This window comes from Astyanax mexicanus, chromosome 19 (assembly GCF_023375975.1).
Source record: "Astyanax mexicanus isolate ESR-SI-001 chromosome 19, AstMex3_surface, whole genome shotgun sequence".
Taxonomy (NCBI): domain Eukaryota; kingdom Metazoa; phylum Chordata; class Actinopteri; order Characiformes; family Acestrorhamphidae; genus Astyanax; species Astyanax mexicanus.
This window is the reverse complement of record NC_064426.1, coordinates 33,605,956-33,750,134: the sequence shown is the minus strand read 5'-3', so window position 1 is coordinate 33,750,134 and position 144,179 is coordinate 33,605,956. Positions and strand designations below refer to the sequence as shown.

At 36.7% G+C, this 144,179-nt stretch overlaps 4 protein-coding genes across 8 annotated transcripts; 1 reads left to right on the top strand and 3 right to left on the bottom strand.

The window, feature by feature from the left end:
• Window positions 1–3,423: 3,423 nt before the first annotated feature.
• Window positions 3,424–9,054, bottom strand: LOC103038210 (uncharacterized). Its single transcript, XM_007239946.4, has 7 exons — window positions 8,854–9,054; window positions 8,628–8,726; window positions 8,318–8,377; window positions 7,080–7,185; window positions 6,523–6,767; window positions 5,295–5,481; window positions 3,424–4,364 (listed from the first exon to the last, which is right to left on the bottom strand). The coding sequence occupies exons 1-7, from the start codon at window positions 8,935–8,937 to the stop codon at window positions 4,231–4,233; spliced, it is 915 nt and encodes a 304-aa protein (XP_007240008.1). The 5' UTR covers window positions 8,938–9,054; the 3' UTR covers window positions 3,424–4,230.
• A 21,947-nt stretch (window positions 9,055–31,001) lies between these two features.
• Window positions 31,002–51,042, bottom strand: copz2 (COPI coat complex subunit zeta 2). 4 transcript variants are annotated; one of them, XM_022668462.2, is made up of 10 exons: window positions 50,940–51,042; window positions 47,350–47,418; window positions 47,145–47,229; window positions 45,257–45,348; window positions 41,974–42,029; window positions 40,445–40,522; window positions 40,283–40,334; window positions 36,956–36,994; window positions 35,452–35,484; window positions 31,002–32,655 (listed from the first exon to the last, which is right to left on the bottom strand). In XM_022668462.2, exons 1-10 carry the CDS (start codon window positions 50,955–50,957, stop codon window positions 32,608–32,610), a joined length of 570 nt encoding a protein of 189 aa, XP_022524183.1. In that variant the 5' UTR covers window positions 50,958–51,042; the 3' UTR covers window positions 31,002–32,607. The 4 variants fall into 4 exon arrangements, 2 of the variants coding, with proteins under 2 accessions (XP_022524183.1, XP_022524184.1); XR_007427228.1 differs by lacking the exon at window positions 35,452–35,484 and adding an exon at window positions 39,705–39,908 and having other exon boundaries at window positions 32,542–32,655; XR_007427229.1 differs by lacking the exon at window positions 31,002–32,655 and adding an exon at window positions 39,705–39,908.
• Window positions 51,043–55,820: 4,778 nt separating this feature from the next.
• nfe2l1a (nfe2 like bZIP transcription factor 1a) lies at window positions 55,821–75,236 on the top strand. Its single transcript, XM_022668474.2, has 6 exons — window positions 55,821–55,981; window positions 58,238–58,882; window positions 69,298–69,489; window positions 71,359–71,448; window positions 71,568–71,711; window positions 72,475–75,236. Exons 2-6 carry the CDS (start codon window positions 58,361–58,363, stop codon window positions 73,777–73,779), a joined length of 2,253 nt encoding a protein of 750 aa, XP_022524195.2. The 5' UTR covers window positions 55,821–55,981; window positions 58,238–58,360; the 3' UTR covers window positions 73,780–75,236.
• A 2,031-nt stretch (window positions 75,237–77,267) lies between these two features.
• Window positions 77,268–89,483, bottom strand: cbx1a (chromobox homolog 1a (HP1 beta homolog Drosophila)). Of its 2 annotated transcripts, none has more exons than XM_007239944.4 (6): window positions 89,279–89,483; window positions 85,412–85,514; window positions 82,149–82,326; window positions 80,629–80,800; window positions 80,275–80,366; window positions 77,268–79,484 (listed from the first exon to the last, which is right to left on the bottom strand). In XM_007239944.4, the coding sequence occupies exons 2-6, from the start codon at window positions 85,458–85,460 to the stop codon at window positions 79,340–79,342; spliced, it is 636 nt and encodes a 211-aa protein (XP_007240006.1). In that variant the 5' UTR covers window positions 85,461–85,514; window positions 89,279–89,483; the 3' UTR covers window positions 77,268–79,339. The 2 variants fall into 2 exon arrangements, with proteins under 2 accessions (XP_007240006.1, XP_007240005.1); XM_007239943.4 differs by having other exon boundaries at window positions 80,275–80,369; window positions 89,279–89,481.
• Between the last annotated feature and the right edge of the window lie 54,696 nt (window positions 89,484–144,179).

Here is a 144,179-nt window from a genome sequence, read left to right as displayed (position 1 = left end):
AATGTTGATAACAGGGAAAATGCATTGAAAGTAGTACTTAGAACACTCAGAAAAATGCCATTTTTAAAATGCTAAGAGGCTAACTGCTAGCTCTTCTGTTTTTGTCACTGTTAGCAACATTAGCATTACCAGGTAATGCACATTTTGTCATTTTTATCAGCAAACGAATGCTCTAATTTCCCCCAATTTTCATTAAATTACAGTATTTTATAGCTACTGTGATGAAAATGGACAGTATAATGGACTATAAATTGTATAACAGCAGCTTATTAGCTAACTGCTGCCAGAAAGTTACTGTACATTTTACAGTGTGCACAAAATATCTAGCAACTATATAAACCAACGCTGACACAAAATTACAAGAGTTTACAAAATTTTGAAATTCTGATTTCTCAATTTAGTAAAAACTTATTTTACTGCTAAGTTACCAACAGCATTGTTTTTGTATTTTAATTTATCAATCACTTTTAACTAATAGTTCATCTAATCAAGAAATTCTGTTAATCTGTTAAAATTCAATAATGGAAATAATAATCTAGTAGTTTGTTGATATATTATACACAGTAAATTTGTCTGTGTTATATTAATATAGTATTTCATTTATTTTTGTTAATAGTTTAGCATTTAGCATGACCAACTCCAGCATATTTTCTGCTTCCTGCTTTCAATGTTTATTCAGGGTTTAATTTTTTAAAGATTATTGAACATTGATATTGTGTCATTGTTTCAAAGTCTCGCTTTTTAACATTAAATAAACTGTAGATTACATTAATGTATAGAATGCTTAATAATTCATTTGAACTGAATAGCTTAACCAACTTTACTTTCTACTTTGTTTGTGCTTTCTATTTTTTAACACATATATTAAGGTATTTAAAGTGGTCTTGTGATAATAATATATTAACCATAACCATATTTATGAGATTTACAATGACTAAAATATCAACATGGACAAAAAAAGGAGTTTAAACTACACTTAAACTACAAGTAACATTATTTCAACCACATCTTAATGTTTAAGGTCGGTCATGTGCCACCTGAGTTTAATTTTTATCTGCTAACTAATGCGAATTTAAACTCAGAAATCATCCAAACTAGATAAAAAAGGTAAACAGTACAATATATCCAAACCGGTTCACGCTAACCACAATGCAGATAAGAAAACAACACAATAAGGATGTCCAAAAGTGTAGCTACAAAAGAAGGCCATTGATTTCCTGTTAGCGCATCTCCTTTCGGAAATTGAAGGGGGGTGTGCAAGATGGCTGAATCAGAGAAGATATGGTTCCAGTAGCGAAACCGCAGTTTTTCTGAGCTCCGATCTGTTGTATCATTGACACTTAAATGGATTAGGTTCATGTATCACTGATAATGGCCTGGCCCGTTGCTCGTATGTCAGAGAGCTGGTGTGTGTGTGTGATAAGGCCTATTGATTATGTACCATATGCGGTTCCCACGCCGTCCTTTGTCCCCCGGTCTTCCACCATTTTTTTCTTCGGATTTTAGTAGAGGGGGAGGGGAGGAGACGACACAGCTGGCTGCTAGAAGGATGAGTTACTCACCACAATCTCAGCAGCCTCAGCAGCTCTGGACCCAAAGGCTTCCTGAATATCTGAAGCCTGGTACTGAGGGAACTGAGATCTGAGAGTCAACAGCAGCTACATTTAGTTATTCATTTTTTTCTCTTTAGATACATTTTAAGACTCTAAATTTAAACCGTAACCTTAATCCTGGCCTAACAGCTACACCTAACCTCACCTGTAAGGTTTCACTCTTAAAACCTAATTGTAATGCTTTTAAGAACCATCATTATCATCAGAGGAAAAGCATATGTAGCTGATATACATAAATTGTACACAAATATCTAATATCAATCACCCAATCCATTACGAAAAATACATTATAAAAAAAAATGTAATAAAGCCCAACATTGCTGTAGTTTTACAATTGAGCATTTTCAATGAATAACTATATATTAACAATTTCTCTGATTTTTGAGAAATAGGTTGAAAATTTCTAGCTTTTTTTTTTATTTACTCTCTTTTCATAAAAAATATATATATATATATTCATTTATATCTTTCTCTATGTGAAGTTTACATTTATTTTACACTTTTGCATTAAACAGTTAAAAAAACCCTAAATGATAAAAACCTGTCGTAGGTGCTTTTTCTAAATTTTGCATATCATTACTAGATGTAACACTGTATTTCTGAATGGGAAGGGAATACCCCTACTAATAAATGCATTCAAGTTCATTGCTGACACAGATGTGCAAATATTTACAGTCCCTGTAGAGAAGTATTGTGAACAGGATAGGACTCTCTGGTGAAGATAAACATACACACCTAGCTGCAAAATGCTTAATGCCAGGTGTGGGCTAGATGGGTATAAAGACTCCAAGCACTGAGCTGTGGACCAGGAGAACTGTTCTCCATCCAGTATTTCTGAGATGATTTGAGGAGTAGGAAACGAGATAAAGTGGAGTACAGGCAATAGCCTGACCTCACTAATACTCCAGCCATTGAATGCAATCAAACTCACAGCAATGCAAATGGATCCAACATTTAGTAAAAAAAAAAAAAAAAACTTCCCTGGACAGAAGAGACAGTTACTTTAACAAAAACATGATAACTTTTTGGTACTCAGAATTAGTGTTGAATCCCATGACTTTTCCCATATCCAATGTACGCTAAAGAATGCAGCACTGTCCTGCAGGATGTTCATGTCGATAACTCCTCATAACTTAATATAATATAAGTGTGTGGATTTTTCAAGCTATAGCCTGAGGTAACAAGTAATAATTAAGTCACACAATCATAATCTCATGGCATTTGGTATGAACGTGTAAACTGTAAAGTACTGTATACAGTAGAAATATCTGCAATTAAATAGTGTATATACAGCTCGGAAGAAAATTAAGAATTTTGCTATTTATTGATATATGTTTGAGTAAAATGAACATTGTAGTTTTACTCTATAAACTCCCAAATTCCAAATAAGAATATTGTCATTTAGAGCATTTTTCTTGCAGAAAATAAGAAACAGCTGAAATAAAAAAGATGCAGAACTTTCAGACCTCAGACCTAATGCAAAGAAAACAAATTCATATTTATAACGTTTTAAGATTTCAGAAATCAATATTTGGTGGAATAACCCTGTTTTTTTTAATCACAGTTTTCATGCATCTTGGCATGTTCTTCTCCACCAGTCTTACACACTGCTTTTGGATAACTTTATGCCTTCACTCCTGGTGCAAAAATTCAAGCAGTTCAGTTTGGTTTGATGGCTTGTGATCATCCATCTTCCTCTTAATTATATTTCAGAGTTGTATCATTTAAGACAGCCATGAACATAATTCATTGCATGCCTTTAGCAATTCTGGGTACAAACTAACAGAACAAATCCAGGCAAACATTTTATTTTTTATTGAAAAAAAAATGCTATTTATTGCACAATCACAGTCTTAAAGTATAGCTTGGTTCATATGTTACAAATAGATGAGACATTTCTGATCCACAGATATTTCAACAGCAATTTAAACTCACACCGTGTTAGAATTCAATGAAATAGGTAACATGATCATACCAGCCAGAAATCAATGTGTTTACATGTTACAATGTTCACATTCCACAGACTACTTGGATCAGTTTCCCCAGACAGGGATCAAGCCGTCATATACTTTATTTCACTGTCAATTGAAAAATCCCTATTCAAAATTCTAAGTAGTCTAAGACCGGGCTTCAATCACTGTCTGGGCAACTGCCCTCTTATGTCATTATATGTGGTAACGTGACAAACACATAATATATTGTGTCCTTTCTTATACAGGACTGCACAGCTTTCTCATTGACAAAATAGACTTATTAATGTATAGCTATTAATGTTTATTTTCTACGAAAAATCAATGCACAGCTTCCAATAATGCTACAACAACCTGGACTAACTGGGCTAAAAGTCTAGCCCCCTATCAAAACTAAGCTCAACACTTCTCAGTACATCAATTCAGTACTAGTTCACAGTTTTGTTTGGTCGATTATATATTATATATATAATATAAAATAATACAAATGTCTATTCACACCACAAGAAACTGGACCAACAGCTCTCACAGTATTACCAGAAAATACAGCAAGGAAAAGGCAATTTTCATTAATTTATTCATTCATTCATTAGTGAAAGGCGAGCTCTGGTGTCAGTGATCTTACTGTCATCTGTACCAACTCAGTCTTAAGGCCCAAGAAATGACTCCTCAGAGGGATTTGGCTTCTTCTTTAGCCTTTTGGCTTCATTCTGAAGCTTCTGTCTGATGTAGCCCTTAATCTCAGAGTCTGTCTTTCCAGGGAAGTAGTGCTGTACTGCTTCTGTTAAAAATAGAAAATGTGAAATCTTACCAAACTTTTTTTACATTATATATTAATATTGAAGACCTTAACACTATGAGGAACACATATGGAATTAAATAGTAAACAAAAAGTGTTTGGCCTAAATTCAGAATTAAACCCAATTGAGATGGTGTTGGACCCTTTCAGACCTGAATTATCTCCAGTGATGGGAGATTATATATATATATATATATATATATGCTGCTATAAAACCTATAAAACAAATAAATCCAATTAACTAAAATATGAATTTTTCTTTACACTGCATTTGAAGCCTGTGTGTGATATTTAAATTAGTAAAAACAATAGCTGTTACTTTGCCTTAATGGCTCTAGTACTACTGTTTTTCCAGTGCAGTGGGTGGGGCAAAATTATTCTTCCACTGGGGACAACAGCTCTCAAATAGTGTTATGTGCAACAAAAGATTTTATAATAATAAAATAAATTATGTCCATAGTAATGTATGCAGGATCACTGCGGGAACTTCTTTAACACTTTTCAGAAACAATCAAGTTTCTACCTCATGAAGCCGACTGGGTAGAGCTACCATCAAAGCAAACGTGGCTACTTAGAAGAACAATTTATGGATGGTTCATCACTTTTTTATACACTAGATATTACCACACTTGTTCCTTCATAGTTTTAAATGTCTTTACTTTTAATCTACAATTTGGAAACCATTAAATGAGATAGGGCATGTTCAAACTTTTAAGACACAATGATTATTCTCATCACACGGATTCATCAAATTTTTTTTAGCATGCTTCATAAGTATTGATTTGATAAAAGCAATTCTGGGAAAAATCTGATTATGTTTAAACAGTATAGAATTTTTTTCTGTCCGAATATATCTGTATATATTTTTAATTCATCACTTAATCTATAGTAGGATTTCTTCAGTGAACATACTCAGGATGGCCTGAATCTCGTGGGCAGGCAGTGCAGGCTTGGGTTGTCCTCTCTTGCTGTTAACGACACCGGAGATAGAGTGTGAAGCGAGGCAGTCTCGGTCATACAGGCCACGCAGCAGCTCATTGGTCAGCTTCTGGGCCGTGGTGCCTGTGTTGCAGCGCTCAAGCAACTCCGCTGGGATAATCTGAAAGGCAGTGTTGAGGAGGGATGTCAGTTCACCTTCAAATCATCCACTTCAGGAGACATGCTTTAATTTATTTTGTTTTCTCTGGACAACACAGAAAACAAACTTTTAGATTTTTTACAGCTAAGTTAGATATTGTGACGTACATTGAGAGACCAGGCCTCTTAAGTTACAGTGGACCTTATCTGATCAATCAGTGCTTTACCTACAAAAGGGTTATTTCATAGCAGTTGTAACAAGGTTAGACGATAGGTACTGAATCTTAGTAAAAATCCCATTCAACGTAGAAACCACAAACAAATACTGGATTTATACATAACAGGCCATTAAAGTGTCTGTGTTGAATCAGTTCCCAATTTAAAATGCTAGACTACTGAGGTCCCTACATGTTCCGATATGTTAAATTATCTTCACAAATGGCATTGGACAGCAATTAGAAACATATCCCATGACTTTTTGTCTGTTCATTTGGAGAATTATAGCCAGACACTGCCAGTCACAATCATTACCACCCAGTCTGCTGTCCAATGTGGGTTGTAATGCTTCTATGCCATATTTGTTGTACAAATGTGACAATCTGGATCAAGAAATGGTAAATTCCTGCACTACTTTTGAAATAGAATATCTCATCCCCCTGCACACACACAACTAGGCCTTAAATTCAAACTCACTCAAATTCTATTTCTTGAATTCAGAGTCTAATGTGAGTTTGCATGTCCTTAACTGAGCTTTTGCACAGGTATGTTCTTCAAGCTCAGTCATGCACTATGTTCTAAGAACGGCCCAGTCTTCATTCATGTGTGACAGTAAGAGCACTCATTGTGCACGTGACTGTGCTTGCCATGCATGCCTGTGTTAAAGGTAACTTCACTTTAACAGAAGTGCTTTAGAAGCATCAGCAGTGCAGTGAAGTGGAGTGGAGTGGTTCCAGCTTTTGATCTGAAACCTGATTCAGCAAGCTCTGCACTTCTAGAAATATGCATTCAAAAAAAGTATTTATGCAGTTTCATCACTATTTTAAATACAACTGTGCCAGGCTACCTCTTGGAAATGGGGTGTTTCACTCCTTGGTGTTTTCTCGTCCGTTTCGTGACCATCCTGCTGGGTGGAGACCTGCTGCTCTATCCTGTGGTTGTTTCGGACAACCGGAGCAGAGACCGGACTGGGTGCAGAGTTCCCTTCATGAGCCTTCGGGATACTGGGAGTCCTTTCTATACTGCAACAGTTCAACCACCCTTCGGTCTTTGAGACCAACTCCTCAAGATTCTGTGCCAACCTTCCACAAGCTGTACAGAAAAAAACACCACAACTGCTTATTTTAGTTAGAATCACTTGTTTTTATAAGTCTGACCTGCATATTCTGACATTCAGAAGACGTTCATGAAATTTAGCATGTTGGGGAACATTCTGTTGCATTCTGTGAAAATATAGTTTTAAGTTGATGGTCAATGTAAAAAGAAACGGTTTAAAATTACTTCAAATACATGTCATTTAGAATACAAAATCTAGTTTCATTGGCATACAGTTCATTTAAGACAGAGAGTTAATTAAGTAAGATTTTTCCAATGTACAGACATAAACAGAAATGAAATATAGACCTGTAAGAGTCTTGATTTGCTCCCTAAGGCTGTCCGTCTCCCTCTGCATGCTCAACACCATGGCGATAAGTTCTGACCTTGAGCAAGTTTGGAGATTTCCCAACACCTAGAACAACAATAGGCACGGATAGCATAAAAAAACACACACACATTCACTTAAAATGTAGGTAAAATTACAACTGTTATATTTTAAATTATAGTAAATCATCTGAAACTTCATTATGCCCGTTAATATGCTGTATTGAAGAAATTTACAAAATTACAATTGTTTACAGAAATGCTGATAGGAAACAATTAAACTTCTACATTCTAAAAAGAATGTTAGATACAATTATTATGAATATATAAGTGCCTGAGACATAAGCAAATCTTCCACCCGCCAAGTTTTTGAGGACTTTGAAAAGCGTACTACATGCCCAATCATGACACAGAGCTTTTTAAAGGTTGCCTTAGACATTCTGAAATGCCATAACTCAATAGACAATAACATTAGTAAAACTAGTAAAAGTTAAAAAAAATATATAGGTTTATATAACACATAAAAAAGATATAAGAAATAATAGTAAGTACCAACTTACTTTTTTATTACTTTTATTTGTATTACTACTCACTTTTCTCTCTGATCAGTACTCCTTTAAAATGTAGACATGTTGCTTATCCTGAGGGCCCTGACATTTAAAATTTAAAAAGTCGACTTATCGTGACTTAAGGTAAGGATGGCAGCGCCCAGGGTACTACCTTAACTGATTATGATGCCTCATTGTGACCAACAAACCGTGGAACTACTAAACACTGATAAGTGGGGGAACAGCCAAAGAGGACAGACTCACAAGGAGACAACAGAATTTTTTTTAAATAAATGTATTTAAATAAGCTAATGGAAAAGATGCTGGGCTGGGTTAAATAGTAATAGGGTGTTTTTTTAGGGACCCTTGTCTTGCAAGTTTTTATGGCTGAAGATATACTTGTGTTTAAACAGTGTTTTTTTTTTTATAAACTACCTGTGCACTTTCACAATTCTCAGTGCCTCATTTTATATTTCCACTAATGAAGTGTGGAGATACTTTGAGCTTGTTAATGGTGTAACAAATAGTGAACCATTTGCATGGAAAACACTATGCCCTACACTATCTCTAGCTCTGTAAGCCCGTTGGGAGCATCAGATAAAATTTTAAGTTCCAATTCTGGACAAGTTTAGTTACAGTACAGAACTTTAATACTTGAGGAACTGAAGTTACCTCCATGGTGATATCTCCATCTGCAATGGCCAGTCCTGCTGTGCTCTCAACTTCAAAAGTCTGTCCAAAGAGAGTAATACCAACATCACACTGACACCCTTACAAGGCTCAGTGTTATATTACACACACTTACATCGCATTACATCACATCAACAATAATTTAATACAGAGGGGGCAGCTTTAATAAAGAGTGCATTAAATCCCCTTTACAACTGAATACGCCCACCATGGCAGTGTGGGGCAGGGAGTGGACCACCAGAGAGTTCATTTCAGTGGGGGGGTTGTAAAGAGACAGGAAAAGCAGACAGACCCTCGAGATGAGCTTCAGAGGACCACCATCACATGGTGTTAGCTTCTGCCTCAGGTCTTCCAGAGGGTGCAGCTGTTTCCTCATCTTCGACGGTCTATGCTGGAGAAGACTCAGTGTAATTAGCTACAGAGTAGCACGTCCGCGTGAGGCTAGCTGCCCTCAACACGCGGCGTCAAAAGGCTAATATTTACATCCTTTAAACACTCAGCAGTGGGACACAACTCACCTCAATAGCCTCACACTGCGCCTGCTCCGGTTCTCCCTCATGCTCGTTGTTCAGGAGGCGTTTGGCCGCTGTCTTTCTTCTCATCTTCCGTCCATGATCCGTCTCCCCCGCTGAAGAGCTGCTCTGGGCTTTATTATGCTCATCATGGCGCGGCTCAGCTAACAGCCCTTCACATGAGAGAGCAGCAGCAGCAGCAGCTGATCAGCAGCACATCAGCCTAATGCGGCATCATATACATCTCTAATGAAGACATTCAATTAAAACCTTGACAAGCCGTTATAAAAATATATTTTATACACACACACATATATATATATATATATATATATATATATATATATATATATATATATATATATATATATATATATATATAACGTTTTTTTTTTTATAAGTTAGGGGTCATTAGAGAGTTTAGTATCTTGACATGTTTTTTTTATTTATATATTATTATTAGATATATTATATTAGATCAGTTTAGACTTGGGGTACATTTATATTTAGTGTGTCCCATTGTCCCACATTAATCTTTTGTTATTTTCACAAAATCAATAAAAAAATATAATAATATCATTGCTATTAATTGCATTAATATTTTACTATTAAAAAAGCTTGGTGTATATTTTAGGCGCGTCTTATACACAAATTATACCCCTCACATTATTGACTGCCTTTGCCGTCTGATTTATACATTCAATAACTTGAATTATCTTGAAATATATTATTTTTCAGTTTTTAGTTCATATTGAGTTCATACTTGGAGACCACTTCAGTTTCTGAATCAGTTTTTCAGATTTTGCTATTTATATGTATACATTTGAGTAAAATGAACATTGTTGTTTTATTCTATAAACTACAGACAGCATTTCTCCCAAAGTCCAAATAAAAATATTGTCATTTATTTGCAGATAATGAGAAATGTCTGAAATAACAAAAAAAGATGCAGAACTTTCAGACCTCAAATAATGCAAAGAAATCAAGTTCATATTTATGAAGTTTTAAGAGTTCAGAAATCAATATTTGGTGGAATAACCCTGTTTTTTAATCACAGTTTGCATGCATCTTGGCATGTTCTCCTCCACCAGTCTTACACACTGCTTTTGGATAACTTTGGATAACCAAATCAAGCAGTTCAGCTCGGAACAGTTTCATGAATAGAACATCTGACCAACTGTTAAGCATGGGGTTGGATTATTTATACTTTGGGCTTGTGATGCAGCCTAATAATGAAATGTATGTACTTTTTTCTAAAAAACAGGTTATCTTTCACTCTCTTAGCTAATCTCAGTGCCAGAAATATTGAGTCATATTTAATCTAATTAATTTAAAAGGTGATTTCTCTGGACATGTGAATATTATTCCCATGTATATTTCTAACAAATCAGAAATGCTGGCTTTGCATTCCAGGCGACTCCCTCTCTCGCTCTCTGCTCTCTGTCTGCTTGAGCACAGATGCTGGAGAAAGGTTGAACAAAAATTGACCCTGCTGAATCCCAGGTGACCAGGGGTGAAGACTAAGTGTGTCCGGAAACACCTGAGGTTCTGGAAGTGGAGGCTGAGCAGGGGTTGCTGGGGTAGACTGGGGGGATTAGTGGGGCCTCCGGGACTGACTACAGGGGAGCTGGACACTCATTAACGGAACCTGTGATCAGAGATGTTGGAGTTAAGGGCTAATAAAGTTGCTGGTTTCTTTGAGAGGTAATTTACTACACAGATGTCATGCGTTTGCTGGATTGTCGGCAGTCTGGATGTATTTTGGTTCTGTTCAAGCAAAGGCTGAATGCAGTTTTATTCAATGTATTGAATACATGTTGTTTTAAAAAAAATATATATATATAGTAAAGAAAGGTCTCCACATAAACATTACTATGGTTGGAAGCTTGGTCATGACTACTCTTTGCACAAATACGCTGTTACTGACACCTCTGCATCAAAATAAAGTTAAAAAGCAGCTTTTGCTAGTAGCTTTTGTTTTCAGAAGGTCTACGCTGGTCTTTTATGGTAAATGTGGTTAAAAAGCAAGCTGTGTAGTCTATGTTACATACGTTTTTGGCAATACAGTACAAAGCTAACACAGTAGGGTATATAAGCCTTACGATATAACAGTATAAAAAGTTGTTTGTGTCAAATATGATTTGCAAACTTTCTCACCTCATTTTTAATACCAAAACAAGAAGCACTGTTAATTTAAAATACTTAAAAATATATATAGAAAAGTTAAATTGTGGGTCTCAGAAGCATCATTTGCCATCATGTCTGTGTTGAATGCACAGTAAATACTGAGTATTTCCATTTGCTTTTCTCAGCGAGTCACAAACTGATGCATCCTTGGTTTTAAAGGCCGAGCACGAACGCATCCACACTGTAAGCCTGGTATAGAATACAGCAAATACAGAGTTAGCAGCTTTTACATCATTTCCAACCTACAAGTTGAGACACTCACACCCATTAAGCAAATGGATTGTGTCGAAAAGCCAATGACAAAGAAACGGCCAAAGGTAACAGACTAAACTGAGTTATTATTATTATTATTATTATTATTAAGTTCATCCTTAAAATTGATCTCAAAATTGTTAAGAAATTCTGGAATTAAAACATTTTACATAAAACAGACTAAATTTAACTGTTTTTGATACATACGAGTATTGGAATGCAGTTTGAGCGAAGGAAGATAACATCATGCAACAACATGAAAATGCAAAAACACACAAGAACACATAAAGAGCAACGAGACACATTCAGGAGTATGATTCATGACTTGATTAATACGTTTCCTGTCGTCCTTGTTGTTAGTCGACTATTGATCTTAGCTGTGTTTATCTAATGTCTCTCAGTCTGTTTGTGTGCTGCTCTCTCCTCTCTGAATCTTTCAAAAAGTAGTTTAGATCAATTTTTTTAAAGATGTCTTTTGCAAATAGTGCAAGTTCAGAGAGTTGGGGATGAGGTCATATGGTGAACTGAGCTCACTTAGTCTCTTGTTGATCTAAATGAAGTAGACCTAGTAGAAAGCTGTTCCTGGGCAGTAGAGACAGTTTCTTCAACAAAAGCAGGATTAACTATTTATAAAACACTTGATTTTTTTAGAAGAAACGAGGAATGAGCAGGTGTTTTGTCACTTTCCATCATAAAGCAAGGTTCTATTTTTTTTTTTTTTAGCACTATACTTTGGTCATCAGCCTCGTTTTTCTTTTTTTTTTTCTTTTTTTTTATCTTTGTGGACTTGTAAGATATGTACTGAGTACCCCTGACAGTGGATGGTTTTGTAAATAGATATTTATTTTGTAAATGAGAAAAGGTACATCATTGTTTTAAAGAACATTTATTGTTAATACATAGAACTGATGTAAGTGACAACCTAAGGATCATGTTCTGGAGTATCACAGATGGGATTAAAGTGTAAAACTGTTTTTAGGGGTAAAATATGTGAAGTCATTTGGGTGAAAAATGATCATTTAAGGTCTCTCTCTCTCTAACTCTGTCTCTGTCTTTCGTCCGATCTGTCTTTCTTTCTGTCTTTCTTTCTTTCGCGTTGCAATGTTGGGAGTAAACAAGTGGATGGGACCATAAAGGCTGAGGTCATGCTCTGGTACTGAGTGGGTTTTGATTGACCAGACGAGGTTGTCAAGGGGGAACTTTGACCCTCATCCCATCAGCCAGAGGCAGAGCATAAACCATTTAGGGGACAAAGAGGAGAGCAAGTCAGTGCGGCGCTGAGATGGACCAGGCAATGGGAGAAGAACACACAAATCTTTCTTTCTGCGTGTTTTTTTCTCTTTCTTTATCTATTGTTTTTCTATTATTTATGTATCGTGTATTCACCCTGCATCACATGACATCAACGTTTTATGTACTGATGCATACTGTGGTCTGAGTCAGTGGCGATGTCCACAGATATGCATAATGAGAAATTGTGCCAATTTTACATTTTATTTTATAAAAAATTAGGCTACAATAAAATTTGAAGATTTGAAGCACTTTATATAGTAGAACAATGTGAGTATGTGTGTTTTTCTGAGCTTTTCTTGTTTCACAAACATCCATATAACATACACACACACACACACACTTGCGAACACACGCTCTGCGGCTGACTGACAGCTTGAAGGCATACTCAGCAGTCTGTGACTCAGTTAGACTCCCTGCCACGCCAGTTTCTTCTATCACTGCCAGCGCTTTATCCCCTCACTGACTTCATGAATATGCAGAGGCTGAACACTACAATGCTTTTTCAGGATCCCTGGCACGGAAAGAGCAAGGATTGACACTTGGGCTGCAGACAATGCGGGCCATTCCGTGTCCAGGGCAGCACTCTGATGTGATGCAATTGCAGGCCGGCTGAGTGCACAGTCTGATAGCCGGCATTATTAGTTAGTTAAACATGACTTCATTTGAATTTGTAAATTTGTAAGATGAGTTAATAGAGTGAATCACATTAAAATACAGTAATTTCAAGCCAATTTGGAGAATAACTTAAAACCTGTGAGTAGTGTCATACTGATACAGCTTTACTGTATTAAAGTCACTTTATATTGTCGTTGTCCAATGAAAAATAAGTATCTCCAAAACAACAACTTTATAGAAGAGGGTTTAAAACTTCTCAACTTTTAATGGAGGAATTTATTTATCGATTATATATATCGATTGGTCTATTCATCAAGAAATTTTCATACAGTGTTCATACAGTGTTTGTGTTTTCAAAGTATGTAGACAAAAATGGAAATACTTGTATTTCATTGGACAGTGACGATATGCACTGAAATAAGACCTTACACAATAGGGCTGCATGATATTGAAAAAAAAATGATATTGAAAAAAAATGGGAACATAATTAACATCTCGATATTATTTTATTTTATTGTTAAAATGTTTAACTTTTTTTTGTACCAGATTTAACGAGAAGTAAATGATCCAACATGCCATAATATTAATAAAGCCCTTGCTGTATCCAAGACGTGTAAGATAAATTATATTGGCTGAATATAAATAGCCTCTGGTAGTTGGCGTGTTTGATTTAAATTCCCTAACATTACACTGTACATCCTGTGATGATGTGTCTATTGCATAAGCACACATTCCTGAAATTATGATGATGCTAAAAAATATATATATATATTGTGCAGCCTTACTACACAATGAGTCTCCTAACAGCAAGAACAGAACTGACTTCCGGTTGGCTGAACGGTGATGAAGTATGCTACTGTACATCCCAGAGGAAACAAAAATCTAAAGTTGTAGTAGAGACCTCATTAAAGTCTCACCCTATGCTTAAATATACCAAAATACATAATAACACTTGATTATACTGAAAACATGAGTCTCACTATAAAGTGAACTAGAGGTGAAACGATTACTTGAGTAATTCGAGTTACTCGATTTAAAAAATTGATCAATTAATTTTCTGTGCCTCGAGTAATCGTTTAATTAATTTTAAAAAGCAGAGCACGATTTTTTGCGCGGACTTTTAATGTGAAAAAGCGCGCTTAGCCTTACGTCACCCACGCCGACGCAGGTGGAGGAGGCGGTGGTTTTTAGAGCGGTGGAGCCAGCGGTAATCAGGTAAATTTAATTTATAATAAATCAATGAGATTAAAATTAGTGTACCTTAATAACATAATGATTATTAGTAATGCTGCCTAGTGTGTGGTTAGTTTATTACAACGGAGACAAGTTCTAGACTTAACACAGGCTTTATATAAGTAATCAGTAAACTCAGCCAATGTTTATGCCTTTATTATTGATTAATGCCCTATATTTAATACTTACAAGAAATTCTAAGTTGAAATAATTTAACTTAATTTATTAAATTATTACTTGTGGTATTTATGTCTATTTTGTGTTTTATTTATTTCTAATTGTGTATGCAATGTGAAAATGTATGTTGTAAATTTAAAAATTAAACCAATTGGTCATTCATTATTAAGTGAAATTTCTTATTTTATGAAATCTCTTATTTTACGTTTTATCCGATTACTCGATTAATCAAATCGATTTTTCAGTAGAGTACTCGATTACTAAAATATTCGATAGCTGCAGCCCTAAAATGAACTGTTTTTCATTTAGAACTGAAGAGTCTTTCATGTTTATGTGAGTCATTGTATTCATCCTAATGGCTGCATTTCCTACAAATATAAGAATTCACACTGGAAGCTCAGATAATCGTACTAAAACTCTCTCATTTCGGGGCAAATTTTAAGCAAATATTAACTTAATTGAAAAGCTACAGCTCTGGAAAAAATAAGATTTATAGGTATATTTTTAAGTAAAATGAACATTGTTGTTTTATTCTATAAACTACAGACAACATTTCCCCCAAAATTCCAAATAAAAATATTGTCAAAGAAAACAAGTTCATATTCACATTTAGTTTGAAGAGTTCAGAAATCAATATATGGTGGAATAACCCTGGTTTTTAATCACAGTTTTCATGCATCTTGGCATGTTTTCCTCCACCAGTCTTACACACTGCTTTTGGATAAATGTATGCCACTCCTGGTGCTAAAATTCAGGCAGTTCTGCTTGGTTTGATGGCTTGTGATCATCCATCTTCCTCTTGATTATATTCCAGAGGTTTTTAATTAAGTAAAATGAAAGAAACTCATCATTTTAAGTGGTCTCATATTTTTGGTATGTTCACTGCATGGATGGGTTAAAGGTGGAAGCCACATTGTATCTGTGCCATAGCCAAGTATGGTGAACATGGATGGCTTGTGTTGGTGAAGATTTTGTTAATAAATCCTGCTATGAAGAATTTGCTAATGAATTTTGTTGTGAATTTTTTAATGAAATGATTATCAGTTTTGTGTGTATTTTTTATTAATGTGTCTGTCTGTCTGTCTGTAACCTGGTAACTTGTGAAGCTGGTGAATAATGGGGATGTTGCTATAAGCTATAAGAGTAAAACCTTGATTAGTAATCGTTAGAATAAACACAACAGACAATGGTTACAAGAACAAAATTCCTTTGAGGTTGTGATCTGTAAACCGACCCTGATGTTTGTTAAAATTAGTATTGACAATGTTTTATAGAGAGTCTATTAAAAAGATAAGGAAATGTTAAAACCCATATAAAAAATGAAATAAGCTGGTGCTAGTGTGTTCTCAGTTGACAAACTACTGTCCACTATCTTTATTAAATTCCGAAATATCAAATATACTCTCCTATTCTTAGAATCCAAATTCCAAAACAGAGAGGCCAACTACACATTAGTGTGGGTTTAACTGTATATACATATTGTGGGCAAAACTCTTGCTGATTAAAACCTTCTCCTCGTAACGCTGAGCGCAAATTTCTCCTAAACCTTTACCAACCCTTATGATCTTTATCAGACTCAGACGGTGGAACGTTGAGGGGATTGTTCCAGCACAGTGCAATGTGCAGTTCCTCACCCGGAGAACGGTTCTGCTCAGCATCAGCCGTTTTCAGCCTTTAAGGGATTACAGTGATGTCATTGGCAAGATCTCACCCCTATTGGCAGTCATCCTGCTACAGGTCAGCGTTAAGTCCGAGCGGCGTGGCTTTTTGCATGTGCGATAATTTAGATGCTGACTTTGATGATAATAGCACTAATAACGGTGCGACAGTGACGGATGGGTGCAGGCGGTTCCGAGGCATGTGAAGTGACCCCCAGCCCAATCACAGCACTTCCAGGTTAAATGTGACCCCAGGCAGCTTGAAAAAGGGGTCCTGTGTGGAAGCTGCAAGAGGTACTGAATGCATGAAGGGAAACGAAGACAGAGAGAGAGAATAGGGATAGAAAGGGGCCTGAAGCACAAAGAGAGATAGATGCACAGAGAGCACAGAGCATACAATGATGTGCCAAATGTCATGAGACAGAAACTAGTATCGTGCCCCAGGACTTTAGTCATGTGAGCGTTGAAATAGATATAAAAGATTTAAAGGTACTTTGGAGTGATGTCATTTTATTATCTGACCATTTCTAGTTTCTTAAAGCAGCCTTTCCTAAGATTTTTCTTTAACCTTTAAACTGAAAGTCGCAGTATTGCTAAGTTGGGGGAAAGAGACAACATTTTCTAATTAATGATATAAGTGTCCTGGCACGACCATCCCTGCAATGTCTGCTACAGTCATTCTAAAAACATTAGAACAGAGTGGTCTGGTAGGTCTGTTGCATGTATGTTTAAGAGTATATCATGAATAAACAACAAAATGCACTCAAAAGCACAGGATTGTGCATAAAATTGATTTAAATTAACCCCAAGAACCCTAGACCGATTATTCAGTTAATATTCCTAATGCAGAAACAATGCAAAAATGCATTGGTAACCGTTTAGTTTAGCATGTCTTTTGGAGTCCCTCTGGGTTCAATGTTGGGGCCTATGAAACTGACGATAAAGAGCAACGTCTTTATTGGAAGTGTGGGCTTAAAGTATTAACGGGTCAAAGGGTCCACCTGCTTAAGAAATACATTGATAAAACTTTAGTGCTTTAAAAACCTTGGCTGTTCAAAATGCTCAATTGAAATGTTCTTCAGGGAGCAGACTGTATATTTAATGGTATAATGCTCTCTTTCACATTATTGTGTTAGGTGTAATGCTCAAACATACATACAGCTCTGGGAAAAATGAAGAAACCACTTCAGTTTTTGAATCAATTTCTCTGATTGTGCTATTTATAGGTATATGTTTGAGTAAAATTCTATAAACTACGGACAACATTTCTTACAAATTCCAAATAAAAAAATGTCATTTATAGCATTTATTTGTAGAAAATGAGAAATGGCTGAAATAACAAAAAAGATGCAAAGAATGCAAAAAAACAAGTTTCATAAATTTTTTAAAGTTCAGAAATCAATATTTGGTGGAATAACCCTGGTTTTTAATCACAGTTTTCATGCATGTTGGCCTGTTCTCCTGCACCAGTCTTACACACTGCTTTTGAATAACTTTATGCCACTCCTCGTGCAAATATTAAAGCAGTTCAGCTTGGTTTGATGGCTTGTGATCATATATCTTCCACATGATTATATTTCAGAGGTTTTCAATTTGGTAGAATTAAAGAAACTCATAATTTTTAAGTGGTCTCTTATTTTTTTTACAGAGCTGTATATCAAAGCAACACATTGAACATAATGCACAGAACACGAGGTTCAGTACTTCCTTATGACCTCTAATACTTATATTATTATTAATACTTATATTCTAATATTTTTCTATCAAATTAAATAACCTTTGAAAGCAATGCCAGCGTTTGCTCCCTCAACGTTCCAGCAAAGCCTTCAATAAAAGCATGTTGACCGTTGCATCCCAACTGTTGCTCTGAACATATCGTCTGCAGCCTCTGCCAAGTTTCACAGTGCAGCCCTCTGGCCACAGCCGCGGCCTCTTGATCAAACCAGGCGCCTCCCTCGGCAGTGGTGGGAATGCTTGGCCAGGCCATGTGTTAGACATTAAACGCAATCAGCGAGTGCGTTTTTCTTGAGCACGCCAAGAGATTGAGAGGAAGGCAGATCCAGGTTGATGAATAGCAGAGCCCCACTCATGCCTGTCTGCTTACAAGGAGCCTGGATAATCAAATCGTGGCTTGTTTTCTTTATTTACGCCACACGTCAGCGTGGTGGATTTATCGTCATTGTGCAACGACTCTTGATTAGCAGGAGGACGTGGGCAGCTAAGTGCAAAACGTCCACAGGCACTTCTTATCCACAAGCATGGTTTGTTGTGAGATGTGATGAGCAGAAATGAGTGGAATGAGCAGAAATGAGCAGTGCCCTGGGAAAATAAGACGCATGGCTGAAATTGTTTGGCAAGCCGAGAGTTGACTGACAGGGACAAAGTGTCCTTCGGGGCCTGGAACTTGGTAAATTTCGCCGTCTCCAATGATTAGCAAAGAACTGCCCTCAAAGTTAAGCTTATAAACAACTGACATCTGATTAGCAGAACATCAACATCAATGCTGAGAAACATAACAAATTGTACTAGAATGAAAAATGATACGATAAATAGATAAATGATCAAAACTAAAAGTGAATGATTTGATTATACCATATATACCATTTCCTCTTCTGTTATACTTACAGCCTAATTGCTGACACACACAGCTCTGTCCTAACCTGCCAAAGACATTTGATGCAATAAGAATAATAAGCACAGTGATCTTCCCTCTCCATCGCCATTAGGAGTAGGCCATTCTCCGCCATTCCTCCGCACTTTCGCATTGATCCTCCCCTATCACCCTTAATCACCACTACAGCCCCGCCACTAGAAAGTGCCAAGTAACACGCTACCTGTCAGATCCACTAGGGTAAAAATTAATGGAATCCTAAGGGTAAAGTTTGGACAGTGAGGAGTGTGAGTGGGCCGAGTATCGAGCCCTGGGGCACCCCTGCGCGTCATAACTCAGAGCTTAAGAGCGGCAGCCCGCCCAAGGAAGCACCATCTGCCAATTGATTTAGTGTCATCCCAGGTCTCACCTCCTCCATATGATTATGTGCCTTATTAAGTGATTTGCTGAGCATGACAGATTTGGTTTATTAGCTACTTTCCATGGCTGCTTTATGCTGCTCCTTGCTCTTGCTCTCGAGGACATTTGTTTGAATTGGCTCTCGCTTCTCCTCGTGTCCTTCAGCCTATTATTTATTGTACCTTGCCTGAGGGAAGTCCATATTGTCCTTTGCCAAACCCAGATGCTGACTGCTGTTACTGTAATATTTAAAAAAAAAAAAGTCTAAACCCATAATTTAAATTTAAATTTACCATATTTCTGACATTTCAAAAGAATAACTGCAAATAAAGACAGAACATAATTAATAACATAAGGATGCATCCTATTGAGAGAACACTGATTTAACTCCACCTTCACAGAACAGAGGTTATGCACACACACACACACACACACACACACATACTGTAATAATATTTATTTTCTTGAGGTTTGCTTTAGCCTGTGTGTAAGCACCTGGAGATTTTTGACGGTTGGTTCGGTAGAATAATAAGTGTTAGCCAAGAGCAACAACTTCAGCAAGAGACCTTTCCTTTCAAAGCTGACCCTGAGGTACTGATACATTTATTACTATATGTTTATTATATTTATTATAGGGTTAAAGCTTTGAATTACTATAAATCCCATGGGACAAATCACTTTATCTTCAATATTGAAGAGATTCCCAGGGTAAAAAGAAAAATGTAGAGGATAATGTACTATAAGCCAAATGACTAAAGGCATTTTCACACCTGCAGTTCTGATTGGTTTTCAGCACTGATGCAGTTTTTTTTGTGCAAGAGTGAATGCAGTAATTGCACTCAAGCGCAAACAAAACAAGTTCAACAAGAACCTTGAGAAGAGATGGTGTTAATCTGGTCCCAGATCAGATATTTTCTTTGCAAGTCTGATCTAAAATAAAATCTATTCTACAAGTGTATTTTTGATTTGTGTCCAGAATACAGGACCTACTTCCTGTATTTAATTTCTTGCTCCCACCCCAGACAGGTCTGGCCAATAAGAGCAGAGAATGTTCTTATGTATTATGTAAATCCTAATGGACACACAATGTTACTTTGTCTTTCATGACATCCCTAAGCAATGCAAGCGTGGACAAATCAAACTTGCAAATTACCTTTATTATTCCCTTATCATTCAAACATCGTATTAACACTCATTAAGCTTGTTTTTCTTTATAAAACTTTTTTAAAGAGTTAAAACTCTGAAAATATAAATAATAATTCTTTGCCACAAGACAGGGGAGGCTATAAGTTGACAGCTGACCTACATTCATAAAAAGAGGACTACATCTTGCCTACTATGAGGCTTAAGGGTAGGTCTTTTATATTTTGAGGTTGTGTTGCCATTAGGGACATTGATAATATTGCATGAGGTGCAGAATAAATGTATTGCATAGAATACCAGCAAATCCTGAATCCTTAAAATCAACGTTCACTACCTGGATCAATTTTTTGGAATGGTCTTTTTTTCGTTTCCTGATCTGAACGTCATATCGCTGACCAAAATATGTGACTAGGCCTAAGCTGTATGACTCAGGACTAGTTCAGAACTATAGGCCTTCTGTGAAAGATAATACACTCTTTTTTGCTAAAATAAAAAAGTATTTGCAATCTGTGATTATCTTCAGGGGATATATCACTAATGTATTCCATTTTAAATGGGTTGAATGTTAGAGGTGAAAGCGTTCCAATGAAAAATTCAGATAACTTTAGATTTTTTTGAGCAGTTGATAACAATACATTATGAGGAGTTTTGCCTCATAATGTATAATGCAAACATTAGGGCTTCATGTTCAGAGAGACGGTGGGTTGAACCGTATGTAAAGCTGATTAATAGACAAATAGATAGAAGTGCTATTACACTGTATAATACTTCTGCTTTTCTACTGTTGATGCGTTGTGCAGCCATCTTAGATTCTGAATGTGGGGTAGATGAGGCTCTCATGACCAACTTGTGAGGACAATCCAGATGAAACACCCTAACTGGAACTTGGAAATTCCAACATCAAATGGGACTCTGCAAGGTACCCATATGTTTGCACTGATCACACTGATGCTTTTTATTTATTTTTTTCTGTTTTGTATTTGTTTACAATGTTTTAAAATAAATATATATACTTATGCCCAAATCCAAACACATACACATATACAGCTCAAACAAAGCTGAACTGCTTGATGTTTTGCAGCAGGAGTAGCATAAAGCAGTGTGTAAGACTGGTGGAGGAGAACATGCCAAGATGCATGAAAACTGTGATTAAAAATCAGGGTTATTCCACCAAATATAGATTTCTGAACCCTGAAAACTTTATGAATATAAACTTTTTTTTTAATTTGCATTATTTGAGGTCTGAAAGCTCTGCATCTCTTTTATTATTTCAGCCATTTATCATTTTTTGCAAATAAATACTGTAAATAATTTTTTTTTTATTTGGAATTTAGGAGATACGTTGTCCGTAGTTTATAGAATAAAACAACAATGTTCATTTTACTCAAACATCTAACTATAAATAGCAAAACCAGATAAACTGATTCAGAAACTGAAGTGGTCTTCAGAGCTGTATTTCCATAGTATATCGCTGCATAAAATGCGCATGTTAGTTTTGATGGGAAAATATCAGCTGTATAGCTTAAAGGTCAAACCTGTGAACCTCTTGTCAGGGGTGTGGAGGAATACTTGACAATGTGGCATTATGTTGAGCTCACGTCTTGCATGTGTGTGTATGTGTGTGTGTGAACCTCATCTTATCATCGTTTAGGACTGCCAGCAGAGATTAGAATCAGGTCTGACATGGATATTTCCCCCATGCATTGCACTATAGAGGGTCACTCGCTGGCCTTTTCTCTAAATGCTTACTCACCAGGAGCTGACTGCACAGGCCAACAACAGAGGCAGCCGGTGGCCCTGAATGGCCTTCTGCTGACTAGACTCCAGCAGCCAATGAATGGAGCTGTCACTGCTGTCAGTCTTACTTTCTGTGGCACAATCGCCCTATCACACCCACGCATGCCATCCTGTCTGCCTCAATTACAAGGCAAAGGGGACAGCTCCAGGCACAGGCCCCGCCCCCTGTGTGACACTACTGGAACAACCAATCCCCTCATTCTCCACCCAGTAAGAATGTGTGTGTGTGAGAGAGAGAGGGAAAGAGAGAGAGAGAGTGTATGTTATTTTTATTAAGTCATTTAATACACTTGAATTTCAAGTTCCTTTTGGTTTAATTAAGATACACTTAAATCAACAAGTGCATACCAATATAGTGTTAATTTAAATTAGAAATACGTGAATATACATTAATATGTAGGTTGCATTAACACTTTGCTTTTTTCAGGCATGAATTGTGTTGATGTAATATGTTATATTAATGTGAAACTGAAGCGAAACCACAACTGAACCAAGTAAATCCATGCATTATTGTCAATTTTATACACACTAAATTACTTATACTATACTGTTACTTACTAATCTATATTAAATACCATTTGTGCATGTAGATAGTGCTTAAAAATAAGTGCTATAAAAACAATCTCTGCTTTAACACAATTCTTAATGAAATGAATTAAGTGTACTAAAGATAGGAAAGCAATAAAATGCTCAGGATAGAGTGCCTCCAAGACCATGATTAAGAAACACTGGTTTATACTTTATACTAACATAATTAATTTACACGTTCTTTATTTTTTATTTATAAAAATTGCCCAATATTAAGAAATATAAAGTAACCCCGGGCAATTTCAAAGCGGAACAGCGTTAATGCAAATATATAATATGTTTGTAGAACCTGAATGTAGCCTTGTGTAAAAACCCGCGAGCCTCTGCGGTAACCTGTGATGCTCTGAGAGTGATGCTGCTGATGATACGCGCGCGCCCTCTTCTGGTTCCTGTAAGTAAAGGGTGAAGATAGGCTAGACCACCAGAGGTCCATAATAGACAATCAAGGACTTAACGGTGCAATTTTTATTAATTTTATAAGTTTGGAAAATGTAAATGATGTATTTATAAATTTCCCATTTATACACAAGGAAAGCACAGTAGCATTTGTTTATGGTTAAATATAATTTTAGTATTTTTTTTACAAAGTGTGTGTGTGTGTATCGGTGTGTGTTCATGAAGTTTTTTTACTCATACCATTATACTTTTTTTAAACAGTAACTTAAAATTTCAAATACAAATATTCTCAAATTACACATTACAAATAATATTAGGTCGTAATAAAATAATATTGCTGTTGTTACTAATATTATATAATTATATATTTTTTGTTTTTATAATTATCAATAGTAGTTATATTTTGTTTTATTATTTTATTTTGTGTAGGTTTTCTTTAAAGAAATAAACGTCAAAACAATATTTGGGTTAACATAAACTGTGATGGCATATGATCAAAATGACAATTTAGCAAAAGTCCAAACATAGATTTTAGTGTGAGTCAATATTTAAAAAACAGCAACAACACTACTACTATTAATAATAATAATAATAATAATGATAATAATAATAATAATAATAATAATAATAATAATAATAATAATAGAGCTGTTTCTGATTATTTAGGCAACGAATCCTCGCGGAAATCCAAATTTCGAAGCGAGAATTTTAAAAAGTTTATTTCCACTTAAAAAAAAAATATATATATATATATATCATAAAGACAAACACAGCCGTCTCATATAATAGCAATATCAATGTAGCCTTTATTGATTTTCTGGAAAAGCGAATTCATTTTGACTTTATTAAATACTGTTCTGTCAATATCTGAACTAACGCAAACAATAATAACTAAACAGTTGCGTGGCCCAATGCGACTCGTCTGCAGCCAGTCTTTACGCAACTTCTAGCGAGAAGCGGGTTTTTTTCTGCGATATTTTGGATCTTTAAATTATAATAATACTTCAGACATTGTAACTTATGGTCAGTATGGAGTTGATTTCTATTTTTATTGCTAATTATAACGCATTTTTCGGGTTTTACAGATTGAGCTTGTTTAATATGGATTTCAATATCTGTATTTTTATAGTGAACTCTCTGGATCACCTCAGCTCGAGTCGGGTCTGGGTCTCGGATTGTGTGTTGTTTTTTTTACGGAGCTATCGAGCGAGCGCAATTCCGCGCGCGCGAATCATTTATTTCTCCAAACGACTCGCGCAGCTGATTGCTTTCCTGTGCGCGGTGCTGGATCCTGTGAAAACTCTAACTCTGCGGCCCTGCTCACATATTTTCAGGGAGCTGTCGCCGTGTTTACCCTTCGCCAGGATAAATCGTCCCTCTCTCTCTTTCTTTCCTCCCTCTCCTCCATCTTCTCCTCCTCCTCCCTCACTCCGCCGAGCCCGCTGCCCCGCAGCCGCTCGAGAGTTTATTTGTTTAGGAGCGCGGCATCATTTATTTCCCGCGCGCTCTGTTTGGGCAGATGGCGCAGTCTCGCGTGTTTATTTGAAGGGGGCCGCGTGGCACGCGAGGGTGCCCTAGTCTGAACGGAGGGAGAGAGCGGCCCTGGCATCGCGCTTGACGAGAAGCAGGAGAGAGAGAGGAAAAAATAGAGAGATGGGAAAAAAAAGAGAGAGAGCGCGCACGCGGTTGCGTCTGTTGGCTTCATGGCTGGAGTCTTTTAATGAAACATCCAGTTCAGCCATAAAAACTTTAATTTAATGTGAGTTTAAACGGTGACAGCGGTGCGTAATTTGCTGAGATATAAATATATATATTATATAACGTAACATAGACGGGTAATGACGCGAGGTAAAGGTTAGGCCTAGTCTGGAAAGTCTACACAGTTTCTGTTTCTGCAAAATTTATCTCTATTTCTTGAGATAAATTTAAGTTGGAGAAAAAGGTTGGAGTACATTTCTTAAGCACATTTTTAAGTGACTAGGTACGATTCAATACGAGGAAGTTGAAAATATGCCCTTTAAAAAAACAACAAATCGGTGCAATTCAACTACGATTTCTCTTTTTTATGTATTCATTCTTTTTTTTAATAAATAAAAATAGCCCGGTTGCTTTTTGTTGAGTTATTTTAACTTTAAATACTTTTAAACAGTCAGTCTAACGTCCATTGTACAATTCTTATAAACTTATCCAACAACCGCTTGAGATCTCGCAAAAGTCTCTTCGTGTAAAGGCCTTAGTTGATTGACAGCGCACATTATCCTGGCCACGCCTCCAAATTGTAACCACGCCTTGTACCGCGAGAACGTCATTTGCTGAAAAACCAATCGCTAAGAAGCCAATCCATCAATGTCTTTGCAAAGACCAATCACGTTAGACCTATTAAACGGCCTCGGACCAACCAGGCTTTGCTAATGTTCATCAGCGCCATATATATACGCCGCTGAACCTCAGAAGCCATCTGACTGAGAACGTGGAAGAAACATATTGATAAAGACTCAAAGGCAAATAAAGAGTTATTGAAAGTTATTATAGCTATTATTGTCATTTTATTCTTAGAAATGTTCATTTATGCATGATTGTGATTCTGAAGTGCTGAAATTTAGGAAACCTGATAACTGTCTGAGGAGTCTGATAACTGTTTATACAAGGCACATAAGGCAAATTTAAAGTGTTGGATAATAATCATTAGACATCATATTACGTTAATTCAAGCAAATACCAAATATACCAAATATTAAACCTCTTAAAGAACTGCTCTCAATAAGACTTTAGAAAGTTTAACAAACTTCACAAACCTTTCAAGTCCTTTTCACTTACAGAACCATTCACTTCATTCCTTTAACCACGCCCCTTAACAGATACATAGACATACCTGTCAATGCATACAATAAATTAATGAGTAAGAGTTCAAAGGTTCTTGCCATTCACCAGCTGACTGTATGACATAATATGGCATCAGTGTTATGTAGGCATGCCATATGGAGGAGATATGCATATACATAGACAGCAGTTTACTGTTCATTGCTATGTTCAATAAAACTGTTTCATTATTGGTGCTGTAGTGCTCTACTGTGTGCAATATCTAAGTTCACCATGTATAGCATAGTTTGTTTACCATCACCATCATATGTGCAAATTTACCACTTATTTACTATTTATTTGCTATTTATTTACTACTAGCTAATGTGCAAAATCACTGTTTTTCATACTGGGAAACTATGTTTCCTCTAATCTTAGTTTTTCTAGATTTATATAATTATATATTTTTAGTATTTTTATTTTCTTTTGTATTTATGTTCGTGTGCATATATATATATTATATCTATTTGTATATTTCCTGACACTTCTTCTGATCTGTCCTCTGTACAGTGCTTCTGTAATATTACAAAGGTCCTCACTGTGAGATTAATAAAGAACTATCTTATCTTATCTTATCTTATCTTTTGCTCATTTACTTTCAACTTTGGGAAGAAAATCACACTGAATAAAGCAATATACTGACTTTTCTTGATATGCATATGTTAAATAAACTGCATTAACAGAGTTAAAAAGTTTAAAACAAAACTGTGCTGATGTCATTGCTTTGTTACCACAAAAAATAAACTGAAAACTCAAAAAACAGTGGAACAGTGGAACCCTTTTGGAATAAACATTATTTAGACAAAAGTACTGGAACACTTCATCCCCAACTCCTCCCAAATGTATTGGATTCAGCTCCAAAAAGTTAATTGAGGATCTTATCATTTCTGTATAGGCAGTGGAAAAATGAGGATTAGGTAACTTGCTTTATTAACAATATTTACAAACTTCCTGGAGTTAAAGTATATACAGAAGTGCAGATCTTTATCTTAAATCTTAAACAACAACAAAAGTTTGTTGGCTGCCATAACACTGTTACTGTGTAAAAAGTTAAAATATTAATTATTACTTAAAAGTAGTAAGTGTTAGGCAGCCTATGTGCAAAAATGTACCATACATTTCATGTTATGTTACAGTATGTTACATATATCTGCACCTATTCTCACTAGAACATTTCATTGTACTGTATCGGTACTGCACTGTCCTGTCTGTTAAATTGTCTTGTTTTTTGTATTTATTGTAGTGTTATAGTCTTATGTTGCTTAGTCTTAGCGTTACAGTTTTGCACTTTATGTTTGTCTGTTGTATTGTTGTTCCATGATGCACCTTGGTTCTGGAGGAACATAACTGTGTTACACTTTGTACCTGTACTCAAATATAATGACAGTAAAAGCCTCTTGACTTGACTTAACAGAACAAAAAAAACTTTTTGTGGGATTTTTCACTTTTTTTCAGAACGATAGCTGAAATATCATTCCAGAAGATGCCTGAGGGACTTTATACCCCTTCAGTCTATACCTGGCATTAAGCATTGTGTCAAAAGGTTAATGTTTGTCTTGCTCCAGAGAGTTGTCCATTCTACTGGCAGTACTCCACAGAGGGGGCTGTTGCAGTGTTAAGGGTTAAAGTACGCTCTGGCGTTGTGTGGCGCTGTCCGTGGTGCTGAAGCTGTGCTTGATTGACAGCTGTCAAAGAGCGTCGCTGTCCGCGGTGCTGAATCTAAAAGCGCTAAAAGAGTTAATAAAGCTTTGCGCTGATTCCACAATGATTACACTTATAAGAATGATAAGAAACAACGTTTAAATATATATATATATATATATATATATATATATATATATATATATATATAAATATATATATATATATATATATATATATATATATATATATTTTTTTTTTTTTTTTTTTTATTATCAAATCGTTGAGCAGTAAACCTTTAGAAAAGCCAAAACTAAGTTTTAAGTTGAGTCAATAAGAAAATTTGGGGGAAACCACACAAGAAGGCATCTTGTACATTTCTTCTTTACTCTACAGGAACTTTTTCTGATTCCTGTGCCTATGGCTCTACTATAAAATGTCCAAAAGAAACTAGAAAAAAATTAAATAAGAAACAAAATATGGTAGTGCTAGTGCTAATCTAAATAATGAGCTCAGACCCTGTAGCTCGAAAATGTCTGAAAATAAAGAAAAGTATGAAAGAAAGCAGAGATAGCAGAGCTAAGCAGAGAAGCGTCTGAACGGCACAGAAGCAGGAAGTATAAATGATGTAACACTGTCTAATTAAACCTAATCGTAGACTGTATCTTCCTTAAAATGCAAAATTTCAATTTAAAATCACTGTCTCTGTGACTGTTGAGATTTAATGCAGGCAGTTTTAATTAAACATCGAAAGTGTTGATGTAACACTGGCTAATTTACTGTGTTGTTTTTATACAGTGTTGCCTGCTGGACTCAACCGGGTGTAAATAGTGAGCAGCACGCGTGAACACATGACGATCATTATAAAGCTGTGTTTAATGTATTGCAGACTTCTAGAAGGAACAATGTGACCTCATAAAGGTCCTGTCTGTGCCTCACTTCCACTCACAGTCTCTCATGCTGTCTGTGTTGTGCAGCTGTGGCGCAGTGAAGGTCTTCTTTAGCTAGGCTCGCTTTGAAGAGTCTGGAACAGCTGGAAATGACTCTGATGTCTTTTAACACCCTCGGCTCTTCTTTAATGGTCGTGGCGCACTTCCTGAGGATATGGGGACACGTGTGTCACATGCCTGCACTGTTTGACCGCCTGCCAGAGATGCGCGCATCGCACGAAAGGAAATGGGGGTCCAGCGTGCATGATGTGAGACAGACAATGAGGACAGGCTGTACATGTGACTGGTAGTTCAAATAGGAAAACTTTAAATTTGCTTAAACTGGTAGCAAACAGCGTAACTGTGATTGTTCTATATAGATTATTATGCGCGTGTCTAAGAACTAATAAAAAAAAATGAAGAAAACAATCTTTCGCAAAAAGAGAAAATGCACCGGATTTTGCTTGTTTGTTGCTGAGATTATATATGCAAGTTTTAGTAACTACATATAAGTCATGGGTATCCACATGCATATTTCAGATTAATGATAACCTGGACTAAAAAAGTAAATAAAAGTTATAAGATTTTTTTTTAATCAGTTAACCGTATTTACACGCATTTAAGTCCGCCTTTCAAATCAAATAATTTTTTTTCTGAGTTTGTGGTAAAACTGCATTTGGCCACTAGATGGGGCTACTTGTAACCAAATAAGCCCATTTTTACCTCATATTCCTAAACGAGAATCTCTAAGTAAGGGGTGAATTATTAAGTATTTTCTACAATTATAATAGAAAATAGCTATAGAAGTTTTTTCACATTTAAAAGTGAATTGAAAAATACTTGTATGTTACACACTGTTACCCGATTAAGTTGAACAAAACTAGTTTTTTTTAAAATATAAACTTTTATAAACATATAAACAATTATCGTTTTACAGTGTAGCAGTACATACATATATGCTATAATGTGCGTTTTAAGGAAGAATGGGTTCCGCTTCCGAATATTGGCTCCTCCCAATGTTTCTTCTATTTGATCTGGGGCGGGTTTCTGTGTCACTGACGCCTTTGGCTTGTTAAAAAATGACCTAAAAATGATCTAATATCTCGAAAGTTTGACAAAATTGTTCTAAAAAGCATATTTTTTATGCTATCAGTTCCTCTTATGTAGCAAAAAAGTGAAAGGCAAAAAAGGAACTAAAGAATGGCAAGAAATAGGCTAAAAACAACCGATTATTGGATATCTTAGATAAATTACTATTTTATAAATTTTTGACTTAAATGTGATGCCATCGACTGTAGTGCTGCATCATCAACCAGACACATTTAAGCTCATTTTTTACATGTAGCTATTTGTAGCATTTGTATTGAGTATTATTTAATAACTGAGTTAATAAACTTTCAATTAAAATGTAAAAACACTATAACGAGTATTAATAATAATAAAAATATTTTCTTTACTAAGATGACGGTTTTGATAGATGTTGATAATTACTTTGTTAACGTGTACTAAATATGGGACGTTATAAGTAATTTAACTACATTTCCCGGGCATGAAAATGTCAGTGAAGCGGCAGTCTACATACTCTGAAATGTTGTGTTTGCACACACTTAATAAACTAAATAAATCTAAAACAAAAAGACATTTAGTTTAATGATGTTATAAACCGAAGAAGCAGACGCCATTTAACCTAATGCGTGGTCATAAAAATGCGGGTTTTTTCCCAGAACAAAATAATTATATAATTATTTAAACTTTTATTTTAACTGTTATTCAGAACAAAATAATTATATAATTATTTGAACTTTTATTTTAACTGTTATTCAGAACAAAATAATTATATAATTATTTGAACTTTTATTTTAACTATTATTCAGAACAAAATATTTTATAATTTCAACTTTAAGGTTAAAGTTTTTTTTGTTTTAACAAGTTTGCGGTCGTTAGGTTAATATTAGGTTGTCACAAGATGTTCCAATTATTTTTATTTTTATATTTAGGTCATTGTTAATACTTGTTCATAATATCGTATTAACGAGCTCTAGACGTTAATAACAATTTGGGTTTGGTGTTAAAACGCTGTGCTTCTGTTTTGGGGTCTCTGGTTTGAAGGGTAAAGATCCTCCCACATGAAGGACAGCCAGTCATTTTTACACAAAGCCGCTATTGGTCTAAAAACCTGGGCGGAGTCGAGCTGACGTCACTCATATTATTTACGGTGACCAATAGCAGGGCCGGCCACGCCCTCTGCATACATTAATATTAATAGCGCAGAGAAACGTAAAGAATATGTAGAATCAGCTGCAGCGATTGGTCCGTTCCTGATGCGCACCTACCAATGGGATTTGAGACGGAAATAAAGACACTGCAGAACAGATATCATACCAAAATAATATTTATTAACATCCAGTGACAGTAATGCCTTTTACGTACATAAAGGAACAAGTTCAAACATGTTTTATTCTTATTAACGGAAGCAAAACAACACTAAAACAAAACGATTTTAGGTAAATGTCTTAATATGAACGTATTACTGCTCGTGTCGCAGTAAAACGCGACTATAGTAAGGCTACGGGTCTCATAATTATTATTTGCGTCAGTTTATATAACATTTTTTATTAGAAATAGGCTACATTAATACATATGACCAAGAGGCATCATGTAGTGTGAATGTACAGTTCTTAAATTCCTAACAAACTTATTCACCCATTTATGTACAAATATTGACAATATGATCCAATTGTTATGGGATCTTGCCTCGGAGCAACGTTAATATGTATTTATTTTTAATAAAATCCTTTAAAAAATCCCAAGGGTGTGCAAATTACATGTAATTATAAATGAAATAATTATAAGTGTGTTAGATTCTCAACATTTAACTATAAGAATAGTAAGAATTCACTTGCATTTTTCTTTATTATATTATATATATATGTTTAACATGAATGGGTTAAATTAGCCTACAGGGAAAAAAAAACATTAGGCTGGTTCTCTTTAATCCTCCAGTTGACCAAGTCAACCAAGGTAGCTTTTATTTACCCTCTTTGGTAATGACTTAATGACTGTGGTAACACTTTACAATAAGGGTGCATATGAAATAATGTCTCAACTTATTATTTACTGACACTAGTTAGGACATTATACATCATTAAAATGTTTTGTCTTAAATTTTGTCTCAATATTTTATTACTTACAACATTCCTAAGCAGCAATACAATGTAGAAATGTTTAATAATGATAGACAGATTATTATTTATTTGAGTACGTATCTGTTAAATTGATGCACCTTATTGTAAACTGTTACCATGACTTTATTTCAGCTGAAGCAGTGTTGTAGCATTTATATGCTGTAGCATTTTGACAGGGCCTGATAATAGGCCTATACGTAACAAAGTGTAACACACTGCCACTTGTTGAACTGCATCTAATTTTAAATAGGCTATAGTCAGTACAAAGTTAAACCTACAAAGTGTAATTTGTAGTGCATTTACACTTATCTATCTCAGATTTAAAATACACCAAATGCATCACCAGCCAAAAGTGGCCCTAGTTCTAATTACACTTAATTAAAAATAATAAATACATGGATTTTACATGGAGTTTGACACAAAGGCCATGCAGACATGAGTACAAGTCTTTACAGCTGAATAAACCTCTAGTCTGTTATCTAGGGCAGATTCAAGCAGGCGTGGTAAAAATATTCAGTGCAAACCAGATCAGCCTTTACTGACCACAACTTTTAACAGACTTAAATTGCCCTGAAGCTCAAATTGTGTGAGCTTTCTCTTTAGTTTCCAAACATTGAATTCTGTTTAACAAAGGATTTCATTTTAAATGGCTTAAAAACAAAACAAAATCTACACCAACAACAAATTCCACAATTAATTAGCCTAAAAAAACACACATAAAGCTGCATAGCTTAAATACAACTGCTTTCCTCAATGCCTTCAGAACATTTACAACTCCAGACTCTTGGCAACAGAGATTATTTCAGTATTGACCACTTGATTTGCTCCTTTGCAGATTGTAACACCTGGAAAACAATAATGAAATATAATAAAATTAGACTTAGGTAAGGTTAAATATGCAATTTAGATTTTAGTAAAAAAAAAAAAAAAAAAAAAAAAAAAAACATTTTGTAGCCAAAACTTAAACACATACATATATACACAGCTCTGTAAAAAAAATTAAGATATCACTTTAATTTCAGAATCAGTTTCTCTGATTTTGCTATTCATAGGTATATATTTGAGTAAAATTAACATTATTGTTTTATTTTATACACTATAGACAACATTCCAAATTCCAAACAAAAATATTCTCATTTAGAGCATTTCATTTGCAGAAAATGAGAGCTTTCAGACAACAAATAATGTAAAGAAAACAAGTTCATATTCATAAAGTTTTTTTTATATGGTGGAATAACCCTGTTTTTTAATCACAGTCTTCATGCATCTTGGCATGTTCTCCTCCACCAGTCTTACACACTGCCTTTGGATAACTTTATGACACTCCTGCTGCAAAAATGCAAGCAGTTCAGCTTGGTTTGATGGCTTGGATCATACACCTTCCTCTTGATTATATTCCAGAACAGAAAACTCATAAAAAACTCTAAAAAAAAAAAAACACTCATAAAAACTAATTTTTGAATGGTCTTTTATTTTTTCCAGAGCTGTATATACACACATTCATTTTGTATAATTGTAATATTATAAAATTCTATTTAAAGTTATTTCTTTCTCTTTTAAAGGTACTATTTTGAAGATATACTATACTATACTGCACTATACTGACAATTAACAGAGATATATGTATAAATGTATATACATTGAATACATTTAAACATTTATTTAAATCAAATACATAGCACCAGTATTGTTCAACTAAAAGGATGATATTGTGCAGCAATATATATATATATATATATTAGTCCGGAGTTAACGGCATTAAAAATGTGATGTTTCAACCACCAGAGGGCGCTTGGAGTCTGCAACTAAATAAAATTAAAATAATTTAGTCAGTAATCTCAATCCAGATGATTTGAGAGATTTATAATAAAGACTACAAATTGTATTAAAAAGCTCACAGCTTAATATTTAAATAAAAAGATGGAAATATGTAGTAATCATTTTTAACTTCAGTGAAAATTCAACGTTTCAGGCACCAGGGGGCGCGTGGAGACTGACTCCACTTCAATAGTGTTACAAGTAATTTTCTCAAGTAACCTTAAACTGGATAATGCCAAATTAATAAGAACTACCACATTTTATACAATTTACACAAATAGAATTTAACTAAAAAGGTGGAAACGTAGTAATAATTTGTAAAAGCGGAAAATACTACATGTCAGCCACCAGGGGGCGATTAGAGAGAAGTCAATTCCCTAAAATAATCTTAAACTGGCTGATGTCATTGATCTATAAAAAAAAATGATAACATTCTATTTTGTTTATTTGTAGAGAGAATGTTCAACTGAAACAGTGTAGTGATGATAAAAAGCTGCAGCTGCAACATGTTAAAAGGGCCCTGAGGTAACGTAATTAAAATGCTATACTTTTTAAACACCAGGGGGCGCCTGAAGACCACGATTCAGTTGATCCAGTAATCCAAACTAACTTCAATTAACATAACAGTTTAATATTAATACTTATTTACAGCAGTTATGTTGACTATTGCCTTTATCAGACCAACAATGTACATTATGTGAGGGCTACTGTTCATGTATTCACTCAGAATTTCTAGAAATTGGTAAAAGGGCAACAAAAAGGTTCTTATACACTGTGGAAATGTAACTATTGCAGTTCAAATTTTACTCAAGATTATTTCTGTTTATAACGTGCTATGCTCTACTGTTTGCTCAGTTTAACTGCATTGATGTTGATACTAGTGCATCTTAAACTTTGAATATCGTTAAAAACGTACATTATTTCAGTAATTCACTTCAATGTGAAACTCATATAGTATAAAGATGTATTACATACAGAGTGATCTATTTTAAGTGTTTATTTCTTTTATTGTGGATGATTATGGGTTACAGCCAATGAAAACACAAAAATTAAAATATTATAAAAGACCAATTGGTACTTTTGGCAGTGTGGGCAGTGTGCCAAGTCCTGCTGAAAAATTAAATCCACATCTCCATAAAAGATGTCAACAGAGGGAAGCATGAAGTGCTGTAACATTTTCCGGGAAAACACTTGATTTTCTCATTTTCTGAGACACTGATTTTTGGGTTTCCATTAGCTGTAAGCCATAATCATCAACAATAAAATAAATAAATTATTAAAATAGATCACTGTGTGTAATACAGCTATATAATATATGAGTTTCACATTATGAACTGAATTACTGGAATAAAGTGACTTTTTAATGATATACACATTTTTTGAGATACACTAGTAGTATGACTTAAATCTAGTATCTTTTATAGTTCTGATCATTTGAACTCCTGGTTTGATAAATCAGTGCTTAATGATGTTAAATAAGGTGAGGTGGTGCTGAAACTAAACCACATGCTGCCTAAACTTTTCTCCTCAGATTAGCTTAAAGGATCTTAACTACTTTCTTAAAAATGTGAAATTCTTGTTATTTGTTAAAGGTATTTATATATTTATTTGCAATCTGTTAAAATAATATATGGTGTTGTTTCAGCAGACTTTTATTGAGTAATGTGTTTAGGTGCCCAAAACCTATGCATAGTGCTGTATGCAAACACATGCAGACATGCAAACAGGAGGGTTTATGGGTTTTCTCATGCTAGAAAACTGCTAAAATGCTGTCTGTGTGTGTAGGTGTGTGCGAGAGAGAGTGAGTGTGTAAGCAGACTTACATTAGTGGTGAGAGCCAGTTTCTCAGTGATATGCTATGTGGGGTGAGGGTTACAGAGCAGGGTTAGTATGAAGCTCTCAGATCAGACAAAAAAGGCACAGCTAACATTGCTGAAAATGTTAGTTTCAGAGTGGTGCTATGCATCAGTGCTGAGATGCATGATATATTTCCTTTAGGATAGGAATAATTGTTATTTAGGCAATACTTTTTAGTAATTAAGCTCAGCTTTGCAAGAAGCAGAGTTTATATCAGAGTTTAGCTGGAAGAGCGGAAAATGGCTTTTGGTTAAAGATGATGCGAGTGTGTTTGCATGCACTTCATAATCTGATGATAAATGTATTTTTGCAGTTTTCTGATTATTCAGACAGGTAGACATGTAAACAGCACACCCTTTCTTTTTAAAAATTCAATTAAGAAATCTGATAAAGAGAGCTGGATTTTAGTCATCAGGTTTCTCAGTGTATGTATATTATTAACCAGAGCATTCTCTTTGAGATTTCTCTATCTGCACAAGCATAAAAACAGACTGTGGTAACACTTTCAGAGAAATTATAAAACTGGAATAATCCAATCATCTTTATCTTCTAGCTGATATACAGCTCTGGCAAAAATAAGAGACCACTTAAATTCTGAATCAGTTTTTCTTTTCTTTTTTTCTCTATTTTGCTATTTATAGGTATATGTTTAAGTAAATGAACATGTTGTTTTATTCTACAAACTACAGACAACATTTCTTCTGAATTTCAAATAAAAATATTTTTATTTAGATAAAAAAAAATGGCTGAAATAAAAAAAAAATGCAGAACTTTCAGACCTCAAATAATGCAAAGAAACCAAGTTTATATTCATAACGTTTTAAGAGTTTAAAAACTAATATTTGGTGGAATAACCCTGTTTTATTGCATCTTTGCATGTTCTCCTCCACCAGTCTTACACACTGCTTTTGGATAACTTAATTCCACTCTTGGTGCAGGAATTCAAGCAGTTCAGCATGGTTTGATGGCTTGTGATCATCCACCTTCCTCTTGATTATATTCCAGAGGTTTTCAATTTGGTAAAATCAAAGAAACCCATAATTTTTATTTGGTAAATTTTTTTTTCCAGAGCTGTATATTCATATTGCAGCTGTATGTGTTAAAAAACATGGCCTAATGTTTGGGCTTTACATGATGTTTACAGTTTATTGGCTGTTGCAATAGTATTTGTATCAAAAATCTGATTATTGACCTTCTCGTGTCAATTCCTATCATCTGAACCAAAGTTTAGGTGAAAACATTTATTCTGATTAATGAAAAAATAAATTTGCCTTTATTTTTTCCAGCAACTGATTGTGAAGTGCAAGTAAAAGCATTTAGTATCAAGCTCTATGAAGCACAGCTTTCTAGGCAAATGCATGATATGATATTCTTATCAGAATCACACCATCTCTGGTTATTAAGTATGGCGTGTTTAGAGGACAGAGGACGAGCTGTTGATTTGTGTGTATATAGGAGGATTAATCTCACCTGGGCCACACTCTGCTCTGATAGAGGGTTGTCATCAGCCTGAAACGGAAGATTAGCTTTAAATATATAAACTCCAGCTCAGAGTAACATCCACACAATAAATACACAAAAAATGCACCTGAGAACCTGTATAACAATAAAAAAACAACAACAAACACACACCAAGCACTAATAAAGTAGTTCATACTGTGAGATAAGTAGAAGTAAACAAAAACAGATGATATAGAAACTCATCCTCTCTCATCCAACTGGATGGAGCATCATTATTCCACAGAACATTCTACTGCCCCTGGCACTGTGCAATAAGCACGATGCCAATCTGTGTCAGCAATGAATACAACTTAAAGTAGATGACTGTATTTGTTAGGTGTGTTGTCCACACACATTTGGACATATAACAGTGTATGTCATGTGATGCTATCAAATGTGTTTCTATTAAAAGTGTGAAATTGGTAAAATTATATTACTGGGGTTTGTATTTGGAATTTGGCTGTTGGACTATTTGTTCTGACATATTATGTTATCTTAACATCTAAAAAAAAATATATATATATATTGCAATATGTACATGTGAATAATTGTGCAATACTGTAGAATATATATATATATATATATATATATATATATATATATATATTTTTTTTTTTTTATTATTATTTTTTTCAGTTTAAATTTTTTAAACACAATAAAAAAAATTAAGAGTCCACATATAGCACACGTCAGTGCAGCACATTCATGGAACATTGCAAAACTACTGTCCCATGAAATGGGGCATATCAGTGTATACATCAATGTGTTTTCAACATATTGAAATAAAAAATAATCAAATTGTCTAAAAATGTCTTTGTAAAATGTAATGGAAACGCAAATGTTGTTGTGAGTAAAAAGTTAGGAAACCCACACATTTATTACTTTATAAATTGTGACTAATCAAAATCAGGTGCAGCAGATTAGTCACAGTTGACTAGAAAATGGTTAAAGTAAAAGAATTTTGAAGGAGCCTTTCTTATTCAATCCTCAGACATACAGTTTGGTTTGCTCTTGATGGATGAAGTGAAGAGTGTTAAAATCATCAAACTGATATCCAAACAGCTCTCAGGTCTTCAGAAAGAAGGAGATGCATATCGTTGCTGTCCAATGATAAAGTATAAGTATTTTTGTCCATTTTTAGTTTATCACATAATTTGAACACACAAACTGACCCTTATTCTGTGTCAAATTTTCCAATGATAATTTGACCAATGGATTTATTTTAAACTTACCTGAAATTAACTCTTTTTACATTGACTTTCATTGAAAGTTAAGAAGGTTTTATCTCTCTCCTGTAAAAACACGTTTTTCATTGGACAGCTACGATATGTTGCATATGTTTCAATATGTTAAAAAAGGACAAAGGTTTTCATGGGGGGTCTTAATTTGTAGATCAAACCAAAGTAGTTAAAAAGTTATGTCTGGTTTTAATTTAGGGTTAATTTTTCCCAAGGTTAAGTTGCATGTATGCCTCCGTACTATGGAGTCAAATTGTAGTCCATTATAAATTAGGACAACTTTATATACACACTGCACATATGCATTTAGCTTTATGTCTCTCTATTTTTAATTGCAATATATCACATTCTGGTATGAGTATTTTTTTAATTATTATTATACTTTTTTACTGTATTATTCTATTTCATTTCCCTGTAACTGCAGCCAAATTCAGTCTGTTTTTCAATTTACCAGCTACTAATAAAACAACAATATTATATAATTCAATTATTAGGTGTATGTAAAATAAATTATTAGCATTTACTTATGAACTAGAATGAGCTGTTGTTCAGCCTGGTTAGCACCTGCAGCATTACATATAGGGTGCCAGTGGCTTCAGCTGATGACTTGAATTCTCCCCACGCTCCTCTGTCAAAAAGGGGTCAAAATAGACTCGCAAACAAAACAGAGGAACGCAAAGGAGGGAAAGTATTGTAAAAAGAAAAAAGGAACGCAAAGCAAAAAAAAACGCAAAGAAAAAGTAGTTTTGCAAAAGATTAATCCTAAAAAAATATTGCAAGTGAAAAAGTATGTTCTTATGTTCTCTTCTTTGTTTGCAATATCTGATTATTTTTGCAACTTTTTTGTAATAGTCTTATTTTCTTGTTAGCATTAAAGACCCCAGTTTGACTCCATACCACAGTGGCTGCCTACACAACAATGCGCTTCAGTGACTTGCTGTAAAGTGCAGTTCCTGCTTCAGAGTAGTGCTGGGCGATATGGGAAAAATCATATATTACGGTATGGAATTTTTTATATCACGATAACGATATATATCATGATATATCACATTTAAGTATGTTTTCAGTTATTATTAGAAAAATATGACAAAATAATATAATTGCTTACTTTTTTCCAAATTTATTTCAAAGTGACATTAAACCAAACTTTCACAAATGAGAATTACTACATTTTAGTGCAGCAATATATATGTATAAAATGAAAACAGATGAGGTAGACAAAAGAACATGTCGCAAAACCACATTATGAAGCTTTTTTGCGAAGATTACTTTATTATCACTTATATAAACTGAGTTTATGCAAAGTGACCACGTCAATACATTTCATCGTAGCCTACTTTATATATTTGCATGAATAATTGATGAAATTACTGTAGAAACGATAGCGTCACTTTTCTATCATCCCCACATTATTTATCGTCATATCGCACAGCACTACTTCAGAGGGTAGCTAAGCACACCTGTCCACACCATGCAGTTACCTGACCATATCCTCTCTCCCTCCTCCTCTCTCTCCTCTTCATCCCTCTCTCGTTCTTTTGCTCTCTCTCTCTCTTTCAGTGTTAGTAGGAGGAGGAGAGGAGAAGGGTCTCTGAGAGTTATAAAAGCTGGCTCTGGCCCTGGCCCTCCGTGTTACCAGTGATGTAATCGAACAGGACAAAGCCAAAGGCCTGCTCCGACACAAACTGACAGGGTAGAGGAGTGAATATTTAGCCATGTGAGACTGTATGTGTGTGTGTATATATCTAGAGAATGCTAAGATAAAAGCTGTAAAGCTTTCTAAATTAATAAAGTCATGCTTGCAGCACGATCATGCTAAAGCAGCTTTTCCCCTCCCCTGTTAACATTCCCTCCAACAGAAATCAAACCAACCCTTAAAACCATCTTCTCCATTTCCACATGCTGCACAGATCTGAACCAGATTCCCCAAATAGAAGCAGAACGAACCACTAGCTAGTCTGAACTCAGCAGGAACTGTCCACTTCTATCATCAGAGAACACACACACACAGCCTGCAGCGGCTGGTAAAGTTTTCCTCACTGTGTGTTTATGCTCTTACCTTGAAGTTGACCTTCTCCACTACCTGCTGAGGGTCGCTCTCCAGGATCACCCTGCCAACCAAGATCAGCAATGCTTAAGAAAGCATCATCAAGCCACAAGTAGCCATACATAGCAGTTAAGGTGATTATCTATTGTCCCTTGTTCACGCTAAAGCTCTCACCCTCCATCAACAATCTCATCCACCACCAGAAAGACTCCGTCCATATTATCCAGCAGACTTCGCCTCTCCACGTTTTTCCTGGAGGAAAACAGAATGAAAGCTTGTTCAGTTGTGTTAATGTTTGGAATCAGAATTCACAATCCACTGTTTAAAGTAATATAAAATAAAACTAAATTAATTATTGGCTGTAAAGCTTACTATCGAGTACCGAACATGTTCTTTTTTACGATTGAATAAATAAAATATCATATCATAAGTGTAAGACTTGTCTTGCTTTTCAAATAAAAAAAAAATACTATAAAACTACAATTTACACATATTACTTTAAAACTGAACCTTTTTAACATCCCAGCAGTCATTTCAACAAAGCACAATACATTTCCCTCAGCAGGGCTATTTTAATCATTAATTTAACCCAGCAGTGTTATTCTAATCATGAAATTAATTAGTAGTGCTATTCTAGTAAATAATTTACTATGAAATCTACACAGAGAAAGGCAGCCAGCTCAGCTAGACCTGTGTATCCTTTACGCGAGTAAAAAATAAAAATGAATTTTAAACACTGTCCTTACATTTATCCGTTAAAAGTAGCACTTAAATATTACTACAGTTTTTTTTTTTTGTTTTTTTTTACTAATTTGGCCGAAGGATCATGTTTGAAGAAAAATAAATTCAGAAAAGTATTATGTGCATTCCTATATTCAAATGAATACTGCTGTTGTAGAAGTTGTAAAAAAACGTATTAACTAAAAATAAATAGCTGTAGAATGTAAGTGACATCTATATAGTCTAAAAATATTTATTTGCTATATGTATCATCATTTTTGGTTTTCAGAATAGTATCACTTATAAAGGCCAAGTTCACTATCAATACTTAATTATTATTAGCTATTAATACATGTAATATGTTAAGCTTATTGTTGATCTTAAAAATTGCTAAAATGAAAAACTACTTAATCCTGCTTCTGACTATAGACTAAAGGCCTTAGAATTTTACCTGACTTCAGCAAACTATATGATAAAATTGTAGAAAAACTAATTTTTTATACTTGCACATCTTAGCTAGAGCTGTGCTAATCTTTTTCCACTTGTCATGAAACTCTGCAGGATGTTTGCTGAGGCCTTAAGGCTAAAGCAGTGATTAACATGCTCTTTCCACACACAGGAGAATAAAAGAAAGAGGTTCGATCCCCACCCAGGTATAAATTACACACACTGCTATACTGTAAAACAGTAATACGACTGGGCTAGTCTCTCTATGTTGTATTTCCTGGTCTGTGGATATGTTATTTTTAGCTGTTTGCTGTTCTCTAAAATGTCATATATTGACTCAACCATCAAACAAAAATACGTTCCAGTCACTAGTTTGTAATATTTCTATTCATTACTACATGAATGCATAACAGCAGAACGTATTCAACTGTGAAGTCATTAAAATGTTAGTTTAAACCTGTATGTGTTTCCTTCTGGTAAATTCTGGTTTTACTAGTTTGTGTGTAAAGAGAACTGCGTGTTTAAAGTGAACACACCTCAGGATCTGATTGAGTGACTCAAACAGACAGTTCAGTACCGCCATCAACATCAGCTGTGGAGAAAGAGACATGTCAGACTTTTTTACGCTTCATTTAATCTCCTGTTACTGTTTTTAATTATGTTTATATATATATATATATATATATATATATACATATATATATATATATATGTATATATATATATATATATGTATATATATATATATATATATATATATATATATATATACATATATATATATTACATTACATTTGGCAGACGCTTTTGTCCAAAGCGACTTACAATAATGAAGTACAAAAGTAATAGGAATTAAGATAACCCATCTTTAGATAGGGCTTAAAGGAGGTCAAAGGGAATAAAGGGATAGAGAAGTGAAGGAGGGGAAGAAGGAAATGGGGTTAGTAGTAGTTAGTGTGTTAGAGGTGTTAGGAGAGTAGGTGCTCTTTGAAGAGCTCTGTCTTCAGGAGTTTATTAAAGATAGCGAGAGATTCTCCTGATCTGGTAGTGGAAGGTAGTTTGTTCCACCATTGGGGAACTCTGTATGAGAACAGTTTGGATTGCTTTGAGTGAATGTTTGGCAAAGCGAGGCGACGTTCATTGGAGGAGCGCAGCGGATGGGAGGTAGCGTAAGCCTTCAGGAGTGAGTGCAGGTAGGAAGGAGCTGTTCTGTCATCACCTTGTAGGCGATTGTAAGAGTTTTGAATTTGATGCGAGCATCAACTGGTAGCCAGTGGAGCTCAATGAGCAGCGGGGTGACGTGTGCCCGTTTTGGTTGGTTGAAGACCAGACGTGCTGCTGCATTCTGGATAATTTGGAGTGGTTTTACTACGCAGGCCGGGAGGCCAGTTAGCAGGGCATTGCAGTAGTCGAGGCGTGAGATGACGACTGCTTGTACCAGGAGTTGGGTGGCCTGTTGCGTCAGAAACTGTCTAATTTTCCTGATGTTATAAAGCGCGAAGTGGCAGGATCGAGCAACTGAGGCCACATGGTGCGTGAAGGAGAGTTGGTCATCAACCATAACACCCAGGTTCCTAGCAACCTTTGTCGTTGAGGGAGAGAGAGAGTCGATGCTTATAGAGAGGTTGTGTTGAAAAGATGGTTTTGCTGGTATGACCAAAAGTTCAGTCTTTGAGAGATTTAATTGAAGGTGATGCTCCTTCATCCAAGAGGATATGTCAGAGAGACACGACGATATCCATGCAGAGATTGAGTGATCTTCAGGTGAGAATGAAAGGTATAGCTGGGTGTCATCAGCAAAGCAATGGTAGGAAAAGCCATGTCAGTGGATAATCTGACCAAGAGAGGCAGTGTATATTGAGAAGAGAAGGGGACCCAGTACAGAACCCTGGGGAACCCCAGTGGACAGGGAGTGGGCTGAGGACAGCTGTCCTTGCCACGACACCTTGAACGAGCGCCAAGTGAGGTATGATCTAAACCATGACAGCACATTGTCTGAGATCCCCATGTTTGAGAGTAATATATATATATATATATATATATATATATATATATATATATATATATATATATATATATATATATATATATATATATATATATACACACTACTGATCAAATGGCACCTGAGAAAACATACTTGGTTGAGTGTCTAGTGGTACATGTCCCTTTAAACTGAGATTTTACAGAGGCACACTCCCAACAGAAAGCTATGAAAATTACTGGTAGGATGGCGGCACAAGCCAACCAAAGAAACCTTCAAATGTAAGTATTTTACATGTTAAAAATTACAATAACCTCTATATTACCATAGTTTAACGTGTAGTTTTTATGTTTTATTGAATTTTTTTCATAACAAAAGTAAAATAAATAGTATTAAGTAGTTTGTTTAAGTAACTACCTGGCTAACTTTCCCATTCTGCCTTAAATGGTGTAACAGTCGGCAGAGGCTGTAGCATTTAAGCTAATAAATAAAGCTAATAAAATCTCTTTTTAGCTCCCCATCACAGAGCAATAAGGCAAAGGACAATTAATTGCTGTACCACCTGCCCCATTTCTGAAGACACATGACACCCTAAAGTCAACTAGTTACCAAGAAGCTAGGTTGCTGAACTTTAGTGCTCCACTGCTTTTACATCAGTCCGGTAGGATCACGTATGGGCCACCGTTAGAAGCCTGGTAAATAAGATGTGCTATTTATTTATTGTTTATTGGCAAATATCAAAACCTTGATTCATTGTCCCAATTTTTAGGGGGATAAATTCACCTGTTCCCCTTGTAACTCTGTTTCACTCAAAAACAAGAAGTAGAATGTAGAATAAGTAGTATAAAATTACTTGACTTAATTTAAGGCTCTTCATTATTTTGAATGTAAGGTAATGTAAAATAAAGTTTTTTTCCAAGTAATTAAAACACAGCGCAATTAAATTTATATTTCAGCAGTGTATAGAGCACACTCTAAAAAGTGATTTTGTGTTTTAGTCAGGAGAACTAATATATTCAAGTTGAGTAAATTAACCGGAGAACTTCAACCTGAAAACTTAAAAAATGTTATTGTTGAGCCCAAAAAAAAGTAATTTCAACCATCTTTTAGTATAATGCACATGTGCCATGGTATTTAATCAGAGCTGGTTCATTTAGCTTTCTCATAGGCTCCTGGCACCATATATTTGCATATTAGTTGTGGCCTCTCCCTTAACTTCCATCTATATGTTGTCTGTTGCCGAAAGTTACCTTATCCCAGGCATGTGTTAAAATGTTGGAAAGTTGCCAGACCTCACTGTAGTGGGTTGTTAGAGCAAATTACTTCTTTCAGTTGACAAACAAAAGGTGAAATATGTTGAAAATGCCAGTATGCTCTTTTTAAAAAAAACAAACAAACCAAATTCTTAAAACCTACAGTGCTTGAACAAACGTGTTGAGTTAGTTTAACTTATTGTTGTGTGAGCAAAACTCAGTTAAGTTGAACAAACTTAATGGGTTCAAGTTATCATCTAGCTTTGACTCATTTTAACTCATTTTTAGTTGGCAAGTCTAGCACACATTTTTCAATTACCTCCACAAAATATATTGATTTCAGCCAACTTAAAATATTAGATAATGATAAAAGAACTATGATAAATTATACGTTGAGCAACTACAGGGTTCAAACTATTGAGAAAACTAAAAACAGAAAAAAATGGAGATCCATTTTTACTAGACAGTAATAAAATATACATTTAATACGGTATACAGGTATGAGGTATACGGTATACGGTATGAGGCACATATGTGACACACTTTGCTTACAGACTGACTCACTGTGTACCAAATACCCACCTCATTCTCCTGTGCGCTGCCCACCACATAGAAGAACAGGTCTATGCTGCTCTTGTAGACGATGGTCATGCCCTCCAGGAAGGTTATTTCATCTGAAAGAGTGTATGCAGGGAATAGGCTGTGGGTGCTACTGAATAACATCTCATAATCCTTAGGTCAGCTTAAGACTGCGACCGACCCACACACACATATACATTCATACACACATACACAGACGCACACAAACAGATACACACACACACACTAAGCCTAGGGTCTATCACCAAAAATAATGCTTTAAAACATGATCAGCAACAGCCTCACAACACAACATAGGGTATTCAATATTCAATTTCAGCTCTTTTAGGGGGAAAGAGAGGTAAATATATATGTGTGTCGTGTATCATAGCCAAGACACAACCTTAAAAAAGGGTGGGAATGTGAGGGTGGGTTAGCAGTATTAATATCCCACAGTATCACCCCATGGGGCAGAGGGGAACTTTCTATTGTATGAGCGCTGTGTGTTTCATTCACACCACAGACAGAAACAGCTGGGAGTAGATGAACTAGTTCCCTGCCCTCTTGTTAAATTGTAACCCGAGATACGAGTGTGAATGGGACAGCCTACAGTGTCTAATGACATAGAGACTGACACAGACAGTAGCCATTCACATGGTAAACCATACTCACGACAACCATTAATATCTACTATCTTAAAAAAAAACAAAAAGGCTGTCAAAAACGATGCATTGGAGGGCTGCCATAAAAAAGCACTTCATGTTCCTTTAAAAGCTCTTAATGGAAGATTCGTTAAAGATCTGTGCTTGTACAGGATGTACAGACTAAGATAACAGATTTCTTTAATATTTTAGCAAATACTACGTTTTATTTCCATATTTTACAGTGTTAAAATTGCAAAATAAATTGGTCCAGATGCAAATTTCAGGGATCTTTGCATGGTAAGTAGTTAGTAACTTAGCCTGTCCCTAGCCAGATAATGCTAAACATACACTATAAGATTTTGAGCAGACTAAAATACTTTTAAAAGATGACAGTCTGATACTGTCTGCCCTTGTTTGAGGCTGAAATTGTGTGTGTGTGTTGTTTTATTCTATAGACAACATTTCTTCCAAATTCCAAATAAAAATATTTACAGCATTTATTTGAAGAAAATAAGAAATCGCTGAAATAACAAAAAAAAACATATGCTGAATTTTCAGAATATTCAGAATTTTCAAATAATGCAAGAAAACAAGTTTATATTCATAAAGTTTAGAAATCAATATTTGGTAAAATAACCCTGGTTTTTAATCACAGTTTTCATGCATCTTGGCATTTTCTCCTCCACCAGTCTTACACACTGCTTTTGGATAACTTTGCTTATATTCCAGAGGTTTTCAATTAGGTAAAATCAAAGAAACCTATCATTTTAAGTGGTCTCGTATTTTTTCTCCAGAGCTGTAGGTTTAACCACACGCAAAACTAGAAATGCACCAAAATTAATTTATTTGGGCCAAATCGGAACAAAACAAGTGTTTTTTTTTTTTGCATTGTCAGGCATAACAATTTAATTTACTATAATTACTCTGTGCATCTCTAAAGTAATTCTTCTTACACTGTAAAATAATGAAAATAAAGGAATTTCATCATTAGCTTCATACCCAACAAGTAACTTTCTTAATTTCAGACAAATAAACATTTAGTTTAATTCAACGTGTGCCCTGTTCTGGACAGTGTAGTGTTTTTTAACTGTAACCTAAACAGCAAATTTACTTAATACATTATATAAATACTATATTCTGTTTTGGTATTATGTAGTCTTGCATAAAACTGAGGGTCAATATTATCTTACTTATACACACACACACACACATACACGGGTTGACAAACAGAAACCTGAAGAACCTACTATCTGTTTTATGTGTCTTGTTGAAGACATTCTTCTCAAAGTTCTTCTGCTCCTTCATAGAGGGGTAGAGCTCTGGATCATAGTACTGCAAGCACAGATTCATATTATATACAAATTGATACATATATAAAAGATCATAAATCAGAATAACATTATATTTATTTAGTTTTAAGTGTGAAACCAGGGCAGTAAATGCTCTCAATACCTTTGAAAGCAGTCTGTTTCCATCATTATCCAAGATGAAGATTGCCTTTACTGTGTACAGAGATGGTTGCTGTTGACAAAAAAAAACAATTATGCATTACTAAAATGCTGAATATTAGAAAAGTTTGAAATTACCACTACAGTACAATTTATTAGCTAGAGTTATGTTTAAAGTTATGTTTAATTTAGGTAATCAGTTTTTCAACTTACAGAAATGTATTACACCAGCACATTTGATATGAGTAATATGTGTAATAAAATGTAATATGATTTTAAACTGAGAACCAACACAATCAACACAATCCTGAAATGTAAATTACAGGAATGACTAATCCAGATACCCCTAAGAAAAGACACTTAATGTAAATATTAAACAGCAGACAGATGTGGCTGTAAGGGATGGCCCTGGTTTTCTTCATGTCTTCTTCCATTCAGCAGACCGAGTTGATCCGGACCAAAGTTCTGTTATGCACTGACTGCCACTGATCTAGAGTCTGAGTGTACCACAGAACTTGGGCCAGGAGAACAGAGCTTTGAGGGAAAGGATGTTTTAAACCCTTTTTTTTTTTACTTATGTTATATTATTGTAATGTAATTATGTAGTTGGTTTAGCTAATGAACAGATATGATAACATTACACATAATACACAATTGTACCATATTATCAATTACAAAAGTAACATAACCTATTTATAACCTGTTCTTCCACACATAATACGAATGTGCTATTTTGGGAATTTGCTGCTTTGAATGTCCTCTGTCTCTTCTGTCCAAATTGCTAACCCACCACTGCGGCCTGTGGGTTGATCAAATTTACCCACATTTAGCCAGAAGCAGGTGCTAATTCCCATTTGTATCATATAAAGAAGTCTCTAGCTGTTTCTTTAGCATTCAGTCACTTCCAGCTAGCCGTGGTCCTCATCTCCATAGAACGGTTGCAGAGTGTGTACATTATTAAGCTTTTTAAATTATTTTTATGGAATTTAGCTAAAGCTCTTATCCTCAGGCAACCTACAAGGTAAATTGCATTGCAGGGGTGGTCCAAGAAAGCCCAACTCTTATTGGTGTAGCTCAGCGTAGTCACCCAGACCTGGAACCAAACCCCAGTCTCCCACATTGCGTGGTAGCTCCGTGGCACTTAGTGGTGTTATCCGCTGCACCACAACACCATACATTGTATATATCATACATATAATATATGTGTCTTTGTTTAATATTGCATTTGTCTATTTTTCTTTTGTTAAAATGCTAATGCTTTGTAGTTATCACAGGTCTGTCACAGTAACTATCAACACATTATTAAGTTTTCATACAGTATACAGACATGATGACCTCAGTCATTTTTGCTGACCTCAATATAGCCTATTATGTGTTTCTTAATGAGGAAAGTCTATTAAACATTTACATATAACTATATAAAGTGGTTTTGTTTTATTTATGTTTCATTTGTTTCTGATATTTAAAATGGTTTCTATCCAATTACAAAGTCTGAATATTCTTAAGTATTTAAAGCTCATTGTTCTTTAAAAGGGGGCGATTGTGCTATTATGTCACTATATTATCATTCTATCATTAGCGTAAAATGACTTGTCTTAAAATGGCAATTATAGCTGGCAGAGGGAATCTCAGTAGATAGACCTTTGCTTCTGTCAGAAACCTGGCAGTGATTTTGTTTCAGACTATTTTTGCACCATATATTTAATATAAAAGCTGCACATAAGGTTGAAGGAAGCTGCTTACTATTCGCAAAATAATAAAACATTTTAAAATAAACTGTGAAGGAAACGATAGCTTGCTCAGCACTTCAAAGGGTGCTGTCTGGTTACACATTAGGGGTGTGCCATATTCTATAGTAAGCAATAATATCGACAATTTTTTTTGAATATCGTGAACGAATATATTATACTCTGAAATATCGTGTCATATCACCCACCCCTAATTATCACATTAGGGTACTATTTTTTTGCTGTTTTTTAACAAAAGATAAATCCATGCTGTTCTCATTTCCCATTATATATCTACTAGAGACTGATTTTACTTCAGTCCTGGATATATGGCGATATTTGGAGTGCAATATTAGATTCATGATATTCTGGATCTGGATTCTGTTACAAATCTGATTAAATTATTGTTTTTTTAAATATCTCAGTAAGGGGTGTGCCATATCATATTGTATGCAATAATAAAATCTAATTTTAATTTTGTTGCAGTAGTTTCTTCTTATGTTTTATCATATCTCCAAGAGTATAGTTATACCATGAAATATTGTGATGTTATTTTAGGGCCATATCGCCCACCCCTATTACACATAAAACAACTGACATTGCTTTGCAATAACTAAAAATCGTAATAAATTTTTTTACAATATCACCCAGCTCTGAAGTATTTACCTGAAGTGTGAACCCAAAAAAGGGTTGGTATAGATTTCTGTCAATATTGTAATCTGTAAACTTGTAAATATTGTTTAAAAATGTTAAAATAATGTTACAAAGAAAAAAAGAAAAAGCTGCTATATATGCTGGGCTGCAGTGGCTGGACATGGGAGTGGAAAAAAAGTAAATAGGTGGTGTGTGTGTGTGTGTGTGTGTGTGTGTGTGTGTGTGTGTGTGTGTGTGTGTGTGTGTGTGTGTGTGTGTGTGAGAGAGAGAAAGAGAGTGAGAGAGAGCCTTTGCATATATTTACATTTTCATACAGTGAGTGTATAGATTAGTTATATTTAAAGTACATATATTTATTTTTCTATATATTCACACAACAAAAAATGTATATATCAACTATAATTATGTTTATATACTATTTACAACATAATGTATATTTCTAGCATATTTACATACACAGTATTATATAGTGTATGTATAGGATAAAACACATGATATAATAGGCTGAGTGTGTTAAAAAGATCCAGAGCTGAAAGGATCCACCTGTGGAAGCGATCAGCGCAAACAGCGCAGACTCCCTCCAGTGAATGCGGACTCACCGCTACGTATCGAGGACGTGGCATCCACGTCCCACTTGGCTGCGCGCAGACAGCGCAACTTTTAGTTCTTCCCACTGTTAGTGAGCCTAGTGCTGTTTAACTTAACGCAACTAGCACTTAACAAAAAGAACCACGCAGCTGCTAAATGCATCTTAATACAGAGAATATCGTTTTATTATTCCTGCAAAATCTGTACAGGGCTGCTTTCCTGCCCTATTCAGATAAGTAACGTCTATAACATCTGTTACATTTGCATGCATATACATTTTTTGCGAAGAAAAGAAGAAAAAGTCAAATATAAATATATAAAACACAATATATTACACTTTCCCCTTTTAAACAGACGCTAACTAGTATTCCCTGCAATTCCAGCCCCATAATTAAGAGTCCCATATGTAATCTAGGCTATAGGGGCTTAAAATAGTGTTTTAACTTAGCACGCTAACAGCTCTCCCAGTCCTAACAACAGCACGCGCTCCTCTAAAACACAATAACACTCCAGCGTCTCTCTGCTAAAAAAAACAGGACTAAAACCAGCCGCTCGCGCCTGAAGCCGCATTCACATATCTTTAATGAATAAACTGTTTGTAATAAATGAAAAATCTCAGACCTACCAGAGCCCCGGACTCCATCGCGCTGCTGCTGCTCAGTGTTGACGTGGACAGCTTTGAGCTGTCACTCCTGCTGCTCCTGTAAAAGCCTCTGAGTCATGAAGGGGCGGGGCCTCGCCAGCCAATCAGAGAAGCAGGAAACTGCAGCCCACCGGCGGCCATGTTGGCTCCACGCGACGGTTAGTTCCTGTTGCCAGGCAGATCCTGAATAGAAACACAATGGAGGCAGCTGCGCCTAACTCTGGCCTAAAGCCCGGCTGTAATATGAACGCTACACGTACGCCAGTGTAACGTTCATCATTAATTTTTTTTTTATTATATCATTTGTACAAAAACTCATAGGCCTAGTTTATCCAGTGTAATTTTTATCACAAATTTTAAACTCCTTTGAAATAATATATGTCGAGTACAGAAGCAGTTTTAATTTCAAACCTATATTTTAAGAGAAAAATCTTCACTCTGTAACTTTTTTGTATTAATTTCAGTCTAATTTGGAGCACGTTAACCGAGATATACCATCTGCTTTGGAGAGTAAAATTCCTCCTTTAATTGTCAAATCTCTTTTAATTCTCTTTTGTGTTTTTTCAACAAGTGAAGTAAAATATCCAGTTTAAATTTTCACTTACCGCTGTCTTGTTTTTCCTTTCTTCCTCTTACTTTCTCTCCTTTCTTTATTGGGTTCCTGATGGATAACTCATGCTTAATGATTGCTTCAGTTTCATATTTTGCCGGCTGCAGGAATCAAACCTTGCTGTTTAGCTACTGATCTATCTGTCTGTCTGTCAGTCTGTTTGTCTGCCTTCCTGCTTGCTATTTATCTATCTTTAATATAAGGTTACATGGCAAATCTACATCCACTACAATGAGGCATGCAAGGTTGTCATAAAAATTGTTTTTAATTTTTCCTAAAATTCAGATTATGAGGGGCAGAAAATATTACATCTCACTATTATATTTCATAAATGCTATAATGGGACAGGGACTATACTTATAGTGCAAAATCTATTGCTTTCTCTGATATACTTAATTCTTTAGACTTATTCTTTAAGACTTAAAGAATAATTAAATAATGTCTGTTGTTTGTTAAGAGCTGGAGCTTAAGAGTTTCTCTGCCTAACGTGCAAAATCATAGGATAACTCGATTTGTTTCATTTCCTTTGTTCTCTGAAAAGCCATCTCTGTTTATTAGTGCCTAATGTGATAAAAATGAAAATTAATATAATATAAAACAATCACTTTTATTTAGCAACCTTCCATAACAGTATAGAAACTGCCTATTTTATCGCATTTCTATTCCGGGTCAAACGAACAGGAACAAACTAATTGGTGGGGAATTAAGAATTTAAAACATCACTATATACATATGTATATCTTTAATATATACACAGCAATTAACAAGAGGGCATCAGACTATCTACGGACAGAACAAAGATGCTAAACAACACTGAATTATCAAGAAAAATAAAGAAAGTATTGCATTAAATTGCTTTGCATCTCCCTCTAACCTGGACCAGCCCATATGGTCTACACTGAGCATGCTCCAACTTATCCTGGGACTATAAAAGCCAGCTTAAACTCGTTTCCACTTGTTTGCTGCTCTCAGAATTGAAATGTTGGGACCAGGGTGAGTATGTATGGATGGTTTCATTTATTAACATAGTGTTTTGCTTCTGACCAACAAACCTTACAGAACAAGCTAAAACTACCTGCACTAATGTGAGTGCTAGCTTGTAGTTTTAGAGGTACATTAGCACCTGGCTTTAGACTAGTTTTTGTCGCTTAGTTAAATAAGTGCCTAGTTTTCTGTAGTGGTTCTTTAATGAACTATCAGTCAAATCTTTGCAACAAAGTTGGAGATATTTAGTTTTTTTTTTTTTTCAACAGTATTTGTTCTCTAAGTGAACCTTATTCATTTAAACTGAGACTGAAATATTTCAGGCCATAAAAAGTGAGCTTTCAGGCTGTAAAGTTTCTACCTAAACCTGTTTAGGTTAGTTTCAGAAGAGCCACTATGAACAGATAGCTACCACCCCAATTCATGTAATGGGAATTAAGTGATTGGCATTTGTTTCTTCTAACGTCTCAGCCATCCTTGCTTTAAATTGTGATTTGTTTTTAAAGTTTTGTACAGTGTGGTAAATCTCTGCTCTGTAAACTGTTTTTTTTTCTTCTTTCTTTCTTCAATTGATTATTGCTTACAGCCAATGAAAACAATGTAAAAAAATTGACAATTTATGTAAGACTAATTGGTACTTTTGGCAGAGTCAGCAGTCTGCTGGAAAATAAAATCTGCATCTTGATAAAAGCTGTCATCACTGGTTATGGAAACTTCACACTACTGTAGACCTCAAGCAGATTGGATTGTGTGTCTCTCCACTCTTCCTCCAGATTCTGCTCCCTTGATTTCCAAATGAAATGCAAAATTTACTTTTGGACAGTGATGGTTTGGAGAGCCGGTGTTGGTGTTATTTCACTGTTATATTAAGTCCAAAGTCAGTGAAATCTTACAGCACTTCATGCTTTTCTCTGCTAACATCGTTTAACATTTAATTAACTAATCTTTATTAATGGTACCCATGATTAGAAAAGAAGAGTTTAGGCACGTAGCAAGCAATCAACCCAAAGTCTGCATGTTTGAAATCAGACGTAAAAACTAGCCAACCACGACAAGTTTGGAGTCCATGGACTAGTTGATTTGCATTCAGGAAATTTTTTATTTGAAGTTTTAAAATGAAGTTTAAAATGAAGTTCAGGAAAAAGACACATTTATTATTTTATTCATTATATTTTGACAGTTGGGAATTTTCTATACATTCTTTTACAATTGCAATTATAATATTCAGTAATGGTCATCAAACATTAAATATTTTTATGTAATGCTTAAATAGAAATCCTCAAGATTTAGTGGTGTAATGTCATGCAGAAATTTTACAAAAATCCTGACCTGGTAAGGGTATAACTAACCCTTGGGCCTACTCCCTCAATAGCCTCCCCATAGTCTCATTTACTCATTTGAAATACGTATAAAGACGAACACATGACAAGATAAAGGGCAATATCAAAGAACTTAAAAACCTCTCCCGGGTATCATGCAGGTCGGACTCACGCTTTGCCAACTACTCTGTTGGTCCAGGGTGATTCAAAACGGTGAGCCAAACAAACACGCGGTGAATTTCCTAACCCCCAGCCTATCTTACTACATGAGCCGACCGTTCCTCCTTTCCTAGCGCCAGAACAACCCCCTGACTCTCCAGCTTCATCCCTACCAGCGCCAAACTTTCTCCAGCCGCTCTCTCTCCTGTCTCTCCCGCGCTCCCTCTTAATTACTCCCAGCTACCTCACTCCCCATCTGAAGCCCCACCTCCACATTCACTACAATATTCTAACTTTCTTAAACATTGATTTTTGGGTTTTATACTGGCTGTAAGCCATAATTATCAACAATAAAAGAAATGAAGGCCTAAAAATAAAGGCCTGTGTGTAATACATCTGTGTAATATGACTGACCTTTTGAACTCAATTACTGAAATAAAGTAACTTTTCAACAATATTCTTGTACTTGTTGATATTGTTGATTGTGATATTCTGAAAGTTATTTATTTATTTATTTTTTCTTGTAAAAATTAACATGCATTGGCTCTGGGTGGTCCAGTGGTCTAAAAAACGCTGCCATATGATCATGTAGCTGTCATCGGCTACCAGAGCCCTGAGAGAGCACAATTGGCCCTGCTCTCTCTGGATGGGTAGATGGCACTATAGGGGGAGTTCTGATAAGTAGGTTGGGTAATTGGCCATGTAAACTGGCAAGAAAATGAGAAAAAATTAGAAATAAAATTAATTTAAAAAGAAAAAAACTAACATGCACAGGGAAGAAGTTTTCAATGTACAGTCTGATCATTTCAATAAAAAGGTCAATCATTTTTTGTAAAAAAAAAAGTGTGTATATAGATATAGTGTTTTTTCCGCTAAAATCCACTTTTTCTTGTTCTTTGTGAAATACAATAGCTCTCTGAGTTGTATATGCATGCTGCATATGGAACTGTTCTTCAACCCCCTTGTTAGCTTTGGCTATCTTTTGTAAGTAACTGTAGGTTAAAATCGAATCTCCGGTTGATTCCATGTTTTACCGAGACCTTAAATATACACTAGGGAAGCACGGTTTGACAAGGTAGCACAACACGACAGAACACCAGTCAAAGCCCGGGGAGAGCGGCGCTGTGTTGGAAAGCCTCCGCTCGCACTGTGGCATTGGTAACATTTATTTTGGCCGCAGGGCCGCTTTACCTTTTGGTCTTTGAGTTTTAGAGCTGTAAAATTGACTGTAGGGGGAAGGCAGGTAGGCGTTCTCTGCTGCAGTGCTGTTAGCCAATCAGAGGCGATATGTTGGCATGTATGAATATTCATGAGCAAGAGTCCAAATTCTGTCTTTTTTCAGAGACCACTAATCCAGTGAAATAAAGCAGGGATAAATAGAAACTTTTTTTTTTTTTTTTTTTTACAAAAAATGGCTCACATGGCATTCGTTTATACTAGAGACCAAAACTACACATTTTAAAAGGTCAAAGACCACTAATCCAGTGAAATAAAGCAAGGCTAAATAGAAACACTGGAGCACTTTTTATTTTTATTTATTTATTTATTTAATTTTTTTTACAAAAAAACGGCTCACATGGAATTTATTCATACTAGACCCAAACTAGACATTTTAAAATGAATTTAAAAAAAGATGGAATTGGACCTTTAAAGCTTTGAAAGTACTTGTCGCGAGCTGCTATTGGTTGGTATGTCCGTCAGTCAGCCGTGGCTTTATAAGGCGGTGTGGGCGGGCGGGCGCTGTTTGCGGTGGGCGCTGGTTTCTCAGTGAATGAAAACAGAAACTGCAGCGCGTCACGCTGGGAGGAGAGGGACGGGACTGCCGGGTAGAGCCTGAACACATAAATACACACCTACTAAAGTCCAGAGCAGCACTCTAACCACACCACTGACTGCACTGTACATGAAGAGGAATTAACTTCAGCTTAAACTCTCTCTCACACAGAGGCACGGTAAGACCTACTGCTGCTTTATTAACCTATTACTCACAGAGTAACGTTGATAATATAATACCTCATACCTAATACCTAAAAGACTAATAAGAGTGCTTTATTAAAACAGCACAGTGGCTGCGATAACTATACAATTGACGATGAAGTTCCTGTTTACCGGCGTTTAACTAAAGATTAACTGAAGGAAATGTTTTAACGAGCTGGGTGAAAAAAAAGCAAGCGATACGATGAAAGAAACGATGTTGTAAATGTTGCGGATTGCTGTAGCTGGGTTAGCTACATTTTAGACGAACAAAAGAATAAGTGGCAAAAACAAATTAAAAATATATATGAAAGTGTGTTTTCATCAGAGTTTAATCATATTTCTCAAAAAATATTTATTACTGTTTTTACTGCAGTAACTCACTGCAAACAGCATTAGCAGGAACATGTTGTGATTGTTTTGGTCATCTTAGATCAGCAGCTCTGTTGGTCACATGTGAATTATGAGGGGAAAGTTCCTGGTGAGTAACAGGAATGACACACCAAATCCCAACCTGCCATCTTTCAGTCTTACATCATGCGCACTAGGGCTGAAAACACTGCTACAGTTCACAAACAACTAGGTCAATGGGCGTGACAGCCATTGACAACTAGCAGTCTTGCCTGAGCCGCTGCTGTCCAGCCTGTTATCTTCCAAAACGAGTTTCCAACAGTGCTCAGAAGTTCACTCTGGCTCTTTCTAGAAGCTGGAAGATTCAGTACACCACCAGGTGGAGACTAGCTGCATTTACTTAGCTGTGTTCACACCAGTGAACTTTTGATAGGTTGGTTATTGTGTGATTCTTTACTTAGTTTTACTCGGAGATTATAGTAACAAAGTAGATCTACTTCACTACTGTACTTGAGTATTAAAATGCTATATTTGTACTTTACTTAAGTATTTTTTTTCTCCTACTTTCACTTTTACTACACTACATATTTTCCATGAGTTTAATTCTTGTTTGTGCTGCATTGTTACTTGTTACAATTGTGAAAATGTTAGCCAGAGCGGTATATGCTCTGCACTGTATCTGCACTGGATTTGATAAAGTTGCTCATCCCTGATATGATCAAGTGATCAGTCTGATCCTATGAGAAGACCTCGCTGCTCCTTTTCTGCCTTTTCACTGCTTTCTGTATTACTAACTACATAACTCTGTAATACTTTTGTTTTCAGTATTTCAGCAATACATTTTACAATAAACTTACCCACGATACTGAAGTACAAAAAAAGGTTGAATACTTTAGTACTTCCACTGGAGGGTAGTGGAGCCTAAAGAACATTTCAAATTCTACTCAAGTCATTTTTTGATAAAGCACTTGTACTTTTACTTAAGTCTGGGTCTCTAGTCAGCTGCTTTTGTGATCATCTGGCCATCACTAAGTTTGGATCTCAAGCATCAGTGGATGTCATCATATAGTGTGGATAAATAGTATAAAAATAGGTCTGAGCAATATGACTAATGATTAAAAACTTTGTCACATTGCTTTTAAGAGAAAAGCAGATATTTGATATAATATGATTTTCAAATAAAATAAACATAAGACACATAAGAATTATGTTGCACTGCATTATGTAGTATAAACAGTGCTGAATGATGTTTAAAGTGAGAGTATTTAAGTTTTGGGAATCTCTAGAGAGAATGTGAAAGCTTATTTTTTTGTAACTATATTTTGTCCCCTTTCTGCCCACGGATACTGCTGCTCTCAGTTTAAAAGAAAAAATCTGCTGCTTAAAAATTATGAAATAAAGTAGTCATGCTGTTCCTTTAATTGCAAAGTTTCTACAACATAATTTGCACATTATGTGTTTGACGTATGTCATTTCTTAGATAACCAAACCATTTCCACACAAACAACCCAAGTCAATTGCTATTTCTGCCATGCCCTCTATCTCTGCTTCCTGTTAGTACAGCTTCTGTTCCTAGCTTTCTCTATCACTTCAAAACTTTAAATTACCTAGAAGACATTTAAATGAGAATTGTTTTGATGTTTATTGAGTAATAGGTTATCTGTTGGGTCTGTCACTTTTAGTGACCAAGGTGAGTGTGAACCAAGTGAGTGACCAGCCTTTCTCCCCCCATTACGCTTTTGTCCATAGCACATTGTGTAGTTTATTGCAGAAACTTAGAGTAATTATTGACAATGTTGATTATGTTGACTAATCGTTCCAGCCTCAATGCCCAGCATTGTCTCATCATATGAAATCCATCATAATGTTTTCCTCTATTTTAGGACTTTCCTCTTTTTGAGACACCTCATCTTCATCTGCCTACACTTCCCATCAAGACATTATTTAGACCTAAACCAACCTACAACTGAAAGATCCCTCCCTACTGGGCTGCTTTTGGAGGGACCATGCAGTCCCTGAAGAAGTACTTTACAGAAGGCCTGATTCAGGTGGCCATACTGCTCAGTCTAGCTGGGATACGAGTAGATGTGGACCCCTACCTTCCCCCTCTCGCTGAGATCATCCAAGGCCAAAGCTCAGCTCTGACCCAGACCCAGTTCCACAACCTCCAGAACTCGCTGGATGGATACAGCCACCACCTGAAGAGCGTGGACCTGGATGGGTTCTTCACAACCCGCAGACTCCTGCGCTGGGTGCGCTCTCTGGACCACCTGCAGGTCCCAGCGGCGCAGCTCGAAACCTGGCTGGTCCACAGGGAACCTGAGAACAGTGTGACGGTAATACCGGGGCAGACCGGGGCACTGGATGGGGCTGATGGGCTGGTGAACATGGAGGAGTCTGCAGGATTGACCATGAGGATGGGAAGTGGAGTGATGACAGATTTGGGATATGGCTCAGTTGGGGATGAGAACATGGAGGACGTGTCCCAACTCTTAAGGAATCAAATGGATAACGAAGACATTAAAGAGGTGAGAGTCACTTATCAAAGGTTGAAGGTAGAAGTGGTACACATTCTTTAACACACTTTGTTCTGTGGTAATAAACACATCAACACATCTATATTATAAAAGAAATATAGTTTACTACGGATGCCTAGACAAAGCTGCAGCCATCACAGATAAAGATTCAGTCATAGGTTGCTGGGTCTGTATAGAACCCTCAAGAAGGGTTGCCAGTTGAGTGCAGAACCCTCATTAGGGAGATTATGACTGAAGGTCTGAAGAGACGCATGTGAGATCATGCAGGAGAGTAGTTGTTTGGTTTTGTTGGGTAAAAAAAAGCTGCAGTACTTACATATTGTTCTATATTTCCTGCATATGATTAATCATACATTCATAATTTAGTGTAAACAATGATTGACCTCCATTACAAAAAGATTACTTACAAAATATTTTAAAAAGTCACCTTCAGTTTAGTTTTTTTTTTGTGAGTTTCAGTCAAATTCCTGTCACACCCCTAACTGAAAGTGATAAATGTTATACAGCATAGTTTGCTCTAAATGCTTGTAAAGCCTCTATCATTACAAGGAAGTAGGTTATCATTGTCCTTTGCCCTGCATGTTTAATATAGAACATAGTTAGCTCTGTTTTGTTTTAATTTTTTATAATAATTCATAGTCACAATAAATATTTTTTGTAAATATATACAAATATTGTCCAATAAATAATATCATAAACTATATTATTGTCATTTTAGGAACAATTTATGCAACTGACATAATTCTAATATACTAAACACAACTAAGCACAATTGGTCATAGATTGTCATTGTCATAAATTGTACAGTAAGTTATAATTTAATTTTCCTGACAAGCCTACGACCCAGTTAAACTAAAGATTAAAATTATACTTGGCTACACTTCACACCCAAACTAACAGCACTTGATCCAGTCCCACCTGACCTGTTCCAGTCTTTGCTGGTTTGTTATCAAGTAATAGAGAAGAACAAATAAAGTGTGTATGTCGGCAGGCAGTGTTTGTTATGGTGGGGCTGAGTTGCTGGTTATGGCACTGGCACGGCCTCTTTACCCTTGATCATCGGGTTTCGCCTTGTTACTCAACAGCCAAGGCTTGTGTGTTATGTACTGCCAGCTGTAAGAGGCGCGCCAGGGGACACAGGGTAATGGCACCAACATATGATTTCAGGAATGTTGCTCTGGTCATGTGTGCACACTCCTGAACCGGGTGTGTTACATACACATAAACATAACCAACATGTGTGCATACAGTCAATGTAGAGAAACAAGCCAGAACTAAATGTACGTATGTTGATCATAAAGTGTAACCTCAGGTAACAGCTGGGAATCGCCGCATTATTACCACAAGCATATACACAAAATAGCTAGAAGTAGTAATACTATAAACCTACATGGGTCAATGTTGTGACTCCTAAATTTTCTGAATCTGTTATTTTTAGTCATATAATGTACACATACAGCTCTGGAAAAAATTAAGAGACTACTTCAGTTTCTGAATCAGTTTCCCTGATTTTACTATTTATAGGTATGTGTTTGAGTACAATGAACATTGTTGTTTTATTCTATAAACTACGGACATAATTTCTCCCAAATTCCAAATAAAAATATTGTCATTTAGAGCATTTATTTGCAGAAATAAATTTGCATGTTCTCCCCCACCAGCCTTACACACTGCTTTTGGATAAATTTATGCCACTCCTGGTGTAAAAATTCAAGCAGTTCAGCTTGGTTTGATGGTTTGTGATCATCCATCTTCCTCTTGATTATATTTCAGAGGTTTTTAATTAGGTAAAATCAAAGAAAATCTTTTTTTTTTCTAGAGATTTATATATGTATTACATCTCCTATATATTTTAATTGTCTTTTTTTCTGTTGTTTAAAGTGTCATGTGGTGTGACCTATTATAGCATAACCTGTAAATTCCTAAATAAAAAAAAATATATACTGTAACAATATTAATAATTTCTGTTGATGACATTTTGTATACTTGCTGATACATTATGCTCAAATTGATACTATTTTTTATTTTTAAATAATTTTTTTAAACAGAAGAATAGAAATATCAGGTTATCATTTACAAAAACTATGTATCGCAAACACTTTGCTTTTAAACATGTTACACTACTGAGAACTTTAGTTAAAGAACATTTTAACATACTTAAACCACATGACATACAGGTGCTGGTCAACGAATTAGAATAATTTGAAATAGTGCAATCATGAAATTCTTTGAATGCATTTTTTGTGCAGAAAGCAAATCAGGTGTTCACCGCACCTGTCCTACTCGCTAGACTAATCACAGAACTCGTTACCTGGAAAAAAATTTTGCTCAGCTGAGCTTTCCAAAAGGCCCATTTAGGCCATTTAACTGTGACACTGTTGTTTTATTGAATTAGAATAATGGAGAAACCGTTTCATTGAATTAGAATAAATGCTCGAATTTTTGTTTTCTGTGAAGAGTGTTCACTGTGCAGTATAAAGTCAGGGTTGAGTAGAATTTCTAAGTTGTAAAATCAATCATGGGTAAGCAGCGCGACCTCTCAACCGGAATAGTGGCTCAAATTCAAGCCCTTCGCCAACAAGGCTTGACCCAAACTAAAATTGCTGAGCAGCTCGGCATCAGCCAGTCTTCCTTCTGCAAAGCTCTCAAGAAAAACTGCAGCAAGCGCACCAACTGTTCCGGCGTCCGAAAAACTTCTGCTCGCGACAACAAGCAGCTGAGAAAGATCGCAGACAGCAACCGGTTCAAGTCCACTTCCGAGCTCACCGACTTGTGGAACAAGCAGACCGGCACTGACGTCTCCAGATCAACCACTTACCGTTGTCTGCGCGAACTCGGCTTCAAATCTCGCGTTCCAGCAGTAAAACCGATGCTGAACAAGAAACAAATGGAGAAACGGCTGAAGTGGGCCAAAGAACACGGCGAGTGGACTGCTGAAGACTGGCAGAAAGTGGTCTTCAGTGACGAATCACGCTTCTGCATCTCCTTCAGTGACCAAGGTCCTCGTGTCTGGCATCGTGGTGGCGAAACCTACAACCACGAGTGCGTGAAAAGATCCGTCAAGTTTCCCCAGAGCGTTATGGTCTGGGGATGCATGTCCGCTCGAGGTGTAGGGAAACTCTGCTTCCTCAAGAAGACTGTCAATGCTGCCGTATATCAAGATGTTCTGGAAACGTTCCTGATTCCGACTGTTGAGGAACAGTTCGGCGAAGAAGACTTCATATTTCAACAGGATCTTGCACCGGCTCATGCGGCAAAGTCGACCAAAGATTGGTTCACTAAAAAACAGCTTGAAGTTTTGGCATGGCCGGCCAACTCGCCTGATCTCAATGTCATTGAAAACCTTTGGGCCATCGTCAAGCAGAAAATTCGCGACAGAAAGCCTACTACGCTGGACCAACTGAAGCAGAACATCGCCACTGCCTGGGAAGCTGTGAGTGCGGAAACTTGCGACAAGCTGGTCAAATCGATGCCGCGGAGACTTCAGGCAGTCATACAAGCCAAGGGGGCAGCCACAAAATACTGAGAAAGTGATGATTGTAATTATAATAAAAATAATTCTAATTCAATGAAACGGTTTCTCCATTATTCTAATTCAATAAAACAACAGTGTCACAGTTAAATGGCCTAAATGGGCCTTTTGGAAAGCTCAGCTGAGCAAATTTTTTTCCAGGTAACGAGTTCTGTGATTAGTCTAACGAGTAGGACAGGTGCGGTGAACACCTGATTTGCTTTCTGCACAAAAAATGCATTCAAAGAATTTCATGATTGCACTATTTCAAATTATTCTAATTCGTTGACCAGCACCTGTATTGTCGCGAACTTGTCTGGATGAAAAACAAAATAAAAACTAAAATCACATTCTTTTATATAAATGTATGTGTACCTAACTTGAATTTTTGAACTGTTACAAAAGGGGAAAAAGTAACTTTTAATTGGCCTGTTAAATTCTATTTATTTTCAATTAAATTTTAATTCTATAGAGCTTTTTAAAACAAAGCAGCTTTACAGAGAAAAACAGGTTCACTCTTCTTTTGAGCAGCACCACAGAGATGCCAATTATTGTTGGGACAACAGTGGCAAGGAAAAACTCCATTAAATTAAGAAGAAAAAAAATCATTGACCCACATACAGGAAAATAACCTGAATCACTTAAATATACTTCAGATTTTTAAATAATTTATATATCGTAAAGTTTCATAAAAGCACAGAGAAATCGTTTTGGCCACAAAATGTTTTGTTTTCACAACCAGCATAAATGTAGCGTCTGGTCTGGGTTTAATAAGAGTGTGGGAGAGCAACCTCCGAGTGTTGTTATTTTCTCTCAGGTTTTAGGAGGTGTCACCACAGTGCCATGAAGACAGACAACAGCTCTCTGTCCAGACTGAGGGGACTCGAGTCACTGTCTGAGTCGAGGCATGCGGTTGGCTTTAAGCCAAAATGTCAGGCTGCGGGGGATTTTAGGTGTCTCTCTTTCACTCTCTTGCTCTGCAGGGTTGTGGAGAGCTGGGGAAATTTCACCTCAGAACTTTGTATTAGCTTTCACTTTCACTGCCAAGAATTAGGCCCAAGATATATCAACTAATATAGGCTTATAGTTATTGATTAATGTCGAGCATATACAGCACAGATATTTAAAGGTGCATTTTATATAGTAACCAACATATGCAGTATGGCTCAATCCCATTTTAACCCTTTAAGCACCCGATACAGATATATAACAGTGGAGCACTACAGTTCAGCAACCTAGCTGCTGGTTAACTAGTTAACTTTAGGGAATCGTATGTCTGTTGGAACATTTAAGGTGGAACGGGAAAGTTAGCTATCTAGCTAGCTAGCTACTGAGATGAATTACTAGCATTTTTTTTGCAAGTTATGAAGAAAATGGCCATAAAACATTGAAACACCATGGTAACTATGGTTACCAATTAATATTACCAATATACTACGGTAATATTGTAGGTACTGTAAATTGTAACATGGAAAATACTCATATTTGTTGGTTTATTTCGTTGCTTGCGCCGCCATGTTGCTCTGTTTTAAATAAACTCTGCCTCTGAATAGACTCTGTTTGAAGGGTCATGTAGCTCTAAAACTTACCACTATCCCTCCAGGCTAACAGGAATCGTGGTCCTCTTACCTTTAGGTGTGCAAAACAGAGGGGTAGGGCTAAGTGATAGGGCCAGGAGTTGAAATGGGATTGGTCCTAAGTGTCTGTTCACGTGTGTTCACCCCTACTAATTAATGCATTTTGCCACTTTATGTTGCACCCGTTGCAGACACAGATGTGCAAAATCAAATTAATCAAACAACATGAACAGTAGAGGCAGTTACTCCAACAAAAGCATTATAAGTGTTTTACTGAATGAGCGGGTGTCCCAATGTCTTTGTCCATATAGTGTACACTAAGTATAGGTAGATTTAAACCAAAAGTACCATGTTTAACACATGCACATATATACAAAATATACAAATGTTTCTAGGTCTGTCACAATAACTATAATAATTTTTTTTGTGTTTAATCGTCCCAGAAATAATCACGATAAAGTATATTATTGTTAATTTATGAGCATTTTATGCCAATGATATGATGATAATGTTGACTATATATATATATATATATATATATATATATATATATATATATATATATATATATATATATATATATATATATATATATATATATAATGATTAATGTCAAAATAAGCACATTTTTGTATGTCCACATATTTTACTACAATTTATAAGCTTAATTATAATGACAGGCCTAAATGTAATCATGTTAATATAGTGTTCTAACCCCCACATAGAATGTTAATATTAATTGGGTTCTACACAAAAGAATATTACTCAAAATACGCACAAGTAAACACACACACACACACACACACACACACACACACACACACACACACACACACACACACACACACACACATATATATATATATATATATATATATATATATATATATATATATATATATATATATAAAATGGTGGCTGAGTCTGCATAAACAGCAGACATTACCCTGTAAGCAGGCTTGTGCTTTAACACATATTGAAGGTAACTATAAGGCAGGATGTGATCAGTAAAATCCTCCTCTCACAGAGTTGAACGATGTTGCCCATTCCTTTTAAAGCAGTTGCTGTATGACTGTCAAGTCCACACAGGTTCAGTGGTCAGGCTTCAGGCTTGCCTCTACATGACCTGCTGTGCTGTGACCTGCTATTTCTGGACTCAGGGCTTTGCCTGTTGGAGAGTAAAATATGTGAACTAAAAAATAACTTGTGTATATGTTAGCTTAACCATTGTCAAAGTCATTCATAAGGATCACAAATTCACTGTTCTTATCCAATACATAGTTTATCTAATATTCCTTCATTATACAGGATTCATGCACTTTTTAACCAGTACATTTCCATGATTTTTTCATGACTTTTCCATGCCTGCAAGGCAACTTTTCATGACCATACAATTTTTTTAACATCAGAGCAGCCAACTAAAACCCAACTAACCAACTAAAAATCAACTAAAACTATAATTCAAATTGACACTAGTAGGCCTAAAATTTGATAAAATGTGATAAAAATATTGACATACAATCTTCAATTATAAAATGTGTGGGATAAATTACTGAACTAACTCTGAGCTGACGTATTTGTTAGCTCAAAATAAATTTTCTTTGTCAATAACGTAAACGCAAAGGTTTTTAGACCAAATTTCCATGACTTTTTCTAAACTTTCTTGGGATTTTTATTTTTCCAAAACTTATCCAGGCCTGAAAATTGCTATTTTCAAACTTCACAACCTTTCCAGTTTTTTTTATGACCTACGAACCCTGATTATAGTACAACCCAAACATCTGAAAAGAATGGGGAGGTATGAAACTTTGGCTTTTATTTGATTACAGACAGCATGAGCCCAATATATTTTTTGTATTTCAATTTATTTGTTAATATACATCAATTCCTGCATCTCAGTCCTGCAGTACGGTTTAAAAAAGTTGGGATAGTCCAGCATGTTGCACTTTTTTCACAACACTTTACAATGGTTTTGGCACAGAGAATACCCTGAGTTATGAAGTGTTTTAGCTTTTATTTTGTCAGCAAATATATCTCAAAGTGAGCAGCATTACTGGGCTGTTATTCTCACATTTTTGTTTTAAAATCCTCCATACGTTCTCTATATGAGACCGCATGCAGACCAGTTACCCAGTACCCATACTTATCTCTTGCACAGCCATGCCTTTGTAATATGTGCAGCATGTGGTTTTGCATTGTTTTGCTGAAAAATGCATAGATATCCCTGAAAAAAAGTTGTCGTACTTTTAATTTTGTTTTATATTCATTTTCATCGTTACTGTTGTGTAGCACACCAATGAGAATACTTATGAGTTTACTCCACCCCCTTGCTATCTGCAAAAGATCAGTAAACATCTTGCAGATATTTTAGTTACAGTATACTGTAAAGCACATTTGAATAACTTGTATTAGTCTCCACTAGAAGAACAGACACAAGCCTAGTTGACCAATATTTCACTCTTCATCCTGTCTGGATGTAGGATTTATAAAGGGGTGCTTTTGTTTACCAGGCGTGCTCGTTCTGACCTGTAGGGTTAGAGCCTTGTTTGCCCGAGGCTTGTCTGACCCCAGCCTGCGCTGTTTTGCAACCCGAGAAAACATCATAGGAGACAACTTGTGCACATTTACTTTCGCAATGCTTGTTTACCAGCTGGTGATCAAGTGACTGGCACACACCCCCACAAACACACGACACCCACCGACCCTTCAGTAGATCACTTAATCTACTGATTGCACTGTTGTTTCAGCCTGATAAACCAAATCAAGTGAGCTGAGCATTTAATTTTCAGTTATTCAGTCAATCAACCCTGCTACTGGAGCTCCCTGCCCTGTGCTTACATTTAGTGCTTTCCCTTCTTCTAACACACCTGATCCAACTAATCACCCCATTAACAGCTTGTTTTAAAGTTACAATGGGATTGGTAAAGCAGGATTTGGGGGAAAACTGGCTTAGAACATAAAGAAATAAAGTTGATTAAAACTTAGGGCTGGACAAAAGTTTCAGAACTTTATATCTCAATATGTAGTATAATGTATTCAAAACAGATTATAGTATAATGTATTAAGTATAATGCTGTTTATTTAGGTTACAATTAAAAAACACTACACTGTTCACAGTAGAACAGAGCACACATTTAATTGAACAAAATGTTTATTTGTGTGAAATTAAGACAGTTGCTTGTTAGGTATGAAGTTATTGATGAAATTCATTTATTTTTATTATTTTACAGTGTAAGCAGAATTACTGTAGGGATGCACTCCCTGTTAGGCCTGAAAATGCAAAAAAAGCACTTGTTTTGTTTGGATTTGGGCCAAAAAACTTCATTTTGGTGCATTTTGAGTGTGGTTAAAACCTACAGCTCTGGAAAAAATAACAGACCACTTTAAAATTATGAGTTTTACCAAATTGGAAACCTCTGGAATTTAATCAAGAGGACGATTTAGAGCATTTTTGCACCAGGAGTGGCAGAAAGTTAACCAAAAGCAGTGTGTAAGACTGGTGGAGGAGAACATGCCAAGATGCATGAAAAGTGTGATTAAAAACCAGGGTTATTCCACCAAATATTGATTTCTGAACTCTTAAAACTGAATGAATGAGTTTTATGAATATAAACTTATTTTCTTTACATTATATAAGCTCTACATCTGTTTTGTTATTTTTAGCCATTTTTCATTTTCTGAAAATAAGTGCTCTAAATGACTATTTTTATTTAGAATTTGGGAGAAATGTTGTCGGTAGTTTACAGAATAAAACAAAAATGTTTATTTTACTCAAACATATACCTTTAAATAGCAAAATCAGAAACTGAAGTGGTCTCTTCAGTTTCAGAGCTGTATATTTATTTTTATGATAGATTTTGATCTTTAAATACTATTAATGAAGGTTTAGTTCCAGACGAATAAACTTAAGGTTTAAACCATAGTAGTGTAGCTATTGTTCTGCTGCTTTTGACCCACTGACATCTGACCTGCCTATTCATTAGTCTGTCCTGAACTACAGAGGGAAGTGTGTGTTGGGGTCTATTTGTAGTAAAGCCAGGAGATAGACAGTTGCTTTCACCAAGTCTTTCCGAGGGTAAGGAAAGGTCAAGTTTATTTATAGGTGGCAGGAGCTGGTCTGGGCATGTTAGTGATATGATGGGGAGGTAGGAAAAATGAACAGTACGTTACTGTACATGTACAGTACATTAAGAAATTTTGGCACAGTGTTAGAAACAGTTTGTCTCTTTGTATTATGTAGTAAACTAAAAATCAACAAAAATGAAGATACTTGTTTTTCATTGGGCAGCGACGATATACACAACAAAACATAACAAACTGCAAAATCCTATCTTATTGCAACTAACAGCAAGTTGTACATTCTGCGATTTTGTCTTGCAGGTTATTGGCCAGTTCACTTACTGTTTTTGTCATTTTTGAGCAATAGAAATGGCAAATAGCTGATTACTGAGATTTAAAAACTGACATAACATCCATTATAATCGATTGCATTTTCAGCTTAAAAACACTGTAAATTAATAATAAAAATAGATTTTTAAAAAGATCACAATATGTTGCCTTGCTTAAAAAATACACTATATTATGATCATAACCCCTGTATCATGATGCGTGACATAGAGGTGGGTGATATGGCCCTAAAATAATATCACTATATTTCATGGTATTTTTGCAATATCGATGTTCTTGGCGATATGACGAAACATTCAATTAAAACATAAATATTTCAAGAATACCCTACTGCAACAAAATAAAAATACATTTTTTATATTGCATACGATATGATATGGCAGACGCCTAACTGAGATATTACAAAATACAAGAATTTTCGTCAGATTGTAACAGAAGTCAATGATCCAGAATGTCGTGATACCAGTACTAAACTCCAAATTTCTCCATATATCCAGGATTAAAGTAAAAAAAATGATAAGGGACATATATAATCTGTCTCTAGTAGATATATAATGGGAAAGGAGAACAGTGTGAATTTTCCTTTTGCTAAAAACAGTAAAAAAAAAAAAAAAAAAAAAGTCATACCCTGATGTGATAATTAGGGGTGAGTGATATGGCACCATATTTCAGGGTATAATATCGTTCACGATATAAAAAAAAAGTTGGCGATATTATCGCGTACGATACGATATGGCACACCCCTAGCGTGACACATCGGCAGGTTCTTATCAATACACAGCTACTGATCATCTAATGATCAATCAAACTTACATTGCCTCTCAATTGTTTGTTTTAATGTACTGTTAAAATACAAAATAAAGACACACAAAGTCTTGACATTTGCCCTTGTACATTTTTTGTGCACCCAGGATGCAGATGAAATTCCAATGTGGCAACAAGAACTCAATCATAACATCCATCAGCAGCAGCTGCCTGAGGATCTTAACCAACAGCACAGCCTGTTTAATGAAGAGGACCAGGATGAATTAATGATGAATGGCTGGAGGAACACAAACCCCTTCCGTAATCAGCTGGGCAGCATACTGGGAGAAGATGTCCAGGTATTACAATATTTTGCACTACTGTACTGTGACTGACAGTAATGGATATCTCTCTGAGGGAAATTCATGCAGTTGTTTCACAAAGCGCTCATGTAAAAGTACAGTTTAGGCCGACAGGTTCTCTCTGGAGAAAAATGAGTCTCCCCAGTGGGGAATTTTCCCAGTCCCTGTCAGCTGAACCGTTGGCAGCTGACTGAGGGTTACGTTTCACATGACAGGAATCACCCTATTTTCCAGTACAAGCATGTTTAATGGAGCACTTGCTGAATTCAAAGCAACATGCTTATGGTAGACATCCCTTCTGCAGTTTTATTTCTTTTGTGGTCTCTAACATTCATCTTTCTTCTTCTTGGTTGCAGGATGTAATCAGTATTTATTAGATTACAAAAGTATAATTATAGTAGAATTAGCAAACTTCTAGTTCTAAGCAGGGATACTCAGTCTTGACCTGAATAACCTAAAACCCTGCAGACATTAAATCCAACTCCAATCTAAAACATAATATTTTGCTCTGTATAAAATTAAGAGACCACTTTAGTTTCTGAATTAGTTTTTTTGATTTTGCTATTTATAAGTATATGGTTCAGTACGGATAACATTTCTCCCAAAGTCCAAATCAAAATATTGTCATTTAGAGCATTTATTGGCTAAAATAACTAAAAAGATGCCTCAATGCAAAGAAAACAAGTTCATATTCATAAATTTTTATGAGTTCAGAAATCAATATTTGGTGAAATTACCCTAGTTTTTAATCACAGTTCTCATGCATCTTGGCATGTTCTCCTCCACCAGTCTTACACACTGCTTTTGGATAATTGTATGCCTTTACTCCTGGTGCAAAAATTCTAGCAGTTCAGTTTGGTTTGGTGGCTTGTGATCATTCATCTTCCTCTTGATTATATTCCAGAGGTTTTTAATACGGTAAAATCAAAGGAACTCCTCATTTTTAAATTGTCTCTTGGTTGTTTGTCCAGACAATCTAGGTAATTTATGGCCTTTATCTTAAAAAAGAGGCAGATGCATTAGAACTGATTCCACATTCAGGTGCTAGTTGACTGCTGTTAAGTATTGCAAATAACTTATCAATTGGCTTTTAAAAAGCTAATAATTTCAAAATGATTGCATTTTCAGATTTTTTTAGTCATAAACATCCTAGATGATAAATATCCCACAAAAAATAATATCTGTTTATCTTAATGTAACACATTTATTTTAGTCTAGGGTCTCCTGAAGGCCTTTATTGGCAGGTGTGTTAAATCTAATGCTGCTTTTACATACTAGTCAAGACATTATACTTCCCAACATCCAGGGAAATTTAAGCATGTCACTTTTTTTAATGATTTGGGGGTTGGAACAGTTTGGTTGGTCAGTTTACTAAAGATAAAATAACAAATGGCATTGTTACGAAAAACATTTATTTAAAACAGTTATGTAAAGTGGCTGCACTGACCTGAAACCTGTAAGGAATTTTCAGTTGTTATGAAATAACAAAACAAATCACTCATTTATGTTTATGAAGGTCAACTCAGGAACTCAACATCAGGTATTAACATGATTTCATGATTTCCCACTAGAATCTGTGACTACAAGAAAGATGTTCATGTGCAACAAGTTGGGAACTAGTACTTTCTATAATTTGGTTGCACATGAACACAGCATAAACTCTCAATGATGATAAATCTCTTGGACCAGCGTTAGGGATGTAGCATGTACATATACTTTTAGCTGACATTTAGACTTACCAGCAGACCTGTTTATCTGTCTGTGTAGGCTGTCCTTCTACATTCCAAAGAAGCACAAGCCTGGGGCATGATTATGGCTATGGTTCAACCAAACTCTTTTCCTCATACTTGTTTGTTCTACTATCAGTTTGCAGGTTATAGGGAGAATAATTCCTTATCCATTGAGGAGTGCCTGCAACTACTGGAGGCTGATCCATCCCTAGGAGATCAGCAACATGTACGTTTCCCAGAAAAGTACAGCTTTTCTTACCATTCAAACAATGATCTGTAATCTTTTTAATCATTTGGATTTTTTTTTGGTATGTGATGTTTGATTTTATCTATGTACCTTCTTAGTTGGGAGATGCTAATATGGAAAGAGAGGAAGAAGACCCTCTCCAACACCACAGATCCCTTCTCTCCCCTCTACTCCCTCAACACGAGCCTCTGCTGGACTTGGAACAGCAATGGCAAGATGTTCTGGATTTAATGGATCCACAGGTAATTACTGACCAATCACACATCCCCATTCTACATCCATAACCATTAGTGTGGAGTCGGTCCCCCTTTTGCAGCTCTAACAACAGGTTTGGAAGCTTGCAGTTATTGAGTAAACAGAGCATTGGGAACTTATACCCATACACAAAATCTCAGAACTCCGTGGCTTCATAGCTGAGTTGCTGTTTCAGAACATGACTAGATGCAATGGGGGCATTATTTTTAATGGCACCATGCTTGATATCAAACATTTTTTTTTCAACAATGTTTTCAATAAGAGTGCATATACGGGCTAGGTGGTTTTATAAACCTGTGGACTGAATGAAAGAGCTGATTTCACTGATTAAAATGAGTGTGGCTTCAGCAGTCAGAGCCTGAGAGAGCCCAGTTGACGATGTTCTCTCTGGGTAGTAGATGGCACGGTTTTCTCTCATCACTTGTGATGCTGTATCATCAGCAGTTTACATAGAGGTGGTAGTGGCTGACTTCACATGTATTGGAAGAGGCATGCCCTTGTCCTGATCCTCCTAGTGTCTTAGTGAACATTGCAATTGATGATAGAGAGTTGAGGTCCTAGTGAGTGGGGGTTTAATTGGCTACACTAAATTGGGTAAAGAATTGGGTTAAACTTTCTGTAGAGTGTACTAATGTACTACACACTGGAGTATTAACATTAAATGTAGACGTTTAAAATTCATTTGCTTCTTGTTCTTGTAATTTGAAACAATTATTACAGTATTATATTACTTTTTTTTTTTTTTTGCAGGATATGGATGTTGACGCCTCACTAGATGATTTTGATTCCAATGCCAATATTCAAGGGAGTCAAGAAACAAGGGAAAGAGAACATATGGGAAATTCTACCCACCAAGATCTCAGTCTTCACCAAACCCACCAGTCTGACCAAAACCATAATGTTTCAAACTCCTCGAACACGGATTTCCATTTTAATGACTCGGACATCATCAATTTCCTCCTCTCTCCTCCACCAGAAGGCTCTGTTCACAACAATCACAGTTTACCCAGTTCCCCTTTGGAAGAACAAAATCTGCCGAGCCTTTTTGATCCTCTCTTGGAGGACGCCATGTTTGAGGAGATCAGTCTGCTGGATCTAGCCCTGGAGGAAGGATTTAACTCGTCCCAGGTTTCCCAAAGTGAAGAACAGGAACAAACAGACTCTGACTCTGGACTGTCGCTAGACTTCAGCCAAAGCCCTGCTTCCCCAAGTGGGTCTGAATCCTCATGTTCCTCTTCTTCATCCTCTTGTTCATCATCATCCATGTCTTCCACAGACTCAACTCTTGAAGAAGGGGCTGTAGGATATGTGCAGATTAAAGAGGAACCCACAGATGAAGAAGAAGAAGAAGAAGAAGAAGAAGAAGAGGAGGGAGCTGTCGGAGGTTATAACTCAGAGCAGAACAAGATGTTCCCCGACAGTTACATGCAGGCCAGTCAGTTCCACAACCTACCCTGGCTTCAGCAGATCGATCACGATCACACCTACAATCAGCCCCAGTGTACCATCCAAAGAAAGTCTCCTAAACAGCGTTCAGATGAGCTTCTGGAGGATAAAATCCAGGAGAAGTTTACCAGCAGAGATGAGAAGAGAGCGCTTTCCATGAAGATCCCCTTTTCCACTGATTGTATAATTAACTTGCCTGTGGAGGAGTTCAACGAGCTTCTTGGCAAATACCACCTTAGCGAAGCTCAGCTCACGCTTATCAGAGACATTCGCCGCAGAGGCAAAAACAAGATGGCTGCTCAAAACTGTCGCCGGAGAAAGCTGGATGTCTTGGTCGGCCTGGAGCGCAGCGTCGATGGGCTGCGACGCCACCGTGCCAGACTGCTGAGGGAAAAGTCTGAAGTTATGCGCTCTGTCCAAGAGATGAAGCAACGCCTTAATGACCTCTATCAAGAGGTGTACGGTCTTCTCAGGGAGGAACAGGGCATGCTCTGCTCAGCCAATGACTTTCTTCTGGAACAGGAAAACAGTAGCCAGGGGCCACTGTCCACACGCTACAGCTCAGAATCCAGACGAAAATCCGGTAGTAAAAGATACAAGAAGGACTGAAGAGGATAGACCATTAATGTTCACTTCCTTTCTGCAGGCCAGACAATGTCATTTGCAAAATCCAGTGAAGAAGAGGAGGCAAGGCAAAGCAAAACAAGAGGACACCCCCTTTATTACAGCATGGAATACTTACTTCAGGGATTTGCTGTAATGTAAAGTTTGCTGTCATGTTTTCATGTTCATGTTCAGATTGCAGGCAAATCGTATCTGGTATTTGCAAGTGATCAGTTTGAATTTGCACGTTCAAACATCACAAACGTATCTGCATGGGTTGCTGTGGAAACAAGGTTGGTGTTGGTAACTAACCTGAGATGTTCTTCTTGGATGACTCTGGATTTGAAGAGGTTGTTGAGTTATTGACGTAGTGTGATTGATACAAAAGAAAAAAAAAAGTGATTTGAGCGTCCAGACTGAGACACATCTGAACAATTCTGACTATAATCGCATTACGAACCAGCCTCCAAATGTGGTTTAAATCCAATTAGCAATAATCATTTTTCCTGTGGTTTCTGGCTGTTCACACAATCATAAATCAATCTGGATACAATCTAGATATGCCAAAAATCAGTCATCAGTCTCACAGTCTGAAAACAGAGTTAGTGGGGTGGGGGGGGGAAGCCACCCTGACAGGGTTGTATGAAGAGATACAGAGGAAGGTTAGCATTAGCATTAACAGTTGTGCGTTTTATAAAAGGAGAACAATGGCAGTGTTACCATTAGAGAGAAGATAAGAAGGCAAAGAAAGACAGTAATCTTGTATGAGAACAGGATTAGTTTAAGTTTAAAAAATAAAGTATTTTTTTTAAACGGAAGAAACTGCAAAATCAGTATGTATTCAAATTACACTGATATGCCAAAAGTAATGGGACAGGATATTCAGCATTGACAATTCTAGCCAGATGCCACCAGTCACAATAATTACCACCCACTGCACTGTCCACTATGGTGGTATTAATGGGTGATCCCAAGCTGTCCCCTGACGTAACAGAAGTAACACTTTATGATCAATATATATGCTGCTATCCCATGACTTTTGGTACACCAGTGTATTTTGACAGTATTATACCAGCACTGCCCGGATTATTTAGCACTAGTTGCAAACACACCATATTAAGCTTGAGGTTTACAGATTAAAACGTGTTCAAATACTTGTATGATTTTATGATTTGTATTATTTTTTGTTTTTATTTTTTTAAATCACTGGCAAGACTTTAGCAAGAGGCTATTGTTTCTATGAGGGAAACTGGGAAATGTAAAAAATGTACAGTACAAATGATGTTTTCTAAATGCCCTGGTATTCTTTGAGACAGTTGAAATTGATAAACTTGAGTCTGTGTATGCAATGTACTTGTTCATGTTTTTATAATGCATTTATTTTCTTATTTGTGAATCTGAAATACTTGGTGACAAGCTGGGTTTGTTTCCTTCATTTAATTAAAGATATTTATGAAGTTTAATCTGTCTTTGATTAATTACACTTATATAAAAAAATACATTTTAATAAATCAATCAAAATATTATGGAATTGTGCTTAGTTACACTCTAAGAATGTAGCTTTTCATAATTGGCAAAATGAGATTATTATTAATACTTTTCAAGTAAAAAAACATGAGAACTCAACACCTGGGATGCTGAGCTCTAGGCTCTGTAAAATGAGTAAATTATGGGAGAAAGTAAATAGATTAATTTGGTAAAAAGACTCCAGTAAAAAGCACTTGCAAACAGACAACCCTTGTAATAAAAACAGATATTTATTAAAAAGAAAAACAAAACTTCAAAAACAGTGATGACACATGCTTCAACAAAGGTACTAAGCATCTTAAAGACAGAAGAGACGGATAGATAAGATCACGATAACATGGCATGTATCTGAAATAAAGCACACAAATCTGGAACTCCTCAAAAGCAGAAAAGTTAGAACAGAGAAGATCCAGAGCACCACTAGAACCACTATAGTCTCAGAAGTCTATTCCACTCACTGAAACAAACACCAACAGAATCAACTCCTCAACCTGGTTTAGAGCGTGGAGAGGTTTTGAAGTTGTTTTGAAAGAGCAGGTGGTGTAGCAAAGTCCTGTTTCCTCTAAAGCTGAAACCTAATGTTAATCAAGTTGATTCATTAGCACGGCTTCTGTAAATTGATTCTTTGTACAATGAGCAGTGATAAGTGTGAAAGCCTCATTTATCTGAAAACAGTGCTGTAAAGTTGGAAAGCATAAGATGGAAAACAGCATTCTGATATTTAACTGCCGCTCTATGATACAAACGCACCTGCTGGATCCATCTACCGTATTTTTCGGACTATAAGGCGCACTTAAAAACTTTTAATTTTCACAAAAATTGACAGTGCGTCTTATAATACGGTGCGCCTTTTGTATGGATTTTACTCGTCAGGTTGTAAGGAGCAGTAAACACACACTCCGTGCAGCGTTATACAGAGTTTCAGTGCTATACAGAGTCCAGAGCCGTGCAGCTCCGAGGCTGGAGCAGCAAATAGCATTAGCTAGCTTATTCACTGTTCAGAGATCAGTATTATCTAAATTTTACCCGTCAGGTGTAAGGAGCAGTAAACACACACTCCGTGCAGAGCAGCAATAGCATTAGCTAGATGCTAACCGCTTAGCTAGCTAGCTTTTTCACTGTTCAGAGATCAGTATTTTCTAAATTTAGCACTTTTAATACTGCTGGAGCAGTATTATTAGAGTTAGATGCTAATCGCTAAGCGTTCACCGTTCAGAGGTGAGTTATCGGCCTGTAAGTCTGTGCTGCTTTGCCTGGCTAGCATTAGCTAGATGCTAAGCGCTAACTCTCTCAGAGGTGAGTTTTATCAGCCTGTAATCTGCTTGTTTACCGTGTTAAAACAAGCTACGGGGGACGAATCGCTAGCTAATATCTCACTGTCTTACCAGAACACGCAGGATTACTCAGTGTAACGCTGTCGTTTAAGTTTGGGTTAACTTTACTAGTTTAGGTGACTAGCTAGCGTGCTAGCGGATAGCTATGCTAACGCTGGTGCAGCAAGCCTTAGTGGACATCTGGAAATCTAAGCTTACTGTAAATAAACTGAAGCACGTTACTCACCCAAATAAACAGTTTTCAGGAGAGGAATCTGTGTAGATTAATATCCAGCACTCGTTTGACTTTGAAAGAGCTAGATTTATATATACTGAGGCGCTCCACCGGCAAGCGACCACCCCCGGTGGGGGAAGGGAAACATGGCGCCACCCCTGTTCACTTTGATATAGGCACCCTTTCTAGTGTCACTTAACGCGCCTTATAATGCGATGCGCCCTATGTATGGAAAAATAGCAGAAAATAGGCGTTCTTTGATAGTGCGTCTTATAATACGGTGCGCCTTATAGTCCGAAAAATACGGTAGTCTAAAATAAAAATGATACAAATAGGTGCAAAATCTCCTTCTGCTGCCCATTAGACTGCCCAAAGAAAACAGGATACGATTACCGGACAAGTAGATTTCAAAAGCTGAGTGAAAGCTAAAAAAAATCAGAATTGTCAATTCTTATCTATATCCTGTTTAAAATGTAACTATATGCTTGCATGACCAGCAGTAGGTATGCACCAAATACTCGGCTACCAAACGTATTTGGGCAAAAATGGGCTACAGGTTTACCAGGTGAATGATTAGAACTAGGATAGTAACCTTATGTTTTGTAAATCTCACTTAAATATAATTTGTAGCACTACCGAGGTACACTTATCATTAGAATAGCACTACTGAGGTAAATTTATGACTGGAATTGCACTGTTAAGTAAATTCACTGGAATATACTGTGAAAAACAAGGTTAAGATAAAGGTTGTTTTTTTTTACAGCAAGACAAAAAAAAAAAGTGGGAAATGTATTTAAAAAAAAAAAAAAAAAAAAAAAAGTGTTCCACATTCAGCCTTGTTTAGTTTTTAAATGTTTAGTTTTGTTCGGTTTTGACCAAAATGTATTCCCGTACATCACTAACTAGCAGCCTTTTGTACTATGAAATGCAGCGAAGAGATTCTTACTCAAACAAATTGCACCAACAGCACAGAACTGAAAATGAACTGGAAATATTGATGCTTACCAAGACAGGGACTTGGGGGGAATCTTTAAAACAGTCATTCACTTCTCAGTGGTTAAATTCATATAGAACTTTGTGAAGACAACAACACAGACTGATTTACTCACAATGTAGATAGAGAAAGGAGGAAAAGAAAGCAAGACATTACTTACAACCAAGTAGAAAACAAAAAAATATAAAGTAAAGAAAAGTACACTGCAGCTTACTATACACACTGCTGTCTCTCAAAACAAAAAGACCTGACCTCAGTCAGCTGGGACATCTAGATCAGCCACTGTGCTACTAGTGCTGTGATATTTGATGCTATAAAGGCTTGGCTTAGAGCTTCAGACGCTCTTAGAATGATTACTCAGCTGCGTCTATACATCTTTACACCTCAACACAGTATGATTTTATCTTTCTTCTTTTTTTTTTTTTTTTTTAAAGGAAGGATTAGGAGTCTGTATTTCATAATGTACGAAAATATCCAAATATCCAGTGGGAATCCTGTCTTAAAATACCAACACACACTGTACACATAAAACAGTACTGAACAGCTGAAGAGAGAGTCAAAAATATATGTAGGTGTATGGATGAACATTATGTATAGTGGCCCTCACATTAACTAAGAGAATGTGTTTAATTTTTATATCAAGGTAAAAACACTTACAATGAAGACAGTCCACTCGAGTGGCATAAACAGCTTAGCATTACCAATGTATACAGTCCAGTCAGCATATTAGGACTTTACTTCTTTTTTCTACACCATATTGTGAATTTTGTCAGCTCAACTGAGATGAAAACTTCAGTTCTATAATTACAGACTAGTATTTCTGTTTTTCACATACTTTATTATCCTGCTTTAAATTACTTTGTTTGTCCTGGTCATCCTCTAATCTACCATGAATGGTCACAGGAGGCTGCCCACAGGATATTTCTGGTTGAAGGACTATTCTTAATCCAGTACTGACACTGATGTCTTTAAAAACTCCAGCAGCACTGCTGTGTCAGATCAATGCAGTGCTGAGAATGACCTTCAACCAAATAAATACCTCATCTGTGGTGGTACTAAAAGGTCCTGATCATTGAAGAACTTGGTAAAAGGAAGATAATAAACTGTTCACTGAAACAGAAGGGTCCTATATGTGTAGAAACAATAGGTGGTCATAATATTCTGACTGGATTGTGTAGTATTACAAGCAGCTTGTCAGACTAGATTTCCCATAATCCAGCAAATAAAAAAAAAAGGAAACTGAATGAGAAGCGATTATTATACAGACAAACACCCACTTCATCCTCCTAAAATCTTTACGACTTGTAAATATCCTGCCGATGACTCCGCCTCTACATGCTTGGGTGTTTTACACGGCATCAATTGTCCAAGGTTTATGGCAAAAAAGTTAGAAATGAGTTTTTGCTGCCCGCTTCTTCAACCTTGTTGTTAGAACTTCCATGTTTTCTCCAGCACCACCCGTTCCCTCCCCAACCCTCCGACCTTTTTCCTTCTGGGTTAGTTCTTGTCGTCTTTCTTCTCCTCTTCATCAGTGGGGTATGAGTGCCATGTTAGTCGTTCCTCGTAGAAAGAAATAACTACTTGTGGGCACTTCACGTTGGCTTCCTTTGCTGGCACAAGATCTGCTTCATCTGAGTTTTTCCTGCAGGGAGAGAAAAAAAAGGCTGGACTTAGTGTACCAAATTAATTACTTCTACTTAAAAAAAAAACAAACAAACAAAGATTTGTTCCGTTACAATAAAATGAAAATGTGAACAATGCTGAGAAAGTGGCACAAAGGTTTTTAGTAACTTAATTCAGTATGACTATCTGCTAGTGTAACACCTTCTGCTAGTTATAGTCTGTTGCATTTGCTAATGGAATAGATAATTCCAAAGCTCAATGCTGGGGGTCTTTATACCCCTCTATCCCACACCAGGCATTGGTTACGGGGCATTTGTTCATGGCTATCTGCTCTATATAGTCCTATTGTATTGGCAGCACTTCACAACAGGGTAGCTGTAGCTTAATGCATTCCTTGGAAAGGGTTTGTTCACAAAATCTGTACTCAAAAATAAAGACTAAGCATGAGATTTCACAAATACAAATTAAAGAAGCATAACTGAAAATCAATTATTTTTTTAAAAAAGTTTTATTGATTGTAGGAACACAATTCGAAAAATGTTGGGACAGGACAATGTCAACCACTTTGTTGCATTGTGAGTATGATATGGCCCATTAGATTAATCAAACTGTTGCATATTATTTAATATTTTACATAGTGTCTCAACTTTTGGGGAACCAGTAAATTCACTAAAATATAAATCTATAAAATCAGCAATGCCCTTGAATATCCAGCTCAGGATAAGGTAAAAGAAGAAAAAAGGTAGAAGAAAAACGACCTGGGGTGCCCCACAGGTGATCTATTTAAGCAAAAACACATTTCCACTCACCACTTCATGAGGAACATTAGCTCTCCACTGGAATCTGTGGCTCCAATAATGCGCTCAGGATCCAAGCCGCGGGCAAAGCCTCTGGGCTTCTCCTGCTGAGAGAAAAAAAAAAAAAAAAACATCAACTCTCAAACCTGCAGTCTGAATTTAGACTCCTATCCATTAAGTGTCAGCTAAGCACTTTAACTGTAATTAAAGCATCACTTTTCTTAATTCAAGATATTATTACTTTAGTGAGCAGCAGAAACCCCTCAGATGAAGTTCCTCGAATCAAAGAGATATAAGAGATATAAACCTATTCAATAATTTAAACAGTCAAAAGCAATTACAAAAGCAAAGCACATAAAGTCCTACCTCCTCTCGTCTCTTCTTAGGTCTGTCCTCAGCTCCTGTATCATTGTCTGACTCGCCTTTTCTTTTGCCATCTTTCTTCTCACCCTCTCTAGGCTTCTTATAGTTTTGCATGAACTCTGCGATCAGGTCCGGGCAGTCAAGATTATCCTCGGGCTCCCATGTGTTGTCTTCGCTGATCAATACAAAAAAAAAAAAAATTATTTGACATCATTCAGTGTCTATGAAAAACACATACCTGTGGTTTAGCAGCAGCCATGAATAATAACAATACAGACAACAATGAGAAGAAAGCAGTGAATTAAACAGAAAGTTTAAGTCCCCACACCATTAAAAGGGTGATGTCAGGGCGCTGAGTGATCCAGCGGTCTAATGCGCTGCCACTATAAGCGGAGGTCGCAGGTTCGAACCCCCGCTCATGCAGCTTTGCCATCAGCTGACGGTGCTTAGAGGGAGCAAAATTGGCTCTGCTCCCTCTGGGGTGGGTAGATGGCGCTCTCTTCCCATCACACTTAAGGTGGTGCTGGGCGGCACGAGGCATCTGTGAGCTGATTTATCGGAACCTGGCTGCTGTGCTTTCCTCCGAGCGCGCTGGCTGCTCAGGCAATGATTCATCCGCAGCAGCTCAAAAAAAGGGGTGATTGACTTCACCTGTGTCGGAGGAGGCGTGCGCTCCCTCCCAGGGTCACGGGCGTCACCGGTGATGGGGACGCACAAAGGGGTGGGACAATTGGATATCCAAAATTGGGAGAAAATGGGGAAAAATTATATATATATATATATATAAAAAAAGGGGGGGTGATGTCCACAGCACAGGGCATCTGTGAGCTGATGTACCGGAACAGAGTTGCTGCGCTCTCCTCCAAGCGCGCTGGCTACTCGGTAATGCTGCATCAGCAGCAGTTCGAAATAAGCAGTGGCTGACTTCACATGTATCAGAGGAAGCATGTGCTAGTCTTCACCCTCCTGGTGTGCTGGGGCATTACTAGTGATAGGGGGAGTCCTAATGAGTGGGTTGGGTAATTGGCTATGTAAATTGGGGAGAAAATGGAAAAATAAGTAAAAAGTATAAAAAATAAAAAAATGGTGAATGATAATTCACATAAAATCAACCCTTAACTCAGCACTTTTTAAAAACATGTGCTTAGGAGATTAGAACCAGCATAGATTTCAAGAACAAGATCAAAATCTGTGCTTTTTAAAGATCTGTTTATACAATTACATACATACATAAATAAATATAAGCATGATAAGTGATGCTAAATACCTTAATTTCAAATAAATTAATTTAAAACCTTAAATTAAATCAGGATACTAATTTAAGGTCATATCTCACAGCATTAGTTCACACCAGAAACAATAAACAACTACATAGCATGACGTGGCTATATCATGTACATAGCAAACTACAACCTGTGCTTTTAAAAATGTACTGGTTTTGCAGAATGCCAGTGCTGAAGTCAAACTGGAACAAGAACAAGGTCTATAGAAATATGACATTAGCAAGCTTCTACTGCACGTACTCTGTGAAGCCCTTCCATTTGAGTAAGAACTCAGTCCTGCCCTTCACCACCCGCCGGTCCAGCACTTTCTCCACCACATATTCTTCTTCTTCCTCTTCTACCACCTCCTCCACCTTCTTCTTGGTCTGTTTCTTTCCTCCTGCAGCCTCCAGCTTGGCGTCCGGTGGAGGGGAGGGTTCTAGAAAGAGAACAGGGGTTACAAAATTAAGTTTTCAATTCTAAATATTTTTAATGATAAGATGCAAACAATTTAACTCGTGTTTACTTTCATGTTACTTATTCACACATTCAAAAATGTAGGACCCAAAATAATCTTTCCTTTGAAAGTACTTTTAAACGAAAAAAATCTTTAAAGCAAGTAACAAAATACATAAGTGTCCATTGCATATTGTAAATTTAAAGCAGGGGTGGGCATGGGAACCGAACTCTAGAAGCTTTGCTGATTTCCCTGCTTCAACAGGCCAAATAACTTTGCGTTCCGTTTACCTCAGATATTAAAGCTAGGAACGCCTTCTGACCACTGTTGACTGCATTCCAGTTCAAACGTTCACTTTTATAGAACTATGTAATTAATAAATAGAATTTTATGGCAAATCCATTGCTTCACATTACAACTGTTCGTGAAGCCATTTTGGATTCGAATTTTAAACTGGAAGTTGGAGGAGTTGGAGAGGCTCACCCAACTTCCAGTTTAAATTTCCTACTCAGAATTTGGAAATTCCAGAATCAGAGTTTAAATGAAAAGCATTTAAATCTACAAGATTTAACACATACACAAGGCGCACTGGATTATAAGGAACATTTTAAAAGACAATATGAGGAACGTCTAATTCAGCAGGTCTCACCACTGGGTGGTAGTGGGAAGGGGTAGCTAACCAAGTTAAGTAAAGCTAAGCTAAGCTAAGCAAACAAAACTGTAATAAAAAAAAGACTTTCTTTTGAAGTCAAACGACCGCTGGATGTTAATCTACACAGATTAAATAAACTGAAAACTGTTTATTTGTGTGAGTAAAGCACATCCATTTATATACCCTAAGCTTAGATTATCACATTTCTTTTGCACTAGTCTGGAGCATTAGCCGCTAACAGCTCCAGCAGTGCTAGTAGGGGTTAGGAGCAGGCTACATGCCGACAATACTCCCCTCTGAACAGGGAAATAGCAGTTAGCGGGTAATGCTAATGCTACTCCAGTAGGGTTAGGGGCAGGCTACAGGCCGCTAATACTCTCCTTTGAACGGTGAAATAGAAGCTAATGCTAATCCAGCTACTGGTGCTGAAGGACTAAACTGAAACTCTTGAATAACACTGAAATTTAGAGCAGTGGCTTTACTGCTCCTTACAAGTGGAGTGCTAAATTTCATACATTAGATGCAATGGATTAAAAGGAGCTCTGCCATTGTTAGTAATTTAAAATGTGCCGTATAGTATAAAAAATACAGAATTCACTCAGCCAAAACATGTCTTGTCAACATTCTGGCTTTTTTTTTTTTTTTTCACTAAATGATCTACAAAATTAACTTTAACAATAATTTGTATAAACAGCGTGCCTAAATTATCACATTTACGGAATCTTAGAAAGGTCAGGAGTTTATTCTCTTGTGATCTATTTTTTGTTATCTTAAAAGCTCACAACTTTAGTACACTTGCTATTCAGGGCATCACAAGATAAAAGTGCAGTAAAATAATAACAGAAATAACTTGCAGCCTTTCTGACCTCAGCAGAAGCAAATGTATGATTTTCACTTTGTTCAAACAAGAGGTAAAAGTGGTGCAAAACAGATGCACTATCCATGCAAAAAAGTGTAAACTACAAAAAACATCCGTTCTGGCAATTCAGCTTCGAATTACAGTCTAGATTATCAGCATTAAGATAAATTAGCCTATTCAGCTGATTATGTGAGTAAGCAAGACTTACTGCTAATCAAAAAGCTCTACTTTAAACAATTGTATTTATTCACAGAGGGTTTTCTCCTTCACAAGTATGTGAGGAGTGTACTGATGTGCAATTTAAACCTCAACAGCAGGAAATAAACAGCTCTTTATGGAGTGTTGCTGAGCAGGGTTAGATTAAATTCTTCTTTTTCATTACAGTTCACAGCAAATCTTCAGTGTGAATTTGAAGCCCCAGTATAACAGCAAAACAACAAAACTCATTTTCTAAACCTGTCCGGCAACAAGTGATAAGAACAGCACATCTATTATAACCTTATGCCCCTCTCCATCATATGACTAATGTGTGTAATCAGAATTTGGTACATGATGACGCTGTTGTAACATTTCAGTTTTAAAACTGTACGCAATTTTCTTTCTATTCTGAAACGAACACACATGTAAACACAGATTTTCACAAAGCAAAGGTGCAGAAGATTAAAAATAATATTTTCTACATTCTCTCAAATATTACATGAAAGACAAAACAGCTACAAACATTAAGAATGAAGCCCCATAAAATGCCATACTATTTTATCTTTCTGTTGTGGTGGTAAAGCACAAATCAAATCAGTCCAAGTAAGCACAAGCACATTATGGAACAATGCAATATTCTAAAATTTCTTTTTTTAGCTCATGTTTAAACCTTCTTGACAACATAGTTCCATTAGAAATCCAGTGCTCAGCCCCTTTTCCACCACCTACCAGCAACACAGCAATCACAACAGAGATGCATAACCAGTGAGATAAAACGACTGAATAGAACCAGGTTTTAGGTTCAGAGTTGGTGAGTCAACTTACTACTTCAGGTAATAATTAAATAACATTTTCAGGAGAGAAAATGCTAAACTGCTAAATTTGGTATGTTTCTGAGCAATATTATACAATTATTTGTTAATTAGCATTTAGACAAAACATTTTTCTGGTATCAGGGAACCTGTTTTACTTGGTATAATACTTTCAGCTTTCATTATATTAATCAATCATACAATCATTACACATCATATATTGGCACATCCTAAATCGAAATAGTTAGTTAAATATTTGAAATGTGTCAACATGTGTAATGTAAGTATATTGAAATATGAATGGTTCTAAGAAATTGGGTTTAAAATATGTTTTTTTAACATGTAAATGGTGCATAAAACATTTCTTTGAAGCCCAACATACATTAAATTCATGAGCCATAGCTTGGAATGTTTAATCAAAAGCGATCTACAAATGCAGTGCCAAATTTACTGTGCATCACTTAAACCTGACCCCCACACCCACAAACAGCACAAACAGACAACACAGTGAACAGAAGAGTAGTGTATTAGAAAGTTTTAAGACACCTGATGGGACAACTGGAGGGACAACGGTGGTTTCTGTTGGTTCACTCATGTTGGTTGAGTAGATTCTGTGGAACCTTCCGGTTCCTTATCAACGTCAAACGAGCTGAACAGAGTGAGAGTGTAGTTTAGGGAGGCAGGGAGGGGAAAGGGAGTAAAAATAGGGAGAAAATAACAAGGAAGGGAAAACTGTCATTTAGACATTAAGTCAACATCACATTGCAAATTCTATCATGAACACTGTCTAATGCTAACAGTCTAAATGCCACGTCCCAAAAGAAATGACTGAAACAGAAAACACTTGTGGGAATCTCAACACAGAAATCTTAATCAAATTCACAGAGGACAAGTACTAAACACAAACCTGTAGCTACAAAAGTCCTCAAAACAGAAGTTTTCTGGCAAAAGTGGCATAAATACATTCACTGCTCACAAAAGTAGGTGTCAAACTATTATTCAGCAACAAATAATATTTAGTATGATTCTGAGAACAGATTCAGATCATTCTATTTTGTCAGAAACGTGCACAGACAGACTGGTTTGTCCGTCTTTGGAAACGATGTGGTACCGCAATCAACAAAGTAAAACTGTCTTCTGTATGTTGTGTGTTTAATACCCAAAAATACAGCAAGAACCGAACTATTAGGAGAAAAGTACAAATTAATGATTGCAATATTGCAATTACTTTAAAATAGAAAAATAAACTAATTAAAATAAAACAGATATGAATGTTATTAATGCAGAGTTGTAAATCAAGGCATAAGCTAGAGCTAATCACCATTTCATGTCACCTTAAAAAGCTCTCTGCCTGTAACCACAGAGCTATAACCCTCTTGGTGTTTATGGTCTTCATAGGGCCAACAGGGACTTGACGCTTGGCCCAGATAACAGAGATATTATTGATGTAGCTAAAATGTTGGACCCCTAAGTTTTTTGGAAGCTACAAGAGAAGTACCTCTAAGGAGAATCTCTCTCTAAAAGCAGTTGACAACAAACATATACCCAACGTCAGGCCAACGTAGACCTACTTACCAACAATACGTTGGTCTAATGTGATTTGCTAATGACAGGTCAATGTAAACAATGAGGCAGAGAAAGTGTTGGGCCAACAAGTACTTGCTAGGTTTTTGTCAGCTTATTTTAGTTGCCATTGTTAAATATTGAAGAGTTTTGTACAAGACACTAATTTACCATAAACCTTAAACACTTGTTTTGCTTTCCAAAAGAAAAAGCCTACATAAATAAAACAGCCATAAAATGGGCCAATTCCAAAACCGAGACTAAATCAATGCATCCAGCCCATCACCAAGAGTCTTGTCTTTTTTAAATACTGGATAATCTCAGACTACAGCTATCTTGTAAACGTGCTGATTAAGGTCTGTGTATCCAAAAGACAAGGTATCAGAAAGGCAACAATACACTTTTGTCAAAGCCTTGACAGCTGACTGCTAGATTAAAGTCAGCCATCAAATACAAATATGACTAATAGCTATGAGCGAGTATCATTACCAAAGACATGTTGTGAGTCATACAGACTATAATTAAGAATGCAGAGCATAGCTTTTATACTCTAACATTAGATGGGTTCAAAAAAATCTTATTAAAAGTATATTTTATGTGATAAATTATCCACTGACAAGAAAATCTAATGTAGAAGATAAGCCCTGTTCAACTCCACTGCACTGACTGAAAACTCAGTCAATTTATTTTGCTTGTTTTAGAAGTCTTAACTTTTATGGTGGAGTATAAAAGTGCTCAATTCTACAGGTACTATCTCGGCCTTCATTATCCGGACAGAATAATAACACTACGTGTTGAATATTTTGTGAACATAAATCATGACTTCAGTAATATTAAGCAGGGGTCACGAGATATCATTTTCAAATAGAAACCTTACAAATCAACTATGTAATTATTTTGCAACAAAACATTCTGATTACTGGTTACTGACACACTGACTGTTACTTGTGTGTAGCAGAGAGCCTGGCATTACTTCAAAATCTGGTATGTTTACCCTGCAGTTCTAGCCATATTTAAGTCCAATAACATTAAAATTTGCAGACAACAATAGCAATTATAGAAATCATAGATTACAGTAGTATGTAAGTAGGTTTTCAGTAGGTATCACGCATCAACAAGTATCTCCAAATTTACAGAGGAAGGCAAAATGCTCTAAATAAACGTAAAATATACTTGTAATGTAATGTAATTTTAGCTCTGTTTATGCAGAGTTTTTATAGTACATTAACATGTACAGGGAACCTACAGGCTTTAAATGTTGAAGAAAACTAAGCAGCTTTAATATTTGTCATTACAAATTGATGATTGTTATTATTGTATCTTATCCTTAAAAGGGATCAATTACTGATATTGCATCCCATTAGGGTTTGGTTTATAAAAAAAATACTCGACATGTTAAACCAAATGTGACTTCATATTTAAAACAAAATTAATGTAATGTAAATATCAAAAGAGTGGTTTGTTGCCTGAGGGAAGCACTACACCATAAAGGTTTGAAAAAACACTTTCGTTTGTTTGTCTAAACACAGCACAAAAAGTAAGGACATGTGTTCGGTAGATTTGGTATTTCTTTATTGCAATAATGCTTGTTGACAATAACTCGTATACCTTTGGAAAGTCTGTTAATTTCGTTAATTTTTAAATTATAATAGCTAGTTACCACAATTGTTTGGCTTTTTTCAGAGATTTATTTCATGGAGCAACCCACATACTTAGCTCTGCTGCTCATCCCACAAATGCATGTTCCTCACACATGTGGCTTCACTTAAAAGCGAAATTAACAGTCTTTCCAATGGTGTAAGATTGGCAGCCAAAAAGCATTATAACAATAAAAAAATACCAAATCTTGCAAACACAAATTTCCTTACTTTTTGTGCTATGTCTAGATAGCTAAAGCTAGTTGGTTGACGCTAGCTAGCTTAGAACCAAAAACGTGCCGTCGTGCGTGTGTATGTACACACACCCCCTTAGCTAGAATATTCTAACCAGCAGTAAAGACAATTAAAATATAGACCATAGATTTGCACTGTGCTATGCTATGCTATATTTTGGCACTTGTAGCAATGAACACTGTGTAAATTAAGTTCCTAATAACGCGGTATTTACGCAAAAATGTTTTAAATAGCAGTAGGCGTTGCTAGGTTATCTAGCTAGCTAGGCTAACTAGCTAATGGACTGAACCAGCTAGCGTTAGCTTAGCTACCCCACCTAGCTAACGCCAGCTCTTTAACAAAATTGATAATAGTGGCCACAAACTTTAATAAAACGCAAATAATTGCTGTACTGCATTTCTGGCATTGCTGTTAGTATCTATCTGTGTTAAAGCCCCATTGTCACACCTCTAAATCTGATATTTAGTTTCGCGTTTGTGTTACGGTCACCAAGCTAAGCAAGCTAACGCTAGCTACGTTTTCACCCATTTTTTCTGCAACTATATAGTTAGCTAGCTGCTAAAGTAAAAATCCGTTCCAGGATTTTATTCCAACAGTCTAGGACTCCCAAGCAGTGTGAACAAAATCCTGGAACGGAGTTTTACTTTCTAGACCTGGATTATCCTTCTTCGCTGCAGTGCTTTATGGGTAGCAAAAAAATACACGCCTGCTTCTCCATGTTGAGGGGAAAAAAATGCTTCATGCAAGCCCTCCAAAACCACCCAGCATTTGCTTCAATGGCAGTACATTTTTTCAGCACCCACTAATTGACTATATGCAGCCTAAATATTATAGCTAATGCAGAGTCATGCATTGAAATGCAACTAGCTGAAAATGTGGCCACTTTCTCGGCGTGCTGATCCAAAACACTAACCTAGTTTTAGCTACTCAGTCTTCAACAACACAGAACTGCACTTACCTTTAAATCGATCTCAAATAAAACAAAATGAACAGCAACACCCGGGCGAGTGTTTAGCTCAGAGGACTGGTTTAAAATGCTGCAGTGTGTCTGAAATGCTTAAGGAAAATTATTGGATACAGAGGGTTTTCGTGGGTAAATGGAGACCCCGTTGTAGCTCAGACAAAAGGTGCACCAAGCCTGCACGACCCGCCAATTCTGACCCAGCGTGGTGCGTACGCTGCTCAGTGAGGGATTATGGGACTTGTAGTGTTATGTTAAATACAGCAATCGCTTGAAGAATCTCATGCCAGGCCACAAAGCTACAAGCACCATTGCTCAAATCCGATTTTTTTTTGTTCCTCAGAACATATGTGGCTATCTTGGCGGTTCACCTGTTCACATTTACAAATGTAAAGCTACATTCACATTACCAGGCTGAAGTGACTTAAATCTGTTTTTTTGCTAAATGTGGCTCAGATCAGATTTTTTCATGGCTGTGAGAATATGCCAAATCCTTTTTTTTTTTTTTCAAATCAGAGCTGAGCCACTTCCACATGTGGTCCTATATGATAAGATATGTATCCGATCCATGGAAATGCAACATGACATGAACAGTCAATCGAAATTTATGCGTCTTTTCGCTTTTACGCATGCGCTACATGCTTTTCTCTCGTACTCACACATCTCTTGGTGCAGCTGTGCAGCTATAGCTGCAAAAACAGCAAAAGCAAACCGCCTGGCCTTTTCTCGCCTTCCTTAACCTGAGCATTTACTTCAGACCAGCTATTTACTCTCCACTCCAGCAAAAGTTGCTCCACATATAAGCTGCTAACGCATCCATTTCTCTTAATAAAGCTAAAAGTTGTTTTTCAAATATGACGTTTTTGTTGTTGGTGAAGAATGCAGCGTTTAAACACGTATCAGTGTGCGCTTGTGAGGTGTTTTATCCGATCTGAGCAAAATATCGAATGTAAGCGACATTGCTTGTAATGTAAATGTAGCTTAAGTGACCTGGATCTGTAACATATGCACATTGATGCGTGCATAAATGTCACCTTCTTCAACATCAATAAAAAAAACAGCTGTTCTTGACTAAGAACTGAAGATAACAGATCATGTCTAGCAAAACAATTGACAGTATACAAATTCACAGGCTCATACTGTAAGTGCCTTCTGGTGTCCCATCTCGATGAAATGGTTCTGATATGTGCTTCTTAAGCATTTAACTGGACCTATGAGGCTAAAATTACACTACATGGTTTTGAGGCTGAGTTTTGACCTTATGGGACAGTTTCCCAGAGGGGTATCAGGCCTAATCTTGTACTAGGCAGTATTTTAATTAGAGGTTTCCTTTAAAAGGAAAAAATGGCACATGCCTATGCTTAATCCCTGTCCAGGAAATATATCCTCAAAGTCCAAATGTTTGTGAGTGCTATTTCTACTAGTTGCATTCAACATTTAAGTTTATCTCATGCAGCCAAAATGCAAAATTTGGGGCTCAAAAGAGTGAAACGAGGGCTAGGTGCAGGTTCCATTTGGGCACTGGTTCTGATAGCCCATTTCAACCAAAAGAACTAGTTTTAGAACTGGTTCCATTCAGGCTTATAAGAACCTCTAGTTTTATTGGAACCAAGGATGCGTCACAGAAATGCACAACAACTGGGAACAAGCATGGAATCCACATGAGATATAGGTAGGCTCTAGTGACAGGGTAAATATGGAAAGCCCTGCTGGGTCCCTATAAAAATACATGTACAAACAAACCCACTCAGAGCCCATGCCTACCTGGAAAACACCTTAGCCTTTGTTCAACCCAAATAAGCCCCAAATTATAATTTTAACTAGGCCATGATAAATATACCAATAAAAAGGCTCCAAAATGACTTGGAATAAATAAATATACAGTTCAGATTGACATATTAAACTATATATTTTTTTCCTTCCACTGTAAAGCTGCAATTTTGGAGACATGATGACATTTTTTTGCATTACAGTGATTATATACATTTTCATGTGCATTTATGTATTTTGCATAGATTAATTATGCAACAATGCAAACAATGTGAGAAGTCATTAGAGTATATTGTAAGTACACATAAAGTAAACATATGAGCACATGCACATGCACATACACACAGTATACATCACATAATGCTTAGTGTCTGTGCAGTGGGTGTGCTAGGGGCTCTTCTATGAGTGGGGAGGGGTAAAAACAATGTGTTCTGCTTCATTAGCCCCTTGTAGCCCTTTTGATGCAGAGCATCATTTCTCACACTCAGCCCAGTCAATTAGCTGCAACTCGAAGGTGACTTTGAGAGGAACTTTTCAGAACAGTTCTTCTCCTCTGACGTCAGGAGGAACACAACACTTTATTAACTTGGCACAGTTATGCAGAATTCACTTGATGTCTGAGGCCAACGTGTGTGTGTACATGTCTGTGAATATTTACAGTGGCTATAAATGAGGCCCAGCAAATCTGATATTAGAAGAGAGGCTGTTCAATTAATAGTATGTGTAATGGAGCACACTAATGAGAAGAGTATTACAGAGATAAGAAGAGAGTGCCAAGGACATTCAGCTACCAAAGGGCTTATGAATGAATTCAAGTAAGCTAAACTTCAGATACTACCTCAGCCAACATGTTAATGTGGGGCACACACGGCTGAAACGTGGGCTGGGATGGTTCCAGGTGGTCATGGGCTCTCTACAGCCCACCTTAATCTCACATGGGTCCATTTTGGCGCAACATATAGTGTACAATCCTGATGGAGTCCATATTTAACCCCTCCTGGACCTATCACTGACCTTGATGGGGTCTATGACTGAAATACATATGTGGGGACATAGATATTCTCGGTCTCGGTGGGGCTACAGGCTCAGGCCTCACACTTTCTTTATTGAAAGTAAGTGGGCCTATAAGCAATTATACACAAGAGGGATTTCTATAATATTTTTTTTCTATATCTTACTGGAAATGAGTTAAAATAAAATATAACTAACATTTTAAACCAAACTACACCAAAGGCTTAGTTTTCTGCTACTTTCAAATTTTTTTTCACAATAATTGTTTTTTGCACTTCGCATTGTTGCTCTGCAAAGAATTGTGAGTAACCAGGAATAAGGAAGGATACATCAGTTGCATCCCTACAATCACTCAGAACATGGGCTGCATTTCTTGGCGTGTATAAGAACGTTCTTTCAGTTTGAAACAGCCTTCTATGATGTATCGGATGAGAAATTAAGAATACCTCTACTATCAAACAATGCCTTTCAGATACACAGGGTTACAAAGAAAGAATGAAATATCAGGTGATGTTGCAGGTTCTATTAATCCAATGGCTCACACACTGTCAAAACTATTAAATATTGACAACTTACTATTATGTGAAGCCAAATTTTCATTTTGTAGTTAGTCACTCTGCATTGATGAGCTACTCTACCTTAAGTGGTGCAGCATTCGGGCTCTCTCTGGGTGGGTAGATGGCACTCTCTCCTCACATCATTCTAAAGGGTGATGTCCGCAGCTCAAGGCATCTGTGAGCTGATGTATTGGAACCAAATCGCTGCACTTTCCTCCGAGTGCACTGTGATGCTACTCGTCAATGCTGCATCAGCAGCAGTTCAAAAAGAAGCGGTGACTGACTTCACATGTATCGAAGGAGGCATGTGCTAGTCTTCACCATCCAGGTGTTGGGGCATCACTAGTTGGAGTCCTAATGAGTGGGTTGGGTATTTGGCTGTATGAATTGAGGAAAAAATGAGACTAAATTGAAATAAAATTATTTAAAAAAAATGGTGCAGCAGATATTGGTACCAGTTAGGGTTCCATTATTGTTGCAAGACAAATAACCCCTATTTCAGTAGTATAGAAGATATTTTTTTATTTATTTTTCAAAGTTTTTCATTCTCCCAGGCACGTAGTTGTATTCCGAAGCCAAGGCTGCAGTCCTCAAAGTCTCCTTCTCAGTGGTGAGATGGTCTTACATATTATAGAATTTAATGAGGGTTTGGGGTGATGTAGCAAGAAAGGTTTTACCTCTTGCATGTTTCTATGTGGCATCAGTAAGAATTATATTCTTTTTAGTACTACACTGGACAGAAGAAATGATTTCCTTGATTATCTACATTTTGCAAGGTAAAATAGTTCAAATATTTGTTAGAAGTGCAGAGAAAAGTGTACAATAGAATGTGGATTTCTCAGTGCTGTGAAACATTGATATAGATTGAGAAGGAGAAGGCACATTCGTGTGTGTGGTGTGTGTGTGCGTGTGGTGTGTGCATGTGTGTGTTTCTCTATATGCTAGTGTAATGTAGGGGAAAGAGTTCTGATCTGGAATGTGTGGAGAACAAAGGAGGAGCACTAACAAAATTTATCATCTGCCCGAGCGCCATGATTGAGTTAATTACCCCATTACTCACGTAAACCAGCAACGCTGTCTGGGCATCGAGGGACACACTCATACATTCATTCACATGGGGAGAGTTGAGGGGGAAGAGTGTGTGTGTGTGTGTGTGTGTGTGTGTGTGTGTGAGAGAGAGAGTGTGTGTGTGTGGGGTGGGGTAAAGTAGTCTCTCTATGTCAGTGAGATCTGCCACAGATCAGATCAGAGAAGACTTGAAGCTTAGCAATACCCTGTTCAGGACAATGTGTGACGAAAGGTGTGAAGGTTTTTCTTAATGACCTTAATGAATGATTAGACAACAGATAAAAGCTCCAAAAGCACTGTGGATGGAGGGGGCAGTCATACTGGGGCCCATGGTGTGGGGGTGGGGCATTCAGCAAATAAGCAGGGTAAGTAAATTCCTCTTTAGGTGAGAGGTACTCAAGATGTTGACACAACTGTACCCTTAATGATTGAAACAGCCAGTCTCCTAACAATACCTCAAGGCAATACCTTGTTTACTTTGACTTTTATTTCACTGCAGAGTAGACAGTATTAACCCTAGAACATTTTATCTGGTCAACCTCATTTAATTAATTAGTATACAGTACACTACATAACCTAAAAGTATCCACCTACCTGCATTGTGTTTGGTGTTGTGAGACTTGTATAGAGCTTATTGGCCATGGAAAACCATTCCATGAAGCTTTCTACACTCTGAAAAACAGAGGTACTTTTTGTACTCAAAGGTATACTGTTCATAATTGTACCCTCAAAGGTACAATATTGGTCTTTACAGGGTCAGATTTGTTCCCTCTGAAGTACAAAGTAATTTCTAACAGCAATAAGTACAAATTTGTACCATTTCACAAGACAAAGGGTACATTCAGTATTCTGTATCACTGTACTAATAAACAATATATATTTTAATTGCACATTTTTTTATTTGAAAGCCAGACAATTTTGGATCATCAAGTTTTTGAGCCATATTTAGTTGATGATAATGTTTATAATCTTTACTGGCACAAAAACCATGGGTACAAAAAAGGACTTTCACTGAAAGATATTTTTTTGTACCTCAATATAAGGTACAGCCCCAGCGACAAGCTTTGTTCTTTTTTAAGTACAAATCTGTACTTAGTTTTCTTAGTGTGTACTGTTATTGAGCTAATTTAAAGGCCTTAATATCAGATGGAAAGACAATAGAGACTTTAGCATGACTCTTTTGCTAATCTCAGTAAACTCACCCATGACTCCTCACAAGTCTTAGTAGAGATCCCAGTGGCAGTGTTTAGAGCACTGAGACATTGACACCAAGGTTGTGGGTTTGAAACCCAGGTTTGGTGGGCTGTAAATAGATATTTCCAGGTCTCATGTGTCTAAACACAGATTCTTAGGTTTTTACACAGCAGGGCCGTGCAGAGACATTTGGAGGGGCAGGTGCTTAAAGTCAAAAGGGGGCACATGGAGCACGAATTTGACACACTATACAGAAACATACCTTACAATAAAACCGGTCGATTTGTAGAAAACCATATTCATAAAAATGTAACATGGGGCTTTCTTTTTCTATTTATACTTTTCTCAAACCTGCTTAAACATTGCCACACTTTTGATTGCTGTATAGTTGCTCAAAACATCTACAATTGCATCTACAAGTTACTCAGGATATGTGGTGGGAACTACAAATGAAAAAAGGTCATGTGAGAGCAGTGTTCCTGCATATTCTACTGCATGTTACCATTGTTATGCATATTCAAAAGCTTTCTCTGCTTTAAATGCACTTCATAAAGTAAGTGGTGGTATGATGTATCTAATATGCTGCTGGATATTTATAATGATTGATTTATGGTCCATAGGGGGCTAAGGGATTTTAACAAGGATTTAAAAAAAAAGGACTGTTTATTAGCTGATCAGTTGGATCCGGTGGAAAACACACAATTTTAGGGCAGTGATCAGGGTTAAGAAACTGCTTTAATCTACCAACATAAATTACTGTACTAAATTCTGGATAATCACTGTTATAACATGTATTGTTGTCACAGGGAGGCAAGTGTGCGTGAGCTAATAAAGTGCTGCCCAATTGGGCTAGTATAAAGATATTTTGTAGTCCTTATCTATATTTCAGAGAGAAATATAACAATCACAACATCCAGCTTCTAGAAAACTAGTTAGATAAATGGATTTTCGATCATTATAGTTTACTGTCCTGCAGTGCTTCTCCACTCACACTAACCCTCCTCCGCGCCGCAAAACCAACAAACTGATTGGCTGTTTCTTCTGAAAGGCGGAATTTTATCCTTGAACCGGCACCACGATTGGCCTGTCTGCTCATTAATAATGTTTTTTTTTTTTACATTTAGACAGATGAACACCAGCTGATGTGCATAAAGTGAGGATAACTGATGTCAGCCATACAGAAAGTGCAGACACACAGTTATATAATAATAATATATGCAAAAGATATGTAAACAGTAGATGGTGAATAAACTACTTGTGCAAAATAGGGTAGAACTATTAAAATAGTGTTATAGGCATCAGCAAGACTGAGAGTGTGTCCATAGATGGGGGTGTGTCCATGGTGTGGCCAGAGTCTTTAGTTTGCTGTGCTGAGAGGAGTTGAACAGTCTTATGGCCTGAGGGACAAAAGACTTTCGGAGTCTGTCGGTGGAGCAGGACTGGGACAGCAGTTGGCCACTGAATGAGCTCATCTGCTTGGTGCCTGGTGCCATTTTAATATAATAGGGGAATTTTATGGGAAAATAGAGGAAAAAAGAGGACGTTGGGAAAGAGGCGTAAAGTACGGTAGCTTACCGGCCAAAATGGGAGACATGACAGGTATGACTTTCACTGACAGGTATGAAAACTTGACCAATGGTGTCATCTATTGGACATAAGTTAAATGTGCTCAAAGTGAATAGATTTGTACCAGAATAGCTGTTTTCACCTTAATTTTCTTTCAATTAGAGGACGCCGGGAAAGAGGCGTAAAATACGGTAGCTTACCGGCCAAAATTGGAGACATGACAGGTATGACTTTCACACATACACTTATAAAAATAATTGAGGAAAGGCCCAAACGGGCAGATGCCCCAGCACCCTCCGCCCCCTAAACCCCCAACAGGTGCTGCATCCTTTCACTGTAGCACACTGAAATTCACTGAGCTCCTGAGAGCGACCCATTCTTTCACTAATGTTTGTAGAAGCAGTCTGCATACCTTGGTCCTTGTTTTTAGATGTGAAAATGCATACACAGCTTGTTTATTTTCTGAAGAGTAGTACTTCCAATAGAATAGGACCATTTGCAGAGGTGGAAAGTAACTAATTACATTTACTTACATTAGTGTAATTGAGTAGATTTTTGAGTAATTTGTAATTTTTAAAGAAGTTTTTAAAATAGGTAATTTTACTTTTACTCAACTACATTTTGACACAAGTAATTACTTCACTACATTGGAAAACTCCCCGTTACTGAGTAAAAAATAAAATGCTGGGGGAAAAATCTAATTGTCTTAATTAAAAAAAAGAGTTTTGTTCATGGCAGCGCAGCTGAACTTTTCCATGCAGTGTTTAATACGGTTAGCGGGAGAGACGCTGTGTGAATTAGCTGTATAGCCTGGGGTCTGTGTGCGCGGCTTGGGGGAACCGGTGTTCTGTCGAGTTATGCTACCCATCGATATGTGCTTCTATACGGCACTGCGCAGACCAACCTTTTTTTGTATGATTTTTGTTTTTAATGATAATTCCTTAAGTTTTTATTAGGAACATTAAACAATCTGCTTAAATGTTAAAAAAAAACATGTAAATAGCAGTTAAAGCATAGCAATGGCAAGTTAAAAAATAATAATGAACTGTAAAACTATAAAAATACAGTTTATTGTCACCTATATGACCATCACCATTTTAAAACACTAAAGAAAAAAAATGGATCATAGAAACCTATGCCACTTGTTCTTGAAAATGTTTTATGAGGTGGTCTGAATAAATACTGCCTGAAAGGTCCAAATTATTTAATTTAATAATTATTTAATTTATGATTTTTTTTTTACATCAAATTAATAAAAGTAACTAAATAACTTTTACTCAAAGTAAATTTTAAACTGAGTACTTTTTTACTTTTACTCAAGTAGATTTTTAGATGGGTACTTTTACTTTTACTTGAGTAGATTTTTAGTAAAGTAAAGGTACTTTTACTTAATTACAATTTTTCAGTACTTTTTCCACCTCTTTCTGAAGCAGATCAGTAAGAACATGTACCTAATGGCACACTGTCTGATGCCTGTCTAAAACTCCCAGAATTTAGGTCCTGTCTCAGAACGCAATCAAATCTTACAGCAATTCCATCCGTGGACAGTAGAGACAGTTACTCCAACAAAACAGAAGCAACAGCTACTTTTTATACCTTTGATTTTGGAAGAAAAATTAATAAGCAGCTGTTCTAATACTTTTATCCAAATATAGCATTTTTTTTATGTCATACACGCGTCCACCCTGTCATGGATGGGGATCTGATGCCCCCTGGTGCCGAAATCTGACAATACACTCTCCACTATTTTGAAGTTGCACTGAGGAAAACTTGACCAATGGCGTCATCTATTGGACATAAGTTAAATGTGCTCAAAGTGAATAGATTTGTACCAGAATAGCTGTTTTTACCTTCATTTTCTTTCAATTAGCAAATTATATAAGTAGGTTCCCGTATATAAAAGACATATACGTATACTACATTTATGAAATATATTTGAATATGTATAAATATATATATATTTTTTTCAGTAACAATGTGCAATTGTTATTGTCCACATGTATTGGGCCTTTTGCCTGGGTAACTAAATAATAATATAAATAATTAATTTATATATTTTCGTAGAACATATTTAGCCATTTAAATAAAAAAATTAGTAAGAAAAGTAACAGTGGCATCACAACCTCCATGCAGTTTTGTTTTACGGGGACTGAAGACACTGGTTACACATTGTCTCTATACTTGGCTAAGGAAAAGCGTAAGCTGTCCACCCTGTGCTGGTAAAATAGGAAGATAAGTAAATTATTTTAGAAAATACAAATGTATCTATTATCAAATGCATTGTTTCATTAAAACTGTTACTTTTATTGTACATCCTGTTATTGTCCACCCTGTTGCGCAGCCATCCGTGACGCTTGCATGACAGGAAATAAACAGTAAACAATATAAAGTGATTAAAATCGGAAAATATGATTTATCTGTTGTCTGAAGTCCTTGAGTTTTTATATGTAAAACAAATATAAATATGCTAAAAAAAATCTTAACTTATTTTTTTAAAGTTATGAGGGCCCAGTATTTTGGTAATGAACCATATACTTACCCGTCAAAAGTTTGGACACACCTCCTTTATTACTGAATGTGGTACCTAGAATAATCTAAAGTACAATATATTCTGGTTTGTTTAATACCTTTTGTTTACAAAATCACTCAGCATGTGTTCCTGTATAGCTTTTACTATTAAACGTACAATGTAAAAAAAGAAAAAGGGAACACATGTTGAATAAGAAGAGCTGTGTCTAAATTTTAGATTGGTACTGTGTTTTTTAAATATATTTGTTTCGATGTTTATGTTGTGCCACAAAATATATAAATATATGCAAAATATATTTATTTGAAAATGTACTTTTATATACAGCATTGGTTTGCGCTACATTTTGAAACAGAAAAATTGATTTGAAATGCATTTAGTTTTTTTAACTGACATAAAGAAATATATGACCATACTTTTCTGTGTGTGGAATATTTTAAATATATTTACTTATATATATTTTTATTAAATATTTTCTTTGAGTTTTTTTAGTTTACTAAATATCTTCTCAACCACAAGATTAACCTTCATACGGGATACTGATATTTTTTTATTGATATTTAAAAAAAAAAAGATTTTAAATCTTTTCATTAGTGGTTTGTTGCCGTTTATCTAATGATCAGCTAAAGTATTGGTTCCTATTCTGGATGTTGAAGTTTAAGCAGCAGCTGTAGGAAAACTGTCAGTAGAGTGTAAATGGTGTGGTAACTTGTGTACTATATTAAACAGCGGGGAGATTAAACTCTTAAGACTATCTCCATTAGTTTGAGCTCCTGCGTGTATTTATTAGTCCGCGGCTTATCTCGATTTCCTGAACTTCATAAATCTGCAGGCTGTGCAGACGGGAGGAATAATTTTCCATCATCGCCTGCCTGATATTCCCGCGCAGCCCTGCTAGTAATCTGCGGTATGGGCCTGGAGGGAAATAAAAATCAATATATCATCATAGCGGCTGGAGAATGTAATCCCGTTCAGGCCTGTGTTTATCGGATGTTCCGACAGGCGCGTTCACACCGCGGAGCCGAATATCCCCGCTGTCCGCTCCGCGCTGCTTTATGACCCCCTGCCTCCGACTGCGGCTGATCTGATGCGCTGAGCGCGGAGCCGCGCACCCGCCGACCGCCAGGAGGCGCCTGGGAGCAGCAGCGCAGCGGCGCTTCATACCGCTGTGTTTCTGCGGCTGTGAATAAAAGAGCTGTAGTAGGTATTATTAGTAAATCAGAATCTACTGATATTTTATAAATATATTGATATCAGATGATCTCTAAGCTTCAGTAAGGTTTATTAACCTAATTATGATTAATAAAAAAGATAATTATGAATTACTAGAAAAAAAATAATAGTGGCATGGCCTAATTATTTTTTATTGCCAATATCTTATTATCTGTTTGTTTTTAATAATTGTTTTATGTATAGGTTAACTTATGTATTAATTTATTTTATTTATTATTTTATGATTTGTTGCTTAAATGTGTCATATGATAGTACAGAGGTACAATAAAAGTATTTTCTTGTACTCAAAGGTACACTTTTCATAATTGTTGCCTCAAAGGTATATTATTTGTTAATTTCCCTTTTTTATATTTATAATGTTATAATTATAGAACCTATTTTCAGTATATAAGTATTATGTAGGTATCATATATTGTTCTGTATATACATACACACCTATAAAAAATATACATACAAATAAAACCATTCAAGAATTGGAGGTACATACATTTAACAAAGTACATTTGCTTTTTATTACGTTTTTCTCTATTAATAATTTTTGTATATTTTAGGCACACTTTGTTCAGTAGTTGTTGCGAAATCCACCCCATATTAAGTATTACTGTCTTTATCTCCTGATTCATATATTCAACTGGGATTTTATATGAAAACAATTAAGTCTAAATTTCCATTGTTTATTATATACCCTATTAACAAGCAAATAAATAAAATTAATATATATATATATTATGTCTGTTAATGTTCTGGCCAGCTCGGTTTTAACCCATAAGACCCCAAAAAATAATTTCTGAATATTGATACCAAATTTAAATTTGAATCAGATAAATTCAGCGAGCAGCATATATATATATATATATATATATATATATATATATATATATATATATATATATATATATATATATATATATATATATATATATATACTTATTATTGTGGGCACATAAAATAATTCAATAACTAAATATTTTAAAATAAAAATCCTAATGTAACACAAATGACACAACAACAGTTTCATAACTGGTATTTTAACATGTACTCTAGTTATAAGGAATATAAAACTATAAATGATTACATGTTTTGAACAGACCTGCAGAATAAAAAAAATGGGTAAAGTGTCTTAGGGAACTTTATTATTAAAACTGCACAAAATCTGCAATAATGTTATTTTTTATATTAATAATCAAAACATTATTGGTATTGGTTTGCAGGGACCTGAAATAAATGGTCATTTAAATGGAAATGATTAAATTGTGTAAGTGTAAGTTGTTGCACAAAATATGTCACATTCACACAGTTTGCTTCCTATCAGTTTGCTTTTTTTGGCAAGAAATGTGTGGATGTAGGCTACTGCTACCACTACTACTATATTTTGTTAATGTGTGGCAACTTAACACTGCATTATTTTATGTTATAGATGCCTGTACTCCACTTGTGAAGTCAGAATTATGTGCGGGTCAAGTGCTTTGTTGAAGGAGCGTCATGAAAGATGGAGGACAACGAGGTTTATTTTCAGTACAGAGATAGCAATTCCCTTTGGATAGAGGGATAAACAGCATTGTTTTATATCCATATTTAAATATGAACAAACAATGATATGTTAAAATTAACATTATGTTCAGCAGAATATCTCAACTAATTTCATATTCAAGTTCATATTCATAAAGTTTTAAGGATTCAGGAATCAATATTTGCTGCAATTACCCTGGTTTTTAATCAAAGTTTTCATGCATCTTGGCATGCTCTCCTCCACCAGTCTTACACACTGCTTTTGGATAACCTTATGTCACTCCTGGTGCAAAAAATCCACGCAGTTCATCTGGATTTGACGGCTTGTGAACATTGATCTTTCTCTTGATAAAATTGTAGAGATTTTTAATTTGGTAAAATAAAAAAACTCATTATTTTAAGTAGTCTCTTCTTTTGTTTTTACAGAGCTAAATTAATCATAACATATTACAATTTAAACTAAGGTCTCAATACATTATTATTTAACAGCATTTAAAACATTCTTAACCATTACAATTTTAAAATAATTTGTTGAGGTATATATACCTGTGTTTATTATTGTCATAAGTACTGTTAAATTGATGTACCCTTATTATAAAGTTTTTTTTAATCAAAATGATATACCATCCAGTACTGATTCTGTGTTGTTGTTTGCTATGTTAAAATGTTAAAGGTCACCTTAAGTCTGGAACCCAGGTATCAAAATTCTCTCAGAATTTTCTACTAGAATTTACAGTCTGAGGGGTGTTCACATGCGTTTTCCAAGCCGGGAACTCGAATTGATGATATTTATCATAATTTTGATACCACATGAACGCGGCATATGGCCAGTGCTGATTACAGGATGTATTGATTATAGCTCCATATATAATCCTTCCCATATTTTTCATATACCACTCATATCCTGCAGAAGTCATGCTTTACATTACACATTACTCCTCAAACGAAGCCGTATCCTTCAGCCTTCAGCTTTCAGCTTTCAGCCTTCAGTCGAGTTCAGCGAAAACGCGAAATAGAACATCTTGAAGAATGTTTTGTGAAGCATATGTCTTGTGTTGTCCCCCTCCTCTCTTCCCTTTGTGTCCTGCTGGGTTAGGTGGTATAATATGTCTCTGGGTCCATATGTGCAGTGCTCTTTAAAATTCTTTCCTCTGCAGAAGAAGCAGCGCTGGCACTATCCTACCCACATACATCACAAACTCACACAGAGAGACTGATACATGTCCTTTCTGTCCTCTCTCGCTCACTCGCTTTCTTTTTTTTTGCTGTATGAAAGGCAAAAGTGAGAGAGAAAGAGGGGTCATGCAGAGTTTGAAATGCCAAGGCCGGAGAGAACACCCCAATACTTCACATGTTTTTGCCTTCATCTTTTTCTTCTTTTTTTTTGGCAGACAGATGCTGCTAAGTTCATGTCTTTCCATCTTTTCTTTTTTATCCTACCTTTTCTATTTCCCAGGCCTATCCTACCTTCCTCCACCCCCCCCCACCCCTTTCCACTTCCTCTTAATCACCCTTTCCATTCTATATCCTATTTGTTACTACCCCCAGCACCCTATGAAAAGTCCTCAACCCAATCCACCCACCCACCATCAGCCATCATCCTCGCCCAATTGAACTTATTTTGACTCCAGTCTCAGGATCGATAGCTGTGATCAAATTGTCGTTTGCAGGCAAATGGCCGTGCAATGTCGTAATGGGGGGCATAAGAACACAGCCTGTCCCTGTGACCCAAGGAGACAGCGGTCAACTGTTGAATTTGTTGTACTTGACTGATTTCTGATCAGATCTATTATTAGGATGAAGGTGTAACCCTTATTAAATCACATTAGGAGAATAAGATATAACAGGTCAGGTTCAGCCTAGTTGTAGACTATTTAAAAGTTTTCTTTTTAATGGAACATCTCCATTTAAAATGCTGGGAAGCCCAAACTGGATTTAATCCCTGCTCCAGTATGTATTTTTATTATTATTAATATATGGACGTTTATGTGACTATTGATGATATACTGTAGATATATAGGTGTCTACTATGTGTTACATATTACTTATGATTATGGTTCAATTAATGATGTGTATATCTATACATATCTATATATATATATATATATATATCGTACTGAACTCAACTCTCACTCTCTCTAGAAGTTAAGATGTGGGCCTATGTGCTTTTTGGAAAAAGGGCTTAAAATTGTGGATCTTGGCTTAAAATGAAGAAACCACGCTTGCTTCAACCAATGTAAATGATAGAAATATTGTTTACACTTATTTATATTGTTATGTGTGTTAACTAGGGATGCGCTTTGCAGCCAAAATAATATTAATAATAATAATAAAACTGTTTTTTTTTGGGGGGGTTGCTATTTTGGAACAATTTTTTTTTATTATATAAAGAAGTATAAAGATCAAATACATTATAACAAACAATGGCTAATTTTTTAAAGTAAAAAATATTTCATTTAATTTTATTTCTTTTATGGCAAAAAATGATAATTTCATTGCATTTCTATAAGCTGATAAGCTGATAAGCTGAAAATTTCTGTGTTTCTGTGTTGTCCATCCACCCCAGGACATCACATGGTCTCATCACAGGTTCTGAGGGAAGCTGCGTTCACGGTCAGGTCAGAGCAGATACTGCCCTCAACGCATGCCTGAGTCAAAGGTTGCTGAGAACAAGGGAGCAGAAGAAAAGAAGAAAGTGTGGTGGACCAAAGAATGGAGAAAGGAAGAGCCTCGGAGCTGACCTCTGCCCTCTGGTCTTCCTTCCCTCTTTCACTTTCTCTCTCCCTCCCTATGTTCCCCTGCTTGTTCCTCTCTGCTGTGTTACCAGAGACTCTTTGTGTCCAGAGCTGACCTGACCTCAGGCTGCAGCCCGGGCGACCCTTTCGAGGGTCATCCACCGGCCACAGCGACGGAGGGGTCGGTCTGCGGCCTCGGGTCAGCTCCTGGTCAACATCGGGTCACTTTGCGGTCAACATCAGTGGTGCAGTCCGGGGCCTAAAGGGACAGCTCTGCTTCTGATGGGGAGGACATATCGAATTAAAAGGCACTATTTGAAGAAGAGAGGTTTCAGGTGCTTTGAAAGTAGCATTCATCTTCTCTGGGTCAATATCAGAGGACTGTGCCTTTTGGTCTTTCAGAACTTTTAAAAAATGACGTTTGACCATTCATTATTTTTATAAGACGTCAGACTACATAGAAATAATCTTTTTCGAGCTTAATCAATTTATATATTCAGTTGGAAACATTTTGAATTGTTTTAATGACATTTGTTCTGTTTTAAACGTTACATTTTGATTTTCTAATACTATTTTAATCACTTTGATATTTTACCATGACTGGGTGGGCAGCTTTAGCTTTACCTCAGTTACATGAGAAATGTTAAGTGAAAATAAACCCTTGAAAATAAAACAGTATAAAGGTTGTGATGTCACTTATATCAAAGGTTACCCCAAAATGAGGGGGTGGGCAGAGTAGTTCTTAGACATGTTTTAATAACATCATATTTTTATGAAAATAGCTCAATAACACATGAAAAAAAAAACTGTATAAAATGTACAAAATACTTTAAAATGAAAGTTAACATCCTCTATATTTGTAATAATGTGTTCATTAAGAGTAAATCTTTAAAAAAAAGGTTAATTTGCCTTTATATTGATATTGAATCCGCCAGTGTAGATGTCCATATTAAAGAAAACACAGACACAGGAACTTTATGCATATCTGGCATTTGTGCCAGCAACTGAGACTGGAAAAGAAACACTGTATTACGTATATTACAAACATTATATGAGTAAATTGCAAGAGAGACCTGTTAACTCAACTTCAACCTATAGTTACACCTCAGTATAACTAACTGGCCTTGAGGTAACCCCTGGCCACTTCCGAAGGGTGAACGAAGGGTCATTTTACGGTCACCCACAGGGATAGGCTCACGTCTAGCATGGGATTTTTTTTTCATGTTCTAATTAACACTGTGGGAAAACATCTACTTTCTAGCATTTAAATACATATTTGCCCTTGCAATGATCCCACCCACCCAGGAGGTCATTCAGTGGTCACCATTAAGTGGCACGTTCAGACAGCTGTACATTCAAGACACTATGTTTTGTTTTTTGGAGGAGATTAACCAATACAGTTCAAACCTGAATGCAGTCTGTCTGCAGTTGTGGGTCATCCGCTGGTCAGCATCACGGGGAGTGTTTAAAAAAATGTGTTTTGTAACATTAGGGAGGGTGACGGCCTGACCCGGGTTATTACTTCTGACCTCTTATGCAATACAGGACAGCGGCCGTTTTTGTTGATTTTGACTTTGTGTTTGATTTTTTCTTTGTGGAGCATTATGCTGTTGTTGCGTTCGAGTATTTTATTGAGAAAAAGAACATTGGAAACCATACATTTGTGAGGAAATGAAAGGGTGTAATTTATGCACAGTTCATCCACCAATGTGTTCTACCACATTGCTTTTGGTAAAACATTTCGCATTTTATATTAATGGTGACGGTGGTGAACGATTTGACAGAAAAGCACAGATGGAACCAACCATTTTTTCCAGTTTAACCTGGTATTCCAAATACCACGTTCAGACTTTCTTTTAGTTTAGAACCCAGATAGAATAAATTCCTATTACCGACCCAAATATCACACAGCAAGGCTAGATTTGAATCTGGTTTTATTGCTCAGTTCACATTCAAAACAAGCGCTGCATGTGCCACACCCTGGTTTCCAGCCTCATGAGCCAACATCTCAACATCTTAACATGGGAATTAGCCCAAACCGCATGTTGTAGACCATAGTTTCCAAGTATAATATGTGCCAACACTCTGGTTGCTGAGTGTAATATGGGAATCAGCCTGAGCCACACATGCCAACACCCTGGTTGAAGAGCATCATATGGTAATTGGTCCAAAATGCATGTGCCATAACCCAGTATAATACAGTATAATATAGGAACCAGCCTGAGCCGCATGTTACACACCCCGGTTACAGAGTATAATATGGGAATTGGCCCAGGCTGCATGTGCCAACACCCTAGTTGATGAGTATAATTTGGCTATTGGCTTGAGCCACAGGTGTCAACACCCCGGTTGCTGAGTATAATATAGTAATCGGCCTATAGTTGGATGTGCCAATACCCCAGTTGCCAAGTATAAACCACATTCGGCCCAACTTCACAGCAATAAACAACAGCAACAAAATGAGTTTGGGTCGATTCTTTGTGCTATCTGGGAAGAGTATATTTAATTACATACTTAGAAATGCAATTTTCTTTGTTTGCTGTATCTGGATAAAGCTTGCACGTTCCTATATCATTGCTAACAGGCTGCCTAGGCCTAAGTATACCATGCAGGCCTATGGGAACATTTGACACTCTAGATTTTCACACACTTTCATGAATATTAATGTGACCTAAGATTCACCCAAAATCCAGGCGGGTCGTCTGGCGGTCAGCCGCCCGGGGTGCGTTCAAGCCCTCCGATGCTCCCCAACATCCGAAAACCCAAACTCGCAGACTAAATGTGGTCATGGCTATTGAAACCTACATGACGTGAGTGCATTTGACCTGTATCTGACCTGCATGTAGCCTGGGTCAGCCGTCGGTCAGCCTGTAGGTCAGATTTTGGTCAGACTGCACTGCTCCCTCCGAGCCACAGTAGGACGGTAGCGGGTCCAGGCGAGTGCAGGGGCCTGTCAGGTGGGCCCGAGCCCTCATTCATCCTGCCTCTAATCATTACAGATGGGAGACAGCAGCGTAAACAGGCATCATTAGGGCCACTCGTCACAGGCACTCACGTCCACTTTAAAGCACCATTATGGCTGCAAGGGGCCATGCGTAATGCACTCTCCTGGGGAATGAAAGAGAAGGAGAGAGGGGAGAGAGAGAGGATAAAGTCGTTTTGGGCCGGCCTGGTGTCGTTTAGAAGGGTGCGTTTTTGGGTGGCAATCATTCACGTCGCTGTTATGCGCATTATGAGTTTTGATGATGCTCAGAGACGTGTCAAAGCTGAGCAATATGGTAAAAAAAAGTGTATGGTGTTCGCAGTGTGTGCTGTATATAACAATGAAGTCAGCTACAAACCAAACCAGAGCAAAAGAGCCCAATTTAATATGATAAAATAGAGGCAGGTTGTTTATGACCAAATGAAAGGAAAAAAAAGAAACAAAAACAGACAAATAAGTCTACAATTGAGCTCTCACTGTGAATAACCATATATCAACCATTTCTCCCTTTTGAGACAAATCAGTTCTTTTCTTTACTATTGCAAATAATCATGAGTCTGAATAAAGCACATTTACAATAACTGGCATATCCCAAATAAGAGAATATATGATTAATATATGGTTATTTATTGGAGGAGCTCATTTGAGCAGGATGGTATTGTGAATGAAATCGATTGTATTGATGGTAACTTCTCAAAGAATCTAAATGATCTATTCTATTCCATAGCTTTTAAATGTACATGTTTTAAATATGGCAAGTGGATGCAAATTAATATTATTTTTTTTTTCTGTTAGGCTCACTGGTTTTTGGCATAAACATGTTTAATGTTGCTACATTTAAGTCTTGTCTGCTCCCTAAAGAGTATTATTGCCAGTAGAATAGTACTCTCTGGAGCTGATGAGCCAATTGGCACCATGCCTAATGCCAGGCCTGGGCTAGATGAGTATAATCCCTCAACATTGAACTGTTTTCTCTGGAATGATGGAGTTAAGACAGTTACTCCAACAACTCATCCCAAAAGTATTGGATGGAGCACTATAATTTCAGAGAACTCAGCCCCACTGCTCCACAGCTTAATGCTATAGTGACCCTATACTCTGAAATCTAGTACAAAGTCTTACATGGACCGTTGAGACAGTTATTTTATTGCAAGAAAAGTGGGACACATTTGTATTCAATATCCTTGATTTTGGAGGGAAAAAACAATAAGCAGTTGTCCCAAAAGTTTTTTTTTTCACATAATGTAAATATATTAATGCCATTTACCTCAGAAAACTACTAGTTGAACATTCTGATAATTGTACACTATTGCAATACATTTCTATAAAACAGTTAAGAATTAAACAATTTGGAGTTTAGCACATCTGTTTTGAAAATAATTTAACCAAAATATGTTTTACTGTTTATGTCCCAGGTTATTACTGTTAGCATTGTCCCAGGTTAGCATCGTTAGCTCAAAACACCATAAAAACATTTAGAAAATTGATTAAACTTTTGAAAGTGGTGGAATAAGGTAAATATGAAACAGGAAAAGTGTATTAGAGCTACACAGCAAATAATGGTACATTCTATTTACCTTAGATATCAGATATGTTGGAGCTGGAAATTATGTCCCACCAGAGGTGAAGACATTAGAGTTAAAAAATCATATTTTCTACTTGGAGCATGGGAATTCTGACATTTTAGTTCATTTTTGAGGAAATAAAGCTATCACTGTTAGCGTTGTCCTGTGTTAGCATTGTTAGCGATACTGGTTTACAACTGGAAATCACACTTGTGGTGTCGTTCCATTTGGAATTTCCTACTTGGTGCTTTGAAATTCTGAAATCTGAAAAAAAAGGTTGTGTTGCTGTATAAACTGAATATGAGAGTAGATCATAGAATAGAACAGTCTAGAACTGTTCAAAACAAAAAGTTCAGAGCATAGGCCTACTTTATTATTCAGGGTATGACACTTATAAAAATAAAGAAACCCGAGCCACAGAAAAGGAGAATAGAATGGATCAGAATGGAAATGACTTAGAAATGTGTGTAGGCCTATGAGTTAATAAAATTGTGATGAAAAAGAGAGAGAGAGAGAGAAAAAGATTAGGCCTGTGTTTGGTGTTAAAATGGCGGCGTCGCTGATGATGTTTCTGCGTGAGTGTGTGTATGTGTGTGTGAGTGTGTGTGTGAGGAAGGAGGAGGATCTTGTAGGCAGCGAGTTCATCGGCAGGGCAATGACAGACCCTCCATTCTCAATCACACTGTAGTCCCCTGGGGCGCACAACACTACTGCTGCTGCTGCTGCTGCTGCTGCTGAGTGTGTGGATGAGCTGTTGTGTGTGTGTATGTGTGTGTGTGTGTGTGTGTATGTGTGTGGATGTGCATCAGGCAGCGATTGCGTGGGTGAAAGAAGGAGAGAAGGAAAGAGAAAGACATAGAGAGAGAGGGAGAGAGGGGAAAAGACAAACAATAAGAGCAGAGAGAAGGGAATTAAGGAGACAAAAAAGGCAGAAGGGAAAAGAACATAGAGAGAGACGGATAGAAGCGATAGACAGAACAAGGTTTGGAAAGAAAAGATGCATTTCGAAGAAAGAACAAAAGGACCAGAAGGAAATGTTAAGCACAGACGAGCTCACGCAAAAAGAATAGGCCCTTTTTCGTGCCCTAGAAAGTGTGTGTGCGCTAAATTGGACTTGGCCGTAAACAAATGGCATTAGAGGAGCGCTCCATGTGGCATCATTGCCATGGCAGCTATTGCCATAACCAGCAGGCAGCTACACTTTGCTGAACCCTCTTCCTCCATCTGCATCTCTCTCTCTCTCTCTCTCTCTCTCTCTCTTTCTCTCTCTCACTCTATCTGACTCTCTCTTTCTCTCTCTTTCCACCTGCTCTTCACCCCATCAGTGTTGGGGTCGTTGCGAGGTCGTCAGGAAAAATGAAGCGCCTTCGCTACGCTGCGTAATGCTGCTGATGGAATTCTCGCTCTTCCTCTCTTTTCCTCTATTTGTGCTCTCTCTCTCTCTCTCTCTCTTGGTCCTCTCCCTCATTCCCTTATTCTTTCTCTCTCTATCTCTCCATCTCTCCATTTCTTTGCCTTGTCCCGTCTTATCTCATCCATCCATCCACCTCCACGTTCATTTCTCATCCTCTTCTCATCCTTTGTTCAGGAGGAGGCTGGGAGAGATGGACAGATGTGAGGAAGGACAGATGTGTGAGGAGAATTCATTGGGCCATTCCACAGTCTGATGCTGATGTTGGACTGTTGATAGCTTTACTGAGCTTTTTTTGAATATGGTTATCACCACCTTTACCTTTACGTTAGGTATGCAACTGTATATATGATTAATGGTGCTGCATATGATTCCTTAAATGATGCCATAGAACGATGGTGTCCAGTTTTATCAGCAAGGGACTGGTTTAGATGAAGGTTTTCATTCATGTGAAGCAAAAGGATAAGTCAAATAAAAGTAGTTAGAAGTCTGACTGATTGGTAAAAACAAGTGGAATCAAGTTTTGTTTCTCAGTGTTTAGAATGCTAATCTGCAGCCAGGAGAACTCTGAAGTAGAAGAACCACTTTCAGTACCATCTGGACATTTTCTGTTCTTAGAAATTTTCTCGGCTTTCGTAGAATATTCTGATTATTTTTTAAATGGGAATATGTTTTTTCCACACAAAGAATAAGAATGCTCCAAGATAGGAGTAAAAGCAGACCATTACATATACACAATAATCATAATATTAGCCATTAACCATATATGTCAGCGGCGTGCCACAATAGCTCGTCCAGCACAGTCCTGCTTCCTATCTGTCTGGATGAATCCCGGCTTTCCTCTGCCTGTTTGGCATGTAGAGAATTTCCCAGTATAAGTCTAAAGGATAACATGGGTTTAAATGTGATCTGTCGTATGTTAGCACCTCCTTAGTGCATTAAAACAGTGCATTCCGCAGGACATTCCTAATAAACTAACATTCACTGGGTACATTCTCAAAAAATGTGTAATTCCACTAAGCTTTAGATTTTAAACATACATACACCTTAATTTTTCTTTTTCTTAATAATAAACAAAATGTTGGTACCACTGTAAATGTTTGTAATAGCTGGTTACATTTCTAAAATCAAATATAAACACACACAAATGGATAATAAAAAAAAACTACCACTGATAAGCTTTTAGGAGTTCTTCAATTATAAACTGTAGAGGAACCACTTAAGGAGTTTGAGGAACCATCAAGCCTTCAAGTACCACTTTAAAATAATACTACCATTATAGAAACCCTGTTTACAGGGTTTCTAAATGGATTATAAAAAAGTTTATTAGTGGTTATTAATTAGGTTAAGTTATTAATGGTTAAAATAAGACTGTCCGTAGAAACCCCCTATATAGGGTTTATAAATGGTTTATAAAAGAGTTGATTAGTGGTTATTAATTAGGTTTAGTTAATAATGGGTAAAATAAGACTACCCTTATACAAACCTATTATATAGGGTTTAAAAATGGTTTGTAAAAGAGTTGATTAGTGGTTATTAATTAGGTTAAGTAATTAATGGTTAAAATAAAACTGCCCATAGAAACCCCATTTATAGGTTTAATAAATGGTTTATAAAGGAGTTTTTTAGTGGTTATTAATTAGGTAAAGTTGTTAATTATTAAAATAAGATTACCCTTACACAAACCTATTATATAGGGTTTATAAATGATTTATAAAGGAGTTTTTTAGTAGTTATTAATTAGATTAAGTTATTTATGGTTAAAATAAGACTGCCCATAGAAACCCCCTATATAGGGTTTATAAAGGAGTTTATTAGTAGTTATTAATTAGGTTATAAATGCTTAAAAATCAGCAAAAGTATTAGGAAAAATAGAAAGGGCAACAGTGACCTGTCGTTATCTAAAAAGTGATCTGATGTCTTTCTAGATACTTTCTAGAAATCTTACTTTGTCTTTTCCATCAGTCAGCATCAAAGCTTTTATATCAATAACATATTTGTTAACAAGTTTAATAATGGAACTAAGATTAATAATTTAATCAGTAGTAATAATTTAATGAACATTTACATATTAAATGATTAAATTGACATTCTGTTTTACAGATCTGGCAACTTTATGATGATTGTTATAGGCATTATTAATTAATAACACTACTGTTTTAACTGGTTATTATTTTTTATAAACCATTAATAAGACATTTATAAGGGTATTCTTTTTTTTTAAGTGGTACCCAAACATTTTCCTGATGTTTCCACAAAGCCCCTTAAGCTTTTTTAAGGTTCCTTAAAGCATCTTAAGGGGGTTCTCCACTGTTTTAAATGAATAAAGAACCTCTAAAAGTTCTTTAAGGAAATGATAATTTTAACAGTGTGGTAAACTGTCAGAATCAACCACCCAACCCTGACTCGGTTAGTCATTTGCCCTTGAGTTGCTCTGCTGCGTCCCGTAAAGAACACGGCTCGTGCTCAGACTACAAAAACACTCCATCCTGCAATTAAGTGGAAAATATCCTGAGGCTTTAATGCATAATTCCAGGAGCTGCAGAGTTATTGGTGTGCTGCAGGGCTTTGTGAGCCTCTCAAGTGGAAATCTAAACTTTTTCCTCTTTGTTCCTGATGTCTTCTCGGGGTGTTTTAGTTGTGTTTGGCTTTACACCAAAGTACGTCCATTCTGCAAACATCCTGTCTGAATCTGTCTGATGATTTGTGTATAATCTGAACTCTGAACGCTGTGAAATTACACTGTTGTAGGCCCTGTTTTTAAGGTTTGACCTTTGTTTCAGAGGACAATGGCCTTAACCAATACTTTCTTTGATCAAAAGATAGACGTGAAGGTTTTATCTGAATTTATTGGGCTATTTTATTGACGAAATGTTTTTTGTGTTGTTTAATTTTATTTAAAAAAATATTTTAAAAAATAGTGAAAGCTAGGAGAGCTGAGGTAGAGGAGCTGTGGATCAGCTGAGGATATAGAACATACCACAGTGTGGTCACTAGATGTCAGCAGACTGAAACAGTTTGTTGAAGCAGGTTGCCAGAACTGAAGAAAACCCTTTGACAGTGTAATTTAGTGTGAGATCAGATCTTATCTGTGTGTGGAAAACTGGATTGTAGATAACAATATTGATTCCCATTAATTTTTGTTAGTTATTATGAAGCCTTTGCGGCTTCAGGTCACTGTAGCAGTCTCAGGGTCAGTTTCCTGATGGGGATTAAACCTAGCATTTTAAATTAAGATTCACAACTAAAAGCAAATATAGTATATAGATCCTTTTCATCTCTTATTTGCAGTATATATACCTTTTTTCTCAAAGCCACTGAAAGTAAGGTTCACTTGCTTTATTTAAAAGGCTTTTGGACTCGAAAACATTACTTCTGAAAACACTGCTTCATAAAAAGAGACAGGCATTTGTGTGACACACTGAAATTCTGTTGCATAAACAAGTAAAACACAGCTGCCAAATGAACTGTTGATTGGAAGGGTAGCCTGTTACTACTTTTGGAGTTAAACTGAATCATGTGGAAGTTTTTTTATTGTTTACAGGCCTAATTAATAGGCACTGTTTACTAGTACAAGCATTTGATACTATTTTAAAAAACGATTGTGTGTGGATACATTTATGTGTATAGCTACATGTATTCCTGACACTTTGGGATACATCTGACACAATACAACTACCTCTTCCTCAGAAGTATAACACGTCTGCATTGCATTATGGTAAAAAACTAAACATTTTAGTGCACAAAACTAAAACATTTAATCCCCATGAACATTTTTCCAATTTGGTCACCTTACATCCACGAATTCATTGTATTTTATTAAGATTTTAAGTGATAGACCAACACAAAGTAGCACACAATTTTAGCACATAAAAGTGGAACAAAAATGACACATGGTTTTCAAAAGTTTAGAATACTTTTGCACATCATTTAAAATTAAATTAAATTAAAATGTTGAAAACTATGTATCATTTTCTTTCTACTTCACAATTAAGTGCCACTGTGTGTTGGTTTACGACTTAAAATCTCAACAAAATATATTTAAGTTTATAGTTTTAAGGTAACAAAACGTTGCAAGCCACTGTAGGCCACTATCCCATAACCACTGTGTAAGCGCTGACTCATCTAGAAAGAAAAGCAACAAGCAGAATCAAGCATGAAGTTAAACATCAAGTTCATTTTTTTACAAAATATTGTATTACTGACGATTGTTAGTGTAATATCCAAATACTGGCTTTGTCTCCCTAAAATTAAACTCATTTTAATTTGTTACATTACCAGATATATTAAGTATCATTTGTGGAGTTCCACAGGGTGCTATTTTAGGGCTTATGCAATTGATGTTAATTATGATAATAATGAAGTTATAAGTATGAATATGAAGTATGAGTCTATTTGCAGGGGTTAATTGAGTTAAATTATGGAAAGTGTGTTATTTAGGAGTTTTTATTAGATGTGTCAAAATGTACTTTACTTGGTTTAATTTATAGTTTGTTTTGTTTTATAATTTTTACTTTTTTTGCATTATTCAGTTTTTGTTATGTACTACTACTACTCTATTGCTAATTATAATAGTAACAACAAAATGCATTTAGCTGCAATTTAGGACAATAAATAGAAAACATAGGAAATTGCCATAAATCATAAATAGATAGTTTGAAGTGAATTGAAAGTCATGCACCTTTTTATTAAACGTCTGGTATATTTTTTGCTGACTGATTGAAGAATAGATTTAATTTAATAAGCAGATTTACAGAACAATAGCTGGATGATAGAAGCTTGAGGCAGTGGTATATATTTCAGCGCTGTTGACTGAGTTATATGTTTCACTGCAGCTCTCGCTCATTTCCCTTTTCCAGCCCTTTCCTCCATCTCTCATAATTTCACTCTGTCAGTTGGCGGGCTGTGGGCCGAGGTTGTCAGGGCAACTGGTGGCATGGTGACTGGGCATGCGGTTGCCATGGGTGGCAGCTGCTGTAATGGCCAGGTTGGCAGGATTTCCAGTGGAACAGGTAGAAGAGCCAACAGAGCCATCCCCACACCCCCAACATCCCCACCACCCACACCCACACACACTTAATTTCTCTCTCTCTCTCTCTCTCTCTCTCACTCTCTTTCTCACTCTCACTTTTCCTCTGTCTGCATGTCTTACTCTCTATCTCTGATATTGTCATACACACACACACAAAGAGTATAGATACAGAATATATTTAATACAGATAAGCTCAATTAAAAGATACGAATAGTATTGCACAATGGGAACCCTAATTTAATGACTTAATGAGAACCCTAACTGTACATTTTCTAACATCTATGACATGATTACACTGAGAAATACTCTGGATGAAAATCTAAATGTCTTCTGAATGCTGTAGATGTAAAAATCACTGTCTATTCAGGTGGTCCTCATTTGCATATGGGAGATGTTGCCTGGTGGCTCAGGGGGGCGAAGCGATTGCTTATAAATTCAAATAGAATCAAATTTAAGCAAGAAACTGTACTGGAAATATATCAGCTTGGCATATACCACGAACTAGACTTCACTGGGCTCATATTAAGAAACTGCAGTAGAAATATTGTGCTTACAAAAGTACCAGAATCCAGGGTCTCTAGCCTGGAATACACACATCGGGGACTCTGCCTGGATCCCCTGCAGTTTTACAGAGGAACGTGATTTAGTGATTTAGTTTAAGGATTCAAAAGCAGACAGAACCCAATTGTTGGTGCAGAGTAAATTTACAGAGCTTAGTCCTTCCACTGAAAGTGTTGTTTTTTCCATTAAAACAGAGAAGCAGTGTGTATGGGAGTACATTACTGACCTAAGAGATTTAATTTATTACCATTTCTTTGATTTATTTTCACAGAAATACATTATTTTTTTTTTAAATACAGAAAGCTTGTTTTGATGCTGTTAATCAATCTAGTTAATCTAATTAATCCCTGTTTATACACTGTCTGGTAAAAAAAACAACATCTGGATTTACCTAAGCAAAGCAGTTAGTCAGGTCTAGGTTCAGCAACAGTATGTTGCTAAACCTGTGTGAGAATGAGATCAGCTGACTATGTGAATATACTGAATTAACTGTTTTTCTTCTCACAGGCTCAAGTTTTATGTTTAGTCCTATACTGTTGGAAAAACTTATTTTTCTGCATGGACTATATGAGCTTTTTTGTCAGCTATGGGTGCAATTATTGCACATCCTGCGCAAAGAGCCCGCACTGTTAAAATAGTGTTGGTGTGGTTAGAAATGTGGAAGTGGAAGTGAGGTGTGTTCAGGTAAATATCTGGCGGGTTTCTATCTTGGCAACAGGAAGTACAAGTGCGCCACTGACTGATTAAAACCCTGAAAACAGTCAACAGTCAGCCGCCCAATCCTATCTTAGCCATGTAGGAGCGTTGTGCGTGTACACCAATGCTCCAAACACACCCATGATTAATTAAGAGAATGAGTTCATGCTGTTTGCATGTTTCAAGCAGTGCAAGGCATATTTGTTTTGTGCCCTCACGATACCAAAGACACACCAACATGCTCTAAATCAAGCTGCGAGATATAGTTTGCTAAAATAGGGAATGTAAATAGTGTGTATATACTGTACATAAACAACATTTTCCTTTTCAGTTTATATGTAGGCGTTTTTTGTAGCCCTGTGTCATATTTCATTTGTTTTATACAGTTCCAACCCCCCCCCAGCTTAAATCTCTTACTGCATAAACATTCATAAACATTCAATTCATGGTTTGTGTTTTTAGGACAAGATCTCCAAATGTAGCGTTTGCAGTGGAGCACCAGGGTAAATGAGCATGTCCACCTGGGAGTGCTGAGATGTTTTGGCTGCTGAATTCCTCCCGCGGGGGCTCTGGAATGCACAAAGTCTGGCCTTCAGGGATTGGGCAGTACTTTCTAGAAAGCATAAATTAGGACCATGACATTGCACACCGGATAGGCGCAACATAAACTAGTGATCTTGGAGGATTTCAAGCAGTGGGGTGGAGAAGGAGCTTCACAAACCACCCTTTTAACTGTCAGCTGAGGTGCCTCACACAGCTCATTTAGACACATAAGGAGGATAGAGCGCTTTTCTGGGGCTTGGAGTTTCTGTGTTTTTTACTTGTGTGTCAAAATTTAGGTTACGTGCATTATGTTTAGTTTTCATAATAAAAATGATACTTATAGACTCATAGAACCATTTACAAACCTGTTCCACCAAAGTGAAAAACTATTGTCATTGTTCTAAAACTCCACAACATTTGGAAAAGTATGGAAAATGCACAAAATATAAAAAAACAGTTTTGTTTTTATTTACGAACAGCATGATCCCAAAATATTTTGTTTTATCTGGTCAACTTCATTTCAGTTGTTAATACACATTCATTCTTGCATTCCAAGCCTCCAAACACACTCTCATTCCCTCTTTTTCTAAGATCTTAAACCTTTCTGCATTAATAATAAAACACATTCATATTCTGACACAACCCCAATATGTGGACAAGCATTATCCTGCTGAAAATGCCAGGTGGAAGATCTACCCTGAGAGGCAACATACTGTATGTGGCAACTGGATATCCTTACTTACACCTACACCTATAGGCACATACAGTCACACACACATTCACACACCAGTGCATTCAATTTTTATCTAATCTTGGCTATTTAGAATATCCAATTTATTTTTAAGTTTAGGAGGAAACAGGAGTCCCCAGAGGAAACCCATGCAGACATAGGGAGAACATGGAAACTCCATCCAGATAGGGACTTGAACCCAGGAAACATGCAAACCGCTAAGCCACTGTGCCACCCATATCCTGCATATCTGTCTACTGTTAGAGCTCTAATGTACAGTACCTCGTATATTACTACTAGGGTTGACCAACTGTTGTGAACAATGGCTTCCCAGAAGTTGGAGCTGAAGAACAGCCTATACAAAAAGTATGGGCAATTAGTTTAAACATGCTTTCTGCTTCACCCAATTCTATTAAAGGGGATCTCTGGTGTAAAATGGACTTTTGGTGAAGTAAAATATGATAAAGAAAAGTAGTTACCTTTGATGAACAGTTTTTTAACAGTGTTTTAACAGTTTGTCCAAACACCCTTCAGACTGGGTGACAAGGGGCATAATTTGCCCCGGTAAATCGCCTTTTCCACCGTTATCCTGCTCAACGTAGCTCCACACCCCCTTGCTAGAATCCGGAGAGCCCTGACATTTAAAACGAGGCATTAATAACCTAAATAGTGCACAAGAAGCTTATTAAAAAAAACATCCTATAACACAAGCTTCAGCTCTGAGCACCGCCGTTACTGAACTAAAAAAAATAACATAGACATATATATATACATAGACTTCGCATAGCCTGCCTCCCAGTGCCGGCTGCTACGCCACTGCTATTCGGAGTTTTAAATGTCAGGGCTCTCCAGATTCTAGCAAGGAGGTGTGGAGCTACTTTGATCTGGATAACAGTGGAAAAAGCGATTTATCGGGGCAGATTATGCCCTGTGACACCCAGTCTGAAGGGTGTTTGGACAAACTGTTAAAATTTCTGGATCTTAGAACGCTGTGGAAGAATGGAGGTGTGCTATTCATCAAAGGTAAGTACTTTTCATCATGTTTTACTACACCAAAAGTCCATTTTACACTGGAGTTCTCCTTTAACTGAGCAAAATGTCTTCAAGTGCATTGTAGAGACGTAGCAGTCTAGCACCATCTCTCACCAGGAGGTACACTCACTACCTAGAAAGTGGGGAAAACATTTCTACACCTTTTTGCGGCAAAACTAATCAGATCACACCTGTAATCATTTGGGGTGTGTTTGCTCTGAACATCAGCTGCATTTTTCTTTCGTTGGCAACAACCAAGTTTCGAAAACAGTCTTCTATGATGTAGTGGCAGATAAATGCAGCGTGCATCTCCTGAATACTAAGCTTAGGAACGCAGCTACCATCTTATAAGATCCACCCTGTTCCAGCCCACGCTAAAGCACTTCCAAATGCTGGGTGAATGCGTTCATTGACCTAGTCATTCTGGGGTCAGCTGGAACTGTAACCGAAATCTTCGCAAGCCACAGCGCCGCCCTGGAGATGGAGAAATTTCCACATGTTTCGACACGGCTGCTGTTTTGCCGCCTGCATGAACACAGTGCGTTCTTCATTAGCAGAGGAAATCATCCCCCATCCACTCACTCCCGCATCTCCAAATGTCAGAGAAGAGCGAAGTGTGTGTGTGAGTGTGTGTGTGTGTGTAAAGATGCCAGATGGATGGTGGCATGAGACACTATTTCATGTTTCACTGTGCCACACGCTGTGAGGAGGAGATGTGTGTGTGTGTGTGTGTGTATGTATGTGTGTGTCGGCAGCGTCTGTGCACAGCGAGAGATTAATTCTGCTAAATTAATTGGGCTGAGATTGAAAATGAGAGAGCGAGCGGGTCGCAGCTGAGCGCACAAGCCACCCGCCTCGCCCCACGAGCCCTCACACACACACACACACATCAGCACCCACACGTGCACACAAACACTTATTTGCACGACACCCCTGTTTGTTTGCATGTGCGAGCGAGTGCGCGTGTGTGTGTGCGCGTGCGCACGCACTTATTGCAAGAAGGAATGCATAAATATATATGTACACACAAACTGCTGCAGTCAGAAATGTGCTCAAAAACTCACACATGCGTGCACGTACACACACACACACACACACACACTCCATGGTGTGTGGAGACACAGGGTGGTGCTTTTGAGATGGAAGGCTGCTATAAATCTCTCTCCATAGAGGAGCATGTCCTGCGCTGGGAGGAGAGAGAACATTACCATCTGGAGAGAGAATGAGAAAAAGAAGGGAGAAGAAGAAGAAGAAGAAGAAGTAGAAGAGTAGGAGAAAGAAAAGACGAAAAAAAAGAAAATAGGGCACATTTTACTTGTGAGAAAGTCGTAAAGGAGTGCCATTTTGTTTAACAAGATGAACAAGACGAAGATGGTGCATATAAAACAGACAAGAAAGAAAACACAGTTCGAATTTTACCTCAAACAAACTCCATAAAAATGTTGTTTCATAAATAAACCATGCTGTAGTCATGAATAGAAGACATGCAGGGAGGGGAGAAAAGGAGAAGGAAAGAAAAGACAACAGAAGACACAATTCAAAAGTTTATAAAAAGACATAGAAGGCGAACAAAAAATAGGAAGGAATAAAAGAAAATGTGTACAATTTTACCTCAGGCGATCTTTAAAAATGCTACTTTGTACTCATGTACTCATGCAAAAAGAATTAAAACAGGAAAAAGAGGACAAAGAAGAAATGTAGTCCCCCCCACACACAAAAAGAAGTGATGGTGAACAAGATGCTTGAAGGAAGAAACAGAGAATTGTAGAAGTTTACCTCAGACAACCTGAAAAAAGTGCCTTTTTGTACTTATTTGAATCAATGTTCACAAAGTAGAAGACAAGGAGACAAAGGACAAAGGAGAAGTGAGAAAGAAACAGAGAGACATAAACAATAGGAGAGATGCAAGAATTGCAATAACAAATGTTGGAGGATTAGAGGAATGATGGAAGGAAAATATATGTGGAAATTTACCTCAGACAGACTCAAAAAGGGCTTTTTATACTCATTTGCAGTAAAAAAAATAAAATAAGAGAAAACAAAAGACAAAACAAGACAGCATTTTCTACAAAAAAAGTGAAGGATAAAAAGAGGAAGTATATAAAAGGAGAATATATACAATCCCAATTCCATAAAAGTCAGTTCATAAACTTGACTCCTTATATTGCTATTCTGTGAAACCATGCTATTGTGATGGATGCAGGGTGTGGTTTAGCACTTTCTTGCTGAAATAAGCAACATATTCCCAAAAAAAAGAATTCCTTTTATTATTTGGCCTTTTTAAAGCTTCTTCACACTCACAATACTACTTTAAAAAGACAAAAGTCATGGGATAGCAGTATTAAGTTAATGTATCAGTTGTTTAAAGGGGATAACTTAGGAAAGATCATCTCTGTTTTTAAGTTATGAGGTGTTATCTTGTGAGTGTGAATGAACTGGCCTGGACTGGAGTCTCAAACAGGGCCTGGTGGTGGCTGCCAGATGGATGTGATTAGGCATTCCATTTCCGAAGTTGTGCCGGCATTTAACGTTCCTTGTTCCACAGTGTCACATGTGTATTGGGAATATATTATAAACAGTATTAATACCACCCACAGTGGATTGGCGATGGCCGACTAGAACTTCACATCCTTCAAGGTCAGTGCTGAGTTCTTTAGCTTCAAATGGGGTATGGGGCAAAAGTCATGGGACATGATACTAGCTCCTATCCATTTTTTATGAAACCAAAGTGTTGTATAATATATTTTTTGTGGATCTGTATGACATTTTCACACAATTATTGATTTATTTGTTTGTTTTCTTTCTTTCTTTTTTTCTATCCATAGCTTGGCCTTACCCTCTACATAAACCAGCAGCCCAGTGCTGAGCTACAGAGTGATAGAATGAGAGACTGTAGTACAAATAGGAAAAAGAAAAATAGAGAAAGAGTTTGAGCAAAAGAGGAAAAAAGAAAGAGGGAGGAAAGAGAGAGTAAGAGAGAGAGAAAGAGAGAGAGGCAGCTTCACCAGTCTGACTCCATGTATCTTTACACAGCTCCGTCGCGCCTGAATGAGCAACTCAATTATCCCTGTTAATACCGCCTCAGTCTCCAACACCGATCCCATTACGCGAGAACACATTGCCTCTAGGCTACACACACACACACACACATACACACATACATACACACTCTGTTGCAGACTCGACAGGACATTGCTTGCACTCATACACACACACACACTGACTCATAATGAAATGAGTTTTTTTTGGTATTCAGATGAAAATGAAGCATTTGATAGAGTAAAATACTAAAGCTAGAGCTGCAGAAACTCAACTGTGAATCTGAATCTGAATACTGAATGTTCACTAATGTATGGAAGACTGCATATAAATGTGGTCCACTGTTTTGAGATTTGAGCCTACAAGTATCTAAGTAAAAATCCTCTTAAAACTTTTTTTAATTATGAAAAGGGACAAAATCAAGCCTTATAGCATATAAACAGAAGTAGCAGACATTTTAATCCTACTATGCTAATATTGCTAAAAATAACTAGTGTCCACCTGTTAGCATCTAAATCATCATGCATTTGCTAAAAATAGATAAAAGTTCAGAACTGAGTGGTTTGTGATGCTTTTCATCCATGTTATAGTGGGGTAAATACATCAGTTAACCGAAATCACTCCTAGTACAACTGAAACACCAACCAGTACTGAATACAGTACAGACCAGGCGGAGAGGTGGAGCCACACTCACCTACTTATTTAAGTGGTTTTTGGATTTTGTCCAGATCAGAATTTCAATTTGGCAAAAGTGCTGATAGAGACCTAGTAGCACATCTCTGGCATGAGCCCAGCATATGTAATAACAGTAATGTTAGCTTTTGTTGCCTAACAGCTAGCTACCAAATGGTGGCTTAGTGGTAAGCATTAGGGCTGCACGATATTGGAAAATTTTGACTTTGCATTGTTTTTGTTTTTGGCGAGATATATCATGATATTACACAATGCAGTACCCATGACAGCACCAGCCCCGCCCTCACCTGTGCACTGTCTCACAACAGAAATCCAGACTGGCCGAGAGCTGAGTCAGCCAAGTACTCAAAACCCGTGGAAAACAGCAAAACAACAATAATTAAGGATTTAAATGTCTTTTTAAAAGGTAAATGTGATCGTACTTCTGGGATTAAAAGTGTGAATTGAGCTGTGACTAGAAATATCTGCTGTCTGACGCTGCTTAAAAGCACGTGTCCACTCATGTGGAGGCCATGCGGTTACCTCGTGTTTATGCCCGCGGGTGTGTGTAAATATATGTATGACTGTGTGCCCAAATATGGATAGGCACTTGGAACAACTTCTCAGTGCCTGATGTAGCCCCCCTTCAGGTAGACAACTGGCTGCCACTTCTCACCAGTCTGTGGGTTGATGAGGGTTAGGATTAGGATTAGGTGTGAAATGTAATTGCATAAAATCCTTGGGTTTCTAGAAAGTGGAACTTTATTCACACATAGACTATTTTGGTTAAAAATTAGACTTACTATAAAAACTGCACGAAACTTTGCACAGAGTTAATGCGTTAATAAGACCAACAGCTCAACAGTTGCTTGAGAGTTTAACAACAACTCGGCTACTTCATATAAAGCAGAAAGTCTGTTCCAGCCGAGGCTGTCTGTCAATCACTTAATTCCTCAGTGTAACCCCACCTTTTATGATATAGCAGAATAATGTGTGGAATAAAATGTGCCCATATTAGGAAAGCTTAAACTAGCTGTTGTTAAAAAGACAGATTAGAGACAAAAAATGATTGAGATTGAGCTACACATTATACTGCAGCCTGAAGTGAAGTGAAGCTTCACTTTTGAGACACATTGAGACACTGCCCATGTTTTATACACTCATAAATATATGCCATAACCAAGTGTAAAATATATATAAATACATATAATCCAGATACTATTCACATGAAGGGACCAGGTTTAAACGTAGTCTATAAACTTCCATTACCTGTTAGCTTAAGGCAGTAAATTACACTCTTAGCTTCAGTGAAAAACTAAAGAAACAACCTTCAGACACCAAACTTGTCTAACCCAGTAAATTCCACTTATGACAATGGGGAAAAAAGGTATGTTAAGTTTGATTTGTATCAGAACTATGCCTCTAATGGTGCTGTAAGAAATAAATAAATGTTCTTCTTTGAGGTAAACGTGTTATTTATACCTGTTCACCACAGGTGAGATGTAGGTGAGCCTCTCCATCATCCTGTACCTCTTTTCTTTTTTGTGAAATTGATGGTAAGGTAATGACAGTCAGCTCACTCTGTGCCCCTTTTCTCTTCCTTCACCTCCGGCTCTCCTTCCTTCTTTCAGCCTCTCATCCTCCTTCTCCCTTTAATTGAGATGATGCAGATAATGACACATGAAAGGTTTGAGCTCTTCCTCTCTCTCTCTTTCTATCACTCTCTCTCTCTCTTCCTCTCTCTCACTCTCTGCAATCTCAGCAGGCATGGTGTAGAACTCTGGCCTGGCAAAAAACAAATCAAATGTAAAGTCTGTCAGTGAGGACAGATTGATGCGTCTCTCATCTGCAGCCTGACTGCACATAGCTCATCATTACTGTCAACTGGGCTGCAGAGCGAGTGAGTGAGCGAGGGAGAGATGGAGAGAGCGAGAAAGAGAGAAAGAGAGAAAGAGAAAGAGTGAGAGAGAGGCGTGTCTGCAGGTTGGGGACAAAGACAGAAGATAAAGGTACAATATGTGGGAATGACTGGCAAATAGACAGACTGGAGTGTGAAACAAAAAAACAGGGGAATTTAGAGAAAAGGAGGTAAAGATGGAGTGAATAAGGGTTGGTCAAGTGATAAGACACGGAGGAACATCTCATAGCTTATAAAAAGTTGTAGGAGCCTTGTTATGAAGCTACAAAGCTAATATAGACAAGAAATCTAAGAAACGGTGTTAAAACTGTTCAAACTGGACACCTAAATCAGTGCTACAGCACATTTTGCACAATGTTAATTGATGATTATGAACCTGATCAGTGTAAAAACATCCACCTCTCTAACATACATCCAGCAACCCTCGCTAACTATAACAAAAGTAGGTACTGTATGTAAGTTGACTGTTAAATGTTACCCCAGGGGACAGCTTAGGAACAGTCACACCTGTATAAGTTGAGAGGTGTTTGCAAGTAGCAAGTGTGAAAAGGGCTTCAAACCATGGTCTGGACCAAACAACCAACAAAATCCGGTCCAACTAAAACTACAATTCAGTTCATTTGCAGTATGACAGCACTTTTTCGAATGGTTCAGGCTTTCAGAACAATTTTAGGAATTTGAGGCAGGCTACTCTCACCCATTAAACAATAGAAGAAGAAAAAGAATGGTGTTGGGGCAAAATGTGTTAAAAAAAGTGTTAATGAATGACAATACAAAGGTACTTAAGTACTTTGTTGTTGTTATTTGCTTTAATTATATGTCACTGAGTAAATGCAACTAGTTATTAATCACCTCAACACAAACAAAAGTGAAAGGAAAGTTAGTTGTAACAAGTCGTAAACTTGTTGTGAGCTGTGAGTTTGATTGATTGACAGATCGAGGTACAATTACAAGACCGATCCATTATAAAGCAGAAGAAAATAATCATTATCCCTAACACAAAGCAGAGAAGGAGCGAATCAGTCTGACTGAACTTCATTACAGACTAACTTTAGTAAAGGAAAGCTGAGAATCCTAATTAGGCAGGAGCTGAGTGATAGCTGGTGGTCTGTGGGGTCCGCAGGGGGAGACCACAGCAGCAGTGAGATTTCTCCCAGACGGAGCCTTGCTCTTTCTCCGTCTGCCTGCTGAAAGTTAGTCGATTGCTCAGGGCTCCAGCTGTGTGCGCGAGCGACGCCATATCGGCTAGAAGCCTGATTCAAAACAAATTTATTGGAACAAATAAACAAAAGCGTGGTCTGCTCTGAGAAATGAAGAACTATAAATTCAGTCGATGTCATTACAGACTAAAGTCGTATGCATAATTTTGGACTTTATGGAATACTCTGATACTCAATATGCTTTGCAAATCAAATCACAGAAGTTTAACAATAGTTGGAGAAGTATAAAAGCCTGGCTTAGTTTGATGTTTATTATAATATGAAGCTTTATTCTCTGCATAAGAAGAACAGAGGGAAAACAGCTCTACAGCTTTGTCTGGTAGAACATGACTGAACTATCTGGAATCAAAGTGATGAAATAGTGTGGATTACAGTGATGGAATAGTGTGAATCTGTGCTCTTAAAAGTTGCAATTAATGTCACCAGTAGCAAAAAAAGTGTTGTGTAATTTTATATGCATTTTGTCCTTAGTTAGTTCTTTAAAGTGTAACATTTATATGTAAAACTCTGATTCTAATGTTTCAGTGAATTATATATTGTGTATAAGTGCAAGAGAACACACAGTGTTTTTTATACATTCCTTCGTACTCATTTTGCAGAAAGAAAACATATCCTTAACATTTTTCGCTAGATTTCTTTACATGAAATTCTAAATTAAATGTAGTCACAAACCTGTGAAATCACTTGGCTATATACTGTATGTATCTGAATTTAAATTTAGAGAGTACAGCAAAATAAAGATGCAACCCTAAATCAGAAAAAATGGGCAAAGCATGGAATTTGCAATAGTCAGCTTCATTTAAAATAATATACTGTACCTTTCCTGCATTAGAAAAATATGGAGTTACTTTGACAAATAGCAAGAAAAACTTTACTGTTAAAACAGAAGCTTCATGTTAACCATGTCCAGAGGTGTCATTGATTTCACTGGGCTAGGAGGCGTCTGCGATGGATCATCACAGAGTGGAAACACATATTACACTCTAAAAAACAGAGGTAAGATATGAGTACTTTTTTGTACTCAAGGGTACACTCTTCATAATTGTACTTTTAAATGTACAATATTGGTCTTTACAGGGTCAGATTTGTTCCCTCTGAAGTACAAAGTCATTCCTAACAGCAATAAGTACAAAATTGTACCATTTATTCGACCAAAAGGTACATTCAGTGTTCTGTATCACTGTACTAATAAACAATATTTATTTTAATTGCACATTTTTTATTTAAAAGCCAGACAATTTTGGATCATCAAGTTTTTGAGCCATATTCAGTTGATGATAATGTTTATAATTTTTATAATCTTTATTGGCACAAAAAACAATAGGTTTTTGTACCTCAATATAAGGTACAGCCCCAGCGACAAGCTTTGTACTCTTACTTATATTTCTTAGAGTGTATGGTCAGACAATAAGTAATCCAGGTCTTTTTTTTTATTAACAGACAGAGAGAGCTTTCAAAAAGACAATGCAAAATCACATGCTGCACACATTACAAAGGCACAGCTGTGGTAGAAGAGTGTACCGGTACTGGAGTGGCCTGTCTGCAGTTCTGACCTGTCCCTAATAAAGAGAATGTGTGGAGAATTTTGAAACGAAAAAGAAAAAAAATGAGACAAGGGACGACCCTGTAGTTTTGCACACCTTAAAAGATTACACAAATGTTAAGAAAAGGTATGGTAACACCTTCAAAGTTATAAATGCTTTACACAGACATGGATCAAACAAAACATGAAATATCTTGTGCTCATACTATATATTTAATAAAATAAAACTCAATGTAAATGTAAAAACACTGCATTTTATATTTCATTTATAGTATAATACTGTTCCAAACTTTTCTGATTTGAACATGTCAAAACTGTACACTTCTATGGTTTAAGTCTTCCACTGGCTCCTGACTCCATACTTTAACTCTCCTCAGACTGCTGACTATCTAGGCAAGGCCCTGTCTTGTCACAAAGCTCCAGGGCTCCAGGCTCCATTCTAGGACTTGGAACAGCCACGCTAGCGTCTCTTCTTTCCATTTCCTTCTGCTGCAGAGAGAGCGAGACTCTGTGGCTCGAGCGGTGCAGACAGCGGACGGAGAAAGAACCAGACAGATGCAGAAACAGGAGCAGAGAGAGAGAGACAGTCCCCAGTATTCGAGCCACCCAAAGCCACTCTGCAGGCTCCTGGTCCTTCTGTTAATGACCCGGGCAATAAACAGGAAACTATGGGCAGAGTGCATCTCATCGATTCCGCTGCCTCCGGATCCTGAAGTGGTGCATCTTAAGAGGAATTTGTTGGAGTGTGCATGTGCACAATGTGGGTTGGTTGGACGGTTTATTGTGGCGTAATGAGGCTGAGGTTGTGGGCCAGTAAGGAGCCTCCCTTAAATGTGCTTGGAGCCAGACAAAGTTAATCAAGACTCTTATGAGTGGAGCTGCCAGCTGCGGAACTTTGTATATATATATGGCAGACGCTGCAAAGCCAAGCATATGTCACTCAAGCCAACAATATACCCGTTACGAATTTGTTTTGTTTGATGATGGGGAATCCTTAAGGGAGTCGTTTTAATGCGGATGCAAGCACATCAGCCTCTGCTTCGAGCTGGGCAGGATTAGAGAGTATTTGAATGCAAGTAGATGTAGAAGTTCAGTTGAAAAGTTGAAAACTTGCAGACTTAAATGTTCCAAAGCATAAAGCATGGGTATACAGCATTGTGCAAAAGTCAGAGACTAGCCTTTAATTATTTAACATCCCTCAGTTGGGAGAGGAGAAAATATTCTAATAGAAAGCAAAATTCAGTGGAACATTTTCTGCATTGCACTGTTCAAGCATTCCCAAGCATATTCAACGATGTTGAGGTCTGGACATTGGCGGGCAAAGTTGTTCTTTGTCTTTTGTTTGTTTGTTTTGAATTATTCCTTTTCACATTAAGAGCACAGAGGAAGGATGGGCAGAAACCTCTATGTATGTTTTTGATTTTCTCAAACGATTAGCCTCTCAAGTTTTAAGAGCTGTTTATCTAAAAGTAAAAAAAATTGATGCTTGCTTGTAAAATCTCTGGTTAGAATATTTCTATTAATAACTTATTTATTACTAATAATTATATAATATATATTTTTTTATTTTAATAATTTACTTCCAGCTGAAACAATTCTAGCAGCTGAGTTAAATTTTAATACAATAATAAAATGCTGGCAGCTGTTATTGCAATGCAAAGATGATACAGTATGGTAACTGATCCATTTATAGTGTAATACTGGGAAAAAATAGATATACATAGTAAAAAAAAATGAAGTAATATATTTGTCTGAATTTTACTGTAATGGACCAACATCTCCTACTATTAATGTAGAAAGATATATATTACTGTTGATTTTGTGGTTTAGGTTGGAATTTAATTCTATATTGTCATACAGTTACCAGAGGTGGATGAACGAGCTTGGGCCATAGTTTCATTTGAGCAAACATTCATTTGAACAGCAGAGAGCGTGAGTTACTGCCACACTTGGTGGTGGTTCTCTCATAAAACAGTGACTCACCGGTGGAGACCCTAATTTACCCTCCAACCCAACACCAAGAGGGTGAAAAAACAAACTCCTCCAGTGGAGCCACCACAACTGAACACAATCCCAACAACCATAATCCCAATCCTTAAAAGAGTAGCCGCTGAGCATGCTGGGAGCTTCTCTGCAAGCTCTTAAGCCCCTCTCTTGGTCTTTGCCACTCACAATATTTTACTGTAAAAAATAAAGGTCACAGGTTCTTTACAATTGACAATACCTAGAAATAGAATACCTACCTAGAAGAAAAGAAAATGGATGAAGGAAATGAGACAGAAAAAAGTGCGAGAAAGGAAAAAGAAGAGGCCAAGAGAGAGAGAAATGCTCTATTTTTGAAACCCCAGGAATGCACACACACTCCACACATGGCCTGCTCTCAAGGTGAAAAGTGGACGTATGGAGGCCTTGTAGCTCGCCCTCACTGTCCTTCAAATAACAAATCAACAAACCCTCCGAGGATGTTGGCTGAATGGTTGGTTCACACGCTACGGCGGCGAGAAGCAAAAAACAACATCCGTGTCAGTTTTACGATCTGGGAACGGCAGGAGCCCCCGTGGAGCCACAGGTGAGGGCAGGAGAACAACAGCGGGAATTCAGAGCTGCTGCGAACTGAGCATGCCCAGTTGGCCTGGAAACGTGCATCTGGGAAGCAGAGCGCGAGCTGGAAGGCTCTGCGGGAAGTGACCCGATGACGTGAGGGATGACCCCCGGCGCTGACCCCATGTCGGGTTCTGTAGGAACGTGGAGGACAGGATAGGAACTGGATGGGAGCGAGGGTAGTGGAGACTAAAGAGCCGCCGGGCCCTGGAGGCTTCTGCGGGCACTGGGGCGAGCCTCCGGCCCGGCGGCTCCACGTCTTCTCTTGCCATGAGAACGATTTGTCTGGACGGGGCACAGCGAGAGGTGGAGCGACCCGGAGGAAAACAGCACGGCCCGGGACGGGGGGCTTCGGGGTGTAGGGTGGAATCTTGAGCTGTCACATGCTTGGAAAATAAATGTGTGCAGACTAGCTATATTTTATAGGGTTGCGGGACCTTCTCAACGGGGTACTGGCCTGCTTTCGAGAGTATGTGTGTGTGTGCAGGGATGTCAGTCCTCTTGCCTCCTGCTGTTTTTGACTTCCTGTCTGTCTGAGGAGCTCCTCGGTTTCCTCTGAGTGAGCAGAGCCGGTGTTTCCTCATGTGTACACAGTCTAAATCTGAGCTTACACTCGTATGGGCTGAACTTCTGATGCCTTTCTAACAACTAAATAACCATAAAACACATTTAGCATACCTCAGTTTAACCCTCCCTAACTCAAATGTTGACTTTTACCACTCTCTACAAGGAAGACCTTCGTTTAAATCGTATAAAACACTCGCTTGTGGATCATCAGAATACCGTGCCTTTTGGCATCTCATAACTTTAAACTTCAGACTACACAGACATCATGATTACCCATCTTAATTACAGAATACTTTTTTTTTTGTATTTCCTGTCATGCATGCGTCCTGCCTATCATGGCAAGATATGTGACAGGGTAGATAATAACAGAGAAGACAATTTTGCCATTCAATGAAAACTTTGACAATGTTGAGTTGCAAAAATGTTAATGAATTCCAGGTGATCTTGTTCTGTTTTGATTTTCTAAAATATGTATGGAACCAATATGACAAATATTAAATAAAACAATATTGTTAATTGCGTGTTATCAGTTCCTTAAAAATAAACAGGATGAAGGTTGTGAAGTCACTGATCTCAACAGTTACTTTCTTAATGGGCGTGGTTATCGCAAGATGACAGGGTGGACAGGAAAATCATAGAAATATTTAAATAGCCTGATATTTTTAATACCCTAAATACATAACTCTTCAAAACTTCAAAAATATCATATTTAAAAAAAAAAAGCTAAGAAAACTATAAAGGAAAATGTGTAAAATATACAAAAAGTACTTTACCTTTAAGGTTAACATTCCCCTCTATGTGTAATAATGTGTTCTTTCAGAGTAATTCTTGAAACTTTATTGTTATATGAAAATTGAAAGAAAATTAAACAACTATACTGCGAACACAAAATGCATGTAATATTAATATTGATCCCTGTAATCTTCCCAGCAGCTAAGCAATCATACAAAATCACATCTATTATCTTATTTACCCTCCCTGACTCAAATGTAAACAGTTAGCTGTTAGCACAGCTAAAAAACAAGAAGTTCCCGTAGCACAGGAATTAAAACACATCTACAACAAGCTAACCTCATGTTAATTAACCGAAAGTGACCAACCCTGACCACTTTATCAACTTATATAGACTCCATCACTTTTATTTTAGTAGGCAACTCACTAAACTGAGTCATTAGGCATGTGCATTAGCACATTAGCATCCTATTTCTGCTTAATTGTATATAGCCTGTGGTCAATGCTACCCCGCTGGCTAGCTGAGGACAAAGCAACTTAGCTCAAGCACAGCGAGGTGCTTATCTAGGGTGCCCCACCCCCCCACAAGATAACCCTCATTAATTCTCATCAGCTTTCCTCAAGATTCCTCAAAGTGTCTTCCCATTAGCAACTTCGAAACTCTTTAATATAAGTCAGGTTCCAGAGAGAAAGGGTTTACCTGCCGCTAAAAGATTCTGTAGCCCCTATAGAGGGTATATGGTAAGTCAATAAGTCAATAATAATACCAGTGTAGTCTAATTATGTTCTATGCTCATTTGCTAATTTTGTCGCTTTTCAGTCTCAAACAAGTTATATATTTATAAGGGGTATATATTTTGGTTTAGTACTGGTTAATGCTCACTATGTTTTCAGGTCCTTCCTAGAATGTTTTTTTAATAAAAAAAATATAATAATACTGTTTTAACCAGTAAAAATGTATTTATCATTTCCATAATATTTTTTTTATACTGGGTAGGCATGTTTAATCTTAATTCAAATATCAGTGTAAATAATCTTAAAATATTTTTTTTAATCTTTAAATAAATGCAATTCTTAAGCCTCAAATAAATTTAAGTATTTTGTGCCACAACTGCAAATGTTGGCTGAAAACCTATGTTACCATGCTCTAACAAAACAAGGCTGTGGGGGATGGAAGTAGCATTAGACAGCTGGGTGCTAGCAATGCTGCGTTCCCAAATGCGCTTCTTCAAAAAGAAAGAAATATTATTAAGTTCAAACATTTCATGGTTTCCCCAAAGATCCCGTACTTCACCCTGAATGGATTCACAAAATCAGTAGAGATCACCATTTCTATTTAAGCTGCATGTTACTGTGCTAGCTAGCTAGCTAGCTAAGGCTAGCCGTATTAATATTACACACTGATCTACTGATCTTCACTTATTATGAAGTATGCTGAAGTTATATAATAATATGTTATATAATCCCAGAGGAAAATTTTATTGCTTAAATGTTGCTCTATGATGTCTCAGGAGACATATTTGTGATTCTCCCTCATGTCTCATTTAGATATCAACTTTGTCACAGATGTTTCTCCTGAAATTGCTTAGGAAAAATAGATTTAGACAAAAATGAGACATTAGATACTTTTGAGATTTTAGGAGCCAAAATCGAGAAATCGGTTTCAGAGGCATAGGAGATTTGAGATTATGGAAGTCTTTGTCTCAGGAGAAACATCTGAGCAGCAGGAGATTTAAAGTAAAATCTCTCTTGGGTTTCCTTCTAATATCTTATCTGTCTAGGAGAAACAACAGAGACATTAAGGAAATCTCCTTTTTATTTTTTTTTCTTATGGGATAATAAAGTTCTAATAATGTTGTATTGTCTAACATTTTCAGAATGTTCCTGGAGTATTACAGGCCAACCTTTTTAAAACCTTTCAAAAACATAGCTGAGCATTGCTGAAACAACATTTTTCTGTTAGGGGAGCAAATGGCACAAGTAGCAATATAAGGGGTCCAATAAAGATGCTGGGCCCCAGTCGGCAATATTTTCCAAATCTAATCTATATTAAAATGAGAAGATATGAACTCTCTTCCAGTTGGCAAACCGCATAATTTGGTTTTAGAACAAAGCATTTGATTGTCTTTTCTCTGCTGATTATTACTTTTTAAATATTTAAATTAAATTATTCATGCACTCTATTGTCTTTCATCAGCAAGTACCAGAAAATAAAAGTATTGACCGTATTGTACTGTATGTGAAGAGTGTTTAGTATGCAGACTGGCAACTAGAGAGCAATCATCTTGAATAGAAGAACATCAGAATTAATTACCAACTCTGGCAAGAGAATGATTAACTCATTTATAATTTCATTGAATCTTGGATAATGACATTTGAGCTGGTTACGTTGGTAATGGCATTTTTTTTATATATACTTTACACTTACTTAACATTCAGAATTGTGCTAAAATGTACTAAAATGCACAACAACAATTTAAACTAATTAGTTTTGAGAGTTTCTCTTTTCACTTTTAAAGTTTACATTTGACTTTAACATTTACATTAAAAAATGCCAAAATCAATGTTTGGAAAGAAAAACCTAATCACGGACGCATTTACATTTACTTCAATAATCTGATTTCTGATCCGATCAGCACGTTTACATGAATTTTGGGTAATCTGTTTTTGGGAAAACCCAGAGTTAACATGAATCAGATTAGATTAAACAGATTTTATCTTTGCAACCATGCAATAAACTTACAGCCTAAGAATAAGATGTGTAAAAATGACCAGAATAAAACCAGAATTTTAAAGCTTCTGTTTTTTAACACATTGAACTGCAATGTGAATATAAAACAGTTAGAAGATTAACAGGATTTAACATTTAAATCCTTCAGTTTCATTAAGCACAGCTTAGATTTACAGCAGCAGGGTCTGCTTTCATGCATTTACACACTAACTACTAAATTAAAATCCAGCTCTCTTTATTAGATTTCTTAATCAGATTTTTCCCAAAACAGTTCTTTAGTCTGAGAAATTGGAGTATGCTGTTTACATGACTACCTGAATAATCAGGTGACTGCAGAAATAGATATGTTTAGAATCAGATAATGCATAGGAACTGTTGAACTGCTGATTTCTGACAAAGATAAAAGCCAGCTTTGCGAAGCCAGGCAGAGCTTTTTGGCAGAAATACAGCATCCCTTAATCTTGTTGCTCTTTGAAACTGAAAATTGTGAAGTTTGAGGAGTTTGAGGAACTGACAGCTGTTTCTCATGCTTGCTTTTCTGCCAAACACTCAACTGAATCCAGATTTGCTCATTTGGCCTGTTAGCGTAGATTCAGCAAAAATAAATCTTCCAAGCATCTCTGATCATTAGCAGTCCTCCTCCATGGCATCTTTTAAAAGTGTTGCCCCTGATGGCAATTCTTCAGTGGAACAGCCCCACTCTGGCAGACCCTGTCCCACCCCCTGAGCTCCACCAGAACAATGTTGAAAGCTGAATCGCCAAGAAAACTAAAGCCGTGTCAATATTGACCCTCCTCAAATGTTGCATATCAGAATGGGTGGTGTGTTATTACTGGTGCCATAGTAGCGTGTAGAACACTGGACATTGCCCATGTGGGAACAATCCAAAACGGGCTTTCAAAAATGCTTCCCCCATAGAACCTCATTGCAACTGGAAATACAGCATCTATATGGGTTTGAACGAGTGGAAACATACACTGTGAAATAATGAATTGCATTAATGTTGTGTTTTAGTTGAAAACAGTGTAGTGCTGTAGCTAGTTATCATTTTATTGGTCAATCAAGTCAAATCAAATTAAAATTATTTCTAGAGCACATTTAAAAGCCACAAGGGCCAACCAAAGTGCTATACATTACAGAAGGACAAACAATTAAATGTATATTAACTAAATACTAAATAAGATATAAGAAAAGTAAACAAGAATAGTGTCAGCAAACATACAGATCAGTCATTAGGACTTACTAAAAGCATTGAAAGGCCTAATAAAAACAATCTTGAGCATATATTGTTTTGTATGTTAAATGTTTTTTTTAGAATTATTTGAATTTGCTAAGTTATTCTGCACATACTCTCAATGGAGAGAAAACTAGTCCTGAACATTTTGCCATTTTTTGAAAAAAAAAAAAAGAAGAAAAAAAATCAATATAAATTATAAATCAAATGTAGATGTAATTCATCACATTAGTAATGTACATAGTTACATTTTAAAATGTCTACTTAAGCTTATAAAGCACAAAGCTTTATTACATAACACACAAACTCTAAGAAAAATACACGACATTCTATTATTTTATAAGTTGTGAGGTGTTATCTCGTGAGTGAGGCTGAACTTTGATCAGAATGCTTATGGCAGAGCAATGCAGATGAGTCTGAGTCTTATTTGTACCAGAAATACATTATAGAGGGCATTACCGCCCACAGTGGACTGTGCAGTATCTGGTAATGATTTTACTTTTATGGTAAAATCTGATGAGAACTGTACTTGCAAAGAGATAAGCGATTTAGATTCAAGGCAAAAGTCATGGGACAGAATACTAATTCTAATAATAATACTAATACTAATACTAATATCCTATGACAACTGTGAATAGTTTAGGGTTTAATTACAATAACTCTCCTTGATTGATAACTCTCCTAGATTGTATTTATCAGCTCTTATTATCTGATCTTATATATATATATATATCAGTAGAATATTTGTATACATGTTTATTCAGATTCTAGCACAGATCTAAAAGCTAAATATTTTGAATTCATTAAAGACGTAATTTAATGAAACTATTTGTATTAAATAAAGTATATAGAAGCCAGACCTACTATGACATCTTTATTCTTTATTAAATTAAAGTTTACGCATGATTTAGAATCATTAAAGAACTTCTATTTATAAAAGTGTAGAATGAGTCGAGCTGTATGCATACAGCATACATGAAATGTTACCATAATAGAGCTCGCTGAATAAAAGCATAGGAGGCTGGGCAGGTCTTAGCCTCTCTCAGGAAAGACCTCTCTGCTCTAAATCAATATCGCACAGCTAAAACGCGGTGGCATTTGCAGCAGTATTGCCCTTGATGCTTAATGTGGTGAACAGGCAGGTCCGCGAGTCGCCGTAACTTATAGATGCGAGTTGTGTTAATCATGAGAGATGTCATGTTGGCCTGTCGTGCCGGGGCCTGTATCTGTCACTCACTTGGTTTATGGCCTCTGGGAATTGTGGTGATTCGCCGTATCGATCTCTCACTAATTAGCCCTGGATTAAGAGGTGCGTTAGTGTGAAGTAAACATGAGTGGAGAGCTCTATTTCATAGCGCCGCATTGATTTCTGCTAATGTTCTTCTCAGGCGGTCCACAAAGTCAGGCAGGAAAGCATGGTGGAGGAGCGGTTCCTGCCAGAAGCCGCTCTGAGCTGCTGGTCTGGACTGCTGGTCTGTCTGGGCTGATTAGGCCATTTCTCTGATAATGTCCAACTTGAGGATATGAAGAGATAATGGAGGCAAAAGTTGCCTGAGACTCTAAATCAATCCTTAAAGTTACTGCTGTCGACTCTCACTGTCTTGCTGTCGACCTTGCTGGACTACAGTAATAGGAATCTGTGAAGCTGAGTGAGCAATATTTCCAAACAGGCCCTTTAAAATTCAGTTTCACATTTAATAAAGAGCCATAATAATATTAATAATGGTGCTAATAGTCTGACATTCTTCTTCTGTGGTATTGAGAGTTATGCTTTCAATAGTGCTTTTGGCGTTAAAGCTTTCAATCTGAGAATTCAGTCAGTCAGTCCTGTACGATACGACAAAGCCATCGAGCTCAATATCAAACAGTATTTCTTGTTTACATTATATTGATGCAAAATAATGCATTTATATATAATACGTTATAAGTCTTATTTTCACACCAAAGTGATATTAGTAAAACTACTATAAAAACACTACTATAAAATATTATAACTATTTTTTCAAGGAAAAAAAGGAAAAACATTGCTATTTTTAGCTATTTTCATTGGTTAACTGTTTCTTAAACTTTTTGAAACAATGTAACAACTGCCACATTTACATTATGTGAATGGAAATACAAGATTATATAGAAATTCGAAAGTTTGAACATCCCTGTTCAAATGAGTTATTATGTTGTTTTTATAATTAATAATAAGTATAAAACTCTACAACTTTAATGTAAACATTTTCTCTACATTTTAGACAAAATTCCTTTTATTTCATAAATTAAACAACTTGGGAAAACATTAAATATATAATACATCACATTAATAATATGTTTTTCTGTTAAATTTTATTAAGCAAAATGTTTAAAACAGTCATTATGTATGTAATTTATGTTTACAATCAAATTTACAGTGTATTTCAACCAGGGATGCCCAAACTCTTGCTTAAACACTGTACATATACAGTGCAGTACAGTATTCAGATTCACGTTTAATAAATAGCGATAATATTAGTAGTGCTAACAGTGTAACATTATTCTTCTGTGGTTTTTGAGTTAATGCTTCAGGCTACAAAGCTTGTGAGAATCCATTCAGTCAGTCCTATACAAAACCACACAAAGCCATCATGCAAAAATAGGTCCTTGCAAAAAGACTCATATTTTCGCCTTGAGGTTTACACTGGAAATAAGCTTAATGCGCGTTAAATATTTAATCTTATGGCGTATTTCCCTTAATACAAGCAAACGAGAGCGGGTGGATACCATTTTCATTCCATCTCTTTTCACGTCTATTAGATTAGATGTTTCATTTCGCTGCTGACATTATTGCCACATTATATGAAATGGCACTACAGAGGCTTTTCATACTGCTACTTACTAACAAACAGCGACTGTGGAGGAACGCTCGCTGACGGAGATGCTGAGAGATGGCTAACGGACGACAAGCGATCGCAAAAGTGAAATATGATCATTTCAGACTGCACCTTAACCTGCGCTTTTGCTAACCTTTAGCGGTAACGTTAAAGCTAAGCTAGAATTTACGACCCAATATCTTCTCATCATCATTATCTACAAGAAACTGATGGTGATCGGTGTGTGTGAGGTTTTTGTTTGTTGTTTTATGCTAGAATTCTTGCTTTGCAAATGAAAAATAAAGGAGAAAACTGAAAAAAAAAAAACTAAATAAATACTCATTTCTAATTATAATGTACGGGTTCCATTTACAGAAAAAATGGACAAAAAGATCCTAATTCGTAAATCTAATGATCCCAAATGACTTGCAGTAAAATCTCATTACATTAACTTACATTAAAAGTTAAGAACCTTTTTCCCGGCTTCTGAAAAGTGAAGTGAAGTGGCCATTTTGGAGAACGGAGTTACGCAGGTTCACGTCCCTAATAGGACGCCTATTTGTGTTAAGTCGTAACGTTAATGTTGTGGTCATGTCATTATGTAGATATATGCCAAATTGGTCATTAGCCATTTTCTCCATTCTCTGCTGTCCTCTATTGGAGACCCGGTGAGAGAGAAGATGGCCGTTTGTGCTCGCTCTCGGCCCGATGAAGCAGATGGTTAGTTTACAGTGGATGGGAATAGAGGGGCTCTCTAATGGCCGGCGTGGGGGAGGCACTGAAGCAGCGTCCCTCAGCCGCTGATTTACGGCCTGCAGCTCCTATAGAGGCACGCAAGGGCTGAATCGCTACGAGTCAAAGCGCTGGGAAAGGCAGATGCTGTGGAATAAGCTTTCTTTGTGTCACTTTGTTTCGTTGCGCGCTGCTGTTTGACATTTCAAGTGTTGACGCTGACCTTGAAGCAAAGCAGACGTGTGAACAGACAGGGAAGGACTGTGCAGCCTGTGCTGACTTGGCCTGGAATGGGTGGAATGCCAAATAATCAGGTCTGTTACTGAGGAGGTGGACAGACAGACAGAAAAGTGTGTGCAGTTGTTCAGTGCATGTGTGCTTGTGCTTGTGAAAGAAAATGATTTAATAAGGGACATTTTTCATCTGAAAGGACAGAACCATCTCTTCATGTACAAAAATGTACAGTAAACTACTGGCAGCTCTGTTAAAAAGTACTGTACACTGTAAATATACAGTGTAGGTCCTGCATCTATCTACTCTGCTTTGGGGCCCTCTACACAGAGAGCATCAATATGCTATTTACAAATCATGGGGACATGAACCTTTTTATCTAAAACTGGAACACCCCAGCAGGTTGCAATTTGGTCATGTCATGAAAAACATAAAAGTTTGGTAAAAAAAAAAAAGGTATAATACTATTATTAAACCTTTCAACTTTGCTGTCTGCCAACTGTATGTCTTGTATATTTAAATCTGCATATTTATAATACAAAAATAATGTATGTATATTTACATAGTGTTTAACAGTACAAAAAGTACTAGAGTTACATCCATTTTTTAATTAAAATTAAGTTTTGATTTTATTCCATTAAATCATTCTGGAGCATTTCTATTTGTTCATTTGTCGTACAATTTTGAAACATTGTAAAGAACAACTGCCACATAAAAATATACAGAATGCCAAATTTTGGACACCCCTGTTCAACTTTTATGAAACTTTAACTGAAACAATTTAGACAGAATTATTTAATTTCAATTAAACATACTGATAAAACATTACACATGTAATGTGCCATCACTTTTGCACACACCACATTACAAATATATATTTTTCCATGTTAAATTAACCAATTAAACAGTAATTATGCATTCGAGCCTGAAAAAGTGTATTTACTTTACAGGATGTGAACCTATTTTCACATAGAAAAAAAAAGAAGAAAAAAAGCCAGGGATGCCCAAAGATGTGCATAAACAGTGTATGTAAATTATATATATATATGTATCCATAATTATGGGGTGAATGTATGACCCCATGTCCTACCTTTGTATGAAAACAAACGTGTGTGTATAAGTCTGTGTGTGTGTGTATATAAGTGTGTGTGGGTTTGTTGTGGAGGAGTACAGGCTGATTGTTTCAATGAAGCAATTTGATTCAATTTTCCACTCAATAAAATTAGCCATCAGGACTGGGGCCGTTTGGCTGTCCACACTCGCTCATTTCCAGATTCCTCTCCTAATTGAACGAGTTTATGTACTTGTCTCCGGGAAATTGGAAAAATTCATCACCTGGAAAATGTTATATTTTTCTCCCTCCCGGCTGTGCGCAGCTTGCCCCCTCCTGTACCCCTCTCTCTTTCTTAACTTCATCACAGTGATGAGCGACTATGAAATTAATTTGTTAGCGTATAACAGGATGTGCTCTCCAGAATGCTCTCTGTGTGAATGTGTGTGTGTGTTTGTGTGTGTGTGGCTGTTATAGCTCTGCTGTATGTAGCATGTTCATCGTTACCAGAATGGCGGCCTCTGCAGTACAATAATCGCAAAAAGCTGCAATTATTTCATTCCATTTAGTAGCGTGTCTTCTGCAGCTAAATCCAACAGTCTAGTTATAACACTGTTATTGCTGTAAATGCTCAACTATCAGAGCTCTAACACAGCATTCAGTTCTGCTGATGTTCCCGGTGAGTGTCATGTGGGCATTCTCATGAATCACAGGGATTCAGGGTGTCTGAGAGAATGTCAAAGCTTTGATTATGGTTTTCATTCATGCCTCAAGTGGAAATTAATTAAGCATTAAAGCATACGTTACACAAACACCACAAGTATATGGCATTATATGACCTTAATATAAAATTGTATAGGTGTGAGTCGGCCCATTTAGTCCATTACTGATTTAGATTCATAATATGGACAAAAGTATTGGGACATCTGCCCATTTACTGCTCACTCTTCTGAGATCAAGGTATAAAATAAGGGTTATCCTGCTTTTGCCAGCCTTTAATTAGACTATGCTACAGTTCATTGCCACCTTTTATTCTTTGCTCATACTGCTTATTTCTTGTTGAATTTAAACTTGTTTAATTTTAACTTACTGTAACCACTCAGGCGTGGATGCAGGATGCAAATGCAGGAAAGCCATTTAAAAAATGAATTAAGTAATAAAAAATAATAAGACTAGAAAACAAACAAAAAAAAAAATACTACCTAGACAAAAAAACAGAAAACAACAAATTAAACCATGAGGCAACAAGGAACACCTGGGGAAGGTAACTAGGGGGCTAGGGGTAACAAACTACATGGGAGGAAAAATCAAACAGACTATGGAAGCCATGGAAACAGAAACACAAGAAAACAAGAACCAAAAACAGAGCAAACAAGACATGGGCTAAAGTGTAACACCTATAAGTTCTATCACATTATAATATTACTTGTTAGTTGCTAGGCTAAACGCTAATGCTAGCCTTACCTTATTTTCTCCTTCATAAACAAACTAAATGACCTTAGCAGACAACCGAACTGGATTTAAAAAGAAAAAATGGTAAGTACTGTCCTATTTCAAACCAGTACGACTCAAAAAAGCCAACCCTGATAAAGCAAGTAGGGGTAAATATGAAAGCTAACTGCTGAGGCTACAATCAGTTGTTATCAGTTTGTTATCATCACATGATACCGAGAAAGGACAGCAATGAAATCCAGTAAGAATCAGGAATCATTTGTGTTTTACAGTCAGCTGCTACTTTAGCTGACTATAGAACTGGATCTAAACATGCATTAAAGTTGAACTGTTATTATTTTAAACTGTAAATTGCCTATTTTTGCTAGCAAGCCTGGAGAGCAAGGCTAAAGCTAAAACAGCTGTAGCCTCTTCAGATTTCTAACAGCAGTAAAAAGAGTAAATGAAAGAACAGCAACACTATCCACTAAGCTTTGGGAACCATTTACTATCAACTGGTATCACTCACAGTGCAAACTTGGGACAATGCTAATAATGCTAACCTGAGACATAAAAAATGGGATATATTTTGGTTGGATTTGCCATAAAAGAGCCGTAATGGATTGTGAAACCACTTGTAGTAAACGCCAAAGTCTGTAACTAACTAATAATAAATAATATAATAAATAATATTAGTATAATTAAGAGTATAAAAACCTATATATTATTTTGCATCATTAAAGTGTATATAAATTAAACCCACTAACCCACAGCCTATAAAATTACAGGTTCTGTTTCAGTTTTTTTGGTATGGTGATCTAATTTATGATGGAGTTTCATAATTAATGATAATATACAGTAATTTCATTAAAAAATCTACATTCGATTTATATGATTTATTATCTGTTTTATTTATTTTACTTTTTTATGTTGAGAGAAATCACACGGATGGACAGCATATGCTCGGTATCCTCAAAAGACATTGACATACAGCTTAGAAGAGAGAGAGAGAGCGAGAGAGAGAGAGAGAGAGAGAGAGAGAGAGATGCCATGTATTATAATGCAACAAAACGATGCTGAAAAGTAAACACTGTAACTTGGTGCAATTGGTTCCACTGAAATACCACAGCCTCAGATTTAATGGGACATAAAAAGAGGAAGAAAGTGAAGGAGTAAGTGAAGAAGACAGAGAAAAAGGCATGACTGCATGTGTGCAGCAACAGACGAGTGTGAGTGAGAGAGATAGATGGAAGAGAAAATGGTGTGTGATCTGCCATCTGTGTACAGGGTCCCTCTCCTGTGCCCCATATGGCCTAGTGTGATGAGCTCAGGCTCTCTCTTTTCCCTCTCTTTCTCTTTCTCTCTCTGTCTGTCTATCCCTCTTTCCACCCCTCCCTCTCTCTCTCTTTCTTTCTCTCTCTCTCACACACACACACACACACACACACTAACAAATTCAATCAGCCACATGCATGCACAAACACTCAACACTGCAACTCAAAGAGCTCATTTCAGATCCCATCTGTATTCATCGTCTGATTGATATTATATTGATATATTGGATCTGGATTAGTATAACAGCCATGAAGTGATTTAATAGCACATGATGATTTGGCTGCGGCCGCTTTTAGAAGTGGGTTAGACCTACTTTTGACATTGCGCGTAACACATGGACCGCAGTTAGAACTTTATAGTTGTTATAAGCAGTTTGGATGACAATACATCAATTATAGGAAAATCTATGGGAATGTATAACATCAGGCTGCATGATCTCTTTCAAGCATTCAGTCTCTCACACACACACACACACACACACACACTTCCACACACTCTGCATTACTGAAGCGGTGATGGACAGACACCTCCAGGTCCGCCAAAATAAAATGAGCGCTATTAGTAGGGGCAGCAGAGCCTGTGCCGCATTAAGCGCTCCAGCCAAGCAGAAAGTCAAATGAATATGACTGCCACCCCACACGGCAACACCAAACACAACGGCTAATGGTGATGACTTCACCTGAACATGCGTTACTAAACTACACGGGCTAATTCTTAGATGCTATCATCGGGAGACGGCTCAAATTAAACAAGGTGATCACAGCAATAAACTTACTCTAATATGCAGAATACGCTCATGTATGTCAAGGTAAGAAAAGAGAGCATGATGCTAAATGCTAAATGAGCCACAACACTGGCGTGCTGTGGATTTGATAGATGAAGTCAGCTTAGAGCCCAGAACACATACAGTATGTAGATATAGCACACAAAGCTGGCTAATTTTGACCAGAACATGTAATCACTACACTTCAGCAACCTCTAACTAATAAAGATGGGCATTTAAAGTCATTTTTTTAAATCAAGTGCTCACATTCATACTTAGTGGTCCCTATGCTGCTGAGTTATCAAGGCAAAAGAGTATTTAAGATGTAAAAAGAGAACCAGACTAGTGCTGGCTATCACTGTAATGCTACAACATGCTAACACAAGCTGCTATCAGTCATAAAGGAGGAGCATGCTAAAATATATATCCAAAATACATACACAGAACTGAATCGTGTTTGAGTGTGGATATAATGGACACTATTATCCCATAATGCAAGTTGAAATGGAAAGGGCTGATCACAACTTGCAACAGTAGC

Bases quoted from the DNA above. Each gene is read 5' to 3' on its own strand.
- copz2 (XM_022668462.2), bottom strand. The intron at 40,523-41,973 runs GTGTGTTCACTT...GTTTTCCTCCAG, and splicing joins TCACTCAATCAGATCCTGAG to GAAAAACGTGGAGAGGCGAA. The intron at 35,485-36,955 runs GTGAGATTAATC...CACCCCACATAG, and splicing joins CAGAGCAGAGTGTGGCCCAG to CATATCACTGAGAAACTGGC.
- nfe2l1a (XM_022668474.2), top strand. From the start codon at position 58,361: ATGCAGTCCCTGAAGAAGTACTTTACAGAAGGCCTGATTCAGGTGGCC. The intron at 58,883-69,297 runs GTGAGAGTCACT...TTGTGCACCCAG, and splicing joins ATAACGAAGACATTAAAGAG to GATGCAGATGAAATTCCAAT. The intron at 69,490-71,358 runs GTATTACAATAT...TTCTACTATCAG, and splicing joins TACTGGGAGAAGATGTCCAG to TTTGCAGGTTATAGGGAGAA.
- LOC103038210 (XM_007239946.4), bottom strand. From the start codon at position 8,937: ATGAGAAGAAAGACAGCGGCCAAACGCCTCCTGAACAACGAGCATGAG. The intron at 8,727-8,853 runs GTGAGTTGTGTC...AGTCTTCTCCAG, and splicing joins CGCAGTGTGAGGCTATTGAG to CATAGACCGTCGAAGATGAG. The intron at 8,378-8,627 runs GTCTGTCTGCTT...CTCTTTGGACAG, and splicing joins CTCTGAAGCTCATCTCGAGG to ACTTTTGAAGTTGAGAGCAC.
- cbx1a (XM_007239943.4), bottom strand. From the start codon at position 85,460: ATGAGTGAACCAACAGAAACCACCGTTGTCCCTCCAGTTGTCCCATCA. The intron at 82,327-85,411 runs GTGTCTTAAAAC...TTCTCTTTCTAG, and splicing joins CCCTCCAGTTGTCCCATCAG to AACCCTCCCCTCCACCGGAC. The intron at 80,801-82,148 runs GTACGTGCAGTA...TGTATTGATCAG, and splicing joins AAATGGAAGGGCTTCACAGA to CGAAGACAACACATGGGAGC.